General features: G+C 36.9%; 2 protein-coding genes and 1 long non-coding RNA gene across 4 annotated transcripts; all 3 read left to right on the top strand.

Moving 5' to 3' along the window:
• Positions 1-7340: 7340 nt before the first annotated feature.
• On the top strand, positions 7341-90569 carry LOC131051267 (O-fucosyltransferase 2). Of its 2 annotated transcripts, none has more exons than XM_057985703.2 (10): positions 7341-8108; positions 18015-18104; positions 18193-18292; positions 18488-18564; positions 34044-34132; positions 52755-52875; positions 52979-53122; positions 82767-83104; positions 83350-83590; positions 89792-90569. In XM_057985703.2, exons 1-10 carry the CDS (start codon positions 7668-7670, stop codon positions 90110-90112), a joined length of 1962 nt encoding a protein of 653 aa, XP_057841686.2. In that variant the 5' UTR covers positions 7341-7667; the 3' UTR covers positions 90113-90569. The 2 variants fall into 2 exon arrangements, with proteins under 2 accessions (XP_057841686.2, XP_059067031.1); XM_059211048.1 differs by having other exon boundaries at positions 18503-18564.
• Positions 56946-58153, top strand: LOC131051268 (uncharacterized). Its single transcript, XM_059211049.1, has 2 exons — positions 56946-57344; positions 57455-58153. Exons 1-2 carry the CDS (start codon positions 56969-56971, stop codon positions 57610-57612), a joined length of 534 nt encoding a protein of 177 aa, XP_059067032.1. The 5' UTR covers positions 56946-56968; the 3' UTR covers positions 57613-58153.
• Positions 83597-89783, top strand: LOC131051269 (uncharacterized). The gene is made up of 3 exons (XR_009107102.2): positions 83597-84020; positions 84143-84252; positions 84348-89783. It is a non-coding gene; the product is annotated as an uncharacterized LOC131051269 (long non-coding RNA).
• Positions 90570-144179: the final 53610 nt, after the last annotated feature.

Raw genomic sequence — 144179 nt, forward strand, 5'->3', positions numbered from 1 at the left:
AAGCAACCTACGCTATCAAATCTATCAACTCAAACTGAAGCAACTTAAGCTATCAAATCATTTTAAAACCTATTAATCATGGTTTTCTATCAATCACTGAGTTCAATCAAAACTCTGCTAAGATCTTGCATCAGAAACTAAATCGGTTTCTTAGAGCTACTCTATCAAAAACAAATCAAATCGATCTATCCAACAAATCAATTGAGTCCTTATTCATCATACATGTGCATCAAACACGTTAAATCTAATCATCAAAATGATTTTTACCTTTTGCACTTATCAAAAACATCAATTTTGAGCATTTGCGCTAGCCTATTGAGCAAAAGCGCTAAACTACAACATATGCGCTAAATCTAAATGTAAATCCGCTAAACTCAAGCATATGCACTACCTTTTTCTACAAATGAGCTAAACCTACGAACATATGCGCAAAACAAAGCAAAGCGCTAACTTTGGCTGCAAAAGCGCAAACAAACATTTCACAAGCATTATCCTATGCAAAAGCACTAACATCCTTAACATATGTGCTATTCTAACGAGCATATGCGCTAAACCTAATTTCATATGCGCTAAAACTAAATGCAAAAGTGCTAATTTAATACTGAAAATTGCAAAAAAAAAAAAAAATTCAAAAATTCAAAAACACACCTAAAACATGAAAATTTACATGACAAGTTGAAAACAAAGCTCGGGATAAGATACATACCGGATACCCATACTCGACAGGTTTTTGATATCGTCGAACATACTCCAAATGATGGTTCTCCACATGAATCACCATTACGCCACCTCACCAAGAAAATTTTCTTCACAAAGCTGACAAGGATAACAATGAAGTTCAAATTAGCCTTGGTTAATTTTATATTTACTATTTGAAGAGTAATTAATGCTACTAAAAAAGACAATTTAATTAATGGAGAGACTCTTTCTCATGCATGAGATAACAAAGGAGTTATATCTTTTTAACTTCCTCTACCTACTTCAGCTCCATTTCAACATTTAATGCAGTTAATTATTGATCTTCAAAAATTTCATGCATATTTCTGCTCCTGTGATCTATATATCATTTGTAATTAGTACAAATTTAATAATGAAGATGATTGAATTGCATTAATTTAGTTTTGATTTTCTTCTCTATTTTGTTTGCAAGTTTTGCTTCTTTCTTTTCTGCTAGATCTATTTTATTTTGCAAGGATAGCTGCAAAATTCTACACTGATTATTGAATGCACTATTATGGTGAATGCGCTAATCTTCTATTTGGAAGCTCTTGTATTTTTTGTATATGCGCTATAGTTACTCGTGTATGCATTGTAGACTTTATTGAATGTGCTAATCCAACTGGTGTAAGCGCTGTAATTATTGATATATGTGCTATATTAAAGGAGTGCACAAAGGCACTGTGGGACTAGATGAAGGTGCTATACTGAATTGTATATACGCCATTCTATTATGTAGAAGCACTACTGTGTTCAAAATAAGTGCTAAACTGCTTTGCCTATTATCTTTTGATGTTTTCAAACTTATGTGATCATTTCTCCAATTTTGTCTTTTGTACTAGAGGCCACTATTGTTATTTATGAGATTTTCCAATTCTGTTTATAGTTTAGATTTGATTATCCGATGTGTCTATGACTTCAACAAGATGTATAGTGCCTTGTCGTTGAGGTTGTTATTGTTTGCTCCAACAAGTTGACAAGCCTTGTTGTAGAGGATGGTTTCTTATAGCTCTGATAAGATGGTCGAGCCTCGTTGTCGAGGACTTGATATTGTATGTGGTTGAGTAAGATGGATTTGTGCCTTGCTCTTATTTATTGATATGTTGATATTGTTGAGGCTCTTGTTTATATATTGACACCTCGACATTTGGTTATTGTGCTTAGGGTTTATGTCATGGATACTTTTATGATGTTGCTATCGAGCCTCTTTCTTGATGTTTTGTTTTGCATTACCCTAAGTTCTTGGAACATGCTTAGGGGGAGTGGGCTTTCATGTGATGACTAAGGTCATGAGAGATAGGCTACTAAGAGGTTCCTGTAAGGATTTTTGGAGTCTATACCACCAGGGCACATTGAAAGATTTCCTTGTTTAAATAAGTGATAACATTAATAATTAATTACATGGGCTGGGTAAATAGGATTCATCTAATCAAGACAATAATGGTTGGATTTGAGCCCCAAGACTTAGTCCTTGGGAGGATGTTTTAGGATAAGCTTGGGAAGGCCACAGAGATGACAAACCGAATTCCCTTGAATCTCTCATAGGTTGAGATAATTCCACATGTCTATCAGGGTGCAGGTTTTCCCCTCCATGTGAGGATAGCATGTGATGAAACTCCACTCCTACATGTGTCCTTGTTCCTTATGCCATGGTTGTTTGTATGCCTCTAGGAGTTTCTACGTTTATGATTGTTGAGACATGGACCAACTAGGATTCAAACCTAGGACCTTCCATATGCTACTAGAGTGCTCTACCATTGAGCTACTAGCCCCTCTTGGACCAGTCCGTCATCGGTCCTAGTGTGGCTTATTTCCAACACCAACACCCCCCCTTAAGCTACACCTCTCGTTTGCTTGGGGCTCCTAGCCTGGACCTGGCTCTGATACCATGTTGAGACATGGACCGGCTACGACTCGAACCTAAGACCTTCCATATGTTGTTGGAGTGCTCTACCACTGAGCTACAGGCCCCTCTTGGACTAGTCCATTGTCGGTTCAGGTGTGGCTTATTTTCAACACCAACAATGATTAGCCTTGTGATGTGATTTGGCTGATTGCAATTGGTTGCTTCTTGGTTGTCGTTCTTGAGTCATTGATCTATCTCTAGTTGATAGGTGTCATCCTAGGTCTAGAGTGTGTGTGGGATCTCGTGTCATCTCCTAGCACAGGGGGTGGTTCCTTTGGTTCCACACGGTCAAGTGGTTTGATGCCTTCTTCCATTGGGATGTCCTTCATTAGATGATTTTATGAGTGGATGTGAATTCTTATCTTGTTATCTTATGGATGGATATTGTAGCAGATGGATGTACTTGATTCATATGGCACATGTATTTGTAGATTTTCATGAGATCATAGTATTTATAGTTGAGAGCTATGATCCTTTATGTAAAGGGATAATGTATATGTATTGGTAGTTTATGTACTAGGACATAGTAATAAATCTTGTAGTAGGACATATTGATGTATCATGTTGTATCTTGAATATTGAAATTGTTAATGAGAATAATGTGATTGGTTCTATTGATGTGCACCTAGTATCATATGGATGTCTGTTGTGTTTTAAGAAATGAGTACATGATAGATCATATGGGAAAAGAGTAATGATGTTAGATGATGATTCAGTAATTGGAGTTAGGAACATTTGGCTTGGTGTCTGTAAAATGAACCTAAAGGGGTTTATATGATATTTGCATTATCAGTGATTGCATTCAGGATAGATGTATTAGAGAATGATCTTATATGTACATGCATGGAAGATTAGATGACAATTGTGTTAGGATGCATTGGATTGTAGTGGCAATCATGATGATATTGCTTATGATGGTGTTATAAGTAATGGTGTCGAGATACCTTAGGGAAGATGAATGTTGAGTTGTGTTTATTTCCGCTTGTGTAATGAGTTTTATGATTATGCTTTTATGTTCATGATGAATGTGTGTATATCATGATTACATATGTTAGATGCATATGAGTAAATGGATATGTTGTATTAGATGGTGTTTGAATTTTTTTTATCTCTATTTGCATGTTAGCTAGCTTTATTTCTCTAGGGAATTTTGGCGGGCATTACATAAGGCACTACCTAAATTGCAAGATTAGCTATAAGAACTATGTGAGCTCAATTATATTGGTCTTGAAAAAAAACTTTAAAATCTTTATAATTAACAAGAGAACAAGAATAACAACAATGAAAAGGACAATACTCATTAGCTTCCTTTTATTTATTATTATATTTTATGAAAGGAAATATCACATGCTTATCATACTTCAAATCTCCAAAAGATTCTTTTAGCTATTTTTTCTTGATTGCCAGTACTAGGTCTTGTCTCTTGAGAGATAGGACAAGGTGTGCTAGTGGAAGGGGAAGGATTATTTTCTCGAGGAAAAAGAGTTGGTAAAGGAAGAGGATTACTTGATGTAGAAGCATGTTTGGATGGATGATAGTTTCTATGTCTTGCAAAATACTCTTTGAGCATTCGAACCTTACAAGAATCCTCTGTAAATGTTTGAGAATTGGGATATCCCATAACTTCTTTAGTAAATTGTGTGGGAGGGTCTACATGGATCTTAATTCTTGGTTCATGTTTTCAAAGTCTTTGTCCTCTACAACCTTGTTTTGAAATAATATCATATCCAACTTCATAAGATGTTCTCAATTGTGAAGGAGAAGGGCTTCCATTACGAGTCTCTTCAAAATTTATAGTGTAGGGACACATAGAAGGGTCAAAGTGATAATTAGATGAAGAAGGGATATCCTTTGTAGGAAAAATCTCTTTTCTATCATCATCATTCATGTCCTCTTTGGTAGTTGGGAAAGAAAGGTCCTTATCATCTAAGGATTCATCTTTTCTTAATGTTATGTGAGGATATAGCTCATGAATAAAATGCATAACATCATCTTGCCTACAAATATATTGATGATCAAGATATGTTCTAGGAGATTAGGGAGGATCTAGAAAGATTGATACACCAACATTTTGACCTTCCCCACCTTACACTAGAGTATGTGTATGAGAAGAAGACGGTGTCATGTTGCTCTTCAATACTTTCCCTCCATTGGAGAGATCATTGATAGGAGAATTGATTCTTTCTTCATTCTCATGAGAAACCCTAGGAGAGGTACAAGTGTTAGCCTTTTCAATGGCATCACTAGGATCATCATTGTGTACGAAAGCTTTTATGTAACCTACATATGTAATGTATTTCCTTAAAATTATCATAATAAAATAACATACAACATGGATAAAAGCATTAAGAGATAATTTGTAAGTAGGAAATATCTTTGAAATTCTAATGATGCTATATGCAAGAGTACTATGAATGAAAATAAGTAATGTATAGTGAAAGAAACCATTATCCAACACATGGTTTTGATAAATGTAAATACGAAGCAATCCAATCACATGTGAATTAGAAAACCAATTAGATTTAGTGAATTCTATTACGAAACACCCCAAAATCAGATCTGAAAATCAAAAGATGGAAATGTGAGATAGATCGAGTTCACCAAAATGTATTATGGTGAACTAGGTATTAAATGAACGTAACTATGAGTGCATAAGCTATATGTTTAAAAAATAATTGCAAATATGAATCAATCAAGTGCATATGAATCAACATATGAATTTGAAAATTAGAAGTAAGCATGAGGCATGTCAGGTTCACCAAAAGGTATTGGGTGGTAATATTAGGGTTTCACCAATTAAGATAATAAAACCACTAATCTTACCTAATAGACCATTACATTAAAAAGGGGGTGAATTCAATAGATTTAGCCACAATTTGATCAAGAAAAGGGCAAAAATGTTGATTAGATTCACTTGTTTGTTTGCTGCTCCTTCTAGAGTTGAAATTGGGTGTGAATTGTAAGGTTTAGGATAAAGAAATGGATAATTGAAGTGAAATGACAATAACACAGTGCTACAATTATTAGATCTAGAGCCATAGTCAGAGATTTAAGCAGAAGAAGAGGATTAGAACTTGATACTGAAAGTTCAGGGTGAATTGTTGAGACCATGGTGGTAGGTCACCTTGGTCCTGTAACTCTTGGATAGGCAAGTGGGATCTTTTTCAAATTAGGGAGACACACTAGATTCACCGTTGGAAGATCAGACAAAATTCTCGAGACCATGGTGGTAGGTCACCTTGGTCCTCCACTTTTTGCTCCTTTAAAATTTGAATATGTTTTTCATTGTCAATTCTTTCAAAATCTTTGATCGTAACTCTTGAGTCAATTCCCTTCACATAGAAAGAGAGGAAAATGGTTGTAAATAGGGGTTTGCCTTGGGCTAAACCCCAATTTAGGAATTGATCTTAAATTGAATTGAAGTATAAAATGTAAATAATAAAGTAAACGCTACAAGATATACCTCAAATCTACAATGGTAGATAGAAGATTGATGATGCAATGCTCTTTAGATGTGATCACAAATGTTGAATGCAAGAACATGACAAACACATGAAGATGAATGACCTAATCAATCACACATGCTTTCATGAAGATTGATATGACTTTGCTCCATGATGCTTGAAGGATATGAAATATCGCCTTGAATGCTTGGTAGATGTACAAATGATGGCATATGTGTGTTATAGTGTGGATGTCAAAATGAATTAATAGGATGTCCTTATATAGGGTTCCCTAGGTAAATTACTGATTAGGCTGACTTGCAAAGGTCAATTATAGCCACGGGGACCAAAATACATCAAGGAGGGGAATGCTCACCCATATTTAAAATGGACCATGTTTAAGGAGGACCAGTGCACCATGGGTGCACCATGGTGCCATGGTCCAAACATGGGCGCCATAATGCCTTTGTCCTCCAAAAGTAGGACAAGAAGCTACCAAACAAAGAGGGGATAGCCTTGGGATGGGATCCATTTAGCCACATACACAAGTGACATCAAGTTTAGAGTAAAGATGGCCAAATTGAGCCTCGTGGGAATGAAGACAGGACACGCTAAAGTAGGAGCACAAATATGAGGTGTGAATTATACTGGTTACAATTTACGACACTATAGGAGAAGCATTATTCCACTCTTATACCTATTATTAGTTGTTTACAACATGTACAACTTGAATGCCTAATATTAGAAACAACACAAGTGATGAATATGGTCAATGTTTTTCTATAAATAGAACTCAAATTTAAATCAATAGAGTGAACCCACATAAAATGTTTCTACTTTGTTTCCAGAATTCAAAGATCATCATATTTTTACTATGCTACTCAAATAGAGAATAAGTAGATCCCCTTATTATATTCAACACGAAAAAGAAATACCAACTTCCACCTTAAAAACAAAACTTGATAAAATATAGATTTGACAACTCCTCCTAACCTATAAACATATATACTTATTATTGATCATTTATTTAACACCTTTAGATTCTTTTAGAAGTATCTTTAGAATTAACTATTTGGTAATTAAAAATTAAAAATTAAAAATTGTAATGAGATTGTAGGAAGGAAAAATAAATTTTAATAAAATTCAAACTTAAATTATGTTGACCTAATAATTTTTCAACATATACATATTTTAAATTGATTGGAAGTTAGTTGCCTTCAAATCGCTCTCAACGTGCCCATTTGAAGTAAGTAAAAGTCTACATTAGATGTCGACTCTTGGAAGTATTACTGTTAGTGTGGAACATCAAGTCGTTTTCTTTTTCTTTCATATATGACGAATGCCATTGCTGTTGTAATGAAAGGCGGGCGTTTCAGGCTTTGCAAGCACGAGAAGCAATATATTTTAAATTATACGCCAGCTTCCGCTTCAACCTCAACCTACTCTGCGGTTGAGAAGTGTCCCACCCAGCCAACAGATTCATGTATATCATAATATTTATCATTTGCTTAAGGAGAGGAAGGGAAATTGGGAAATTTTGTTCGCGCATACCTCGGCTTCCGAGGTGAATGAGAATTGATGCTTGATGATGCAGATGCAAAATGGGTTCTGAGTACAATCACGAATCGTTGGAGCATTTGGAGGTATGGAGCAACGCGTGGGTGAAGAGATCGAGTCCCACGCCCAGAAGCAGGCAAGGCTCTCCAAGAAGCCCATCTCTTTCTCCCTCTTCATCTTATTCTCCCTTCAGAGATGGCAATGGAATTTTGCCCTTTGTAAAAACAGGCAGCAGGTTGTCAAACGCCGCCCCTGCGTCCCCAAGGCATAGTAGTAGGCTGGGATGGAGGAATTTCGTGTTCCAGGCGAAGGGAGATGGGCAGGGGAGAAGGCAGAAGAGAAGGCGTGTGAGAGGGATCTCCATTGCGCTCGGATTGCTGGCTCTCTTCTTTTTGTTGGATTGGTGGGTGTTATCCCGTTTGCAACAGGAGGATGTTAATTTTCACCGGGAGGACCACATTCCAAATAAATCGAGGTGGTTTGAGGTAGGTTTCTTTCTCAAGATGCTTGGGCATTCTTTTTGATTTCACATGGCATTTCCTTCAATTTCGTGAAGAAATTTTATCTGAATGTTTTCATGATGCCCACGAGCTTGTTTATGTCACCCACCGAGCTTTGAGTTTTGAAATTACAATACCACGAGACCGAAAATCAAATCAATTAAAAACTCAATAAAATTAATCAAATCAGTAAGAATGAGTCCTGCATGATGTTGATTCTCTTGTGCGTGCTCCAAACAAATCTGATGTCAAAGTGAGGGATACGGGGGTAGTTTACTATCGCTAAGGTTCTTTCTCTTTTACTTTGAGCGTTTTGTGATTGAATGACGAGTCTCCCCGGTGGAGTCGCTGGATTTGCTAGGGCTCACTCAGCTTGAGACTTGAAGAGCTCCAAGACTCGCATAATCTAAAAGCTAACTTCGAACATGCTTAAGCAGAGAAATGTGTATAGTTAGCAGCTTATCTTTTCATGTTTTAGAAATTGTTGCCACTTCATTTGTTAATAGTTTCCAATACCCACTTTGGTTCTCCCATGCTGATGCACAGGGTGTCTATTGATACCACCTTACTCAAGGCCTTATATATCACATCTAAGGTTGGTCAAAATGCCACAAAGCTGGTGAAAATCCTTAACCACCATTTAAATTTAAACAATGTTGGGATCATGTTATTTTTCTTTTCTGTCTGTATAATCTCTTAAATTTCATTATTTTCTCCAGTAGCAATGGCTCCATATGTCAATATTTTCTTTAATCTAATCTTTCTTCTCCATTCATCCTCGCTATATGGTTGCGATTTGACTTTTGAAGCCTTTTGCTAATTGATTGTGTTGTTCTTGAAAGATGTTTGATTCTCATCTAATCCACAATATCATATAGGGCTTATTGTGCCCTTTTGTATTGTCTGGGCATTTTTATATGGTATTTCATTATTTGATTTTGTACAGGCTCATTAAAGCACGTTTTTCATTTGTTTAGACTTGACCAAGGATAATACTGTTAGGTAACGCATTGTCTAATCATAATGGATCTATATGTGTTACCTCCCAAAATTTCAAACATCAGTTTTTGCCCTTTGGGTTAATGTGTTAAGAATTTGGTCTTTTTAAGTCATGATTTGAGTTGGCCCCTGTTTTCCTCAGTTGATTATTGTACTTTGCCCAATGTTCATCTGCCAATATTTTCAAGCAGAATATGTGGATTGCCACCACAACTGAAATCCAACAACTTGTGGTTCGAACTTGTATCATTTGGGTCGAAAATTCAAAATGGCAGTTTGGGGATGTTTCAGCTTGGTTGAAAACTGTAAAAGGTAGCTTTGAGAATTGTCAGGTAGGAAACTCCTCTTGGTCAATCTAGCAGAAGCTTCTCAGGCCTTTGATGAAGCAGATTGTGAATTGAAGAGCCGTAATCATATTGCAAAATGCTTTTATGGAGAACAAATTTACAAGATTCAAAGTTAGGTGTTTATAAACTTTCTTAATTTTGACTTTGTTGGGTACAGTATATGTCTTGATTTTGCCAATAAGGGTACATTTTGATGAATGCCTTATTGGCGCAAAAGGAATTTCAAAATTGCAATGACAGATGGCTCCATTAAATAAATTTATAAATTATTTAGTAGCGAAATCTCTAATATTGAAAGTTTGAGAAAAAGAATTTATTGTGACTCACCTTTTCACAATGTCCCCTATGGGTGTGCTGGGCTGGACATACAACTAAGTCACTGCAAAAAATACATAAAAACCAAAAAATATTTTCTCCCTTATTTGTTGGCTTCCAAAAAACTAGTAAATTATACTAACTAGAATAATAAAAAGCACAACTGCAAATTATCAAACATTATATAGATGGAATATTTGAAATACAAAATCTAACCTAAATCACTACACAGAGGGATAGAAAACACGATCAAGTTTGGAATTAAACCCCTGGAATTGAAATTTCCTTTTGGGGATCACCTCCTGGACAGCAGAATCAGATGTCTTGTTGGGTCTGTTGTTTGTTGCAACTCTTGTTAGGACACATAGCAATTCTTTCCACATCATGGCCATAATTTTCCAAAGACTTGTTATCTTTTCACCTCTTTCTTGCATCCTTCCACAACCACCTTTGCTTCCCCTGCCTTGATTTGCAGGCCATGAAATTGTTGAAGGATTCTTTCTTTCTAGATAGGACAATAGCTCCTTCTGCTTTTTGTTCAATTTGAACATGTTTTCTTGAATTATCATGTGGTGAATTTTCCTTTTTGAGCCTTTTGTCAATCCTTATACTTTAGAGCTTTGAAGAAAAATGATTCTTACCCTCAAGCATCTGAAGAGGTTTGTTTTTCTTTTTTTTTCTCATACAATCACCTTGAGAAGCAATGGTAAAATTTGGTTGTGGGCTGAATTGTTAATAAAAATATTAATAAAGACCGACTTCTAATTTACTATGTCTACATATATTCATGTGTATGCTCCGTGTTTTTGTGTATGCTTTGTGTTTGGTTCATACCTGATGTGTTTCCAGCATGTCTACTCTACACGTGCCTTCTTAATGCATGCCTTATGTCTTGAATATGCTTGGCATTATGTTTGATGTGTTTTCAACAAGTTTATTCCAGGTGTGTTTCCAACCATTTCATATTGGGAATTGTTTGAACACTCCATGATCATTGCTTGAGGACAAGCAATCTTGGGCGGGGTGGATTGTAATGCCCCCACTTTAAAATAGGATGTAATAATAAAATTAAATTCAAAAGAATAAAAATAGATATATAAAAAGAATAAAATTAAATATAATTAAAATTTAGTTAAGTTAATGAATGGTCAATGTAGACACCTAAAATTGTCCTAGCTTAATTAAATAAATATTTTATCCTAAGCCTTCTATTAATTAAATAGATTTTTATTTATTTAATTAATTCACTTATCCTAAAACTATCCTTTCCCTATTCAAATAAATATTTTTATTTATTTAAGTTATCTTTTCCCTAAATTAAATATATATTTTACTTATTTAATTGGTCCTACTTCTATTAATTAATAAATCTTTATTTATTTAATTAATTCATTAGCTTTTTTCCCTCCACGACACTTGTCATTCATCTCTTAATTTACCTTTAACCACCTCTCTAATATTTTCCTATTTTCTATACTTACCCTCTAATCCTATCCGACCATTTATCCTTCCACCTCTTAATTCTATCCGTCCATTTTTAGACTACTCTCTATATAAGAGGATCCTTTCATCCTTGTCAATCCTTAATAAGCAATCAATCACTCAAGTATCTACACAACCACAATCCGTTCTTTGTTGAGCTCTTGTGCACACATAAAATCTGAGAGCAACCAACTTATCAAAGCAAGATCAATGGAGATAGAAAACAATGGAGATCAAACCCTAAAGAGTATATGAATGGTATAATCTTTCATATTTGTTGCTTGACATGTTTTCAGGTTTTTCATTGGTGTATGGTGGATTTCATTGTAGAACAAGGGTTTTATGTGGTTGGATCTTTATTTGGTTTTACAATAGTTTGGTCTTCCGATTTCACCATATACTGTCAAAAGGTATGAAATGAAAAGTTGTGACTCCCTCAAACATGAGATATAAAAGGGAGAAGAAAACCTCATTTGTGAGGCAGGAGGAGAAGAAAGAATGGAGCATGTGAATCAATGGAAGAAGGAAGGAATGGGAAGTAAATAAGGAAGTGACTCTTCCAAAGGAGGGCAGAAATTATGAAGGTTATGACTCTTTCAAAGGGTGTAAAATGATGAAGGGTTGTGACTCTTACGAAAGGGTGATAATTATGAAAGGTTGTGACTCTTTTAAAGGGCATAATTACGGAAGGTTGTGACTCTTTCAACTGGTATAAATGATGAAGGGTTGTGACTCTTTTGAAGGGTGGTGGTTGTGGAAGGTTGTAACCATTACAAAGGGCAGACATGATGAAGAGGTGTGACCCTCCTCGCATTGGAAGATATAAGGGGAGAAGGTTTCATTTGATGAGGACATCAAAGCACAGTAGGAGTTCTCATAAAGCAATCAGATCAGACCTGAATCGCAATACTCTAATCTCTTGTGGGCAAAATATAAGGTGATTCAATTAGGGGACATTACAGATGGGTATCATCAAAGGGAAATTCAACATCGATTTCCTAAGAACAAAGAAACATAAACTCCTTTGGAATTTGAAGCAGAAGAAGTAAATATAGAAAGAGAAGAAATTTTCAAAAGATCTTGTAGATAAGTTTAATCTTATGTTAGATATGAGGGGGCAGATGTTACATATGATGCATAACAATCATAAAACATAGAACAATGTAGGGAATTCAGACAATCAAAATAGTGAGGTAAGTTCTTCTAGAGCCAACAACAGTAACAATAGTAAACAAAAAAGTCACACACAAGGAACCATGGTTGGGCGTGTTGATAGACCTTTTTGCCCTACTTATATTCAGAGGGAAGCACAAAGTTCAATACAAGATGATATTATCACCTGTAATTTAGAATATAGAAATTTCCTGCTAGAGATTGATGAAGCAATGACTCTCACAAATTACATAAATATGAAGAGAGGTAGAGGTTGATCAATACCTAAGCGTAGACATCACAAGTATTTCAAAATTTTTAGTAAAAAACTGGTGGAGTAGAAGAAAAGAGAACATTTAGAACCAGAACCCCAAGAAGTCATCCTTGTGGGCCTAGGGTAGAGGATCTCTAAGGCACCTTATCGAGTTACCTTATCCTAGCTTTCCTATGGTTGAGTTTCCCCAAATATATTTAAGATATCGTATGATTAAATATATATTTCTGCTATATTTTGTAATGAATCCTAATTAAGAAGATCTGTTATATGAATTATTTCTAACCTGTTTTGCAGGGTCTCAATCAGGTGAAAGATATCTGTAACCCTGCTCTTGTTCATTTGGAAATTATGATTTAGGGCTAATTTAGGGCATTCACAAATAGGGGATATTACAATTGGTATTGGAGCTTTGATCCTGCCAGCCTACGGGGTAAAGCTAAAACAATAAAATGCATTCTATTTAAAGAGATTTGGAGGTCTAAAAAAGTGATCTATAAACTCAGTCAAAAAATAAAACTAAGTAGGCCAAAATTGCACTTCTATATGGTGTGCCTTCAAATGTATGCTTCATGCATGGTGTGTATTTATATGGCTTCGGTTACAACACTAGAGCAGTCGGTGCCTTGGATCCAATCCCATTCTTAATCAAGAAAAGAATATTTTTCCTATTAAAAAAGTTCGATGACATTCGAAACAAACTTAGAAGAGAAAATCTTTTGAAAATCTTTTTCATAATTTGACTTGCTGTGGAAAATACCTCCTACTTCTCAGAAAATCTTTTCTTCTTAGGCAGGGAATCCTTGGAGCCAAGCCACAAGTGTTGGAGCAAAGAAGTGAGGATATTAGAAAAAGAGTAGGGGAAATCTAAAATAAGGTGGAATATGTGGAACTAAACAAACTAGAGCCACAAGCTAAATAAAAGGTTTCATTAGTTACTACCACTAGTTTTAAGTTTGTTGAAATTTTTAGATCAATGACTAATGATAAGCAAGCTGGGAATGCTGACACTGATTGGGAATCATAAATGATGGGTCAGAAGACAATTGTTTAGAATTAGGTCACTATGAATGGTTTGAATAGGAAACTGATTTCCAATTTGATAATAGGGATAATTTTCAATTTTTCCATTGGGTTGCGAATAATCCATTTTTTGAGATGGTTTGAAATGGAGGTAGAGACATCCCCTGGTTCAAGTTCTGGAACTTGTTATATCAGAGCAGTGCAATGAAAGCTGAATGGTAAAATGGTTCTTTATAAAGAACAATCTTTGAGAAAGATAGAAATTGAAGAGATAGAGCAATTAGCAGAGTTGGGTATGATTTAAGAAGCTTTGGATGGCAATATGGATAGTGAAGCAAAGGTATTTGAAGACAAGATAAGAAACCACATGAACAATACTTAGCAACAAATTTGTAGTTGATGAAATCCATTCCATAATTAGAGAGATTTAAAGTATTTCCAGGATTGATTTGGGATCTCAGTATCTTTAGAAAGACTTAGTCAGACGGAGAAGAAATTTTGGAGCATCTTAGCTTGTGATTGCTTGAGGACAAGCAATCTTGGAAAGAGCGAGTCAGAATCCCCTTTTTCAAAATTAAGCCAAGTTGATAACCATAACACCCATCATACATTTTTTTTGGGTTTTGGGAATTTTAATTTTATGGAAATGGGCTTAAAATTATAATAAAGAGGGCCTCAAGGAAAGTTAAAATATAAAATAAGAAGGTATCTTATAATTAAAGTTTATTTCAATTAATTCCTCTTAAATATCAATCAAGGGTCATGAAGGAAATTCAAAGAGTTGTGTTTTTTGGAGGAAAACTCCATTTTAAAGAGGCCAAGCAAGGAGAAGGAGATGTATTGGTAAGTGATTCTATTTTTTGATTTCTTCTTCTTGTGAGAGCATTGGATTTTTGTTCAATAAACTTGAGGACAAAAACCCTCTAGGTCTGGAATTAGAGGACGAAACCCCCCTAATTTTCATCAGTGGATTAGCACACGAAAACCCTTGATTTAGACTTGGGGTGATCTCACCTAGAGATCATATACGAGCTTCAAGTTGATAGGCTATCAAATTCATGATATTTTTTTAGGTCTGCATATAAGACTATCTCGAGAATTTGTGGCTGCTCACAAAGAGACAATTATCTATAGTTGTTGTGGCATATTTGGTTGATATCAAAATTGGCAACTCAGATCTGGTGTATATTGACAATGATTTCCAATCTGCATAAGGTGATGATATTCCAAATAACTGTAGTGATGCAATTCATTCTTTGCAGGGTTTAAAGTGGTGGCAATTCATTTTCAAGAGTTGCGATTCTTATTCCTTCTTGTGCTGTGTTAGCTTCATAACTATAGATTTATAATATAATTTTGAAAGTGATTTAAATATCAGTGATCCAAATTCTTCTTTGGATCATAGCAAGTCATGTGTTTGCGAAAGTGAAGTGCATACTGAGTTGTGCTAGGGTGAAGCCTTCTAGGGCAGAATCCATCAACTTGATTGAGGATTGAGTGAATATAGCATATGGTGTGAATTTTTGTTGTTTCTAATTCCTCCATGAGTGGTGGTATGTGCAGGACCTAGCAATCACAATCAGAATTGTAAGCTGGACCTAGCAATCACAATCAGAATTGTAAGCTGGAAGTACGGAAATTAAATTGCTTTGAGCTACTAAAATTGTTACTTATTTCATATTATTCATTTTCCATCACCATCGCATGCAAATTTCCCTTATTAGAATTGTCTGGAAATTAATAATATTCAGATCTATATGTCGAGCTAATTCCTTAATATGTATTGAAATCATAGTTCCAAAACTCACCGCGAGTCGTGCGAGTTATCCAAGTCGCCGAGCCTCGCCGACCTCGCCGAGTTTTTATGACTCAGCCCGAGTCATGGAATATGATATATATATAATTGTAAAAGTATATAATTTCAAGATTTTGCTTAGTCATTGCCGAGTTGTTGCTGAGTTGTAGCCGAGTCACAAGTCGAGTTGGCCTTGCCGAGTCCAAGCCGAGTTCGAGTCTGGGAACTTTGATTGAAATAAATAAAATAAACTAGATATTAGAAATATTCCATTCGAATATTACATCCGTCCTCCCTCTAACCCCAATCGGAAAACTTCAAACAATTCAACCCAATCTCGTAATCTAGGCAACGATTAGCTTGGTCCTTGGCAAGGAGCGGTTGAAGCCTTGACAATTTACAATTTTGGCATTAAAAAACTGAAGAGAAGCATGATGTTCACCCATAAACTTGTTAGCAAATCATTTGGTTTATTGGCTTCTCTAAAACAATGTTTAAAGGTTACAGACCTAAACTTCATAGCAATGCTATAGGCTTCTTTAAGGAGATTGTCAGATTGCTAGTTTGGCATGCCACCTTTAAAGCTTTTAGTTTGGATGGCTAGTAGTGAGTCTCCCTCAATTTTAGTTGCTTGAATTTTAAGGAGAAGAGTCAACTTGAGCCCCTACATGAAGGCTACCATATTGGCTTCATTGTTTTACCAAAGGGAATAAGATTTTTTGAAATGCATGGAAAGGCCCCTTTCAAATTTCTATGATGCACCTAATTTCTAAGATTGAGCAATATATTCTCGGTTTGAATGTTCCCTTGGAGTTTATTGTTTCTTTGGCTAAACAGTATAACAAATTTGATGAAATCAAGGTATTTTTGATGGTATCCTCCAAGTCAATGACTCTCAAGAATGTGCTCAATCGTTGGAAAAGATTCAAACTGAAGTGGTAATCATGGTTGTGATTGCAACTCCATGTAAAAGAGTTTGGTTGGAGGCTTGAAGGTTTAGCCATGTAAAACGTTCGAAGCCATCTTCTTGACAAGAAGAAATTTTTACTTTGTGATCGAGATCATTGTTGAAATGAATGAAAGTGACTTAAGTGATCCTATGTTGAGTTTGGAGGGAGCCCAACTCAACTTAAGATCATTTTGTATTGACTTAAAATGTCTCTCAAGTATGTTAAGGTTTGTTACTTAATAAAAAGGTGGTTAGTTAGTTATTAGTTAAAATGTTGTTTACAAAGTTTAGTTGTGCGCATAGCTATGTAGAGGTTCATAAAAGAAGCTCATTGCTCCCATTGTAGGGTTGTTGGAATCACCTAATGTCATGCGACTGATAAAAGGTTTAGGGTTTTGAAATTTCACTTTTAAGTCTTTTCAACTGTCCCTATGTGATGGGCTGGTGATGTCAGGGAAAGCAGGCCATCCTGAGAAACCCTGCTCCAGAAGAGCAACATCCCAGGGATGTACACCATCTTTTGCAGAATGGGGAAGGGGAGGAGATGTTCTATCCCTTTACCCTGTCCCTGAATGGAGGTACATGGAGAAAATCCTGGAGATGTGTCTCTGGGGTATACTGGTTTGTTGTTGACAATCTAAGTTCCTTTCCGAATGTTCTTATATTTTTGAGTTCTTGATAAATTGTCTTGTTCAGTAAGAGTCTTCTTTCTATATCTTTTTTCATCTGTCTAGTTTCTTGGCTACTGTCTTTATTTATTTTCTTGCTGACAAAGGGCATAAATCGCTACTAGTACTTTGAAAGAGTATTTTCCTGTTGGTTATCTCCTGTAATCCTTGCTTCAGTTGTGCATACTATGCTACTGTACTGTCGTGATAATTTTTTATGTTTAATTATTTGGGACCATTGAGATGTTTTGTGTCTACTAGGATCGTATATGTCCAAAATACTTGTGTTGGTTGTTTTCCTTGGATGTATCCTTCAGCAAGTTTGTATATTAATTTTTGCAACATCAAAATTGAAAATTATATTTACAATCAGCAAGAGAACCCCAGCTTCTATATGAGCTTTTTGAGGCCAATTTGATTTGTGTTCCCAAGAGAACTGGAAAATCTTCTTTTTTTTGAAGAATTTTTTTCACAGTCTACAATATAATAAATAAAGACAAATTGATGCTTAAACAAGGATGTTTTGATTTACTTGATATATAAGCATGTGAGATTGAATGCAACAAATATTTTGAATATTGAAAACATTTGCAAACCTTAAGAAGTATTCAATGAACGTTTTGATGCAGTGATGTTAATCTAAGTTGTTTGGCTGCAATACATTGGCTAATATCTGTTAATTGTATGGTTATAAGAATGTTTTCAATCTCTGGGCAGTACTATGTAGGTGATGATTTGTAGAATTATATCAAATATCTTGATACTTTTTAAGAAATTCGTGTATAAAACAACTGTAACAAGGGATTCACGTGGGCAAAACTGTATATTCTAGATGCAGTGCTGGTAACTGACGTTTTAGGTTACTTTGGATTTGTTCTTTGCTGCAGGGAGAATGGAGCAAGTTTGCAAAAGGGAAAAGGCCTCCAAGGGTTATGTATGATAGACTTTTAGCTTTAGCAGCCCATGCTCTTGCAGAGGTCAGCTTAATTTGTACTACATTTCATATTCATTTAAATCAAACAAGGGAAATCCAAATAACATGGAACTTGCAAGTGTCAATTCTAGGGTGAGCACAATCCTGAACCTCAAGAGTTGTGGGAAGAACCTTTCTTGCAGGCTTCTGCATGGAAGCCTTGTGCAAATGAGAGCAACTTAAACCTTACAGGTAATATTATATCCTTGTTATTTACAGTCTAATTTGTTGAATTCAAATAAGAGGATATAGGTTGCATATAGACACTAGTAGCACATTCAGGCATTCTATTCTTTAATTTTTTTCTCTTATTTAGTTTATTAAAGTTGGATTGTTTGGAAGTAGTTTTGACATTCTTCTTATTTATGTATATGTTTCTCTGAGTAGAACATGCATCTCCAGGAAAAAGCACTGGTTATATTTTAGTCAGTGCAAATGGAGGCCTGAATCAGCAACGTGTAGCGGTGAGCTGTTTCCTAATCAAACCTTCTTGATAGCATTCATAGTGTGTGATTTGGTGATGTGTTTATCTCTGCACATGCAGTTGCATATGCACTGCAAGGCTGCACCATAGATTAAACAAATAATGCAGATGGTACCTATTTCTTTTATATGGTGAAACCCTAGCATGGAAATTCAGAAGTGCAGCCATTGTCCATCACATATTTAGGTGCTGGTACCAAAAGGAATGGCAAAGTTTCAGGGAAATTTCATAGATTATTTGTGAAATGGAAGTACTCAACGCAAATTCTAGACATAAGAACTCTTTTATGTTGGAATCTTAAAATGTAATTACTCAAGGAATATCAAAAACATGATAGATACCATACAATGACGCCAAGCTAACATACATTAACTGTTTAGATTTTGATGCATGATGGATCTATCTCCACAAGAACTACTATGCAATACAAATTCATAATTGACTGATAAATAGACCTTTGGAAGTATACATGAAGTACCAGAGTACTAAAATTTACATTGAGTTATAATGCACAGATTCTTCAATATTTGGAAACATGTCTAACTTGCTGTGAATACTCATTTGGTCACTATCTTATTGGCAACCATATGCACCTTAGAAAAAGATGGGAGTATTTGGCATTTAACTTGATTGTATCAATATTTGAAATGTGTGTGTTTTCAATGTACCTCAGGGATGTGTGCCTGGAATTTTTGACCTATTTCATGGAGTGGGGATGTCCTGGGTGTGGTGGGATAAGGACAAAACATCCCCCCCACTAACCCTTGTGTTCAAGCCTTCACAGGGAGCTGTTTTTGGGACGCCCTTGCAGAATTAGGGAAGTCTTGGATGTTGTGGTACAGGCACAAAACATCCTCTGCTGTACTGTCCTTGGGATGCCTCTGTAGAAGCAGGGGCACCTCTTGCAGATTAAATAAAAAAAATCATTTAACATAAAATTTTTTGAGAATACAAAAAAGGTTTCCAGCTTGGTTTATAGTGATAAAATTATGAAAAAGGACATTCAGCTTGAATGCCTGTCCCCTTGAAGGGCTTAATTTGGGCCTATTAGCACGGTTTCTGCCCCATAACCCTTTTCTGTATTGTGACAGAAAACACACTAAGGTTGTTGCACTTGGATCCTACAACAGGTACTGCCCATGGTTCCCATTGGAGGCTGTTGCTCCAGACGTCCTCTTTTGTTTTAAAAAGCAAAAACTACAATTGGATTTGGCTGCGCCAGATAGATAAGCAGCTCTTTTTCTTTTTGTTTTGTTTTTGTTTTGGAATGATATAAGCAGCATTTTGTTCCCTGTTTTATAAATATTACAATGATTTTCCTCATTAAATCCCTAGTAATTGAGTTTGATTTATAATTTTGGTTTGCCTAGTCAATCCCATTTTCAAATAATGCTACTATGGTTAGAATCAAATTATTCAGAATGTAAATTTTAACGATCTCAGTGAAGATGGTTGGGTTTCTGACACATGCACATTGGCACTGCAACTTGTTGTGGACATCTATGTCAAGTTCTACACTGTAGTGAATCTCTTATTGAGGATCACATTGAAGCTCCTAATTGATATTTTAAAATGATCAATTCAAAATTTTATTGGCATTGGTGTATCTGCTCTTATTCATTTGATGAATAATGTTTGAGCCTAGTAATTTTTTCAGATGATGAATGACAATAGGTTTTATAATCTTTGAAAACAAATGGTAGAAATGGTGCTAGAATTTTCTATTAATATTATATTTTCCTAAGTTAATTATTAATGCTCAATAATGTAATATATTGTAATTTTAGAAACTTTCTATTTTGTAAATCTTTGTAATTTATTTATTGAGCGTTCTTGCTCATTGTTAAAACTTAATACAACTAAATTTATTACCAATTACGTTTCCATAATATGGTATCAGAGCAAGATTTTTTTGGGCGGTTTTTTTGTTTCCAGTTTGGAGAAATTTGTTTGATTTCTTTGCAATTTGCGTCAAAGGTTGAAATACTTCGGTGTTCATTCATGCAACTTTCTGCTATCATTTTTTTTTCTGTGATTCTCTAGTGATTTGTGGCAGATTTGTTCCCGCGTCCTCTTCCCTGTGCTTTTTTAAATAAAAAATTGTAAGGCGTGGTTTTATTCAAAGGGGTTTTCATGATTTTCGTGAAGTTTTTTGCACCTGAGATTGTGTTTTTCCAGCGCGTTTTTTCGTCCTACCTGTGCCGGGTTTCTTCTGCAACAACGCCATTTCTCAGCAAGCCCTTGGTTTTTTGCTCGACGGTTGCGATTTTTCTGTGTTCTTTCATGTGATGGATTTCTCTGTTTTTTCTTTGCGCGATTTCTTCTTATCTTTGCGCGAGATTTTTTTTCTGCAGATTTTCACAGTGACCTGGGGTTTTAGTTTTTTCGGCTAGGGTTTATACTCTTCATTTCAAGTCAAATTTTTTTTCCAATTGCAGTTTTTTTCCAATTTGAACTGGGTTGCTGTCCGATTTTTTTGGGTGCATCATTTTCCATGCATCAACTTTTGAGCCATCGGATCTGCATTTTGATTTCAGATTCCTTGTGACTTTTTTGAAAGCTAATTTGGGTTGTCGTCAGATTTTTCTGAGTCAGTCGAATTTTTTTCTCAAAATCCGTGCCATCTGTACTTAGTCTTTTTCGAAGTTTGTACCTGATTCTGCCTCTTTCAGATTCACGCCTTTTCATATTAACTCGTTTTTTGTGCATTGGAAAATGTGCAAGATGATGTCATTGACCTACTTGATGTTGGAAGGCAGTCAACGATTTAATGGCAAAAATTATAACACCTGGAAACAACGCATGCTGATAATCTTCAAATATCGCTGCCTTGATGATCTTGTTTTGGACAAAGAATCTCGTCCTATTGCAGTTGGATCCGATCAGGGCAAATTTGATGATCTCAATCGAGAAGCTGTCATGCTTCTTAAGCTCTCTGTCATAGATGACCAGTTACTTCAGATTCCTTTTGGCAAATTAGCCTTAGAAATTTGGAAGCATCTGAAGGAGTTGCATGAGACATTCGACAAAAGCCGAGTGTTCTTTTTGAAGAACCAGTTTTTCATCCATCATGATGGATGAACGTATGTCCTTATAGGATCATCTCACGAAGATTAAGGACATTCGAGATCAGCTCGAAGCTATTGGTCGGAAAATGGAGGAAGAGGATATGGTAGTCATAACCTTGAAGAGTCTACCAAAATCCTACAAGCACTTCATAGAGACTCTCAACATTACGTCTATAAATGTTGATTTGAAATTTCAAGAGTTGTGCACCAAACTTTTGTGGCAGGATCGTTGGAAACAACAGTTTTGTAGCGGTGCCACTTCATCCTCCTCAGGTCAAGCATTTGCAGCCAAATCCTTTCACAAGGATAAAGGCAAATCTTAGTCCTCCTAGTCATCTCAATAGAAGGGCTCCAGTCAGTCTCAGGATGGTTCAAAGAAGAAGAAGGTTCAGTGCAATTATTGTCACAAATATGGCCATATGATTAAGGATTGTCGAAATCTCATAGCTTCCGAACAGGGGAAGCAGGGGGGGTCTCAGCCTAAAGCCAATGTCGTTGAGCACACAGAGCAGAAAGAGTCTGCCTTTTACACCTTCATGTCTAAAAGACCTTCAGACCATGTGAAATCGTCTGCTTGGTATATTGATTTTGGTGCTTCTCGGCATTTCACTTACAAGCGTGATTGGTTTACAAAATTCACTCCATATACTGATTCAATCATATTTGGAGGTGAAGAGTATATCGTTGTCGGCAAGGGCAACGTTTAGATACAGTCTGGTGGGAGGAATCTCATATTCCTCAATGTATACTACATTCCTGGCATGGAATTGAACCTTCTCTCTGCAAGTCAGATTATGCAGCTTTCTCCTTAGCTTGATGTCATCTTCAGTGCACATAAGTGTTCGATTGTTGATCGTGCGACACACACTACTATTGTTGTTGGTATTGAGGATCATGGTCTTTACAGACTTGTAGATACGGGTGATTCTCTTGAGCATGCCTTCTTAGCGAAATCCTCCTCTATCACTCGTCTATGGCATCAACGATATGGTCACCTGAACATTCATTATCTTGCTTAGCTTGTTTGGGAAGATTTAGTACATGGCCTACCTGACATTCAAACTTAGAATTAGCGAGTTTGTGAATCTTGTCAGGCTCGGAAGCAGCACAGAACATCGTTCAAAGATGGTGACTCACGACGAGCATCTAAGGTACTACAGTTGGTCCACTCTGATGTATGTGGTCTAATGAATACTCCTTTTGTTACTAGGTGTGGGTATTTCTTACTTTTTGTTGATGATTACAGTCGTAAGATGTGGGTGTATTTTCTTAGACAGAAATCAGATGTCTTTCCTGTATTTTAGAAATTTAAGGCCTTGGTAGAAAAAGAGTTTGGTTGTTCTATTATTGCTCTTAGGTTTGATAATGGGGGGGAGTTTTGTTGTACTGCTTTCTCCACTTTTTGTGATACACATGGCATAAAAAGCCCGTTAACCACACCATACACCCCTCAGCAAAACAACGTTGTAGAACGTTGCAACCGCACCATTACAGAAATGGCTAGGTCTATGTTAGAACACAAAAATGTTCCTATGAAGTATTGGGCATAAGCTATTAGAATATTTAATTATATTTTAGTCACCTATATTTAGTTCCTTGTTTAATGGTCGTTTAGCTTTTTAGTTAATTAGCTTTTAAGCTTTATTTAGCATTTAGCTTTTTCTTTTTAGTTAATTAACTTTTAAGCTTTATTTAGTGTTTAGCTTTTTAGTAGTTCACTTTAAACGACTTGTTCTTAATTTAGAACGTCGTCTTGTAATCTCTATATATACATTATCCGATTATTGAATCATTCATTCAATTTATTTTTCATGGTATCAGAGTGGGTCGATGGGATTCTTTAAAGTTTGGTGAATTTTTTAATAAAAATTCATGGCCTTCTTTCTGGAATATTTTCTAGATTTTTTTAATTGTTTTTTTATTTTATATAAAAAAATGATTTTGCCTTTTTGAAGGCTTTTTGAGGGTTTCGAGGGTTTCTTGTTTGTGGGCGATTTTCTTTGTGCTGGGCAGCAGTACATGTTTTTTTAGGCTTCTAGAGATTTTCGGGCCTACAACCTAGAGTTTTTTTTTGCAGATTGAAAATTTTCCTAGGGTTTTTGCAATTTTCAACTAGGGTTTTGACCCTTCAGTTCAAGTTGAAATTTTGTTCTGGTTGCAGATTCTTGGTGGGTTTTTCGACACCTCAATTGGGTCGTCATCAGATTTTTTTGGGTGCATCGTTTTCTGTGCCTCAAATTTTGAGCCGTCGGATTTGCACTTTGATTTTAGATTATTGGTGGGTTTTTTGAGAGCTTTTCTGGGTTGATCTCAGATTTTTTTGGGTGCCTCATTTTCTGTGCCTCAAATTTTGTGCCAGTGAATTTGCCTTGGAATTTAAAAATAGTTAGCGATTTCTGCTAATTCTATGGATGTCGGGAATTTTGGTGTCTTCTGGGCGCTGTTTATGTTGTACATCCGACCTAGGATTTTTGCCCCTATTTTTTTTGCGTTTTTTTAGAAAAAAAATCGTCAATATTTTTCTTTTTTTTTTTACAAAAAAATCAAAGGTATTTTTTTATTTTCTGCAAATTATCATTTTTTTTGATTATTTTTAGGAAAAATTTCACGTTTTAAGTTTGCAGAAATTTTTTAATTTCTGGGTTTCTTCCAAACCTCAAAATTCGCGCCTTGGAATTCGTGCCAGAATTCTCCTCCAGGGTTTCAGATTTTTTGTGCAGTTGCTTCTATTCTGATTTTTGAATCAGATTCTTCTGTCTCATGCTTTCACTAGGTTGACCTCGATCAACCTCGATTTCCGTGGTGGCATCTTTGACCAACATCATGTTGGAACACAGGCAAAAGTTCAACAGCTGCCTTAACACCTGGAAACAGTGCATGTTCACGATATCTGAATATCGTTGCCTTGATCAGATTGATTTAGGCCAGACCTCATCTTACAGGTCCCAGGGTTTTCACGATTTTTTCCTCAAAAATTGTTCGTAGGGTTTATAATTTTCCCTTAAAAATTATCTCATCTCTAATCCGCGATATTCGCGTAAGATTTTAGTTATCTGGGTTTTTACAGTTTTTTTCCACTAAAACGATGATTTGTAACCTCAAATTTCTTGGTTTTTCGATTTTCTCCTCAAAATCGTAAATTCTCTTTTCGAGGGTTCCTATTTCAAGGTTTGACAGTTTTTTCCTCAAAATCGTGCTTTGTTGCAGTTAGTTTGGGTCGCACTTGCTAGGGCGAACATCTGCAACCATGGTATCTTGTAGTCAATTTTGGAGTTGATACTCTTCTGCAAAAGGGTTTGCCGATTTTCCTCAAAATCATGGTTTCAGGTTTCAATTTGGTTACCCAACGTCAGGTTGGATGGATTCTGGTATTCTTGGCCATTAACACTTTTTAGATCCAAGGAGGGTCTCCACTGCAGTAGAGTATTCTTTTCATTTGTGATCAAAAGACCTGCAGTGTCTTCTGTAGGGTAGTTAGTAGATAGAATGACCATTAAGGGAGGGTATTAGAATATTTAATTATATTTTAGTCACCTATATTTAGTTCCTTGTTTAATGGTCATTTAGCTTTTTAGTTAATTAGCTTTTAAGCTTTATTTAGCATTTAGCTTTTTCTTTTTAGTTAATTAACTTTTAAGCTTTATTTAGTGTTTAGCTTTTTAGTAGTTCACTTTAAACGACTTGTTCTTAATTTAGAGCGTTGTCTTGTAATCTCTATATATACATTATCCGATTATTGAATCATTCATTCAATTTATTTTTCATAAGCAATGTTTACTACAGTCTATCTCCTTAATAGGTCTCCCACTCATGCTGTTAAGGGGAAGACTCCTGAGGAAGCATGGATTGGTCGCAAACCCAGGATCAACCATCTGAAAGTTTTTGGCTCTTTAGCATATGTATGGATTCCAGATGCCAAGCGCTCTAAGTTGGATTCCAAGAGTCAGAAGCTTATGTTTATAGGGTACAATAACAACCACAAGGCTTGCCGGTTGATTGATGTAGACACCGATCGTCTCATCTTTAGTTGTGATGTTGTCTTTGATGAAGATCAAGGACCATTTCAGCTTTCCTCATTTGAGCAGAATTCTGAGGATTAGTGTTTGAAGGCTTCTAATTTGGGTGTCCGCCTTCCATTTGGTTTACCTTATGGGAGGGATGATGCAAAATTTGACTTTGTTGATGCACTACTTGAATTTCCTTCGGATGATGCTAATCTTCCACCTGTCCCAGTTCTACCTCCTGTCCCACCTCCACTTTTAGTTTTTCCACCTGCATCTGATGTTGGCACTTCTACTCTCCCGCCTAAGTGGTGGGCTAAGACCATCAGTGATCTTTGTCTTGATGAGCTCATTGAGGGTAGATCTTCTAGAAATAAGGGCAAGCAACAAAATACAGTTAACTTTGCTCTCATGGCCAACATTCATAGTATTTATCAGCCTCAGACCTATACAGAGACCAAAGGGATTCCAGAGTGGGAACAAGCAATGGATGCAGAATACCAGAGCCTTCTGAAGAACAACACCTGGGTTCTCTCTGATCTTCCTCCAGGGAAGAAACCCATTAGCTGCAAATGGGTCTATAAGGTCAAGTATCATGTAGATGGTACCTTAGACAAATACAAGGCTAGATTAGTTGCTTGAGGTTTCACACAACGAGAGGGCATTGATTATGAGGAGACATTTGCTCTTACTGCCAAGATGAGTACCATTCGTCTTCTTCTCGCTATTGCAGCTCAGTTTGGATGGAAAGTCCATTAGATGGATGTTAAGAGTGCCTTCCTCAATGGTGAGTTGCAGGAAGAGGCCTACATGAGGCAGCCTCCTGGTTTGAAGGTTGCTGGCAAAGAACATCAAGTATGTAGATTCAAGAAAGCACTATGGACTCAAACAGGCTCTTCGAGCGTGGTATATTAAGATTGATCAGTACTTGGTTGCTCATGGTTTTTAGCGTTGTCCTTTTGACAGTAATCTGCATATCAAACACTCTGGCGATGACATTCTCTTTCTTGTTGTCTATGTGGATGACTTGATCATTATTGGCAATTCAACACATTTGATTGCAGAAATCAAACAAGACCTGTGCAAGGATTTTGATATGACAGATTTGGGTCTTCTCCATTATTGTTTAGGTGTTGAGGTTTGGTAGACTGATTGTAGCATTTTTATTTGTCAGTCTAAGTATGCCAAGAACTTGCTTGACTGGTTTTGCATGCAGGATTGCAAACCTGCTTCCACACCTATGGAGACAGGACTTAAGTTGTCAGCCAAGTTTGATTCTCCTATTGTAGATGAAACACAATTCAAGCAACTAGTGGGTAGTCTCATCTATCTTACTGCTACTACACCTAATCTCAGTTTTGTAGTGAGCTATATTTCACGCTTCATGACAGCTCCCGAGGCTAATCATTGGGTAGCTTTGAAGCGTGTGCTGCGTTATGTGAAGGACACCTCTGATTTTGGACTTCTTTACATTAGGAGTCATGATCCTAGACTCAATGGGTTCACAGATTCAGATTGGGCTGGTTTGGTTGATGATAGGAAATCGACATCTGGATATGTGTTTAGTTTGGGATTTGGTGCAGTCACATGACTAGTAAAAAGTAGCAGGCAGTGGCTTTCTCCTCAACTGAAGCAGAATATCGAGGAGCAGTTAAGGCAGCATGTGAGGCAGTTTGGCTTCGTCGGATGCTTGTGGATATGCGGATATCTCAAGCAGGTCCAACTCCCTTGTTCTGTGATAATCAGGGAGTGCTCACACTTGCCAAGAATCCCGTCTTCCATGAAAGAACCAAGCATGTGGAAACTCACTGTCATTTCATCAGAAAGCTTGTTGAAGACGGTTTAGTTCAGTTGCTGTATGTTTCAACAGCGGAGCAAACAACAGATATTCTCACCAAGTTGCTCAGTCCAGATAAGTTTGTCAAATTCAGGGGGCAGCTTGGTGTCGTTAATAGATTGATCACTAAGGGAGGGTATTAATATTATATTTTCCTAAGTTAATTATTAATGCTCAATCATGTAATATATTGTAATTTTAGTTTCTTGTTAGAAACTTTCTATTTTGTAAATCTTTGTAATTTATTTATTGAGCATTCTTGCTCATTGTTAATACAACTAAATTTTTTACCAATTACGTTTTCGTAATATTTTCTCAGATTGTTTACAGTATGGTGGTTCATATCGAGACATCAATGATCAAACAGTACAAAAGATGATACTTCAAAGTCTAAGAGTGGAGTTCTGATCAATGGTATGATTTGCACAAATAGATAATGAAGATAGGGGTGAAGAAACATTAGGATTTGCTGGCTCTGGTGCAAAATGTTGTACGATGGCACAACTTTGTATAAATGTTGTCTTCTTCCACCCGTATCTTTTACATAAATGATAATTACCAGCTTCTTTTACTGTTTTTTGTAAATAACCACTAGTGTTTTTCCATTGCTTGATGATAAGCTGCAAATTTAAAGAGCTTGAGTAAAGTATAAATTTGCATTCGTTCATTTTTCCTTTATAAATGTGCATATAGCTTGTCTCCTTATGATTTATCACTCAGACATATGGTAACTTGATATGCATGTTTTTAAAGGATATCTTTCTCTTACAATCTTTCTTTAATTGTATATCTGATTTAGAAGTTAAAAGATTCAATATTAGTAATTCTTATCAAGTTGCATCAAGCCAAGTGATTCTTATGCAACATCCAGTATGTCCAGCCAATTGGTGAACACTAATGCCTTGGAAGAGGCATTCATTATTTTCCTGAAAGTCATTGAGCCCCTATTTTTTGGGGTAGGAATTGCAAATCAATTTACTTGATTGTGCCTCCTTAGTTCTTGTGGTCGCCACAACAAGTTCTCAGGGGTCTAGGTGACATCCCCAACATCTCGAGGACATGGAGATGTGGAGGGCATGCTGGTTTTTTCATTATTGGAGAGCCTGCACCATTTGATGCTTAAAATTAAAAAAGACAATTTTTAAGGAAAATTCTGCTATAAAGCCATAAAAAACTAAACAGTGGAGGATTGCTAGTATAAATTTAACACAATGTATTTACTTCTTAAAATTTCAGTAGCTTTTAGTTTGTTTAATTTATTTTAATAGCTGTCACCCCACAGTCCCCAAATTTTTAAAGTTTTTTGTTTTCCCCCAAATTGTGTCTTCATGTCTCTCCATCTTGGAAACTTGGAGAAACACTGCCCATAATTCCTGAAATGTGTAGGTATTGGATTAGGGCATATGACTTGAATATTGAGAGGTTTGTCTTTGGATGCCCTTCTCCCTAGCTTTTCCTTTTGCATGAGATTGCACCATTCCATGGCTTAGGGGTCCCTTAAGCTTCTCTTCTGGTCATGCTTTGTTTGTTGCTCCATAATTTTTCTGATGATTTTTTTATTTTCCTTTCCCTTGATTTTGTTCATTTTAGTGAAGTCGAATCTTATATTGAGTAAAATTAAATTAATCTAACTCAGTGACCTGTTACATCTAGGCCCTTCTGCCTTCCTTTTCCTTTCCGAGCCTTTCTGGCCACCAAACTACATCATTTTAGTAATCAAAACCAGCAAAATTCTTACCTGAATAGCCTGTGTTTGCCTCTTAGAGTACTATCTTTCCAAATCCAAGCTAGAATTTTAGATCTGCTGTTTTTCAAAACTATCACAAATCTGCAGGGACTATCTACAAGGATTTATAGAGTACCATGCCACATGAACAATCTCTAGACCCAACACACGTACAAAGAAAAGAAAACGGCAGTAAGTCCTAATTGAAGTCAGCTCACTATCAGTTAGGCCACATTCTGTCTTCTATTGGTTCATATCTTATCTAAATCCTTAAGTTCTGATGTTATCTATATTTGAGTCTGAATCAATCATTACAAGATACTTTCTTTACTATCATTTTGGAAGATAGTCAAACCTCCTCTAAGTAGCTTCTACATTTTTCACATTCTTAGTCCTTTTGGCAACTTCTAAGTTTGTTATATTGTTAGGAGATTTTAATAGGGCTCAAATTCTTGTAGAGGACCTCTGCTAGCAGCTGTTGTGCGTATCGCACACCCATCCCCGTCTTCTTAGCCAAAACCAGGCCTAAATCGCGAAGTTTCAAATCGCACCATCTCATCCCACAAGCCAAAAACCCCCAAAAGCGTAAATTCGCGCAAAATAACCAAACAGGCCGAAAATCGCAAAATGAAGGGAGAACGCTTAAACAAACTTTTCAAAACTCCCTTTGGCCCGAAAATCGCGAAAATTAGTAAAGCGTTTTAACTTTAAAAACTTTGCAAAATGGCCGAAAATGGAAAATGAGAGTTAAGGCGTTAAAGTTTGCAAAAAACCCTCTTAGGCCGAATTTCAAAAATAAGGTAAAATCGTTAACTTTAAAAACTTTTCAAAGTGGCCTCTCAGCCCAAAAATGAAGTAAGGCGTCATTTTTATAAACTTTTCAAAAGGGGCTTTTAGCTTGAAAGCGGAGAAATGAAGTAAAAAGTTTAACTTAAAAATGCCTCTTCTTGCCCGAAATCATGTGAGGAAGCAACATTTTTCAACTTCTAAATTTGCAAAGACCCTCCCAAAATGCGAAAATTCGTGGGAGTGTAAAGTAAGATGTTTTAACCAACTTTATTTGCAAAAGCCTTTCATAACCCGAAAATGTCATAAATCGTGAAAAAATATGCTTTTTGCCTGAAAAGGCCCTCCTAGCCCAAAATCGCGAAAATGTGAAAAGAGGTAAATCGCCTAGGTTTGCAAAGTGGCCTTCAAGCCCGAAAATGTCTAAACTCGTGCAAACTCTCAAAGTCGGCCCTCTTAGCTGAGTTGCAAGGAGAATAGAAAGTTTGAAAAAGGTGCTAAGTTAGCTGAAAATTGCCAATTGTAGAATCGCGCAAAAACCATTTTACCCAAAATGCCTGAAAATGGACTCAAACTCTCAAAATCTTCTTTAGACCCGAAATTCTTGAAAACCATACAAAGTCCCTTTCAAATCCAAAATTGCAAAGGAGGGCGATTAAAATGTCTAGTTAAAATCTACCATTTAGGCTAAAATTCCTGAAATTTGGATTACAAAGGCAAGTAACTTGAAAAGGAAATCTCACATTTCGCCTAGTATGGTCAAAATTCATCAAAAGGACGCATTTAAAAGACACTAAAGTTCAACCTTTTAATAAAAATGTCGAATTTTAATCAAGTTAGCCATTTTTTATAGCAAAGTGAAAATCACACATCTTGGACGAGGATTGGATTTCATGTTCGAAGAGAAAGACGACATTTAAAAGATACATCTCACAAAGGGCTTCTCCAAGCTAGACGTCGTAAATAAAATTTAATATTTGTTAAATTAAATTAATTAATTTTTCAAATTGATTTATTAAAGTGAGATTTATTGTTCGTAGGACGTCATCCCGAAGAACCAGGAGAAGGCTTGATATGTTAAGAAGTCAGGTGCTAGAAGCTGAAGAAGAAGATGCAGGAATGCGTTACACGAGTGCGAGATTGGAACCGAGCATTGGGAAGCATGCCGCTGTGCCACCAGACCACAAAGCTGAAGTCCACCACCGGGACCAAAGATCAAAGAACACTCTGAATGCGGAAAGTCCATGCATTCTCGAGAAATATACAACTGGATTTAATTCCAGAAGTTCAGTGAAACTGTTTTATTATAAAACTGCCTGTGGGCCCCACTCAAATATTTTGAAAGAAAGGGGAAACAAGTCAGTTGTGGACAATTATGTCCAACTACCGGATAGACTCAAATTAATGCCAAATAGTTGTGGGTAGTTGGGATAGTGGTTGAATAGATGACTAAGAGTTTAATGGGCATGGGTTAAAGCTGCTAGCTTCTGGGAGGCAGATCACGACCCTTGGATGCAATCCATCCTAGCCTCTGATTCATATTGTAAATTCTATAAAAGGCAGAGGCCTTTCTTTTGTAAAGGTTAGATTGTTAGAGAGTTAGATTTTAGAATTTAGAATAGGTTAGATCTTAGCAGTAGCATGGAGATGCTGCAGAAATTGTTGTAATAGGCAGCTGAAATCAATATATAGACATTGATTTGGTGTTTACTGTCTTGTTTTCATCCTGTTTGCATGGTTTCTTTCAGCATTTTAGATAGATCTTTCTGTTTTGGGTGTGCAAGTATTTGATAGATTCAGGCTCATACCATTGAGGATATACTGATTGTGTATCCTTTCGTATGGTTACCTTGAGCCTTTGAATTGTGCTTAGTTCAATTGTAGGTGTCCGTCTGAGCTGCGCCAGAATTGGGTGCTTAGCCATGTGTTTGCAGTCTGAAAATCTTCCAAGTCCCTTTGAAGATTGCACCGTTCCTACGAGGTTGTGAGCCATTCTGGCCAAGCAGGGATTGGTTATGTTGAATCCGTCTACCCACATACCAGTCTTGTTAGTTTTAGATCTCCTATCCCTTCCCTTTTAATTTTATTTCACAATCTGAGAATCGTAGCAGACCAGCTTGTTGCAAAACGTAAGTCCCCTTGTGCTCCCAGCAAATAACATCAATCACTGAGTAATCCTGTAGTCATGAATTGACAATCGAAACCTTGAGGTCATCCCCATTGATCCACTGAAACAACATTAGGGATTTCCTTATCTCAAGAGAGGATAGGATAGCGTTGGCCGGATGGAGTCATAGCAATGCGATTTTAGCCACGTCAAACTTCACAATCTCCTTCTAGAATCTCTAGCACTTTAAGTTAATTTCTGGGTTTGAGGATGAAAATGCTCATATCTGTCTAGGGCATCCTCACAGAGAGGTTGCAGTGGAGAAAATATGGGCAAGTTTATGCAAATTTCCAGCAGTTTGGTGATTTGATTTGCTAGAAAAATATTTATCATCATCAAGTGACTATAATTTCTGCAGTTTCAGACTGTTGATGATTTACAAGGAGTGCCTGCATTGTGACAAGTTTGCACCATTTTAAGGATTTTTCCAAGGGCAGCTGTACGAATCAGAGCATTATTGGCTGAGAGACTAGCACATTTATAGATCGCTGTTGGGATGGTGATTTGGGAGGGTTTGTTGCTAAAATTCTAGAGTGATTCTTGCTGCTTTTTGCTGAGTTGTCAATTTTTGATGGGCTGAACCAGCTAGTGACAGCATCACAAAACCACATTATGAGTAGCAATTCATAGAAGGTGGTATTGCAGCAACCCTACTCCCATTTATTGAGGGTTTTCATGGATAAATAGGAGCTGATCACAGGCAGGTTGCATTATTTCAAGGTTTCTTACAGGTCTGGCCAGCATCATATAGTTTGACTCAAGGAAGATCCATATTGATCATCCATGGGACAGAGAAGGGGTTTGAGATACCCGAAGATCTGCCTGCAGTTTACTGGCATTCGTTATTTGAGCCATCAATCTGATATTCCAGATGTGCTGTATGGTATTTGGTTGGTATCCATCATATGTAATTCTAACTTTTTGCACTTACAGATCAGTATATTTATATTTGTAGACATTCCAGTGCTGTTGGTGAATAAATTAAGCTGACTTTCCTTTATTGTTAGCACTGTTTTGGTTGCTGCTGTAGCTATCTATATTTAGATTATTTCAGTTTGCACAATTTCAAAAAGGAATTTTTTTTTTATATTGGGGATATGACAAGGTCAATGGGTTGCCATTGTAAATCAGCATCTTGTATTTCTATTAATCAGAGCGTGACAATGGCAACAAATGTTGAATAACGGATCAAGTTGCAATGTTCTTCAAGGATCAGTTACATGGATGGATTATCTTCTGATGTTTTGGGTTGCCCTGAGAGATCCATTTCAAGGACAAGAACATACAGAAAAATATTAATTATATAAATAGTAGTGTGGTGAGATAAATTGGTTATGTCAGTTCATCAAATGAATAAGAAAGAAAACAAAAAGCTGAGGTAAGGGACGAGGTAGCAGGATATGACATAACTTAATTAAGTACACCCACTTCTTGGGCAATGTTAGTCTAGTATTGACCATGGCATACATCAGGCTTCCTACAACACTAGCATAAGGGACAATGTACATGTCCTCAAAGTTGTCTTGAGAATTAGGATATTTTTAAAATAGAACTTAGTGTCTAGAGGCAGAGAGTTGTTTACAGGCTTATGATCATGCATATTAAACCTCTGCAAAATAGTTTCAATGCATTTAATTTCATTTAACCACAACTTTCTGTTAGCCTTGTCTTTGTTGATTTTTATACCCAATATGTATTTGCAACTAATCCTTCGTGTCAAACTTCTGTAATTAACCTTGTTTTTCTTCTCTATGTATGCTCTAGTCATATAGAGCCTTTATCAATTTTTTTTTGGAATCTTTACTTTGAAAAGCTTTCTTTAGTAGAGCTTGAAATGGAATTTTTTATAACTTGGCTGTTTTCATGTTTTGTAGATATGCAATGCTGTGGCTGTTGCTCGATTACTAAATGCAACTTTGGTTCTTCCAAAGTTCCTTTACAGCAGTGTTTGGAAAGATAGTAGGTACAAGCTTCTTTATGACTATTTTGTGGATATTAATATTGTTTGCAATTTTTTTTTGTCTTCTTGTAACTTCTCCAACATTTCTTGGCTTTTTTGCTTTGTTTTCATTTCATTTCAGCTTTGAAATATATTTGAAATTTGTATTGGTCAACATTTACAATCTAACTTTCTAGATGACAGATAAAGTCATCATTTTATCTTGTAAGATATATGATAGATATGATTTTATTTTCCTGAATTGGTTCTGGTATTTGATGATAGAATTTTGAGTCTCATTCATGCAATAGTTATTTTGGACCAGTTCAGAGGCTGATGGTATAAATGTTGCACATTATAAACTCTTCAAAATCTCATTTGGCTGAATTCTGATTAAATGAATAACATTAATGGCTTCAGTCAGAAGTGTAGGTAATGTCAACGATTTTTCAACTTTGTGCTATGTGTTTGGAATGCATGGATTTCACATCATAGCTTTAAGCTAAGGTTCTATTCCTGTGGGGTCTTGTACACTTTTTAGTGGCCATGGAAAACTTGTAGGTAGGGTTTGGATTTATGGAAATGCATGTACCTGAGACTATAGCTATGTGCTTCCATAAGGGCACCTCTAGGTTCAGTGTGATGAATAGGAATAGAGTGCATGCAATGTTCTCTACAGGCTAGTATGACAGATGGAGTCACTATTTTGTCTTGTAAGATATGCGATAGACATGACTTTTTTAAATATTTTCCTGAATTTGCTGTAAAATCATATTTTTTGTGGTATTGATGATAGGATTTGTAGTCTCAGTCATGCATAGTTGTTGAGGATCAGTTCAGAGGCTGATGGTATAAATGCTAATGCATTTTAAACTCTTCAAACTTCTCATTTGGCTGAATTTTTATTAAATAAGTAACATTAATAGCTTCACTCAGAAGTTTAGAATGTAAAACCCAATGAGTTCGTGCTATGTGGTTGGGATGGAGGGATTTCATATCATAACCAAGGTTTCATTCCTGTTGGCTATTGTGCACTTTGTAGTGGCCATTGGAAACTTGCATGTAGGGGTTAAATTTATGGAAATGCATGGACGTGAGCCCATGGCTATGTGTTTCCTTAAGGGCACCTCGAGGTTAAGTTTCAGTGTGATCATTTGGAATACAGAACATGCAATGTTCTCTGCCAAATCTGCCATAGTGTTTACTTTAAGTCTTTAACCTTTTTATAAGGTCCAATCTCAGCTCACCCCATATTAAAGGCAGTTTGTAATCTCACCTTAGATCTACCATGTGAATGAGAAAAGCAGCAGTAGTACACAATGTATGCAACTTCTTACACATTCTAGCTTAAGTCAATATTGTTTTAATTTTTCTCCTAAATTTGAGAACTGCTGTCAGACTAGAATTTGGAAGTTCTATAAATGTGCGTGTTCAATTCTATTGCCTATCTCAAAATCTGACATGCATACCACCATATGCACCACACATCACATAAGTTCATAACTTTTAATTTGAATAAAAAGGTTTTCACAGCATAAAATCAAGGTTGCACCGAGACGGGGGTACTCGGAGACTGGTACTGGTACAACTCAAAATAGGAGACGGGGTTACTTGGAGATACCAATTTTTTATTAAAAAAAATAATTATTTATAGAAAATCTGAAAATAGGTGTATATTTGTAAAACTAATTATGAATATAGACAGTGTATAAGGAAATTGAAAGCAATGGCCCAAACCAACAAGTTGAATATTTCAACACTGTAAATCCTTTTGTTATTATATGTGATTATATATATGCTAATGTGAATATAGATTATATATATAAGAATATGAATATAGATATACTCACAAGAATGAGAAAGAAAATGTATATCATAGGAAACTTCCCTACTCTCAAGGATCTAATAGAGTTCATCCCAATTGTGCATACAACAAAGTCTACATAAAGGAATTAAAAGAACAACAAGAAGAATATTGAAAATATGAATATCTTTTGAGTTTTGCATTGAATTGCATATAGTTGAATGGCAAATAGTTGTCGTCTTGTTAGCACACGTTGACTCCTGTGTTGGCTTATGTTTTCTCTTCTGTGTTGTGTTTATTTTCCAGCTTTCTGGTGCATTTACTTTTAGGGGTTTTTGTTTTACTTGTGTGGGAGTTAGCACCTTCTGCATGGGAGACAATGAGAGTCTTCCGGAGACTGCAGTTGAAAATCTCCTGCAATTGGAGACATTTGAGGCAAGGTCTCCGGTACTGGGACGCGTCTTGGAGACGTTAGAGTCTCCAAGACGCTTCCTAGGGGGTCGGAGATGGGTCTTTGTGCAACTATGCATAAAATTGAATTTGTAAAGCTTTTGAAGAAAGGTATGCAGCAATTGTTACAGTTCAAATTTTGTGATCCATAATTGATGGATCATGAAGTTTGATCTGAAATGTTGATGTGAAAATTGCTACAAAGTTTTTTCCAAAAGCTCTACTAACTCAACTTTAATCCGAGTTAATAAATCTTGTAGTTTGTTTCTATTGAGTTCCATGGAGGCGAAATTCAACAAATTTATAGTCATTGGAAAGCATTTTCTGTGACTATTCCAACAAGTGATTGGACATGTAGGTTTCATTCCATCTTAGAGCATTTTATAACTATATAGTGTAGATGTAATTAAAAATAGGCCATTTAGCGAGAAAGTGATCGTCAAATAACTTTTTAACTGGTAGATTGAAATTGAGGACTATTTTTTTTGCAAAAGTGCATATTTTGACGTTCCCTACACAATGGACTTTGATGCATTGTAAAAAGCACTAAGTTATAAAGTGCAAAAAAATTAGGGGGTCATCTAATATTGAACCAAGGGGTTATTTTAAGTCGTGCCTGTGAGCACTTCCATGAGTCATGTCATTAACATTTCCATACCTTATCTACTATCATTTCTCTTGAAAGGTTGTCCATTTATGAGAAATTTGTACATGAGCGCCTAATGTGGCCTAGTTGTTGAGACTCATCCTCATGCATACATTACTCCCTAAGTTACACTTAAGGGGGGGTGTTAGTGTAATCAGTGTCTTTATGTAATTAGTTAGGATATCACCTTTTCTAGCATAGACCTATTCACACATAAACTTAAGTTTACGTAGGCATTTTAGTCTTTTGTCTCACCTCATGTGGTGCAGACAAGTGTTCTTCCTTTGGAGACACCTATTGCATATTGGCTTGCCACTTGCATGAGCACATGTCACTTTGCTCACAAGTGTCACACCTATGTAGGGGTAGTCAATAGTTGTTGCCTATCTTCTCACTTCACTTCCTTGCCTATATATGCAAGCCTCTTTTGTACATTTTAGTTTACTCTTTCACATTATTCATTTGGCTTTGTTTGCTAATGGTTTGTGGTTTGGTTTTTGCTTTCAAATTCTTGAGTTTGTGAAATGTTGAAACATGAGAAGTATTTACTATTTATTACTCAATTACTGTGTTATTTCTGTGTTTTGAATGTGAAAAAGTTGTTGTAAATAGACTGTCATAAATGCTTACATCCCTCCTCTGTAAAAATAATAGTTAATTTACCTATATGCCTTTGGGAATGGGGATAAGCAATTAAAATTTAAAAGTAAAAAAAATCAAAAGGAACTTGAAACCTGCTGTTGATGTCTTCAACCACTGAAAAATGAGTGCAATCTGCCACTAACCCCTTGAATATTTGCTGAAAATCTGCTATGACTGCTGTATGTATCATAAAGACTAAATGTTAAATATTTGGTTTGAAATCCATTGATGTGTGTTTTATGCACGTAACATTTCAGAATAAAATACCAAGGTAATTTACCCTCTCTTGAACAAAATCACCTCAGATGCTAAGGATAAGATCAACTAAAATGATTCCAAAGTTTCTACATGTCAAGTCTTCACGTGTGGGTAACTCAATGGTCGATGTGAATTGCTGTTTTCACTTGGGGGCTTACGCAAATGTTTGGATTATCTTCTTCGATCATGAAGATGCGGAATAGGTGTACTGACAACTTAAGATTTATCAATATGGCTCCGGACTTAATTCTTACTAAAAAATGGGCAAAAGAAATAGGGTTCTAGAAATCTATTCTAAGCCTAAGAATGTAGGAAATGGTGAACAAATCTAGTGGAATCAAACTAGGCAAGGGCTCACAAACAGGTATTGACACAAGCTTAGTGCAATCGTCTAAGGTATACTTAAGGATTTTGAGACTATTACCATCAAACGTTGACACCATCCAAGTTGATGCTTGTCAAGGGATGCGTAATAGTTGAAGTTAAGCTTACTCAAATTTCCAGTTGACCACACAAGGCACACTTACCAGCGGCAAGAGGCTAGTGGTATGGATTAAGGGTTCCACACAAATATATTCAACAAATCTTTCACTCAATCTAACATACATGAAAATAAATTCAAATCTAAAATTTTAATCTAACTTGGAAGAATTGAGAACCATGAATGCAAATACAACACTAGAAGAGCAAAATCACCAACAATTGAACAATGATTATGATTCAAATAGCTGCAGCATGTACCAACAATTCTACAAAAACTCTCTCTTAGAAATGAGAGACAAGGAGGTATATATAGTCTCTTACAAAATGGATGGCCAAGATTGATACTAGATCAACGACCAATATCATGGCAACAAAACCCTAGAATTGCCCTAATTAGGGTTTACATAAAAAATGGCGCCACCACATATGGCCCAATAAAAAGATACCTAGTCATCGAATAGGGAATCTTCTAGAAGATTCCTCCTTGCATCTCTCTCTCTCTCCTAGCATATTCCAAAAATCTAGCCAATACCGAATCTAACTCCATGAAAATGCTAGGCAAGGTATCCTGTTGCAAATCAATCACGTCCAGTGAATCCGAGCAAGCGTCCAAAGTGCTCACCCAATCTAGCATGAGCTTCTGCAAACTATGAACATGAATCAACAAAGAGACCAAGTCGTCTATTTGACTCTTCTTCAAAGAGTCCAACTAGCAAAAATACATAAATTTCATCTTGTCTCTTAATTCGGCTAAGTGTAAACCACTAGCATCACTAACATCAACACCCAATAATTCCTCAATTGAGGCAAGGATCTTCATCTGAATGTCCTGAATCAAAGCCTCCATCTCCATACAACTCGACTGGGCGTTCTCATAAGTTGATCTCTTCATGGCTAATGAACAATACCAGCCATGGAAATCGTATCTGTCTCCACTGTGCACAATGTTCTCGCTGACCAAGGTGGAATTAGGAATCTTCTTCAAAGCTTGGAGGCGTGGAATAGTCTTCTCCTGAATTAGCCGGAATTCTTCCCAAACTCCCTCCAAATACTGGATTCTAAACACGAGCCCTGTTGTCCTATCATATGCCTGGACAAACTGAGTAAGGAAATCATCTGCCTGCTTTCTTGTACTCTCAATTCACTTTTCCACCTCTGAGAGTGTATCTCTCGCTGCCTCATAGTGTGAATGTATTCCATGGTCAACTGCAATAGGGGAAATAAGGGTGGGATTTTCACGCCTTATCCTTGCAATATACTCTCTAAGTCTGATATTCTCCTCTCCGTACCTTTCTTTCTCCGCAATCTCTCTGTCTAACCTTGCGTCGATTGCCTTGAGGTTTTCACCAACCTCCTGAAACCCTTGTTCTCTTGATGTACGACCAAGGGCAATTGAAGTGATCTGGAAATCTATAGGAGTAGCAATGTCCACTGTCACGTCTGCAATAGGAACAACAACCTGCACAATCCGCATTCCCGTTTCATCTCTAGCTATGTGCGATAAAATCTCCGCTCTCTTGGGTTCCTTCTCCTTAGCACTTCTAGCTAGGTAATCATCAATGTTATCAATAGGCTGTACTTCTTTCATTTTCTTACTTTTCTCCATACTTCTCATCAGCCAATCAAGAATAGTGGCCATCTCCATACCATCATCAAGACACATTTCTCGATCAAGTCCTCTCAATGCTGAGATAACATCATCATCAGCATCAGGATTATTCCTTGTCAAATCGTATACCTCATTTCCCAAACTAACTTCCAAAAGGACAGTAGGGGATCTCGATTCCCAGCTGATTATCATTCTCATTTGGAGGTGCAGATGTTACTGTGGCATGTAACTCCTGAATATTCTCTGGTAGCATCATTGTGTTGGAGCATTGTTGGGTTTCCTTGTTCTGCTCCGTTATTTCAATCACCTTAATTGATGAGACACTGGGAGGTGGTGAAGGAATGATAGGTGGCAGAATGATAGTCTTTTGTTTCTTCTTCTTCACCTCCTCAATCTTCTTCCCTCTAGCCTTGACTTCTCATCGCGTGTTATTCCTTCTCTTGGGAGCTTGACTCTCTTTGTCTGCATGAACCCTGACATCACTGATAGTCCTCTGATCATCTTCGGAAGTAGACTCTTCCGGCTTCATCTTTTCATAAGTGAAGGGAACACCCATATCAACTAACTTATTCTTCTGTATATCTACCCATGCATGGGAGAAACTCAAAACCTCTCTCATCAATACATTCAGGTCAATCTCTTCTAATTCTGACCAATTTGGCAATAGGAGTGCCTTCTTCCTTTCATTCTCATACTGTGGATGCGTATGATCCCTGTCATCTAACACTTGATCAGGAATGAGGAAAATTCCACACTTCCTCATGAAATCCACTGGCATTCTGGATCACATTCTTCTCTTCACTACTTGCTCATCCATCATGTTGGCCCAATAATCTTCTATGTCTACCTTGTGGATGAACTTCTCTCCCCTGATCCTTCTAACTTTCTTATTTGGATCAAATCTTTCTCTTTTCTTGAAGGTTGCAAATCGATAGAATACAAGCTCCTCACTCGCAGTGCTGGCAGCTAAGGTAGACTGGCAAACCTCTGGTGTCTTCCCAATTGAAATAGGGAATGTCATGCCTGTCCTATGCTTCTCTCTTTGAATGACATCAAACTCTAGAAGCTGTCTCATCACTTCCAACAATATCATTCTGTCGGACGGATACCTAGGAAGTTTGTAGGGTTCGGATTGAAACCCATGAATCCTGAGGTACGTGAAAGTGGGAAACTGAATATACCACGATCCATATTTCTCTATTAGCTTTGTTGTCTCCTTGGATAATCTTCTGTGGATTCCGCCTTGCAGCATCCGCGTGATGTACATAGTGAATACGTCATTCACTCTCTTATAGTCTTCAATTCTATACATGCTCAACTGGGGGTAGCATTCATGACTCCTGAATTGTCCTTGCCCATTCCCGACTTCACCTTTGCATATCAATCCTCTATATGAAATGAACCGTGCAAGCAGGTATACCAGGTAGGAAGTCATGGTGAATGACTTGGACCGCTCTACATTCCTTAGCTAAAAGTCTAGATTGTCACTTATAATCTTAGACCAATTTACCAATGTCCCTCTAAGACAATCTTGGATGAAATAGAATCTCCATCCATCGAATATTGCACCCTGTGACATCCCCATCACTATATTGAGTAGGAATATTAAGTCACTATACTCCTTTTTGAAGTCTGTGCACTTGAGTGTCTTGGGAGCCTTGGAATGATGAAGCCTAGGCTCAATCATCCATTCTTTTTTTATCATATTCTTGCAAGCACCCATCTTCTTCGTGTACCGCTCTTTATATTCATCCTTGGTCTCATATCTGTTCCGCGTGGAATTCCGAACACCTCAGCAATAGCATCCTCAGCAAGGTAGGCAATGACAATGCCCTTAGGAGTTTTGATCATTCACGTGAGATGATCATAACATCGTGCACACTCCAGGATAAACTCACTGCACTGTATGGATTGTGGAAATCCAGCGAAATGAAAAATACCACTCTCCATAATGTTCACATATGCCGGGGAAGGAATCTAATCTTCGACTCCGAACATCCGCTGTCGCATCTGGTTCATGTCCAGGAAATGCATGTTTGTATCTGTAATTTTCCTTCCATCTGGATGAAATCTTAGGCTCTGGATAAAATCCAGTCTCCAGTATCTTCAGTAGTTCTATCCTTTCCTTAAATCCGAACTTCGACATCGCACCTATACAAAGCTTGAAGTTAGAACTTAGGAAAATAAAATAAAATTCTTGACTTTCGAAAGATTTTAAGCTAATTAGAGCATAAAGTCAGGAAAATAGTCCACACTCTTGGTAGATCTTGACAATTATATTCAAAATGTGACAACGTTAGGGCATGAAAACCCTTTATAAAATTCATTAATACCTCCTTATACTTAGAAATTGTGCAAACTAAAGTGCAAATGAGTATATCGGATCAACGATGACTAAGGAAAGGTGTGAAAGGTTGTGTTTCACACAAAGTATGTCTGAGGACACCTTCCGCAGTCAACAATGGAGGTCAACAAAATTTGAAGACAACCTGAAAATTAAACCTTTTTAAAACATGTTTCAATCATCTAGATATGCATAAATTGATGAGAATTAACCTTCCAAGGCAAACACAAGAAAATCTGAGCATGTATGTAGGGCTGGAAATGAAAACCTAGTCTGAAGACAAATCTGAAAATGAAGTTTGCAGACTTACCAGCACCCTTAGGAATGATAAAATACTCAGAAATAAATTCCGGAATGAAGCAAAAATGCTTCCCAAGTGAAATTGCAAAGTAGGTAGGTGGCTGGAAAAAAATGTTTTTTGAGGACAACACCCCTACAATGGAGTTTCAGGTCTGCAACAATGGAAGACAACTTTGAAAATTGATTGAAAATGCCTCCAATCAGCTCCTTGGATAAAATCTCTTAAGGCACAAAATAGCTGGGAACAAGGTATAAGTCTGAAAATTGATTTTCCAGCCAGCTATGGAGGCCAAACAAGCTGCAACAATGGAGGACAAACTGAGATCTGCAACATATCAGCAAGCTGGGAATGATGGCAGCCACCAAGTGTGAAGGAATCCACCCCAAACAATGGCACAAACACTTGCCAAAATAAAATCGAAATTTCTAGCTATGGCGCCATTTTGAAAATTCTGAAAAATGTCTTCAATCAAGCTCGAATCTGCAACACGATCTGCAATGAAGGTCTGGGACAGCAAGCAGTAATGGTGGAGAAAATCGCCAAAGTCATCAAACACCAAAAATCGCCAATTTCCACGAAATCGTGATTTTGGCGAACTTCACTCAAAAAATCGAAAATCTGGAAATGATCTTCAATGGCAGCAATGGAAAGGATTGCCAAGCTGGAAAAAATGGAGACCTTCAATCAAACACTTAACTTCAACACTTTGCCAAAATTTGCCAATAAGAGAGAAAAATCACCAAACATGGAGACACTTGGCAAACTTAAATAATAAAATATTGCTGGAGACTCCTCTCTTATACTTGCTTTTGCCTCTCACTTTCACCGCATAAGCAACGTGGGATAAAAGTTTAAAACACTTGCTTATATACTTGTTTGGTAAAACTAACTTACTTTTAGAAGGGTAAAATCATTAATGGTAAAACTAACTTGCTTCTAGAAGGGTAAAATCATTAATTGCTTATTGCAAGTTATTTAATTTTGTTTTTAAATTTTAAATAATCATCAATCATCATTTAAAAACAATTAAAATGGGGCTCATTTATTAAATATTTCAATTTTAAGTCAAAATTGAGCCTTTGGGGAAAATTGATATGGACAGTCAAAATATTCACCACAAGGGAAAATCGATGCTAGTATGGATAAAAATCCATGCAAAAAATTCATCAAAATGCATAAAAAAATAGGCCAGGGGAAAATCGATATGTGCATGGATAAAAATCCATACAAAAATTCACTTCATTTGCCCAAAAACACTCCCTGGTGGAACTTCGACCTCAGTCTGGATGAAAATCCGGACTCAAAACTCATCATATTGCTCTTAGTGGAAAATCGACTTGGGTATGGACGGAGAGTCTGCACAAAAATCCGCATTAACTTGTCACAAAACAGCCTGGTGGACAATCGATCCAGGCATGGAATCATCCTCAACTTTATCTGCACTCTAGTCCACACTCCCGATGGAAAATCGAATGCAGTCTGGAAAAATCTTGACACTTAGTCAAATTTTAATGCTTCCAGGGGAAAAACAACCCAGGCATGGATAAATAGTGCTGGAAAATTGTAGCCAGTATGGATTTCAGGGGAAACCCATGTGTAGTGTGGATTTTGAGTGGCGGAAAAGGATGGGTAGTCTGGAATATGAGGGGAAAAGCACCTCTAGCATGGAATTTGACCCTCCAACCCTTGGAATATAGATTTCCCTTAGGAATTTGACAATTTAACCACTCAAAATCGAAACTTCAAAGCTTGACTGGACTTGGGCAAATTTTCCCAAAATGTGAGGGAAACACAAGGAAATTTGTCAGGATAAAGTGCGAAATCAACTTGAATAATACCTAGGAGTGAGAAAACAACTCCAAAAAGTCTGAAATTACCTTGGCACTTTAAAATCACTGATGTGCGTGTTTAAAAACACGTTAACGCTCAAGAAGGTCAACACTTAGACAAAATATAACTGCTTGCAACTTGATCCCATAACTTCAAAAACCCTAAACGACACTAGGCATGATCAAAACTTCAAGACTCGGGCACGGGAAACGCAAAATTGCCCACTAAGCAGCCAAAACCCTAACTTAACAACACAGAAAGCAGGAAAAGATGGGGTCTCCATTAGCAACGGGGCGATGTGTGAAAAGGTCATGACAAAATCCTAGGCATTGTGCACATTGACGTGGGATGTATGTGTTTGAAGGTTAAAACTTAAACAAAAATGCAAATTGCCACACAGTGACTGCAAAACTGCCATAAACCCTGCTGCAACCTTTGAAAAGTCAGCAAAGCATATGAGAGATACACGCTACAAAGGTAGAAAGCAGGAAGCAAGTGATGATCCTTGGAAATTTGCAAAGAATCTTGAAGAACCTGTAGCAAACACACATCAAACTGTTGGAAACTTGCTTCAAAGGTGTCCTTTTGTCCCTTTCTTGTACAATGATGAAACCTTACGCAACAATGACCAACAAAACAAAGGGAAAATGCTTTTATGGAGAGGAGAAAGCTTTTCTATATTAAAATTGAGTTTTTTTTCTCTCATCTCTCTCTTAGCTGTGCTTCTGGAGACTCAATACACTTCTGTCTTATGTTTTCAATTTGAAAAAATGACCTCCCATGCTCCAAATACATTCCTTGAGGTTCTTTCTCACTTTATGAAGTCAAAAACTTATTCCTTCCTCACCCAAGGACACTCTTTTATCTGTAAGGCATTTTGTTGAAGCTGAAACTTGCTCAACTCTCCCTAGGTGAGTGCTTATCACTCATGGGAAAATTTTGTTCTATATTGTGAAGTTGAGATTATCATTCAAGTTATTGAGCTTGGACTTTGTCGGTCTTGCAGCTTTTTTCATTTTTGGATGCACTCATAGGGGTCTTGATTCATTATTGTTATAATTCATCATTCATTCAAATGATTCTCTTTGGGGCCATGGCGCATTTTTAGTTAGAATTTGATGTTCACTTTTCTCTAAGTGAAAAAGTGCCTCCATAAGACACTTAAGTGATGTATTGTTCTAATTTGTCATTGATGTTAGACAAATTTGACCCTCATGCAAAAGTGCGCCCCTTGACAATGTAGGTACTGCTTTGTATATTTTGGTGTTGAAACATAAAATTCTATCCTAGGCACATTCCTAATCACTTATGTACCTTTTTGCAACTTGGAAATATCAAAAACTGCATTAGGTGTCCAATGTCAATGACAAATTGAAACAAAAATTGTCAATGGCTTGAGAAATGACCGGATTCTGGCATGAAACATAAGTCAAATTGAAAATTTCTGGGTCCCATATAGTTAGGTCAAAGAAAGATGCACAATTTTCTGGATTCTCCTCACGCAGAGATTATCAGAAATGCCGTTGTGGTTGGTTACAAGGGACAAAGACCCATCTGCATAGATGATGATGACATGCTTGTGGTATTTGCTCAACAATATCATTTTGCATTAGCCTGAACCAGTTGCAAATATCTTCCCTGGTCCAAAGGGGATGTTCACCACTCAAAACCACCTCTCAATCCAAGCTCCTCCTTTTTCTCGTCTCCAAGATCCCAGCACCAGTGGGTCAACATTTTAGTTGAACACTGACCTTCATCCCATGGATTTTTTATTCCCCACCTCCCTTAACACCCTTGATGCTGAACTGTAACTCTCGAACTATAATGCTCCTTTCACTTGTATACCTTTGTTCTCACATACGAAGCAATAGATATCAGCAGGTGTAACTTTTATAATGAAAGATTCCCTGTATAAAGGGTCTTGGATCTTCCCTTTCAATATCAACAAAGTCAGTATCAACTCTCTTTGAGGGGGTTGCCTCTCAGTTCCAGCTCCAAACAGAACCAGCTGATAATGCTAGCAACATTGTATGCTTCTGTGCTCTACAGTTTTAGTTGTCATTTACTGGCAAGAAATGAACTGCTGGTGTTGTGTGACAAATATCAGCAACATTGTATTGTGGTCAAAGAGGACATAGGCCCTACCAAATGCAATTATGTGTAGCTGGTACAAGCGAGAAGCTTCCTACCTGTTGGTGTACATTTTATCATATACGGAACATTAGAATAAAGTACCCAAAGATAATTTATCCTCTCTTGAACAAAATCACCGCGTATGCTAAGATTGCTATGTTATTTTTAGTACTTTCAGATTAGATAACACTTAGAAAATTAGAATTGTTGATAACTAGGTTTAATTAGATTTATTGTTTTCAGATTTAAGCATAGAAACAGAAAATGAATGCATAAAGACAAGACAAAGATACCCTGGGAAAACCTCCTAGGAGGAAAAACCCAGCCTGAAAAGATCTACAGATCTGTTTATGGTTTTGAATTCAACTGATAATTACACACTTATCTGGAGTATAGATGTTGCAGTCACAAGGGAGATGACATAGAGGCCTTCACAATTAGTTTGCTAATGGAGGTCATGAATTGCAGTTCTTCTAATCTGACTTGCTGTATGTAACAATGGTAGCAGCAACCTTTCCATGGAGTTCTTTATCTCTTGAAGATGATCTGCTGCCATGCTTAAGTTCGCTGTCTTCTGTTACTGATCTGCACACCTCTTAGTATAGTTCGCTGTAAATTAATTGACTTGAATATCAATTTCGCTTCCTTAGTATATTTCGCACCTTGTTGCAAAAGCTTGAATTGAATTGATGTTGTGTGAAGTGTATGCTTTATTTGTAGGAGTAGCAATACTTCTGAATCATGTTGGCCTTCTTGCAATTAAACATATTAATTCATTTAATTCCTTTTAACCAAAATGGATAGGGTCGGCCCTATCAAGGAGGCGTGGTGAGTTTGGATGTGGCGTGAAGACTTTTAGGTGGAGCCGAGAGGTATAGGGCCTGGCCCTATATATAGGAGAAGGAGCTGGCCCCCTTTGGCGGATTCCAATGTTGCCCAAGGCAATAGGAATCCGCCAGGCCCTAATTATAACCAACATGCTAGAAGATCATATGGCGATTCCAAGGTTTCTTTTGTCAGGTCTTGATGTGTGGATAAGCTCAATGGGCATTGTGATATGCTGGTAATACACAAAGGGACTTACGCTTGGATTGTTCAATTCACAATGAAGGTTTAGACAATGAGGCTCTATCATTCAGGACTTGGATCATGAAAAAACTGAAAAGACAACGGTTTAGAAGTTCTAATCTATTCCTAGGAAATCAAGAGATGATATTGGCTAGGTGATCTTAATAACCACACTTTGCTTCGCCTCACTTGGGACAACTGCACAAAGTGGATGCAATCTTCAAGAGATGTGCTTATGATTGGAAGCTCATACTAACTTTACACAATGAACAAAAATCATTTGTCCATTAAAAGTATTGAGCGGAGATACACCATAAATCAATACTTATCAAATCTTGCATTTATCTAACATACATGAAATAAATTCTAATCTATTGTGTTGAGGAAATTGAAAACCTCGCTAATCATTCAGATAAAAGAGATTACAAGGCCTTAAGAGAAAGCACACAGGTAATGTATTATCTGAAAATGACCTTGCAACAATATTTCAAAAAAACCACACAGTCCAAATGAGAGGAGGGAACCTTATAGAGGAGTCCAACAATTTTGAATGATCGAGATCAAACAGCGATCAAGGGCCCAGATTGAAAGATCAAAACCCTAATTAGAGTTTCCTAAAATTAACTAGCCCTTGACCAATGAGAAAATTACATTTGGGACACTTGTCCTTCTTGCTAAATATGAACCAATAAAAAAAAATAGAAGGTTGTTGCATTGTGAAGTGTGCCCTCTAGAAGCTTTTGTGGATAAGTCAGGTTCATTGAATCTAGACATGTTGACTTGGAACAATCTGATTGGTTGGAAGACGACAAGGCGCCACCTTAGCGTGTTGGATATCTTCCCTGAATTCTCCAATTTGTATGAAGAAATTGTCTAAGTATGGAAATTTGTTTCTTCTTGTTGCCATCTGATTTTGATTGGGAGCTTATCTTAAATTTTTTTTTTTTGGAGATGAAATCCTTCAAGAAGTTGTCTTGACTGCTTCCATAAGTCTGGGATTGTAGATGAAATTTCCCAAGAAGTTTGAAATTCTCTCCTATATTTTCACCAAGTCAGAGGACCTTTCTTTCTTGATATCTTGAAATTCTTTCAAGTGCCTTGAATTTGGGGAAGAATCCCTTTGTGAAGTATTTCTTATACTTAGCCAAATTTTGGCCATCTCTATGCTTGGATGAACCTTGCTCGTGGACTTGTCTTCAATTCTGAATTTGGCTCGAAACTCCATTTGTGTTTTCTGCGATGATCCCGCCTTTAGCTGTCATCTATGATCAGCAAAAGCAAAAGAAAATAAGTTAGAATCCTGATTTTGAATGTGAATTTTGAAGGTTTGATGGCAAAGTGTGCTCTGATTTTCCAATTCCTCAGAACTTAGAGTTTTGACAGGCTGCGAACACTTAGAAATTTTAGAAACCCTTGAAAACTCAATCTGATTTGAAGGTTTGGGAATGAAATTTGTCTTTGATCACTCTGAAAATGAACTACTTAGTCCCAAAATCTGTGAAATAAATGTTGAAATCAGATTCGAATCCTGGAAAACATGTGAAAATTAGACTAAGTCTTGAAAATCTCCTCCAAGACCTGAAAAGCAGCTTGAAAACTCCACAAACATGTCTTGAATCTCCTGTCACCTTCAGAATCTAGGCAAGGAACGAGTAGAAAGGATGCTGCTTGTAAAAATCTTCACTTTTCCCTCTTGTAAATGCCTTAGAAAAATCCTTGAACTATTCTTGAAGCTTTGAAATAATCTTCTCTTCAAGTGTCTTGCTCTCTAAACTCGAACTGTTGAAATGATAGAAATGAATGAAGTATCTGTGTAGAGTTTGAATTCTTCGTTTAGAAACATAGAAGATCCTCTTGAATTTGTTTCTATTTAGGCTTTAGTCCTTCAAAGTGCAAGAGAAAGTTTCTAAATTAAATCTCAGTTGAACTGAATTATAAATCTCAGTCTGAATGGAGGTTTCTATTTTGGTCTTCAGTCTGCAAATCGAATTTGATCTTCCATATTATTCTTTCAAAAATCTTTCCAAATCTGCACTTATTTCGAACTTGATCAAGAGATTGTGCTGATATCAGATAGGAATATTCCTTTTCTCTAAATTTAGCATGTTTCTCATGAGGGCGGACTTGACTGACTTTGTTTCCTTTTGCAAAATGTTGCTGGGCGGACTTTACTTGAAGTGTTTCTTCTTGCACTTGAGGTAGGGCGGACTTGGAGGGATGTGTGGACCGTTCCTTATGAGTTGGATGGACTTTGTCTATTTCATGCACCACTCCATATTGCTGGGCGGACTTCCATGAGTTTGTGCGCTTCATGTTATACTCTTGGGCAGAGTTCAATTCACTTAGGAACCTTTCATCTGCAGCATAGGGCGGACTTTTCTCTCTTCATAACTCATGGCAGACTTTACCTTGCATTGGACCCTTCAACTTTCTTCCTAAGGTGGACTTTGTTTGACTTGTGCACTTTGCAACCATTCCCTAGGGCAGACTTGACAGATTTCATGCACTACATTACCTTGCAGATTGGGCGGACTTCACTGATTCAAGAACCAAGGAGGGCGGACTTCAAGAAATCCACGCACCATGAGATGAAAACTTCGAATCTTCATAACTTGAACAATACTCCTCGGATTGCCTTGATATTTGAAAACCATACTTCAATCATCCTTGGAATTCCTCATGATCCCTAAAATTTAGGAATTTGGCTTTTTCAGTCAAGACTTGAATTTTGAGGGAATTTGTCGACCATTTTCAATGTAACTCGGAGCCAAAAGTGCAAACCCTAGATCCTTTTCCAAAAATAGAAAAAGTAAGCATCCCTAAAAAATAGGAAAAACTCTCTAAAAATAGCCATTTCGGGGATCATGCTTAAAGTGTCAAAAACGAAACTTCCTAAGAAATAGGAAAAAGCAAAAAAGCAAAACTCTCCAAAAATAGAAAGTTGTTCAAATTGACCCAAATCAATTGCAATCTTCGTCCTTCGGACTTTCTAGACATATCGACGGTGTCTAGACTTGGTTCTGACCATGGCTTGCACAAACTGACTCATGACTTCCAAAACTCAGACCATTCAAAACTGACAAACTTGGCAATATTGATGCCAGAAAGGTCACAAGGCTCTAACAAAAACCCTAAAAAGCAAAAACAGGGGGTTCCCATTTGCAATGGGGCAATGTGTGAAAAAGGTCACAACACTACCCAATCAAGTTACTATGGAATGCACTGTTAGTCAGGGGAAAGAACTGGTCATTGGATCTAACAGTGTTTTTGGAAAAAGCCTTTCTCACTCTATATAAATTTATAATGATGTCCCTCATGGCCTTTCTTATTTTGTTCAGCACTGTTATCACAGAACGGCATATTACTCATTTTATAATGATCTGCAGTTTAAAGAAGACTGAAAAAAGTCAAGCAGCAAAATATGCATTCCTATCTTCATAGTGGACTAAAACTCTAATGTTTTTCTATTTACATTCTTTGCTGAAATTGCCCTTTTGGTATTTGATCTGAGCTAAAAAATCTGTCTCAAAGTTGTCTCAAAACTCTAAGATTGTTTATCCTAAAGCTTTATCATGGTTGGGGATTGATTTGAATTTGGTACTCTTTTGCTATATTGATATTTTTCACCTTTAAAGCTGAAATTTTTATTAAAAAATGTTGATGTTATAGCGTCGGTCAGTATTCTTCTATAAACCGACTGTGCAAATCCAAATGTCTAATTGGCCTTTCGGCCTTAGACATTTTATGCGATCGACTTATATGCGTTTATGCGCACCGATTTAATATATATATATATCCTTGCCGATTTTGTATTTATAAATATAACTAATTGTTAACCCCGCCACCCTTGGTGAAAAGTCGGGCTAGTCATAATGTTTGAAGAGGCGTGTTGATTAATGATAAGCCGACTTGGTAAAGGAGACGTGTTGGTCGGTGACACCTACTCACAAGTATAAAAACCGATCTTGTCTTCCTCCATAATGCATTGAATGAACACATTACCATCTCCAGCAAGTTCGTGTTATCTACAGCAAGCAGATCGTGCCATTCTTCATTGCAGTTCGAAGTCATTCTGAGACAGATCGTATTCATCTCATACTTCATATTGATTACGACTTGTGTAATAATCTTCATGTGCAGATTGATCTCATATTACAGCCATGTATCCTCATCTTCAAGGTAGATCATCTAAGATAGAAGGCGGAGTTATCAGTATAGACCAATATACAGTGATTCGGATTTCTTCTGCTATCGAGGGTGAATTTGTATCATCCTTAAGCTTCAAGAGTGAAGCAAATTCATTGAGACAATCAAGACAATAAAGACATCTTTCATTGCTGGGTTTTTCACCTTAAAGAGGAAGGTTTTCCCAGGATAATATCTGTGCAATTGTGTGAATTGTTGTTATATCTAATCTGATCATAAAATTTAACAAAAAAGAGTGTTTGGATAGAGAAAGGAAATCACAAGGATTAAAAGGCAAATCTAGTTTTAATTAAAAAAGAGTGTTTGGATAGAGAAAGGAAATCACAAGGCTTAAAAGGCAAATCTAGTTTTTGAGCAACATTTCATGTTTCTCACATAATTGTATCTAGGTAGAGTCAGATTATTAGATCGGGTATCTTTATATTATATGCGTGGGGATTTAGATGCATATAATTTATAAGGTGTTCAATTAAAAAGTAAATGCAAAATGGTAATGAGCTCAGCAGAAGGTAAATTGACATTTGAAAACTTATTGGTATTGTCCACACATAGAAGACTTTTCTATGTAAAGAACGGAAGAGTGCATAGACTTTTTGTTATATAGTGCACTATTGAAATCCAGTACTTAGTTTTTTTTGCTTTAGTTGCTGGCTTATTTTGTACAGACTACAGAGTATTTAGTGTAAATATTTAGGACTGTATGCAGTGTATGGTATTAGTTTATCACCAAATTAATTGTTAGTTTTTCTGTTGTTTGGCTGCTGGCTTATTTAATACAAAGTAATTAGTTTAAATATTCAGAACCGTATGGTATAGTTTAGTACCAAATTACAAGTTTTCAGCTCTGTATCTCATCTTGAATTGCTATGCAGCCAGTTTGGAGATATATATCAAGAGGATTATTTCATAAATTATCTCAAGCCTGATGTCAATATTGTGAAAGAACTTCCTTTGGAGCTGCAGTCATTGGACATTGAGGCAATTGGTAGCCTTGTAATATCTTCATTCTGATTCTGTTTTTTGCTTCCACAATTTTTTAAAGTAAATTATTTTTACAATAAGAATATTTGTTCTGACTGGTGTTGTGTTTGGACAGGTAACTGACATGGACATCATGAAGGAGGCAAAACCAAGTTTTTATCTTACGCATATTCTTCCTCTTCTTCTGAAAAACAGGGTAGTTCACTTTTTGGGTTTTGGCAACCGTTTGTCCTTTGATCCAATACCATTTGAATTGCAGGTATTTAATAAATTACAAGTATGTACGTTTTGTCGATGCGGCCATATTTAAAAAAAAATGCAGTTTTAGAGAATCTTTATGTTTGAAAAAAAAGTTCATGATTAGACTGTTGATGGTTAGTATGTGTAACCACTATAGTGCACTTTCAAATTTTCAATGCATGCAAACTTAAGTAAGTCTAAATTGCTTCCAAATATAAAACATTGCCAAAATTTTACCTTTTCAACAGTTTTAATGATAGTCCATAATGACTTCTATGCATGGTGGCTCTTTTGTTCTCTTTTTTTTTGAAGTAAATTATATTCAATGCTCAAGGAGATTTCCCTTGATGAAATGTGGCAAAGTTTGCAGACCTTATTTGGTAGGAGGATCTGATTTCCTCAATTTAAAGCTTTTAATCAGGCCTTTGATGCTAGGGTTGTCTGGTGCCTCTTTGATGTATTCTCACCTCAAAATAGAATGTTCTATTCCAAGGTACTTGGATAGTATGTTTAATGATAGAACTTTTCCAGCTGCAACTCCTTCCAAGGTTTGAAAATGTTGAAATTATTCGTTTCTTGTAGCACCTTAGTGTTCGAGCATCTTGATCGCAATTGATAAAAGTGGCTGACTTGCAGATTTCTGGTAGCGGTTCTGGCTTTTTGATCAACTGGCCTGTTCTCCTTAGGTTAGCAAGATTGCAATCTCTAAACTTAGTAGAAATGTTTTTGATTTTTTACAAGTCAGCGCCATGTCTGACATGATCAGGAGTTGCCTATTGATTGAACACTGGGATAAATTGAATGTCTCTGAAGAGGCTATGATTCCTAAAATGGCTATAGATTTTCTGATTATTGTCATGTCACTGAGTCTGAATTGACCATGATTCACTCATTGATTAAACCTCAGGATAAATTGAACATCTCACAAGTCCTAGCAGATCTGTTCTGGTCGAAGGAAATTTTTATAATGAGGGTAGTGACCAACTAACATGGCATGCTGATGTCAGTAGCAGTTATTAAATAAGACAGGCTATGAGAAAAATCTGAGCCTCTGCCTCATGTCAGAATCCTTCCTGAATGGATTTGTTTTGTTGGGTGCCTCCTTAAGGCAAAGTTCTTTGTGTGGCTTGCATGTTTTGAGCATGTTTCTCCTTATGAGAAGTTGTAACATGAATTTGTTCAGGGCCCTCTAGATATGTCATGTGCAAGATAGTCACAATGTTAGCTCAACATCTCCTTCACTACTATATTTCACAGCAGCTTTGGTAATTTTGAACTTTGAATTCTCTTGGCCTTGTGCATTTTTCTGTAGATTCCTTCTGTTCGTGTCTGCAAGTTTCTAAAATCTTTATTGTTTTGTGGACATCTTTTAATTTTAGAGAAGGTAAAGGCTAGTCAAACTTGTGTGTTTATTTCATAGATGACACACTTGCCGAAAACTCGGCGAGTGACAAAAACTCGTTGAGTTTTTGGAACTGGTGAGTAGTAATGACTTCTACTTGCCAGGAAAACTCGCCGAGTTTTTGGTGGGTTCCCTTATTAGCCGAAAACGGCATAAAATGCATTCATTTTTTGTTTTTCAATATGGTTTTGGGCTGAGAAGGGGGGAACTCACTTGGAAGGGCTTGCAAGGTGATTTGGAGTGATTATTGAGTGATTCCAAGTGGATTTGAAGGGAAAATCAGATTCCAGGTAAGTTTTTTAATTTTTTTTGGATGCTTTTTTAAAACAATTTGTTTACTTTTTGTTGCATTTAGATTGATTACAAATGATTCTTGGGTAGTCTAAATCATTTCTAAGTTATTTACACAAGATTAACACAAGTTTTGTTGAATTTTCACAATTTTTTTGAAGAATCTAGTTTTCACAATTTTTTTGAAGAATCTAGTTTTCAAAAAAAATTTCAAACCCTACTTTTAAAAAAAAAAAAACTTCGAATGATGTCTAAATTTATTTAAACTAATGTAGATAGTTTGCTTAGTGCTAAATTGTTTAACTAAAATGTTAATTTTTTTTTCACTTTGTAGGTGTAGGTTAAGTAAGCATTAATCACGGCAAGGGAGTAATGGCCACTAGATCCATGCCCATCTGGATATATAGGCACCCGTCCTAGAGGTGCTAGAGATGGGGCATGGAGGTATGCCTATGAGGGACCCGATCCTGGGTCAATTATATGCATAAAGTGAGAGAATACTTTATGGAGGCATCAACCGCCTCAAATACCACCTTGCAGGAATAGATAGGCATGATGCTAGAGCATGCCCTGGGACCAGTGAAGAAATAAAAAGACAAATGAATGCCCTACTTGCAGCTGGGGAAGAGAAGAAATTGCAAAGGGAGAGGGCAAAGCTAGCCATGAGATCAGCCATAGCTGGATCTCAAGGTGTTTCTATTGATCTTGAAGAGGAAGAAGAAGCACTTGAGGGAAAGTGGGCTCTCGGCGTGGCCCACGTATCCGCAAACCCACCATCACCTCGCCCATTGCTTTTGCTTCCTCTAGTAGAGTACCTAGCACTGTTCCACTTCCATCACAACGATCAGGGTTGATAGGTGATTATTTTGTGCCCAACAACACACCTGGAGCACAACCATCACTAGAGGCCACTGGATGGAATAAGGAGGTACATGAGAAAATTGACATTGTAGTTGCTGATTTTTGGTACTTCAACAACATTGCATTCAATGTGGCGGAGAATGCTTATTGGCTGAATTTGGTGATTGCTATGACAGTATTAGGAAAGGGGTACAAGGCCCCTTCTCGCAGGGATTTGAGTGGGAGGTTAGTAAATTACTACATAGCCCACTTGATTTCATTTTTAATTATTTTTTAGATTTCTTGTTTATTAAATCAAAATTGTGTACTAAGACCTAATTTCACTTTGCACTTATAGGTTGCTCACAAATGCAGTTGCTAGGGCAAGAGAAGTGATGGAGGATCAAAAAATTGAATGGGCAAATTATGTCTGCACCATTCTTTCTGATGGGTAGACAGATGGCAAGAACCACACCATCATCAATTTTTTGGTCGCTTGCAAAGACAATGTAGTGTTCTTGAAATCTGTTGATGCCTCCAGCAAGGTGAAAAATGCAGAAACATTGGCTGGAATGTTGGAGCATGTCATCATGGAGGTGGGGGTAGAGAATGTAGTGCAAATCATCACAGATAATGCAGCAACATATGTGTCAGCAGGTAGAATCCTTTTGAATTATCACCTTTAGGCATTAGCAATATATTCATTTGTTGTGGGTTTTGTTTTACTTGGTTGCATATTTCTTTAGAATAAATTCTTCTTTTGCAGGAAGAATCCTCCAAGAGAGGCACCCCACTCTTTTTTGGACACCTTGTGCAACACATGTCCTTGACCTTCTTGTGGAAGACATAGGAAAACTTGAGTGGGTGACTCCAGTTGTGGAAGATGCAAGGAGGATCACCAAATATATTTACAATCACCCTTGGGTCCTAAATTTGATGAGACAACACACCCAAGGGAAAGATTTGGTGAGAGTTGGTGTCACAAGGTTTGCAACGATTTTCTTGACGTTGCAAAGTATTCTTGCTGCATTGACTTCTTTGAAACAAATGTTTGTGAGTGGAGAATGGCTTAACTCACCTTATTCAAAGAAGCCTGAAGGAGAGGCTGTCGCATGCATAGTCTTCGACAACCAATATGCACAAAGGGTTGCAAAGATTGTGAAGGTTGTTACTAACTTACTTCAAAACTTTAATTTTTAAATTTTAGTTATTCTTGATTCAAGTCTCTCATTACTACTTTGTAACTTCATTATTTAAACTTTGATCTTTTTGTAATTTGTATTTTTCAATTGTAGGTGTCAGAGCCCTTGGTTCAAGTTCTTCGCTTGGTGGATGGGGATAAAACCCCAATGGGATATCTTTATGAGGCCATGTATAGGGCCAAGGAGTCTATCAAAAATTACTACAAGGGGGATAATCTCAAATTTGATCCCATTTGGGAAATTGTTGATAGGAAGTGGAACAATCAGCTACACCAACCCAATTCATGCAGCAGGGTACTTCCTCAACCCTCGTTTTAGGTTCGGGGGTTCTTACTCAGATTCGAATGGAGAAGTCATGGAGGGCCTTAGTACATGCATTGAGAGGATGGTACCTAATGTTGAGGAGAGAGACCTCATTGTGAGTGAGCTCCAAAATTATCAGGGAGGAAGGGGTAAGCTATTCTCTTCAGAGCTGGCTAGGAGAGGAAGAACCACTCAAACCCCAGGTATAACATTTGCCATTTGGATTTTGGGATCTAAAGACTAAAATGATTGATAAATTATGTTTTCTCTTTTCTCTTTGCTTTCTAACTTTTCCATTTTATTTATTTTGCAGATGCTTGGTGGCAAAATTGGGGTGGAAACACCCCACATCTCAAACAATTTGCCCTCAGAGTCTTATGTCAGCCTTGCAGTTCATCCAATTGTGAGCGCAATTGGAGCTTGTTTGAAGCAATCCACACGAAGAAGAGGAGCAAGTTAGAGCAGAAATGACTCAATGACCTTGTCTACGTCCAATATAATCTTCGATTGCGCGTAAAGAAGGTAGAGGAACTAGAAGGTGGTCCAATTGACTTGGATGATATAGATCCTTACAGTGATTGGACATCACAGGAGCAACATCCATTGTTTTCCGACACTGACATCACTGATTTGGAGAGGCAGGCTATGGAGGAGGGGGGTGGATTTGGTTTCAGGCTGATGACATTGAGGAGGATGAGGATGAGGATGAGGATTCATTGCCAGTGCCAGAGGCAGGTGGAGACATAGCTTCATCCAGGATGGAGGATGAGTCTCAATCAACCATACCGAGCGAGGAGGCACAGTCACGCCCAGTCCCACAACAAACTTATACGACTAGACAATCTAGACCCTCTAGTTCTACCTCTCCCGAAGTTTTTGCTAGAGCTGGGAAGAGGAAGTTGTAATTGTAATTTGTAATGATGTATTTACTTTTGTTTTACAAAAACTATTTAGTAATTTACTATTTTGCTTCAAGGCTTCCAGCCATCGGCATTCCTCATGAGGATGCGATTTTGTAGACACTTTGCATTTAAATATATCTAGAATCAGCTTGTTTCTTTTGTGTTATCATTTATTGACTCATTGGATGCATCTTCTCATTAAATTTTGCAAAAAAAATGCATTCTTACTAAGTTTAAGCGTGTTTTTAAGTTGCCGAGTTTTTTCGAGTTTTTCCTGAGTTTTCGCCAAGTTTTTTTCCCAGGGGCTTGGTGAGTCAAGCCGAGTCGCGAGTAGTTCAACTATGAATGGTTTATTTATTGAAATGGGTGTCACAAATGTTGTTAGAATCTATTTGAAGGTGAAGAAGACTAGCTTTTTCAAATGGGACTGCAGGTGATTAAACACTGGAAGTTATCATCATCCCCAGGTGAGGATAAACTTTGCTGCATCGTCTGTTTTCATCATGCCCTTGAGAACTTGTACATGCTCTACATGTTGTCCATTCAGACCCAAAATTCCTCCTCAATATCTTTAAATTGAACAACATCATATTCGGACAATTATTTCAACTTTGATAATATCTCATTTGCCCTTGAGATAATTAGCTTGATCGTAGATCCTTCTCTTCCTTGGTAGAGGAATGTTTTTGGGCCCACAAGCAATTCACCACATTTTTGTTAATTTTAGACTTTCAGGTTAATACAATACTCAGAAAATAGAAATCTATCTAAATTTCCAGATTAATGTTGAATGCTGTTAGTGTTAGGATTTTCCAGAATTAAGCATAAGTAGAGAAATGAACAAAATGAACTCACAACACACAAGTACCCTGGGAAAACCTCCTAGGAGGAAAAACCTGGCAAGAAAGATCCTCGAATCTGATTATGTATTAAGCTTAGTGTTCTTAGTGGGCTTTGATGAAAGAGTTCACTCAGCAAATAGGTCATCACACAAGCTGCTTCTTAGGTTGTCTTCAATAGGTTTGTAGTCTGCTGTTGAGGTCTGCAATTCTCCTTAGTGGGTGAATCAACAATCAGATCTGTTCTTTCAGCATTCACAGGTCTGCTACAGTTTTGAGATCATATGCAGGGCCAACACCTCTACTTGAATGGAGATCACACTTTCAACAACAGAGATGACAATGAAGGAGGAGCTACAAAGTTCGCACTTGACTGAAGTGAATTCGCACCTTTCTGATGTATTTCACATTAGCTAATTGCAGACCGAATTTCACAATTGATGTATATGTTGCCAGTTTATAATGTTTCACTTTGCATCTTTATTTATATCCATCTTATCCTTAATTAGGTCGGCTTTTGAATGTGGTATTTTGGCGCCAAAGATATTAGTGTAGCGTGTCCTTTTAAGAGGCTGGCCCTATTTTAGAGTGGCATGTGAGAAGGGGCCCAGCCTGTTGTGCGAATCGCACACCCATCCCTCTCTTGGACAGGGACCCCCCAGTTTGTGCCTTTTGTCTTTGAGGAAGAGGAAGGGGATATGAAGGGTCAAGTGCCGCTAAAACCAAATTCGGCCTCTAGGGGCTGTTGTGACGTATTCACATGTCGCCCCATAAATGGGACCCCTGCTTTTTGCTTTTTGGGGTTTGTTTTTCTAGTTTTTTTTAAGGTTTTGTTTGTTAGCCTTTGCATGATTAGTGTTGTCAGGGGAGTCGCTGGGATGGCAGGCTCTGCTTGAGCCAGGGTGAGTCAATAGGGCCCCCAAATTAGGGTTTCTTTGAGAGTCTTCCTTAGGGCCTGGTTTTGCTCTTGTTGCTCATTGTGTCTTGCTTGGTGAGTGAATATCATCCTTGAAGGTCCGAGTTAGGTCAAGTTGGTGAGTGATGGAGTCTGGAATGTCATCTTGATCTCCAAATGCCCTGAAATTTGGCTAAATCTGGAATGTCCTGATCCTGAAATTTGACTAAGTCTGGTAAACTGAGGAATCCTCCAAAAACTAGAATTTGCAATATAACTCCTGGAGATCCGAAACCACTCTCAAACATCCTGAAAGTATATATGGAATTTAACTTAAAGTACTTATACTTAAATGTTATATTCCATAAACTGGAGTCTGGAATGTCATCTTGATCTCCAAATACCCTGAAATTTGGCTAAATCTGGAATGTCCTGATCCCGAAATTTGACTAAGTCTGGTAAACTGAGGAATCCTTCAAAAACTAGAATTTGCAATATAACTCCTGGAGGTCCGAAACCACTCTCAAACATCCTGAAAGTATATATGGAATTTAACTTAAAGTACTTATACTTAAATGTTATATTCCATAAAATGATCCTTCGGCGAGATATTGACAAACTCGCCCAAGTGCCCAAGCTCACACTTCTTGAGGAAAAAAGTTTAAAATCACCAAAATGCCCATTAGGTCCGAAATTGCAAAAAGTTGCAAAAAGACCCTTTAGGTCCGAATTTCACTTAAAATGCCCAATTTTGGACCTTGGGGCTAAAATTGGAAAATGTTTAAAAGTTGCAAAAAGCCCCCAGAGGTTCGAATTTCACTTAAGTCCTCCAATTTCGGACCTTGGGGCTAAAATGTGAAAAGGTTCAAAAGTTGCCAAAAGCCCCCAGAGGTCCGAATTTCACTTAAGTCCTCCAATTTTGGACCTTGGGGCCAAATTCAAAATTTCCCAAAAGGTGCTTTAGGTCCGAAAATGCTTGGAAAGTTGCAAAAAGCCCCCAGAGGTCTGAATTTCACTTAAGTCCTCCAATTTCGGACCCTGGGGCCGAAATTCAAAGTTGTATAAATTTGCAAAAAGGTGGTCTAGGTCCGAAAATGCCTCTAGTTCGCTAAAACGCTTAAAACTCCAAAATTCGCCAAAAGGCGTTAAAGGTCCGAAAACTCCAAAATGGGCAAAAATCGCGAAAACTCCAAATTGGCGAAAACGATGAATGGTCCGAAGTTTACTTAAAAATCCGCAAAAAGGGTCAGAGGTCTGAAATGCTTTATTTTGGCGAAAACTCCAAACGATCCAAAATTTGCCATAGAGCCCAAAGTTGCAACACGTATAAGGCAAATACAAGGGATTCGAGATTGGCAAAGTCTCCCATTTCTCCGAAATTCACCAGAAAAGGCATGAGTGTTAGGATTTTAAAATTTGCAGGAGCTCTTCAAACCTCCAGAATCGTGCTATAAGAAGTTTTCAAAATGCCATAAACCCATTCAAAACGCCCAAGTCTCCAAAGGTAAAATCACGCAGAAGTAAATCGCCCAAACACTATCAAGACCAAGGATCAGATTTCACATTCGAAGAGAAAGGAAAAGCATTTTCAAGATACATCTCACAAAGAGCTTCTCAAGCCAGATGTCATAATTAAATTTAATGTTTGTTAAATTAAATTATTTAATTTTTCAAATTGATTTAATGAAATGAAATTGGTTGATTGATCGCAGGACGTCATTGGAGAACCAGGAGAAAGACTTGAAATGCAAATCGAAAAAGGATCACAATCAAGGCCAGGTGTTGAAGACTGGAAAAGAAAAGATGCAAGAGTGTGAGAGCAACCAAACATTGGGAACCGTGCTGCTGAACAAAGATGAAGTCGACCGGCGAGATTGAAAGCAAAAAGAAAAAGAACACTCAGTCTATGCATTTTCAAGAAAGTGCACAGCTGGATTTAAGTCCAAAAATTCAGTTTTAAAATTGAAACTGCTTTATTATAAACTGCCTATGGGTCCTGCACAAGATATTTGTGTGGATAACTATTCCCAACCACCAAGAAGATTGGATAGACCTAAATTAAAGCCAAATAGTGGCAGGTAGTTGAGATACTTGCTGGTTGGATAACTGAGAATTTAATGGGCATGGGTTAAGGCTGCCAACTTTTGGATGGCAAGTTGCAGCCCTTGGATGCAATCCATCCTAGCCTTCGATTCAAAATTGTAATATCTATAAAAGGCAAAGGCCTTTCTTTTGTAAAGGGTTAGATAGTCAGATGGTTAGATAGTTAGAGATTGTTAGATAGTTAGATTTTAGAATTAGATTAGGTTAGATTTTAAGCAGTAGCATAGAGATGCTGCAGAAATTGTTGTAATAGGCAGCTGAAATCAATATATAAACATTGATTTGGTGTTTATTGTCTTGTTTTCATCCTGTTTGCATGGTTTTTCTCAACATTTTAGATAGATCTTTCTATTTTGGGTGTGCAGGTATTTGATAGATTCAGGCTCATACCATTGAGGATATACTGATTGTGTATCCTTTTGTATGGTTAACCTGAGCCTTTAATTGTGCTTAGTTCAATTGCAGGTGTCCGTCTGAGCTGCGCCAGAATTGGGTGCTTAGCCGTGCATCTCTAGTCTGAAAATCTTCCAAGTCCCTTTGAAGATTGCACCGTTCTTGCAAGGTTGTGAGCTATTCTGGCCAAGCAGGAATTGGTTATGTTGAATCTGTCTACCCGCATACCCGTGTTGTTAGTTTTATATCTCCTAACCCTTTCCTTTTGCTCTTTATTGTGTAATTCGAGAATCACAGCAGACCAGTTTGTTGCAAATTGTAAGTCCCCTTGTGTTTCCAGCAAAAACACATCAAACCACTGAGTAGTCCCGCAGTCAAGACCCGACAATCAAAACCTTGAGGTCATCCCTTTTGATCAAACCAAAAACAGCATTAGGGACTTCCTTATCTCAAGAGAGGATAGGATACTCAGCTGGTTATTCTATTCTGCGTTGGCCGTATGGAGTTTGCAGCAATGCGATTCCAGACACGTCAACACAACCCTATTGGAGGATGGCGTGTGGGAAAGGGCCCAGGCCAAAAGGGCGGATTCCAATGTTGCCTTAGGCAATTGGAATCTGCTTTTCACCCTAATTAAAAACTAACAATTTCAATAGATAATACCCATGAATAATAATTGTGTCATGTCCCCACCATTACAAGTTAGATTGCAGCCTTTATGTCAGTCAAATCATAACTTAAGTGATGGAATAAAACAGTGATTCTGTTAAGGGGCCGATTAATAGACTTAGGTGACAATGGTCATACGTAAAAATAAAATATGGACAAGTCATGGGTTATTCTCCCACCTTTTGCGATTTCTCGAAACACAAGAATATAATTATATTAATAACAATAAAAGATTAAGACCAACAGCAGCAAATTAAGGGATGTGTCCTTTGAGCATGACAAGGTATATAAGGAGGGAATAATCAATAACCAAAGGAGGGGAGCAATTCATTGAGCAATAACTAATAAATAGAAGTCAGATCATCAATCATCGGTTTGGAAATAAATAATTATTCTCAAAGGGCAGCCTTGACTAAGAAGAGATGTCTCTATTTTGAAAGGATGTAATCTTTAATATTGGTTATGACCCTTCACCCCCCTCTTAGAGAAGGGCATTGATCAAGGCATTGAAATCAGATTTGAAATTAAGATAGAAACAGCAGCAAGGGAGATCAGATTTAAATAATAAGATGCAACAGTTAATTTATGAAGTGACGTTTGTGATCTTGGAAAAGGCATGACCCTCCACTTCTGGTTGAGATATATATATAGAGCAGATTAGCCAGTTCAAGCAATTAATCCAAGCGACATCAGTACTCATAAGAGAGCAGATCAGTCTATAAGACAACAGCAATCAAGGATATAAATTGATCAAGGAGATCTGATCTGAGTAATGGATATTCAGGCCACACAGCTAGTTAAACAATCTACAAGTAATTTGGTGTGAGTTATATTATACAATATATTGTGCATTAGATATCATATGGATATATTGTAGACATTTATCCTAATAAGATTAATATGGTATTATATTCCTTTGAATGTATAAATCATGTATATATTTATCCCATAATCAATCAGATGTAAGTTATGCAAATAAGCTAGGGAGATGCAGTTTACCAGTTCCCCCAAGCTAAGTAGGCCACCCCAAGGGATGGAATTGTCTTAGTGGGATGTTCCTGCCACTTGTGGGCCAAGGGTCGTGTTGTCTTAGTGGGATGCTGTGCGCTCTTGGGCTTAGTTTGGTGGATCAGTTTACCGGTCCATTTCGAGGTTTTCCTATCGAACTAAACTATGATTGGCTATGGGGTAGTTAGCTAGTAATAATGTTTATCATTCCATATGATGTGTTTGTTCACTAATTCATGTATTTATTCATTAATTCTTAAGTTTATTAATGATTAGATGAAGTTACTTTAGTATCTTATTGTTAAAAGATAAATTATATTGTTGGAATTGTCAATTTGGGCAAAAATAGGTCTATCCCAATTTGTGGACATTACAAATTATGTGCAAACAACATAGGGACCCTTTGAAATCATCTCCATCTTGACAAATAATGTAATGTTTCAAATAGCACAGAGAAAAAGATTTTTGATGGTTTGGAAAAGGCTCAAACAACATCCATAGTCAAATTTATTGTATATGGAAATGTAGGTGATTAAAATGGAAATCACTTTATTGTCACATGTCAATTGTAGATCCATCAATTGTGTTTCTCCTTGCGGACTGTGTGCTGATTAGATGGCTCCTGCTGACTGGACTGACCCTGTTGATTGTGGGCTGTTTGGAATTCTGAGTGGATTGCTGACTGGAGAACAAATTCTAAATAGGAAAAATGTTGTTCTAGGGACACTCAAACATGTGTTGCCTGCTTAATTTAGATATTTAAATTTTTTTTACACTTTTTCCTCATGGACTGAATGGACAAGTTGGATCATAGGATGTCACAACATGACAATTCTTTGCTGATGTGTCACTGCTGCATGCTAACATCATGCTTCATACAACGATGGAAAAAATGCACAGCATGATTCTGTGCGTGCTTGAACCCCTGACCTTGTAGAAGCCAATAGCTTTGCCCCTAATGGGCAACTATCCAAGCTAGCCAATGTGTCCAGCACGGTAATGATGTATTGGAATTCTAAATAAGAGCCCAATGAAAATTTGGTACCATTTCCATCCCCACCATTGTTTATGTGATGCTATCACACAATACTTATCTTATCATTACAACTTATAGTAAATGCTTTACACCATGTGATTGCTTGCATGCCTTAAGAAGCTGAAAACTTTTAGGGGTTTTTTGAGGCCCAAATGGTTGAAATTTTTGGTCACTGATGACATTTTGCAAAGAATCTGTAACAACTGCCCCTTGGTTGCTACTATTTTTATGTTTCAATTGACAATAATTATCAACTTACTCAACCATAGTTGTGGCAATAATGCCACACCACTATTCAAACGCTTACACTAGAAAGTTATAAGCTCCTGATGTTAGGGTCATCCCTATATCCAAGCCTAAACCTTGAGGGTTCATTTGTGATGACCTTGCCTAAGTATCCCTTTTGGGAATTATAGAGGCTTCGTAATTTGTACATTAATGATAGAGAAAGTTCATCCCCTTCTCTTGTGTGAACTCTCTAATATCTTTTTTAAATCATCTTTGTTAATTAAGATTATGCTTTTAAATTAGTTTGGTTGCACTAGAATGATAACAACACATTCTAGTCAACTGTTGATTCCATACCAATCATTACTGCACAAACACACAAATTCACATAGGACTCGTATCATTCTATAATCCGGAGTTCACACAGTGATTGGGCCAAGCATACATCACAAGTAAAATAGGGACTAGCTCATACACGCATCATAGGTACAACAGTGACTAGATCATACACACATCATAGGTACAATGGTGACTAGATAATACACGCATCATAGGTACAACAATGGCCAGCTCATATACACAAGTACAACTGTGACTAGCTTAAGCATACATCACATATATCCAGTGTGAATGATCCACACATACATCACATGTTTACATAAAAAATAATTGGCATCATGGAAGTGGATGCAACCTACTGTATGTATCATCTCTCTATCTGGTTTATTATGAAGGGTCTACACATGCATCACATGTTTACATAAAGATTAGTTATGTTAGTTGGTGCAACCTATTGCATGCATCATCCCACCACCTAGTTTACTAACGCATAAGCTTACAAGTAGATCTCATCTGGAAAAGGAATGTCAGTGCATTTGATATTATACCGTGGGTTTTATTCTTTTTCTAATCCACTACCACTTATGACGACAAATAAGCATCCCATACTCCTTAATGTAATCACTAACAATGTGCACAATGCTTGAGCTCATTTACACAAGTACACAATGGGTGACTAACACATACATAGTGAGTGACTGATATATACACAATGAGTGACTGACACCTACATTTTTAGTGAATCCTAGCTACAAAAAAAATGTGGGTGTATCCCATACTACATCATGGGTCCCATTCTTTTCCCTGTTTTTTCGCAATGACTGTGTTGATGGCAAGCATCCCATACTACTTGTGGTCATCACTAGATTAGGAGAGTGTAACAAAACACCACATAAGGCCATTAAAAAGATTCCCATCACTCACTGAACCATCTAGTCCATGTATTATGACATCTATCGCTCTTTGGCTATTGACAACAAGTCTGCCCACCTAGGAAGGAGTAGCTTTTGACATATACCACATAGTGGCCTTGGTGATATTCTTAACAATGTGGGTAGCACCTAGCATCGATCACCTCTATCCTACAGGTGATTGTCTGGTAATGCTCCTGATACAACGGTTTGCTTCGATTGTCATTACCTGCATGGTAGGGGTATTAACTAGCTCCAGCATTATACTCGATTTTTGACATGTGGGGGTCTTATAGCCATGTACACATAGTTAACACATTGCGAGGGTTCACAAGTACTGGCCAGGTGTGTTGGAATATTTGCCATTGATGTCATTGATGTCAAAGGCTTGATTGAGTTTCTTAAGTTGCTGATTGTGCATTTTGGTTGAGCTGTCTACTTGTTTGCCTGGTTGAGCTGCTTGAGCTGCTTGGTTGTTTTCTTGAGCTGTTTGGTTGCTTGCTCCAGCTGCTTGCCTGGCTGGTTGAGGTGCTTGGGTGCTTGCTTCAGCTGCTTGCCTGTCAGCTTAATCTGCCTGGGTGTCTGTTTATGCAGGGTGTGTGTCTGCATCAGCTGTGTGAGTGCCTACTTGTCTCTGTGTCAGCTGCCTACTTGTTTGCCAAGTCAGATTTATGTAACACATCATCATTTGAATTTTCTAAGCAGTTCTTACATCTGGTGACCTCAAATAAATCACCACAGTTTGTGTTTGGATTCTCCACGTTCTATCTATCTCCACGTTCTATCTATTATTGGCATGTGTGGGAACGATCTCTTTGAAGACGAACCTTTTTGGTGAAGTTTTTTTTAATGATAAAAACGTCTCTTCACTCTTTCTGACACCTGCTTTATTTTTCAGGGTGAATATGTCAGTAACGGCTGGAGGTATTCACTCTTTTTCGGGATGTAACTTTCTTTGGCAGTGACTGTTTTGGCATATGCCGTGTGATGAGTTGACTACGAACTTCTTGCTGGGTCTTATTCAGTGCCAAATGAAACATTTTTTTTATTGTGTTGGCTGTATGGCGCCGTTTTTTGAAGGGAACTGGGTGAATTTGTTTAAGATGAATTTTTTAATGACCGTGTGGGCATGTTATATGTTGTGACGGGGCCATTTTTTCTTCTTTTTGGAGAAATCGTGGAGTCTTTTTTAAGTATGGTGTTGGGAGCCTTTAAGTTCAAAATAAAGGACGATTGATCGCCTATTGGTAACGTCCGCTGAATATTCATATTTTTTTGTGAATATGGAGAGATTGTGGACTCTTACAGGTTCATGGTTGGAAATTGAAGGGTTGTGTCTGCTGTTTCTGGCAGCGTGGATATTTTTCTTGAATCGTTTTCTTCCAGGTCAACGACAAGTGATATCGTGGTTAAAAAAAACAGAAAGTCATTATTGACATTTAAGCTGTGCAATTCTGTATGTATGGTATCGTATCCTCTTTGAGTGTCTTGAAGTCCTCTTTATATCCCAAAAAAAATTATTTCACAGAAATATGGCTTTTGTGTTGGTAAAAACAAGTGTGTTGGGTGCATCAGTTAGGGGGTGTGTGTACAGCTACTGGGCGGCCCTGTTGATGGAGTTAATTCTAGAGCTGAGGCTTTGGAGATTAAAAAGGATATTTGAAATAAGTTTCAAAATGATGATGAATAACATTATTTGCAGGTGCAGAAAATTTTGATATTGTTGAAGGAGATTATGAAGTGCGAGGCTTAGTAGTTGATGGTCTGAAAAAGTCTGTGCAGAGATATGTTTTGGCGTAAGTATGAAGTTTTTGTGAGTTGGCAATTGTTTTTAAAAAGTGGGTATCGTTCTCTTTCAGTACAGCGTATTAATATAACAGTGAGGCCTTTAGTCTGAGAAAGGAGGATAATATAGAAAGATTTTATTATCTCAGCTAAATCTGGAAGTATCACAGTGTGTTTGTAATGTAGAACAGATTGATATGTAGAGTAATTTTTTAATGTCTGGATGGGTCTATAGTGATGTACAAACTATTAAGTTTTTTTAACTCATCCATAGCTATCTAATACAAATTTCAACGTCAGACTGAAGCATATAGAAGAGGAAAGGTTAGACAAGTTTATGAACAACTTCAAAGTTAAAACCTTGGTGCCATCTCCTAAACCCCTCCCAATGGATTTGAGGTCACATACCTGCTTTTGAATGGGATTGAAATCACATGTAGTTCTCCTTACAAGATATCTCTCAAGTTACATAAATGCAGGATCCTATACCCAATGGCATCACAACCACTCAAATAACACTACTCATACAAGTGAAAACCGGAGTGAAAACTATAGAGAGGATCTAAACCAAACAATGCAACCAACCATCATTTACCAATACCCAATCTAACTCAAGTCTTAGCTCAGAGAGTTTCATCGACTATCATTTCATATCCCAATAGAGTTCCTTTAAGTGACTCCCAAAAAGTAAGAATGCCTAACAATAGGAAGAGGAACCCAACTAAGTTCACCTTTTAGCAAACATGTACTATGGAACTATGCCACTTATCTTAGAGTCATTGAGATCTCACTTAGACCTCACTGCCATAAGTGTTCATAATTTAACATGAGCATTCCAAAATTTCATATAATATTCTCTCATTAACATAGAAGCTAGGATGATTATCCACCAACAAGAAATTCTCTTTGTTTCCTCACATACACATGTTAGGATAAATGAGGAGTCAAGCTAGTTCCTTAAAACACCTCTACACCTTTTTGCTAGGGATGAAAGGCTACAATATGATTCCAAGGATATCAAGTATTATAATTATATAAACTATCACATCTTTATTGATGGAACACAACAACATCAAGGCTATATAACAATCGTCTAATGTTCAAAGGACATGCAACAGTGATTATAAATTTGCTTGGAGTATAATTGATACCAGAGTCATTCTCAAGATAGTTGGCAACACCATATCCATTAGATCATCATATGAAGATACACAGTCAATAATAATAGTAATAATCTTAACCTTTGATTTATTGTTGGTGTAAATAAATATTCATTATGGATATTATTACACTTTACTTAAGTTAACTTAGGATAATGCATCTCTTCGTAGTTTGGATTTGAGACACTTAGGGAAGTGTGCACATAGGGATATAGCTTGTAGGAGAAATTCCACCTTTTGTGGTCTTATTTTGCTGTTACACTCCACATTCGGTGGGTCATCCACCTTTTGTGGAATATTATATTATTTCTCTTACCTACCCCTAGTATTTCTTACCTATCCTTGTTTCTCATTGAGCCACATGTCATGATTGTGTGCTCGTACATCCATATGGCCTTGCCTATATAAGCAGGCCCATATTCATTGTATTGGTTAATCCAGTTGATCATTTGCATATTGATGAGAATACAGTTTGTTCTTGTCATTTTTTTGTCTCTCTTTTATACTTTTCATTGTGCCCTTGATTTTGGCAAAATCTCCCATGGTATTAGAGCCATTGGGGCTTCAATTGATTGGTTTTTGGAGACATCTTGGAAGACTTCTATTTTCGGATCTGAGGGACAAGATTTTTTGGAGGCATCTTAGAGCGTTTTTGACCTCATTATTGCGTCCGGGAGGCCGTTTCCATAAAAATCGAGTATAAACTCGACCTATTTTGGCAAAAATCGAATTTTGGGTGTTGGAAGAATTTTTTGCCCAATTCAAGCGGTACGGTATGGAATTTCGGATCTAATTTTTTTTTTTGTTTGATTGAAAAAATAAATAAAATATTTTCGGGTCCGTCCCTTTTGCCCAATCAGCAACGCCCAGTCAACAGCGCACAGTCAACATATTTTGAAAAAATTTTAGATCCCTCTCTGTTGAGCAGTTTGGATTTTGGGTCAACTTTGGAGGCCCATAACTTGCTCAATTTTGCTCCTTTTTGGGTGCAATTTTTTTTGATTTGGGTTAATTTTTCGTGCTCTTCGCAGTGGTGTGGTTATTTTCTGATTTTGGTGCATAGGTTTTTCAAAATTTTTGGATTCTCTCAGCTGTACCTGTCCAATCCTCAATTTTGCAACTTCAAAGGCTTCGTTTGAGCTCATACGACCTCCTTTTTAGGTGCCCTTTTTTTTTAAGTTGTATGTTTTTTCGTCTACTTTCATAATCTATGATCAGATTTCAAAGATTTTGAGTGGAAATTGTACTTTCAGATATTGGTCTTATTTGGCTTACTTGGTACTTGTAATTCGCTTGGATCTTAGTTTAGATCTCTTGCATTATTAGTTTTAGTCTCTTTTGGCCTTATTAAGGCAATTGTAAAGTTGAAATCAGAAGTCCACTTTGCTATTTTTTGCAAGTGGCCCATTGTACACGCACTAAGTATAAAGTGCCAAAACATCATTTTGGGGGGGGGGGGATTCTTTGATTGAGTGAATTTGGGGGGTGTCTTGTGTGATTGTGCCTCTCTTTCCTTGTGCTCTTTCATTTTTGTTGCAATAAGTCCTCATAAATTTCCACTTTTAACTCCACATAATTATGCATCATGAAAAATTAAAGTATGGAGCAAATTAATGGAAAAAGGTCTCACGCATTACATAGATGGAACAATAGCAACACCACTTGATCCTAAGGCTGATCCTAATGCTCAGTTAGAATGGCTCACTAAGAATTGCATGGCTCTTGGAACTTTGCGTATGTATGTATCAGATGACCTCATTTTTCATATTGAGAAGTGTACAACAATCAAAGAGGCTTGGGATATGTATCAGAAATTGTGTGGTCAAGTTGATGAAATCAGAGGTTACAAAATTGACAATGAGCTCACCAACTTGGATCCCAAGAGTTTTGATACAATCCAAGATTATGTCACCAAAGCAAATGAGCTAAGAGCAAAGCTTAAGGATTGTAGAATTGACAAAAAGGATGCTCAGTTGATATTCAACTTGTTGGAAAAGCTTGACCCAGAATATGCAGCATTTGTGTCTAGCTTCCAAACTCATCGTTTGACAGTGGGGAGTTCCTACATTATGCCTTCATTTGATGCTTTCACATAAATGTTGATATTGGAACAATCTAAGTTGTTGAACATGGGGGTCTTCAAAGTCCAAGGCTTTGGTGGCTGATCAAGGGAGTCAAGGCAAAGATTCCAACAAGAAGAAGAAGTAATCTAAGTCAAAACCACAGTAGGAAAAAGGGCAATCATCCTCTCCATCACAAGGCGATTTTTCATCCTCTTCCAAGAAAGGGACTTCACCTAAGAAGGATAAACCGACTTGTGCATATTGCAAGAAGTATGGTCATGATGAGCATTGATGCCACACCAAGCAGGTTGATGAGTTGACAAATCTTCTTAAGAAAAACAACATCAACTTACCATCCGCCTACACAAAGAAGGATTCATCTCCTTCGTCTTCCTCATAGTCTAAGGTAAAAGGGCAAGCATTTTTGGCTACAACAGGGTCTCCACAGCAATGGATACTTGACTCGGGTGCCTCTTATCACATGGGTTCTACAAAGAAGCCGTTTTCTTCATTGGAGCCATCTAAGGTACCTCACATTTACATAGGTGATGATACACAAGTAGAGGTTGAAGGGAAAGGTTTAGTTGACATGGATGATGGAACATTTGAGAATGTTCTTTATGTTCCTAACTTGTCTACCAACCTTCTCTCTATCTACCAAATCACTCACTATGGGAATGGGAAAAAGGTTGAGTTTACACCTGATTCAGTTGTGGTAAAGGAACTTGATGATGATACCTTGGTAGCAGTGGGACAAGTCAATGACAACTCAAGGCTTTATTCATTCTCCCACTTTGTGCCAAGTTCTCCTTCTAGGGCCTTGCTTACTCATTCAAATTCAGAAAGTAAGCTATGGCATGAGTGGTTTGGTCACCTCAACTACCGCTATCTTCAGCAGCTCAGCACTAAAGACATGGTCACAGGCTACCTCAAATCAGTTTTTCAGAGGGTGTATGTTCAGGTTGTTCCATGGGCAAGCATCCCGAGGAGAAGTTTGATAAAGGGAAAGCTTGGAGAGCTTTGGAAGTTCTTCAACTTGTTCACAGCGATGTAGCAGGTCCATTTCTAGCACCTTCATTTAGCAAGGCCCGCTATGTCCTCACCTTCATTGATGACTACTCCCGCTTCACTTGGGTGTACTTTCTAATTCATAAGAGTGAAGTATTTGAAAAATTTCAGGACTTCAAGACTCGCGTGGAGAAGCAATCTGGGAAAGTGGTCAAGATTATTTGTACAGATAATGGAAGGGAATATGTGAACAAGAGACTTGAGGATTTTTGTACATTTGAGGGTATTGATCTTCAACATTCTGTTGCATACACTACACAACAGAATGGAGTTGCAGAGTGCAAGAATCGAACTCTCAAGGAAATGGCTAGCTGTATGATACATGCACGTTCTCTTGATCCCGCCCTTTGGGCAGAGGCTATCAATTGTGCCACACACATACAAAATCGGGTTCCTCACAAAGCTTTGCAAGGTATTACTCCTTTTGAAGCTTGTGCTGGTAGGAAACCGATTGTGAGACATTTCAGAGTCTTTGGGTGTCCAACATGGGCTCGCATACCTCCGCAGAAATGCAAGGCATTGGAACCTCAGAGTCGGCCTTGCATATTTGTTGGATATCCTGAGGGTGTTAAGGCATATAGATTGATGGATCCTAAGACACATGAGATGTTTATTGAAAGGAGTGTTCACTTTGAGGAAATCTCTCCTAGCTTAGCCTCTCTACCTTCTCCACCTTCCTCCATTGTGGATAGTGATGCTAGTGATTCAGATGATGAGACTCCTCCAACTCCGACTCGCAGGGTTACACCTCCGCAGGGTCTACTTGCAGTTGAGGAGCCTCGTTCTCCACCTCCACCTAGACCATGTTGGGCTCGACAGACACTTGAGTCTGTGGGTTATCTTGTTGGGGATCCTTTAGATACACAAAGGACTTGATCACAACATCGGGATCTTCCACATGCATTCATTTCTATCGCTTCCTATCCACAAACATTTCGTGAAGCATCAGGGGTTCCTGAGTGGGACCAAGCTATGGAGGAAGAGTATAGTTCCTTGATGAGGAACAACACATGTGATTTAGTCCATCTTCCTAAGGGGAGAAAGATGGTTCAATGTAAGTATAAGGCTCGACTTGTTGCGAAAGGTTTCTCTCAGGTTCCAGGTGTTGACTATACTGAGACCTTTGCGCTCGTAGCCAAGATGAACTCCATTTGCTTGACACTTGCTATTTCTGCAGCTCATGGTTGGGCTGTACATCAGATGGATGTGAAGAGTGCTTTTCTTCATGGTGATCTTGATGAGGAGATTTATATGGAGCAGCCACAGGGTTTCATCCAGGATACTTCCTTGGTTTGTAGACTAAGGAAATCTTTCTATGGCCTTAAGTAGGCCCCCAGGGCTTGGTACACCAAGATGGATTTCTTTCTTCTCTTCGCAGGGTTCACCAGGTGTCATTCCAATCCGAATGTCTACATTTTGCGACAGAATGACTCTCACTTGATACTTGTGCTCTATGTTGATGATTTGATCATAACAGGGAGCATCACATCCATCATTAGCAAGGTCGAATCTGCTTTGCATGACAGATTTGCTATGACTGACTTGGGTCTTTTGCACTACTTTCTCGGGATAGAGATTTCATAGTCACCTTCTGGGATTACACTATCGCAGCCCAAGTATGCTCTTGATCTACTTGCACGCTTTCATATGGCTGATTGTAAGCCTGCACCAACTCCCTTTCTTTCAGGAGTCAAGCTTGAGGCTCAGTGTTTTTCTCCACTAGTTGATGCCATATTGTATTGTCAGCTTGTGGGTAGTCTCATCTAATTGACTCATACACACCTTGATATCTCATTTGCGGTTGGCATGGTTTCCCGCTTCATGCAGGAACCACATGAGCTTCATTGGAAAGCAACCAAACGCATCCTTCATTACATCCAGGGTACACATCACTATGGGATTCACTATGTAGCAGGCACAAGACTTTGCTTGGTTGGTTACACACACTCTGATTGGGCTGGGGATCTTGATGATCGTAAGTCTACTTCAGGTTACAGTTTTCACCTTCGTTTAGGCCCCATTTGTTGGTAGAGCAAGAAGCAGCATGCTATTGCTCTCTCTTCGACTGAGGCTGAGTATTGAGGAGCTATTAACGCAGTGACTGAGACCATTTGGCTTCGGCAGATTCTCATAGAGTTTGGGTTCACCACTCCACGACCGACAGTTCTACATTGTGACAATCAGAGTGCTATTGCAATCTCGAAGAACCCGGTCTAGCACCAGCGGACCAAACACATTGAGATCCATATGCACTACATTCGAGAGCTGATTCAGGAGCAGGTCATTGATTTGTAGTATTGTCCTATAACGGAGTAGGTTGTAGACATCTTTACCAAACCTTTCACTGAGAGTAAGTTCCAACAGTTGCAAGCTCTCTTGGGGGTGCGGGATGTCTCATTAGGGGGGGTCAGCTGACTTCTCCTTCCTCTCTTATGGGGGGGAATTTTTCCTCTTTGAGGTTTTGTCCTTCCTTCTTTGAGAGTCTTTTGTACATTCATCTCTCCTTTGGGAGGGAGTTTTTTCCCACTGGGTTTTCTCCCTTTCTCTATTTGTGAGAGATTGCATTGCATAGTTTTGTTTGCATTTGTATTTTGTACATGGGTACCTATCATGGCCTAGTAATCGAGACCCATCTTGCATTGTTGACTTGAGTCTTCATCTCCCTAAGTTGCACTTAAGGAGGGGTGTTGGTGTAAATAAATATTCATTATGGATATTATTACACTTTACTTAAGTTAACTTAGGATAATGCATCTCTTCGTAGTTTGGATTTGAGACACTTAGGGAAGTGTGCACATAGGGATATAGCTTGTAGGAGAAATTCCACCTTTTGTGGTCTTATTTTGCTGTTACACTCCACATTCGGTGGGTCATCCACCTCTCGTGGAATATTATATTATTTCTCCTACCTACCCCTAGTATTTCTTACCTATCCTTGTTTCTCATTGAGCCACATGTCATGATTGTGTGCTCGTACATCCATATGGCCTTGCCTATATAAGCAGGCCCATATTCATTGTATTGGTTAATCCAGTTGATCATTTGCATATTGATGAGAATACAGCTTGTTCTTGTCATTCTTTTGTCTCTCTTTTATACTTTTCATTGTGCCCTTGATCTTGGCAAAATCTCACATTTATCTTATAGAGCAATCCAATATACTTATAGTAGTCCAACTGATTGACCATTAATATTCACGCTTGCCTCTTATAACTAAGTATGACCTTAGGTCACAAATAATATATCAGGGGATGCTATATGGTAGGATTATAGATTGTTTATCCCTTAACTCTATGTCAACAACATTGTCAACTGAATAACAATTGCCATCCTCAAAATTCCATCCATTTAGTAGGAGAGTTGGAGGCCGTTGTGACCAGATTTATTGCATTTGCCATCAATCTATTAAATGCGTGAAGGCATGATGGGTCATTTATTGCATGGTGGACACCATATTTAGGAGTTAGTGGACATTTAATGCTAAGTGGGCGAGATTCTTCATTTATGAGTATGCACACTACTTGGCGCTTGCATGGTTTCTTCTTCCTCACTTAGATTAGAATTTCTTTCAAGTACTTAGATGAATGAGATCAATAGCATTGTCTTATGGTAAATCATATGCTCATACCTTTTGTAAGTAGATGATTTCTGCTTGCAGTGTAAGGTTGGATTGAGCCTTTTTGAATGTGGATGCTTAAAATCATTAAATGTGCATTGTTTGTTATGATGGTGTTCATTTTGATATGAAAATTCTTTGCATAACTTTTGGAAGATTGCACTAGTTCTTGTGGAGTTGTAGTTGACCTTGGCGAAGCAAAACTTTGTTTATTTGGAATTCGTCCATTAGAATACTATCCATTGACATCATTGTTCGTAGGAATAGATTTAGATCCTTCTAACCCTTTCCCCTTTAATTTCAGTTCATTTTAGTTGTGTCCGTTCGAAGAAGTATCATGAGATTACAATATCCGATGAAGAAGTTCCAACCAGTACTGCAGAAGAAGTGAAGAACGATCCAAACGTAAGTCCCTTTGTGTTACCATCATATCACAATGACCATTGAGCTTATCCACATGTCAGGACCTGATAGGGAAGAACGTTGGAGTCACTTGTATGATTTTTCGCAATCTTAACATACAGAAGATTTTGCTCAAGAGAGGATAAAGTGACTGTTGGAAATTTTATTTTGTGTTGGTGTGGTCATAGAACACCTGTTAACTTCACTTTGTGCCATATAGCAACTTAAGGTAAGAATATACAATACCATCTACCTTTGTTTACAAGGTAATAAAAAAATTTAACCTTACAAGATTAATCCCATTAATGCCTTACTAAACAGCCATGACTCTAGTCTATAACATATTCTAGGACTTCATGAGCATCACATCAAGCCTTTATGTGAGATTCCTCGAGAGGGTCTCATATCAGAGGTAAATATATTTTTATCTGATTCAAAATATTTTTGATGCTAATGAAATTTTGGAGGTTTTCTGGCTTTCCTTCACAGGGACAGAGGCTAAACAAATGATAATATCCTGGTAGGAGGGTACTCAGCTCTAGGAACCATATTGAAGAGATTTTTTGTTGGCCATGGAGTGCACTCCACTCATATATATATATCATATGAATTTTTCAAAATATAGTAACATATTATAGAGAGAGAAAGAGAGGGAGATATGTCAATAATTGATAACAACAATATCAATATGTAATTAAATCATGAGAGCTGTTGTATAATAGCATAATAAATTTCAAGAAAGTAGTATAACAATTGTCTCAAACATCAAAGCACCATGGTCTATCATTATCAAAAAGTCTCAAACATGTATCCATAAGACTCAAACATCAAAATACAATAGTCTATGAAACTAAGCCTCATTCGGGCTATATCAATATCCAAAGACTCAGAACCATCTGAGTCACTATCACTCTGTCTGAATTAGATCATCCAACGGTAGCCCAAACAATCCTGGTTGCACCTTTCCCTTGTCAATCTGCATAACATCTTCAAAATCAATATCCCGTCTTGCTGCTGGAGTCTGTTGATATTCATAGTTTGTCGGTCTTAAAGTCACAAGGTACTATGAACTGCAATTTGTTTTCAGCTTGTTTTGAAGTAAGCCTATTTCTCTTAATGGAGTGGATGAAGCCATAGATGGACCAATTCCTCTCTGCAGCAAAGGAACTAGCAAACAAATGGCAAGTTATTTCAAATCCGGTGTGTCCTTACCATGAAATTTCCACCATCCAATGGGATTTTTTTGTTCAATGGTTGCCCTATCCATCTAGCCTCTAGTTTGCTGAATGTATGACCCTGAAGATTGACGAATTGATGCCACTGTTCTTGAAGAATGGTTGTCTGCTCATTACTATACATTTTGCAAAGGGCTGTTATAAGCCTCTCTATCACCTCTTCATCCTCAGAAAGAAGCATTTTGCTAGGGCTAGGTGCATGCCACTTCAAATTAATAGCATGGCAAGCATATGAAGAGGGGTGTTCATTGTGTTCCACCTCTTGGTGACAATAGGCCTAATATGCTCTTCATCGAATTGTAAGTTAGGATCCTTTTGATGAATTGCTTGCTTCGTTTGAATAAGTCTGGAATAGTGCAAGTGAAGTGTGATGGTTATATACAAACATTTGTATGTCTCTCGCTTTTGCCACGGCTACCTTCACCCAATCTATTTTGCCAATGGCTTTCAAAGCATTATTCAAAGCATGTACACAACATGGAGTCCAAAAAATATGTTGGTAAGTGTTCTCAATCATCAAATCAACTAACTTACAAATATAGGTGGAATCTATCACAACCTACATAGCATTAGAAGGCCCAACCTCCTCTATGGCCTCCTTCAAAATGGCAAACAAGAAATCAGCATCCTTAAGTTTCCTAGAACAATCAATAGCTCTAAGAAAGTATGAACCATCAGGGTATGTAACGATAACATTAATGAGTGGCCTACGTTGAATATCAGTCCACCCATCCATGACAATAGAACAACCAGTCCTAAACTGTGTTTGCCTTATTTCCTCCATCATCATGGTCGCTCCATAGGGGGCATAAGACGGTCTAACTGTCAATATATCTCTTAACATAGTTTTGAACTAAGCTGACCTTACCAAATGGAATGAAAGAGCACACGCATAAAAAAATTTGGCCATTGAATCATTGGCTTGCTCATGTTTTTGCATATTCATTAATCCCATCACTAAATTTTTCTTACTTACAATGGCCTTCCTCTTCCCTCTATCACAACTCTCTCCAAATGATAGATTGGAAGAGGCTTGCAAATCATAGTTTGAAGACTTGTGGACTCGCCACCGGCTCGCGAGTCTAGTGGCCCCACGAGTCGACTCGCCAAGGACTCACGAGGTGAGTCCCAACGCAAGTCTTTCTCATGGATTCGCATGAGACAATTACACGGACTCACGAGTCTTTTGCATGGACTCGCGCGACCAAGTTTTGATGCCCAACAACATTAAAAACTAGAAGATAAATAGATTGACACAAAAGCGTCTCAATGATCTTGTCTTCATTTGGTACAACCTTCGCCTTCTAGTTAGAAAGGTGGAGGGTGTTTCATATGAGGCCATTGACTTGGATGAAATTGATCCATATGGTAATTGGACCGTGAATGAACAAAATGATGGTGATGATGTCCTCCTTACCGATCAAGAACTTGTAGAAATAGAGAGAGGAGCATCACAAGAAGCAGAAGGAGCAAGATTGGGGGAAATGGAGGAGGATGAAGATGGGGACTTTCATTTAGAAGAAGAATCATCTCACCATTTAGATACCACAACACCCAATGCTACTACTTCTAGCTCAAGGCCTGACAAATTGAGCTATATTAGGAGAAGTGCAAAGAGGAAGATGTAGTCTTCTCTTTAGTTTGTTTATTGTTGTTTTTCACATTTGGAGTTGGACATATTAATATATGTAATTTTGTAAACATTTATAAACTTATGCTGCTATTATACATTTTAGAGTTTGAAACTATGAGTAATGAGTATGATTCTATGAGTATAAATGATGAAATTTCAAATATGGAGTGTTTGGAGATCATTTGATGTGTAATGTTTCAATTATGGCTCTTATGTTCTCTAAATGCATTAATTTCTTTATGTTTTTTTGTAAAACTACGGTTTTTTTTTGGCCGAGTCCTTGCCGAGTCTTTCACGAGTCTAAGTCCGAGTCCAAGTCCAATTTTTTGGTTTGCCGAGTCTGTGGCGAGTCCAAGTTTTAAAACTTTGTTGCAAATCAGTAGATGGCCGTTTCTTATTGTAAGTTGTAGTGATTCTGTCCTCACTCACTCCAGCCAACTTTGCCATTTCAACCCATTGTTTTAATGTTATCCGACTCACAAACTCTAACACCTTTTTTCACTTTCACCCACTAAATGGCTTGTAACCCTGGTATAGCTCCCATGGTAATGAGTGTTGTAAACATGACAAAGCCGCTTCTTGCTGCCCCCTGTATTTTTACCCTTGTTGGCGGTCACATTTGTAGCAAATTAAAGCAATGGTTTCTTGGGGTTGAAAGGGCGTTTTGCAAATTTTTGAAGAGGGTGAAGGGCATGCATGACGGTGTTGTAGATTAGAAGCTGAGGTTTGACTTTCAGAAGTAGAAGAAGGGTCTACTACCATTGTGTTCACTTCATTTTCACTTTCACTACCCTCATGATTGTCACTACCACTGCTGCTCATTTTGTGGTGTTTTTGTTTATGGTTGAAAGTCTGAAACCAAATCACTGAAAATATTTTTTGATCTACAAACTTATTAACAAGCTAAAATCTTAGAAAACTCAAAAAAATGACATACGTTGGCTGTACTTCAAACTTGCAACTGATAAGTTGTTTCAGGCTACAGGCAAAACAAAAGTCAGTCTAATCTCTCTTCGAAACCAGTCCAATCTCTTCTGCAAGAACCAAACTCACAGCAAGGAGCAAAAACTGAGCAAATGAAAGAGGAAATGACTTTGCTGGGTTAGTGTTTTGTTTTGGCTTTAACCTTTTAGGTCGTTTTAGGGCTTTAGTGTGGTGTGGGAGTGCTTGTGGCCCCCCTGCACCGCATAAAATGAATTTAAAAAAAAACAAACCTTATTTTAATTGTTTTTTTTGGGGGCTGGAAGTGTCCCCAACTGCAGGGGATACCTAGCTGCCCCCAGGATGGCTGAAGGACGTCTTTTGTCTAATTATTAATTTATTAGTGATTGTTTGGTCTGCTTACTCAGAAGTTTTTGTATTGCCATTTTTGGAACTTGTTTAGCTTAGATACTATTGATATAGTTCTTCTCTGTGGTGGCTGTAATCATGCTTTTATATTATTGGATTTTTATATCACGACCCTTGTAACTGTTCTTTTATTTCAATAAACAGTCAGGACTCACTAATCCCTGTTAACTTACCAACAACAACATATTTAAGGCCTCAGAAATTTGCTAACACCAGATGTCGTTCTTGTTAGCAGGATGACCCATGGAAAGGAACTTCCAAGAGTTAGTCCTGCACTATCAGTTGCAGTTCTACTTCTAACTTGATAGGTAGAACTAGTTGAACTTATAGAGGTTCTTTACAAGGTTTGAGATTCACTATCAATCTGCATCCCTTTAAGAGCATGAGCTGATCCTTTCACAAACTGTATACAAGGTCAAGGATTGCATGCAATAAGATTTGTGTGTTAAGCTCTCCAAGCGTTTGCAAAACCTGCAGTTATAGTGACTGTACACACACCATAGAACAAGGCATGCGCAGTATCGGTCTCTCATGAGTGAAGCTATTCAGGATTTAAACCTTTATCTACAGCAGCAACTGATGGCATACCTTAAAAAATTCACATCTTATGAGTGCAGGCCCTAATTATACTACTTGCTACATGTAAAGCCCTATCATGTAGTTGGAAATCTTACAGTCCACGTGTTTTTTTTTTTGAACCATAGGATGGCTATTAATATTTCTATATCCATAAGTTTGTTCATATTGTAAGTAATGATGTTTTGCTAATAAACCAAATGCCCTATCATATTGTAAGTTATATCAAAATTTGCTAATAAACCAAATGCCCAGATAAATATCTTTTGCAGATTAGGTATAAAGTTGAGCTTTTCTTGCTACACACTGTGGGAAAGTGTCTTGAGAATCCATCTTTCTATGTATTAAATACATGCCAGAAGTAATCATCTTCCCATGATGAAAGTCAATTAAGAATGTTTCACATGTAATTTGGATATAGAATTTTGAGAAGACCTGTGCTTGAGATGTCTTGGGTTCAAGTATTAGCTAATCTATTTTAAATAGATATTAAACAGAACCATCTGGAAGCTCATATATATATAAAAGGGATTTACAATGTTTGTTATTTGTGGTTCTCACTGAACAAGTTTCTTGATTTTTGTATTTCTGCAGTTTTTGTACCATCATCTCATTTTTCAATAGAAAACTATTTTTGCTTGTAAACGGTTGGTGTTGTCAAATGAAGATCCAAAATTTTGGCACATAACGGACCTGACACAAATGATGCATGCATCAAAACATTGTTGAATACCATATTACTTTTCTCACCATCTCATGCCTTTTATGAAAGTATAAATGACCTTTCAGAAAAGGAAACACAATTCTGTTCTGTCACCCAATTGTCCTTGGAGCTTTCTCTTTCTTGTGTCAGCTGATCAGCATAAAATATCATCACAAAAATAATATCTTCTGTTATAATTATTGGGATTTAGTTGCTTTTTGAGGCAATCTTCCTCAACCCATATTTTGTGAATAATATCAGACAATCTGAGTCCATTTAACCTATGCCTTCTCAAATAGTTCCAGGTTCATTTGAGTTGTCATTATTTGTGTCATCAAGCTGGTTCTTTGCTTTCGTATATTCTTATTTGGGAATACTTTTTGTCAAACCTTCCAATAATCACACTACCATGGACACTAGATTGAGAATTTCTAATCGCAAAAGAAATTTAGAAAGGTGATTGCTAATTTAGTTTAGAAGAGCACAGCTTCTTATAGCTAGAATCTGTCTTCATTTTGGTTGATTGATTATCAGTTAGTATACATCAAAAAACTGATCTGTAAGTTATGTGGATGATCAATTCATATTATTGCTTCTTGGGTCAAGCCACAGTATTGCTTTCTACCTTTATAATTTCTCTTATTTAATTTATTTGTGCCCATGAGATTTTTTTTTTTGCTATTCAAAGAACCATTTTCTGTTCTCTTGCAGAGATTACGATGCAGATGTAATTTTCATGCTTTGAAATTCATTCCTAAAATTCAAGAGACTGGGGCAATGTTGGTTCAGAGGATGCGTGAACATGGTCAGAGATGGGGCCCTTTAGATCAACAGTTGATGGGGGAATCTTTACATGATAAACATGCTAAAGAGGGGAAAGATAGTTCTCTAAGGTCTACCAAGTATTTGGCTTTGCATCTAAGATTTGAAATTGATATGGCAGCCTATTCCATGTGTGAGTTTGGGGGTGAAGAGATGGAAAGAAAAGAGTTACAAGCGTACAGGGATATTCATTTTCCCACACTAACAATGTACAAGAAGAGTGTTAAGTAAGATATCTTTTTTTATCTTTGTCTAGTGTGTTGGACTGGGGAATGGAAGCTAACCAAGGTTTTGTAGGTTGTATTAAAGATTGCTTGTACTTTCACATTTCTTAAATAAGTTTGCCTTCAAGATTGACACGATTTTATAAGATATGGTTTAGTTTGAAATTGTGAAAGGGAATTGTTCACTCCTTATTGTAGTTTTATTATTTAAATTTTACAAGAAGCTAGTCTTTTTCTGATTGATGCAGACTACCTTCTGCTGAAGCTTTGAGATCCATGGGTAGATGCCCTTTGACACCAGAAGAAGCCGTTCTTATGCTTGCTGCAATTGGTTTCAAACGTGGAACACACATTTATCTTGCAGGTGCTCATATATATGGAGGACAATCAAGGATGGTTGCTTTGACTAGCCTATACCCTAACCTGGTCACTAAAGAAGATCTCTTGTCGTCAGCGGAAATACAACCATTTGCAAATTATTCATCTCAGGTAAATAGCAGAGTGTTCCATACAGATAAGTGTATGCTAACTACTTTTGTGATGATTTGAGATTATGCAACAATTTATATTCTGATGTATTTCTTTACCCATCTGTTCTAAATGTCAAGAAATCAATAAAGTATAATGGGCAACAGAATGTACAAAATATGAGTATAGTGTGTATAGCATAAACGTTTAGCTGTAATCAAGCAGACGCATTCACCTATCTCAGCTCATAGTAAAATCCAAATGTTCAGGTTCCGAGGCACACAAGTTCCATTCTTGATTTATCTTGCCCCTAAGATAGATTCCCACATAATCAAGTTTCCTTTAGTTTTATCAGTACAGGATGCATTTTTGGTTTGCAGCATCCAAAATGAGGTGCTAAGATCTCTTTTTGTCAGAGGAGATAAGACCATTTGCAAATTTTTCATCTCAGGTAAAAACAGAGTTTTCTGTATATATTATGTAATCTATAGACAATCTCTTTTTTAATGAATCGAGATTATGCAGCAATTTATATTCTGATCTCTTATGTAACTCCTTTGTTTACATGTCAAGAAATCAAGAAAGTACAATGGGCAACAAAGTGTACCAAATTCAAGTATAGTTCATGTACCATTAGGGTTCAGTTGTAACAAAGTAGACACATCCAACACTTCCAGTTCATAGTAAGATCAAAATTTTAAGGTCCTCAGTTACTCAAGTTTTCTTTCTTGATTTATCTCACCACTAAGTGGACACTTATAAAATCAATTCCCTGCAGCTATATCAGTGCTGGATGTAGTGATGGCGTGCAGCGTCCAAAATGAGGTGTTAAGATCTCCATCAATTTGTGTCACAGTTCTCTAGAAAGCCTGGTGGTAGGGAGTTCTAGCAATTAGAGCTGCATAATTATCTACAACTTAATCTGAAGTTTCAAATTGTATCTAGTCAATTGCCTCTTATATAAAAATGTTTCCATAAGTTGATTGTCACAACTTTTCATAGATACAAGTCTGGCATTTTGCAAATTTAAAAATTCCTTTTCCTAGGGCTAGGTAGTGTTAGCCTATTTTGATAATGCACTTACAAACCTAGGCTAGTACTTAAAAGAGGAACCACACACAGGGATATCAATCTTCAAAGAGGCAGCTCACCTGAGTTTCACAAAGGATTGAGATGACACTAATCTTTGTAAGATTTCAGGTTTTAGAGCCAATAAACATTCTACATAATACTAATGAGTAATCATAAATCTAGATGCATGTTTAATAAACAAGCCAAAAGATATCAAGAAACACATAAATACCAGATCGAATGTGAATTTTTCACAGTAAATAAATGCATACATGAAGGTCACCATTGCTCATGGTGAGCAAATGGACAGTTGCAAACACTAGTGCCACCTCCTCCTGCCTGTTGCTGTTGGATGCAATTACTCCACAATTGTCTCTCAAAGAGGTATAGGGAACATGCTTGTATAGCTACATGACCCTTCTATTTAAAATATTACCTCTAGTTAAGCAATTTGTTCCAAACTTAACCACAAGATACATTGTTTATGTGCACATGTTATCCAAAAATACATATCATTTAATTTCCAATATGTTAATTCTATACTAGTTTGTGACTGAGACTCATGCTATTATTACAATCCATACAAGCTCTTCTAGCATATCAGCATCCCCCAACCTCAGTTATGTGTTCCGTCCTCAGAACACTTGGATATCAAATGTTGCACAACTTCAGGTGAAGACTCGGTGCCAAGATAACATGATGCAACATCCTCGTGGCTCAACTTATCCTCATCAACAATATCATTCTTCCCAACTTTTTCAACCTATATTACTTCCACACAGGTGCCTCTGGGTGCTTCAACTTCTATCCTCATGCAAGCTTGCTGCTCTCAAATATTGGATGCTTGTGAAAGTGTCAGCATATGACATGTCACATGTTCCTTTGCACTATGTATACATACTCAACTATGCACTATGTCCCGGACATGCATTTCACTTACCAACAAGTACAAGCCTGCTGAAACAACATGCAAAATTCAACACTTCTTCCCCTTAATATGCACCTGCAAACTGAATCATATGGTGCAGCCCTGTATCTGCTCAAGATATCACCTTAACTAAACAAATCTACTAATCTCAACCAAGGGGCAATACCAATCTGTATCTAGGCATCTCAACATTTGGATATATCATAAATTCTTAGTTCTAACTTCTACCATACCTGCTTCACAAACCCCAATCATCCATCAAATTAGTGGAACCGAAAACCTTGTAAACCATGCTGTGTCTGTCTGTATAGTACTTGATCCATCCCACTGGAAAACATGAGTAACCATTTGTATTTGGAAAATGTGTAGGAACAAGAGTTGTAAATGTGGTTCGTTCAATCAATATTTATGCAATCCCACCATCCGCACCCCTTGCACTATGGAACAATCACCATCTTCCACTGCTATGAATCTCTGTCTAATCTCACTAGCTTTTGGAGCACCATCAAGTACACAAAATAACATTTCCTTAGAAGTGTGCAACTCACCAACCAAGTTCCTGTATCTACTGTCATTCTGTGCCTTGTGGGTTGTGCATGTACCCTATAGTACATATTCTTTGGAAACATCTCTGCAACCTGTCAATACTCAACCAACCCATGTCTAATAGGACAAACCTTTGTGAAATGCATCCAATTTGTTTGTGGAAATCAATAAAATCCTGTCTCTATCATATGGCAAATAACACAATCAATGTGTATACCGCATCTGCGCATGATAAAGAAGAACCTGGAAGAATGGCGTCACTATTGACAAGATGGGACCTTCTCCAATATCAAGCCTATGGTGGCAGAGGTGATCAGTCTACTACCTCCATATGACATATAAAAGATCAAACAACAATTATCCATTCATTTATGTTTATCTTTTCTGTTAGGTAATCAAATTATCTCTCCAAAAACTGGAGCCAGCAACATAAATAAATGATTTCCCAAAAAACCTGTCTGTAATCAAATAAACTATTTGAGTCTGCAACATTAATAGACAATTGCTTTTATTTGCATGCTAAAATCTGCAGTGGCTATATGTATATAATTATTGGTACAATGAATACCAATTAAATTAATTAAAATACTTTTATTGTTAGCACTCCACAATTATATTACTAATTTTTTTCTTTCCCAAACTCAATATTGCTTATTTTTTCACTTTGTGAGATCGATTACTAAAAGCTTCTCAGATGCAGGCTTCATCTTATTAAAACCCTAAAAGTGCAATATCACTTAATAAGAAACTTAATATTAGGTCTGGTTACCATATTCTGTACGAATATTCTTGTGCGGTTGTGCCAACACTGACTATTCTGTCTGTCTGATACACCAGACATTGCTGCTCAGATATGCAATGCACCTTCTTCCCTTTACTGCAGCCAATGATCTTTGGTAGTGAACAGATCCCTGTCCATATGTTTTCCATAAAACAATGGATGGAATAATAAGGTAGAGTGGCTGAGTCTCTGTTGCCGTGAACTTTACATCCATAGAATTTTGCAGTCAGGTATGCATCCACCAAGAAATTTTGCAAACTAAATTTCTGTATGCTGTTTATCCGAAAATTCAGGTACTGCCATTAGGAATTCCAAAACAGGGCATGCTGGCATGGCATGTATGTTACAACCAGAAACTATCTTACAACTTTATTCCTGTAAGCTATATTACAACCCTTAAACCAGATGCATAAGCACTACTACATGTTATGATAAATCATCAGAGAACAGCAATAGGTTGTGTTGCTGCTGGTGCCTTTTGTTTTGTCCCCGTCAGCTACCAATCTATATGTGAGTGCACCTGTTGGCGCATAATATAATTGCTCTTTTGTTGTTCCAACCATCTCCTCCTCAAGTAATAATATTGGTGCATTAGATAAGTGTACACACCATTGTTCCATGTAGACTTGTGAGCCAGCAATTTTATTCACATGCTCATGCTTTTTATGTTCACTGGGAAGCACTCTTTATTGCTCTGATGTTTTGCTTTCCACAGTCTGATCTGCCATTTGTACCCAAAAGAACATAAATTGTGTCACAGGTAAGTTTCACACAAAGTACCTTTGCGTTCATTTTGTATGATAAAATTTTAATATAAATTAATACCAATGGCCATATCTTGGCCTATCCTATCCATCTTCTTTACATGCAAGCTATATGCTTTATTGACGGACTGTGCACTTATTAGTATCTTAACCCAGGAGAGTTTCTGCTTTGGCACAACTATGGCGTGTGGGTATAGACTGTGAGCTAAAATACCTCCAAAGACAATATAGTGATGCACTGAATTTGCATGTGCTTCTTCCCGATGTAATTACCATCTATAAAACAATCCTTTGGAGAGCTTCGTAATTCTATCTTTGCACGTTTACTAATCACCCTTCGCACTTCATATAGCACTACAACCATACTCATCAAACCACACAGCATATTTTTAATTATTTTCCCTGTAAATCTGTGCTAAGACAAAGAGAAATTGTATTATAGCTTCTTTATATCTTGTCTGTACTTATGTCTTGTGTTTTGTTTGCACCTTCATGCTATTAGTGATTTGTCATAAATATGCTGTTCACCAAGTGCCATTCATCAGATCTAGCATTCATAAATATAGAGGATGAGATATGATACGAGCACAATGATCAGCAAAATGTAAGGCATTGTATTGATAATCTAACATGGCACCTCCCATCTGTCAAGTGCTCCTTTACATAATCAGCATATGCAAGAAACTTAGAAAAGTAATAGGGTGTCTAGCATGAATTATTGAAACTATGTCAACATTATTCCTTCAATACAACATGCCTCACATCTTTGCCAAATTTTGTCCATGAAAACATATCCATGACAACTTATTGAGCACCATAAAAACGATTTTCCACAAAAGATTTGCATAATCTCATATGCAGCGCACATACTGAATAATGCCATATTTGTACAGAAACAATAAATCACAAATACAAGAACAGAATACTTGTGTCAAATGGGTTAAAATATATCACATATGCAATAATTTCTTTCACAAACCTTCAAATCCTGAATAGTGTAAGTTAATAGTAGCTTTTCTTCTACAACCGTGTGTAAGATAAAGAGAATCTCAAACAAACACTCAATATGGGACTCTCAAAGCTACAAACTCACCATTAAAAACAAACAACAGATTTTCTACATCTGAACCCTACATAGCCATCTGCAGCATTAGATGAGTTTCCCGTAATGGAACCCAAAATGTTAGCCTATTTTGATTGCGTATTTCTACAAACCAATCATACATTAACCCCAAATTGGCAGCTTACCCAAGCTGCTCAGAGGATTCAAAGGACATGATATGTGTAAGTTTTCAGTCTATGGAGGGAATAAACCTTATATTTAATATCATTCAAGAGTAATCCACACGTATATGTCAAAAACAACACACAGAAGATAAACCAAAAATATGTACATTCATGAAGGCCACCTTGCGCATGATGGGCAAGGGTGCGGCTAAAAATGCCAGTGCTACTTTGTTCTGTTTGTTCTACTACCACCTTGCCCATGATGGGCAAGAGTGCGGCTAAAAATGTCAGTGCTACTTTGTTCTGTTTGTTCTACTACAGTCGATGATATTTCTTGGATATGACTTTAAATTGCTCGCTTGCACACTTATAGGATGCATGCTTATATAGGTACATGACTCTCCTATTTTACAATATGATCTCCAGTTAAGCTATTGGTTCCAAACTTACCCACAAGGTACATTGTTTATGCGCACTTATTGTCCATAAAGATACTTGATCTAATCTCTGATATATTAATCCTATGCTAATATCTAATTTAGATTTGTGAAATTGTTACAATCGATATGGCTGTTTAGAGGGAACTAGGCCTCATGGATGTTTTAGAACTATTATGAAGATATGACATTCATTCCATTAAGATAATCTTCTACTATTGTTCCCAATAATGGTGTCTTAGATACACCTTCAAATTTATTAGATAAGCTTTTTGTTCTGTTGCATTATTTAGATGATAACAATTGTTGGATTTTTATCTCTCTTTTTAATTCTGGATTTTGTATAGATTGGTAATCTCTATACCATTATACCTGCAGTTTTATTCGTATTTTTCCAAGATTTAATTACAAAATTCCCTGTATTTACATTGATAAAAGAGTGACAAATATGACATCTTGTGGCTGCAGTTGGCAGCACTTGACTTCATTGGTTGTGCTGCTGCTGATGCATTTGCCATGACAGACTCGGGCAGCCAGCTTTCATCTCTAGTGTCTGGTTTTCGAACCTATTATGGTGGTGGACGCCTACCGACCATACGACCCAACAAGAAACGATTAGCTGGCATTTTCTCCAAAAACACTACCATAGAATGGAATGAATTTCAAGAAAGAATCAGAAAGACTGTTAGAGAAAGTAAAAAGGTGCAGGTTCGTCCAATTGCAAGGAGCATTTACAGACACCCTAGGTGTTCCGAATGCATGTGCCAGATGAATAGTTCCCAAACATAAGCTTTTGTACAATATCACGGTTCTTGTTGATTTTTCCTCCGGGTGTAGTTATAGCTCATGTCGGCTTCCTTCCCTTGAGGGGTTTGGAAATCCCCTGAAATAAAATTTAGGAATTAAGCATCATTCTTTTTGATTAATCAATCTTATTTTATGTGCCCATTCTTATTCATTTGAAATCAAATGTATTGGAGATTTTTTTGTATTTGTTGCCCATTGCATTATCTGAAGGCTACCTGGTGAATGGTTTTCGACGGTTGAGTGGGCAGAGAAATGACGTCAGCTTGTTGCTGATTTTTTCATTTCATTGTAATAGACAATTTTTTTGCTAAACACAGCAAATATTCAATGTTTAATTCTTCCTCTGACAATTTATTTGACAGCAAGAGACCTTTTGGTCACTGTAAGAATTGTTCGTTGAAAATTTCAGTTGAAGAAGAAAACAAAAAATTATCAAGCAGTTAGTTTTTAAATCAAAGAAGTGACATTTTGGTCACACTGTAAAAATTGCCCCTTAGAAAATTTTAGTACGAGATAAAACAAATAATTGTCGGCAGAGGTTTTCTCAATATTTTAGTAGTGTCCTTCCAGTACAGTACTGGAATGGTGGGTGGGTACTGGATCATCATTTTCATTTTTATTTGTGCATGGGAAAATATTGCTTCCATTCAACATAATATGAGTTTGAATTAGGAAATGATTTGATGAATTCATGTGCTATGACATGGATATAAGACAAGAATTCCACGTTAGGTGCCAACAAGAACAAGTGGCTCTAAATGAGAAACAAACAGGATGAATGAATGAAGGGATTTTAATGATGTCCACGAGACCCAGCAGTCTAAGGGACAAAGATGCCCAAATCAATCCGTTTTCAAGTCCTTTTCCATGTTAGTTCTTTTGTTATGAATCTTGAGTAAGAAGCTCGCTGCTTTGTGAAGCCTTGCCTATTCAAAAAACTCATTCAAAGTGTCCAACTTTAATTCGTTATCAAATTGACTCTGAATATCTTCATAAGCTTCACACTCCTTGATGAAATGCCGTTCTGTTTCCATTGCCCTCTTGCTGCAAAAAATGGATGTCTTTTCTTCCCAATCTTCTTTTGGCACCTTCCGTCTATCAGTTTCACATCTCAAATATGAAATCTAGTCTTTAACCGTGCAATTAGAATTTTAGCCTTTCCAATGATTGCAGATAACAAATAAACTTTTTCATCATGCTCCCAAGAAGGGTTAATTCTTTAACTTAGTATGCTTTTTTCCTGCCTAGCTGTTTTGTACGCATGGCTTTCTTGAATTTTTCTTACACCCACTTTTTATCTCCTCCTTGGTGCCAGGACAGTTATGTAGATTTATGCCCCACTTGTTCGTCCACTTGCTATTTTGGTTCTTTTAGGTCTTTTTCCTACGACTTAGCTCCTCTTCAACAATCATTTTGGGCCATTGGTGCTTATCTATGTTTTCAACCTTTTTTAAGTAGCATAACAATCGGATGATTATGGAAGCCTCAATTGGGAACATTCTAGCCTTAGCTAAAAGAATTTCATAAGGTATCATTGATTTGACTTTGAGGCAACTAGTTATTAGTTGTTTTTAAATTCTGTCTATTTGTTGGCATTTGTGGTTTGACATGCCATATTCCCAAACTTCACACTTATAAAGAATAATTGGCACCGCTAACAAACTGAAAAGTGTTTTCTTAGTCTTCCAATCCCACAACTTTGCTTTCCTACGTCTGTTTAGAAGAAGGTATAAAGCTTTCCTTCCCCCTTGGATCCTCTTTGATCTACATGTCTGCCAACTAAGCCTATTGTGAAAATCAATTCCTAGATATCTACCACTAAGAAATAGGAACAATGGCTCAAGTGAATTTTTTTTGATCTGCCGGTCTTGGTATGCATATGAGGACAAGCTCTAGGTTCGGGTGTGTTGGTATGACAATTTTTTTGCTTTTAGTATGAGTTTGGGTTTTTATATATAAAATTTTAAAAATAATAATAAGTAATATTCATAAATTCAATGTTCATAATTGTCAATAAACCAAATAATAGTTTTTTTAAATATCTCATAACTCCAAACAAAGAATATGTCAATAGGTAAACCCCTTTGTGCTTTCCCTTGCTTTGAGAATGTGGATGCTAAATGTCTCTTAGACTATTGTTTGGAGGAAGAAAGGTCTTTCTAAAACACTACCTCAAACTCTTCTTCGAGCTTTTGGCGAGAAGGCTTACTCCTCCTAGGTTTGGTGTTGTTTAAGTTGGGCTTGTTTCACCTTGTCTTATGGTAGCTTTGTAAAGGGTTAGGTCCCTTGTTTTTCACTTTCTTTTTGTTGTTGTGTGGATTCTTTTGTAGTAGGGTTCAAACCCTTTCAAAATCTCTACACAACTCAATAAAAAACAAATAAAATATTTGTTAATTGAAATTCATTGATTCATAATTAAATGATTTGTAAATATTCAAATATCAATAAAAATACAAATTACAATCAATAATCAATAATTCATATGGTTCTTGATTGTTTTCATTGAGAGCATGATAATCAACAGTTGGTTCACTTTTATTTGAACCGCAATCTACTATTGTTCCACTTTCATGATATGTGTCATATGTGGAAATAGCCTCATCAATAGAGACTTGGGCAAGCTATGCAACAATATATGTAAGAGCATATTTAGGAGTTATATCTCAAATTTTCTTGTCCTCTCTTCACTCTAATCAAGTGTTGTACATGATGAGATGCAGGTTTGAGTTCATAAACATCGAATCCTTGATTTTATTTGCACCTAATTAGTTATGTTTAACTAAGGGGATAAGCGCTAATGTACTTTAATTTTGTTGAGTTGAAGAACTTGCAATATATTGAATATAGATATAACATTTACTATTAAAAAATATAAACTATAATATATATAAAAAAGAAGTTGAAATTTAAAAATAAAAAGATGCATACTTGAGATTAATTTTTTATTGCAATAGGTTGCAAGCAAACAAAGTTTTGGCCATATAGGTATCACCATTCTCGAGCATCTCAAAGAGCGCAAACATAATGAATTTTTCAAGATACGAGTGGCTAAACTCAAACAAGAAAACACTTTGTATATTTACATTTAAGAGTATTTTTATGAATGCAATTTTGTACCCAATAAGAACCTTTATATTTTTATATGGTGCCTCTCTCTTTGACGAATAAAATATTTTTTGCTCTAATATTTGAAGGACAAAACAAATTTTAGGAGATACAAGGGGGTGGTCATCTTGTTCCAATGATCAAGAATGATTCTTTGCACTTTTTTGAAAAATGCTTTTATTGGGTCATGGTCTTTGACTTTTATTATGCTTGTTTTTTATTAGGATAAAACCAGGTTTTGAAGGGACTCGAAACCTTTTACAAACAGATTTTGAGAGAATATGGAACCCTCAACCAGAAAGTTGTCCAAACAAAAGGAACAAGAAAGCACCAGACAACCATCGGTAAAAAGGACACCTAGAACAAAAAACATGGGTTTTTATCGAAAAAATAGACCCCCACAACCTAAAACAAAGCTGGAAAAAGAGTAACCAACCGCCAACCTGAAACCATTTCCCACCCAAGAACCATTAAGATTTACATTTAGAATTGCTCTTATGGGATCAAAGAGTCATGTCAGAAGAAGGCTTATAAAACTTAGTTTCCTTGCCCTTAACAAAAATCCATCCCTCTTCCACTTGCGCTGCCTTAACATGCGAATCCAACACACCAAAATCCTGAGAATGAATGTTAGCAACCATTGTATCAGCCTCACCAAAACCAGCAGACAGCAAAGGCAAAACCCTAGCATCACCAGTCCGCCTCAGCTCGACAGACACAACCGCACCAGAACCAGTAGGTGGCAAAACCCTAGCATCAGCAGGCGACGAAACAGGCAAGGCCAAATCAAAAGAGTCAGTAGATTTGGAATTTTCAGGGAGTCGCTAGGAATGATAGCCTAATCGTTATCACCAAAAGAAGCCTCTTGAGTCCCATTCACTCGGGAAACATCAGGAGACACTTGCCCAGTTTCAACAACCCCACCAAGAGAGACAACTAGAGGGGATGCCCAAAGATCCTGTGGTTCCAAAGCAACCACCTTAGAAAAACTCCTTGGTTGATCGGATATCTTCGAAACCGTCTAATGTTGTACAAAAATGCCTTTCCACCATGTGGCCTTAGTTGCCTTTTTCTCAAAACCACAATGCTCAGCTGCATGCCCAGTTTTAAAACATCTTCTACAATGAAAGGGAATCCCATCATAGTCCAAAGATTGGACCCAAAAACCCTTTAAAGATTTAAGTAAAATTTTAGCAGACAACTCATTTGAAATATCCAGATCAACAAGTATGCGGGCAAAGGTGGAGTGGAAAATATCAGAGGATTAAACATCCACCATCAAAAAATCACCAAGGGCATCTCCCACTTCCTCTAAAAGGGTATCATTCCATAAATGACATGGGAGATTAGAAAGCCGAACCTAGGTCAGAATCTTATTAAACATTTCAATAGAAGGTTTAAAATCAGAGTGCCAAGGCTTAATCATCAACAAAAAATTATCCTCCCAGCTAAAAAAATGATCACATAAAATTTTGTTTCTATCTTGAGCATTATTAAACTTTGCAACGAAAAACCCCTTAGCCATGGCGAAAATATGAACTTTACCCGTGATAAGAGTCTCCCAATGTTCAAATATCCAAGCATGCAGCTGAGGAAGAGAAGGTCAAAATCCCCTAAATCAATAGATCGCACCATGTAAAGAGAGGATAAAAGCATTATAAACAATTTCCTGTGCCGTATCATCTTTCAGATTGACGGATATGGCATTAGTTACCAAAATGAACCCACCAAACGACTCTAGGCCATGGCTTCCGAGTCACACCATGCCCACTAGGCTGCACACCAACAACAATGGGACGGGAGGACGTAACATGGAGTCCATATCATTGTAAATCTCATTCAAACATGGTTGATATGTATTGGCATACTTAATCATATCCATGATGGGCTCAATAAAACTTGAAATATATTTTGCTTTGACTTTTTTGGGCTCTTTATGTTTATAATTACCTCTAAACACTCTAAAGGTATTGATAACCATGACACACAATGTCTTTTGCACCTTCACAAGTTGTTTCAAGACAATTGTGTGATGTGAATAAAAAGTTAGCACCTTATCACAGTGCAAAAAATAAAACAAATTAAAAAATTAGAAAGTAGCAACTTGACAATTTTGTTTAATTTAAAAAAACAAAACAAAAAAAAACATATTTAAAAAAGCTAAATAAGATAAAATCACCATTAACAACTCCAAGTTATAGAAGGCCCTAAAGATGGCTTGTGACATATGGTGATTTGTTCAAAACATTTGAATCTTCCTAGCATTTATGCATATTTCTTCAAGTCAATATTTTGCACCATTAAGTTGAGAGAGTGGATGTCACATGGTGTCTAAAAAATATGCCCATATTTACACTTCATTATTGAAATTGATGTCGTACAATTTTTAGCATTGTGTGTTATGATTTAGACAACATTTTTAAGGTCCACCATCTTAATGGCTTGTATGAGGGTATTGAGAATAAAAATTGCATTCTTTACTTGCCTCTCACATCAGTTTCTATAAAAAACATCACCCTTTAGGATACATAATGACAATAATTAGTGGTCTATGTTTGACATCCTTACACCATTAGAAATGAACACTCCTATTTTTAGTCATTTACCCTTGATTGCTCTCAATGATCTCTTTGTGAAAGTTTATTTTGTTGGCTAGTAAGGTGTTACATACCTTTTTATACCTAGGACTAATGTAATCAGCTGATGCATTGGTGATTGTTATCACCATATCTTTCAAATATGGTAATCTAAGAACTGTCAATAAAGGAAGCCCATTTTTTATAAATGCAATAAGCAATGCTCTTATTTGTAACCTCCCTTTTCTCTTTCTTGATGGCCTTTTTCAAAGGTCCTCCTTTATGAGAAAGTATTCTCTTGTTGAGAAGATGATTACGATATAAAATGATTTAGGCTAGCTGATTGTGTTAAGCCACTTGAAGGTTTCTGTGACCCTTTCTTAGAAAGAGGATGCATTTTTTATTTTTCTCTACTACTTGTCATGTTGACATCCTCTTGTGCTTTGATATGTCCCCTTGTCTGTTGTTTTGACACTATTTTTTAATTCAATCCTAGACAAACTTGTATTCCTAAGATGAGAATATGCCACACCAGAGATTACTTTAGTGGCGAATATTCGCCAATGGCGAATTTTTCACCTCGGCCATGTCAGAAATGGCGAATATTTTTGTACCGACTGGGGGTGGCCATGTCGGCAGAACATTATCAATTTCCATCAAAGTCATGGCCCGATCGCCATATGTTTTATGCAATTAAATGTTTCTATGCGATGATTTCGCCAATACAATATATGGTGGACACACGGTAAATTTAATTGTTTCGCCTACACTCTCCGAGGTTGCCTTAATAGATGACCTTAATTCGCTTATAGGCATGTGAAGATTTGTTAGCCAGGGGGACCCAATTCGCTCGACATCTTGCCGACGTGTGTCTCCATTCACCCCAACTTTCGCCAACTATATTGTATTCACCTATTATTTGGACGACCTATAATCGCCTCGAAAATTACATAAGTTGTGTTATAGTTACGTGAGATTCGCCAAATATTTGTATATCATACAAAATTCCCGTGAAATTCGCCATATAAGGATTGGTATAAATACATACAAAGATCAGATCTATCTCAACACAATCTGGTGGGTTCTAGGCTCTGAATTCTGATCAATAGCGAAGCTTCAGACCAAGGAAAATCATTGTTGTTGACTGCATTGGCGACAACTAGTGACCTAAAGCCTAGAGGTGAGCGGTGATATTTTTGAAGTGGTATATTATACATTATAGTCTATTATTGCTTCTTCAACAAATTGATATTTTTTTGGCAGCCTTTATTTCGTTGGAGATGTCGAATAGGAAGAGGGGTAGGAAACTTGAATGTGGGGAAGGCCAGGAGAGGCCAACAAAAAGCAAAATGTTGTCTTCGTACTTTGGCATTGGAAAAGATTGTGAAAATCAGGAAGGTACATCATCACAAGTACAAGTACAAAATTCGCCACCTACACTGCATGTTGAAGACGATGGCGAACCTGATATCTCAGATCAGGATGATCTTGAAGAAGATTATCTGGTAGATACACAAGTTAGCCGGAATGATATAATCGACTTGGGTGATAATGCCATTGATGATAATGCATAGAAGGGGAAAAGAAAAGCCATATCAAAAAAGGGTGAACCACAATAAAAAAAGCATCGGGAGTGGGATATGTCAGTTAGGAATTTTCAAATTAATTGGATCCATTCATTGAACTAGTGGAGAATCCAATTGAAGGTGAGCCTCCAATAGAATGCAGGTGTAAGATTTGCACTTGGAAACATAACAAGGAAATTAGGTTGCAACTAAAATTTGACACCATAGAAAAGCATATGGGTAAAGTATATGAAAAACAAATGATAGATGGGGTTGAAAAATCAGTGATAAGATGGAAAACAAAGGAGGAATGTAAGCATGTGAGGAACGCCGAAGAGTATTATTTTCATGACAAATTACAGACGAAGCCTGTTGAAGTTAAAGGTTTCTATTGAAGCTGTTTTTGGAAAAGCAATGCAAATAGAACAACTGGGAAAAGCTGTTCAATTAAGCGTTGTTTTTCATATTTTGAGCAGAGGGCATGCTATGACAGATTTCCCATCAATTAGTGGTTTATTACAGTTTTTGAAAGTTCCTAACTATCCTAATAGACACTGGTTAGTAAACAGTGGATATGAATGGGCAAGTTGTCTTGCTGAGGTTGAAAAAGAAGATGTACAGGAAAAAATAAAAGAGTCAAACTTCATTGCATTTTCCTTTAGACGAAGTTATGGCAGTAGACAATACTTCATGGGTATGCATGCATGTTTATATTGTAGAGAATCATACCCGCCAACCTCATCTACTATCTATTGCTAAAATGAAGGAGAGTGCGACAACGGAAAATTTATTTCAACTAGTAGAGAGAAGTTTAATTGAATATGGAGGTATGGATGACATGACGATAGCCAAAAAATTGGTTTGTGTTGAGCAGATGGAGCTTCAGTAATGCAAGTTCACAGGAACGGTCTTTGTACAAAGATTGAAACTTCATTTGCACCGTACATTACTGCAATTCACTACATGGCTCATAGAATGAATCTAGCTTTTGGAATTGTAAGCAAGTTTGCTTCGGTTAAAAAAATTGAAATTTTAATCAGAGAGCTCTACTCACACTTCTGTCGAAGTCCCGAGCGATTTATGGAATTTCAACACTTTGCTGATGGATTAACTGATGGGAACAAGCTTCTCAAGGATAATGATACCAGATGGATCTCTTTGGATGGTCCAGCGCATCGAGTGTTTTTAGAATATCCATCCTTGATTGGACTATTTCACACAACTCGCGACGAATCAGATCAACTGAAATTTCCTGAACTTCTTGGCAGGTTAAGTAATTTAGAGACACTCTTAACTTTAGCAGCTCTTCTGCCCATGCTAGAGGAAATGAGGAATATTATGAAGGCTGCCAAAAAAAGAGCTCTGTATATTGCAGAATATGCTACGCTGCGTAAGATGACAAGCATGACCCTCGACAATCTCTATCGAAATCAACCAACACTATCTGATGAAAAATTTGTTAAGTGGCAGACACTCATAGATTTGAACAATCTTGATAACTTTTTACAAATCGGTGCAGATGGGGAGGTATGTGCCAATGTTCGAGGAGTTGAGATACCAATGCACTTCTATGCCATGGTCGACTCCGAGGAACTAGGAAAGCGCCCCAGGAAGCAACTAGCAAGAGTTACAAGGGAAGATTTCGACAAGATTGTTGAGACTTTAACTACTTCTGCGAAGAAAATTACATATGATCTTTCTCACAAATTAGAAGCAGATTCCCTCCTGACAACCTAGTCGAAGCCATGTCTATTGTGTTTCCTCATTATTGGAGCTTCAATAATGCAGCTGATTTTCGAAGTAAGCTATTGACTTTGATAAAACAATTTTGCATATCCAGAGAATTGAATGGAGTAACTATAAATGGACTATTAGACGAAAATCATCTTCGAGAGCAATCATCTTGTTTTGCATACACTATGAAAGAACAATATGTCAAAATGAAGAACCCCCGCGAAGAGGGATCGGTAACAAGGCTTTGGAAATCTATAGCTGAGAACTTAATGTTGCATGATTCAATGCTAGAATATGTGAAGCTTGCTGATTTATGTCTTACCATGATATTGGGTTCTGTGGAAGATGAGAGAGTTTTTAGTGCTTTGGGGTTCCTAAAATCAAAGCTAAGAAACAAACTAGACAAAAATTTAGAAAATTGCTTGAGGCTTTATACATCTAGGTATGATGTCCACACTTTTCCTTACGATAGGGCACTGCAAATCTGGAGGTCCAAATGTGAAAGAAGAGGTTTGGGCAACACTTCAAACCAAAGTGCTAGTGGGACTATTGACTCATGTACTGGACCTATTGGTAGCATTGAGATGTAGTTCAACGAAGGTATGCAAACTCAAAGTGAAGAAACCACATACAAGAATCAATAAAGCACTGAATTTGATGATGATGAATGACAACTATAAGAGATTGGTATTTATTAATCTTATTACTGTATCTCATCATTTATATTACAAAAACATATTACTTTTTGCAATTAGAATTTAATATTGATTTGTAATTGTATTTTTCAACTTTCTATTTCTAGATTTAAAATAGCATAATAAAAAAAAACCATAATGTGTTTATTGATACAAAGATATTTATTGTTTATTTATACATGTTTGAGTCTCAAATCTATGTGATACATTTCATAACCATATGATACAATTCATTCAATAGTAAAACACATGTCGAGAACTTAGATTTTCATTAATTCTTTCAAAATATAGCCATATGATACAATTCATTCAATAGTAATACACCAATATGTGTGATTCTCCATGCCAATTGCAAAAGTGAATACAAAGTTTCAGAACCCTTTGCAAATGACCCTGAATTCCCTTTTATAGAAACAAGGGAGCAACAACAGCTTCAGGTCGAATTGCAAGTTTGCAACATGTGAAAACTGAACATCAAAATCACAAACTCAGCACAGATTTATATGGCCATCACAGGCCGTATTAGCAATTTAACATCTGCTACATGTTTGATGTCTCCTGTAACCTTGTTAAAAAAAACAGAGTTCAAAATTAAATATTAATTCACGCCATGACAAATTAAACATAGATAATAGCAATGCCTAAAACCTACTAATCAGAAATACAGAAATGCATAAATGTTAAAGCAAGGGAGAATTTGAGAATACAAATTTACTGGATGAAGTTTTGCACTGTGCATCATAGATTCATAGGCTGGATTAACAAAATAGCAATAGCGAGTGCTGTTTTTTCCTATTCATAAAATAGATTCATAGGCTGGATTAGCAAAATAGCAATAGCGAGTGCATCATAGATTCATAGGCTGGATTAGCAAAATAGCAATAGCGAGTGCATCATAGATTCATAGGCTGGATTAGCAAAATAACAAATAGAAAAAACATAAAACCTTGAAATTAAGAATAAAAGAAGAAAATTGTGTAATACATACTATGATTCTTAAGAACTTTGTGCCAGTTTTTGTAGGGTGCTCCACTCTTCGTCTGATGGAAGGTCAATATTCTGTAAACTATGGAAAGTCAACTCCAATTTCATCAACGTTCCATATTTAGAAGATTTACTTGACATCACTGTTTCATCCAATACTGAATTTAGAGTTGTAAATGGTTGGATAAATTCCAGAAAGCTTTTGGGAGTTGTGTCCTTTGGAAGCAAGTCTAAATCAGACTTCATTTTTATCTCCATGCTTTTTTTGTAAGCTTCTTCTCTAATGAATTTATTTGATGTGTCAACAGGCTTAGGTAAACCAAGTTTAATCAAATTATTTTTCTTTTCTTGCAGCTTCAATATCTTTTTTCCACAACTATCCATAACTTCTGTTGTTTCCCTTAGCTTCTGGCATTTTTTAATGATAGATGATGTCTTAACTGTGGCATCAATACGGCTTTTAATTCCCTTGGATGCCAAGTAGCTGTCACTGGAACTGTAGACTACTTTCAGAGTCTTTTTTGCCATATCATCTTTTGAATAAACATGTGTGCTCTTCTCATAGTGCCCTTTGATTTTTATAAAAATTAGTCTCAGACTTTCATTCAATTCAAACCATTCACACAACTTCTCACTCCTCTGCATTATTTGCCGCCAAATGTTTTCTTGTATATACTTTGTTGTATTTTTCATATTATCTTTCAATCTATCCTCCAAAGTTTTTATTTTATCATTCACATTGTGCAGGTCTTCTTTCATTTGTGCACATTTTTTTCTTTCTTCCTCTACTTCCTCTTGCAAATGTTTTTCTTTTTCTTTTTCCTTCCCATGATCCAATAGGTCCTGTAATTTTTTCATTTCGGTGGCAACAGGCTCATAACTTTTGTATAATTTTTGAAAACTGGCTTTTTCCTCAACAATTTTTTTACTGCTTTTAGCCAGTTTTTCTGTCAGGTCCTTCAATTCTGCATCCTTCTTCTCCTACTCTGCAATTTCTACTGTAGAGCTCGAATTTTATATCCTTTTCTGTAAATCATTGCACTTGCTATCTGCTGCTTTCCTCCTTTATTTTTTCGTTTTCCAGGTCTACCTGTAACTTTTCTATTTGTTTCTCCAGTTTATTTTTTTCTCTCTCCACCTTTAGCAGTGAAGTGTAGACCACTTCGTTAGTCCTTTTTGACATACTAATTTTGTCCACATTATATACTTTGGAAAAATCCATTTGGAGGGTGCTAACTTGAAATTGAGAGGGATCTATCTAACTGTGTGGTGGATTTTTATCTTTAGATGGGCCCGGGGGCATAACAACCATGAACTCCATCATATCTTTCTGTGGGTCATATGTTGGAAATACCTTGTTCCTTGCAGGTTGTTCATTTACAACTTCAGACACGAAAACCCTATGAAATGCTTTCTTTTTTTCTTTATTTGCTTTTGTTGTGTGTTCATATTTTTCATAGTAATCACGAAAGGTGACATAGGAATACCATAGGCTCCAGTTCCATTTATTCATGTGGTTTTAACTAATGCTTGACTAGGATTACCAACAACAGTTCCTGATGCTGTCCCACTCCCACTAACACTTTCATGTGTAGTTTTTGTTAATGAATGGTAGCTTATGCAAGATAAGATCTTCCTAACCTTCCTTGTTTTGTTATTTACATGCTTCATGTCTGATTTATTAAATGCTATAAGTTATCGGGTTATTAGCCGATACATACTTGCTATCGGGTGCATAACCATTGGTACCGGTTCACATCTATTATCAGGTTTAATTATATTGGGCATATTTGTTATCGGGTTTAATGAAAACACCGCTTCATTTGGAATTAACATTGGTTAAACAACTGCACCGGTTGGATTACATACATCGTGCACTTTGAATCATCGGTGTTGATATGAACTGATTCATTACATTGACCAGTCATTATATTATGATATTACAATATGCTATCGGTGGTTTTGAATCGATAAACAACATTGTGTTAATGGTATAATTACAAAGGCACCGATCAATGGGTGCATTGATCGGTCATGCCTCAAAGGCATGATCGGTCAATACACCAATTGACCTGTTGCCTAAATGATATATATGTGAATTGAATTCATTTGGAGAAGACATAGAAAATATTAAATGATCTCTCTCCTTCAGACCTACAGATAAAATCAGAATTATTAGACATTGACATAATTCCTCATATCCATTTATAGCATACATAGTTCATAACTTGTTCTTTAATTGAAATTGAAATAAATTTACATGGTATCAGAGCCAAGTTAATCGAACCTAAGCCTATTCAATTTTGATAAAATTCAAGGACTAAGTTACAAACTACATCACATTTCCATAATGGCCAACGCTATCAGATTCGAAGATAGACTCGGAGGTAGCGAAGATTTTTCAACTTGGAAGTTTAGAATCAAAATGATTTTAAGAGAAAACAAAGTTGATTCATATGTCCAAACTGAAAGTGCACAACCAGAAGATGAAACCGAGAAATCCACATGGATCGAGGGAAATGATAAGGCTATTAAAATAATAGTGGATGGGGTAAGAAATAATATAATGCCCATCATTAGAAAGCAGGGGACGACTTATAAAATGTTCAAGGCACTTGAAAAGACATTTGAGATATCAAATGCAAGTCGTACTCTAGCACTAAAACGAGAAATAAATCATATCACCATGAACAAAGGGGAGACAATCAACGCCTACTTCATGCGGATATCGGTTCTAAAAGATGAACTTGCAACTTTGGACTACGAGATCCGAGGCAAATAACTAACACTCATTGCTTTAGATGGGTTGCCTAGTGGATGGAGCACATTCGTCCAAAGCATCAGTGCAAGGTCCAAATATCCTAAGTTTGAGAGACTAAGAGATGACTGTCTACAAGAAGAATCCCGATTGAGCAAGGTAGGAATAAAACATAAGAATATAGATGAAGACTTGCAAGTCCTAAATACAAACATCAATAAAAAATACAAAAAGAAGCAATTCAGGAAAAGAAAAGCTAAACAAGGTAAGAACACTTCTAAGAAAGACCTATCACATGTTCAATGTTATAGGTGTGACAAATTCGGACACTATGTTGCAAACTGTCCGGAGAAAGGGAAGCAAGCCACATTTGCAAAAGTGAAGAAATCTAGAAAAGAAAATGACTCCGAGAACTATGTCCTCTACTCAACACTTACAAGCCATACTTCAAACAAATCTAACTCATGGGTGATCGACAGTGGTTCATCCAGACACATCACCGGCTTTAGAGAAATACTAGACTCCATGATAGAGAAAGATGATGAGGAAGTAACCATCGAAGACAGTTCTTCACATCCAGTCAGAGGAATTGGAACCTGCACCATCAAACTGAAGTCAGGCATGTCACTACGACTTGAAGAAGTACTATATGTTCTAGGCATCAAAAGAAATCTAATCTCCATATCAGCACTAGAAGATCAAGGATACAAAGTGACCTTCATGGAAAACAAGGTGTTGGCTTGGCCAAAGAGATCCTCCATCAAAGACGCTAAGGTCATTGGTCGAAGACAAGGCTATTTGTATGAGCTATGTACAAAGCCCAATCTAGCATTGATCCATGAAGCAATTAATGCAAATGAAGTATGGCACAGGAGATTAGGTCATTTGAATTATAGAGCTTTGTCAACCATGGGAAACCTTGTCACAGGTCTACCTAAGTTGAAGCAATATCATTCAGAGGCATGCAAAGGGTGTGCCTTAGGTAAAAATACCAAAAATGCATTTCACTATAGTACCAGGAAAACTAGCAAAGTTTTGGAGTTAATTCATTCTAATGTATGTGGACCTATGTCCGTACCCTCGCTAGGGGGATTTTTGTACTATGTAATTTTTGTTGATGACTACTCTAGGAAGACGTGGATCTACTTTCTGAAATATAAAGAATCAAAAGAGATCTTAAGTAGGTTCAAAGAGTTTAAAACATTAACAGAAAATCTCTCTGAAAACAAAATTAAAACCTTAAGAACTGACAATGGGGGGGAATACACATCAGAACTATTTAAAGACTTTTGTAAAAATTCTGGGATTAAGAGGGAGTTGACAATACCTTATAATCCACAACAAAATGGAGTAGTTGAAAGGAAAAATAGGACCATAGTAGAAGCTGCCAAAGCCATGATACTAGATCAAAATCTAAACTTGAACCTTTGGGCAGAAGCAACTAACACTGCTGTGTACATACAAAATAGATGTCCTCATTCACACCTTGAAGATAAAACTCCTAAGGAAGTCTTTACCAAGACAAAACAAGATATCAGGCATCTTAGGATATTTGGGTGTCCGGTCTATATTCATGTACCTAAAGAGAAAAGACTAAAACTAGAACCCTCTGGAAAAAGGGGAATACTTGTAGGATACAGTGAAACTTCTAAAGCCTACAGAATCTATGTACAAGGGCAGAGAAATATTGAACTCAGTAGGGATGTAATCTTTGAAGAAGATTTAGCCTTCAAAAGGGCTCAAAATACAATAGAACCTGAAATTCATAATCCTACTCCTAACCTAGAAGAAGAACTTACTCCTGAGCTTCAGAGGGAGTATCTTGAGGAAACTATAAGTGAAACACAAGACCCACCTATAGATAATCGCAAGAAAAGACCACTATGGGCCACTAAAACTATAGCAGATGCTCAGAAGTTCGCTGCTCCTTCAGGAACCTTCAGAGAAAGCAAGAGGCCTAATAAATTCATCAACTATACTGCACTTATGAATGATCTATCTAAAGCTGAACCTAACAAAGTTTCAGATGCACTCAAACAACAAGTATGGATAGATGCCATGACTGAAGAATATCAGTCCATTATGAAGAATGATGTTTGGGAGATTGTTCCTAGGCCAACCAAGAAGTCCGTCGTGTCTTCTAAATGGTTGTTTAAAATCAAGCATGCTGCAGATGGCAGTATTGAAACACACAAGGCCAGATTTGTAGCTAGAGGGTTCTCACAGAAGGAAGGAATAGATTACGAAGAAACATTTGCACCTATTGTCAGGTACACATCAGTACGAACTGTCCTAGCCATTGCAGCAGCAAAGGGGTGGAAGGTACATCAGATGGATGTTAAGACAACATTCCTAAATGGCGAGATTGTGGAAGAAGTCTACTTAGAGCAACCTGAAGGGTTTGAAATTCATGATGCAAAGTCTCATGTGTGTAGACTCAAGAAAGCTCTTTATGGGCTCAAATAGGCTCCCAGAGTTTGGTATGAAAGAATTGACACCTATCTGTCAAAGCTGGGTTTCTCTAAGAATGATGCAGATCCTAATCTCTACCTCAAAAGAAATAAAGGTGATATGTTAATATTAATTTTATATGTTGATGACTTATTAATTACAGGAGATAATCACCTAATAGATCAATGCAAGAAAGATCTATCCATAGAATTTGATATGAAAGACTTGGGGCTTCTTCATTACTTCCTAGGATTGGAAGTATGGCAGAATTCTGATAATATTGTACTGAACCAAGGGAAGTACACCTTGGACATATTGACAAGATTTAGAATGCTAAACTGCAGACCCATGACCTCTCCTATGGAAACCAACTTCCATAAACTTAAAGAAGTAGCAGCAGAATCAAGACCTACTGACCCCACTCAATACAGGCAGATGATTGGGTCCCTGATGTATCTAGTAAATACAAGGCCAGATATCTGCTATGCTGTTAATGCCTTAAGTCAGTTCATGTGTGAACCTAAGGAGATACACCTGGTTGCAGTAAAGCATATAATGAGATATCTACAAGGTACCCTAAAGCTTGGTCTTAAATATGAAAAGGTTGACATAGATCTACATGGATTTACAGATTCAGATTGGGTTGGCAGTGTGACTAACAGAAAGAGCACTTCAGGGTGCTGCTTCAGTTTAGGGTCAGCCATGATATCCTGGATCAGCAGAAAACAATCTTCAATAGCTCAGAGTTCCACAGAGGCTGAATATATTGCAGCTTCAATGGCTGCCCGAGAAGCAGTATGGCTAAGGAAATTGCTCGTGGGATTATTTGGAGAACCTATGAAACCTACAGTCATTCAGTGTGATAATCAAAGCTGTATAAAACTTTCTGTAAATCCATTATTTCATGACAGGTCCAAACATATTGAGATTCCATATCACTATGTACGAGATATGGTTGACAGGAATGCGATAAAGTTAGAATATGTGTGTACAGGAGATCAGACTGTAGATATTCTAACCAAACCACTTTCAAGAGTGAAGGTTGATCACTTCAGAAAGGGTTTAGGTATGATAGAAAGGTAATCTGCTTTGTAATCTATACTTACATATATTTAAGATGTTTAATGTGTAAACTTCTTTGTCATGTCTAGACTATCTCTTGGCTTCCTGCCACCTGTGTTCATATCTAAGAGGTGACGATCTCTCAGATACTAAACACTTGTATGTAGACATCATAAGGTGACGATCTTATGATAGTCAAACCAGTAATCATGTTGGATCACTGGTAAGTCATGGATGTGCCATGACTATGTTGTGATACAACATTTGTACAAATGTTATTGCATTATCACAACTTGGATATGATGAGAACTTAAGCACTTCTCATATGGTTATCCTTGTATTGCGTGTTAGGCAATACTGATATCACATGTAGGTGATATCTCAACCATTGATCATGTTGGATCTCTGGTAAGTCATGGATGTGACATGACTATGTTGTGATAAACATTTATAAATGTTATTGCACTTATCACAACTTGGATATGATGAGAAACTAACCTTTCTCATAGACTTATCCTTAAGTATTGCATGTTAGGCAATACTAATATCACGTGTTAGGTGATATCTTGATGAATCTTACAGATCACATGTTTTGATGATTTCTCACATGATCAGGTGATGATTCTCTTACTTTTATCACATGTTAAAATAATACTTTATGTCACATGCTCAGGTGATGTTCTTCTATTTTGTATCATATGTCTTGATGGTACTTCTCATGTATAAATGATTTTTGCTGACTGACATTATCTTAGTTATGAAAAGGAAATGTGATGCAGGTTGCCTTATCTATCTTCCAAAGCTAAGAGGGAGTGTTAATGCATGGTAGCTTATGCAAGATAAGATCTTCCTAACCTTCCTTGTTCTATTATTTACATGATTCATGTTTGATTTATTAAATGCTATAAGTTATCGGGTTATTAGCCGATACATAATTGCTATCGGGTGCATAACCATTGGTATCGGTTCACATTTGTTATCGGGTTTAATTATATCGGGCATATTTGTTATCGGGTTTAATGAAAACACCGCTTCATTTGGAATTAACATTGGTTAAACAACTGCACCGGTTGGATTACATACATCGTGCACTTTGAATCATCGGTGTTGATATGAACCGATTCATTACATTGACCAGTCATTATATTATGATATTACAATATGCTATCGGGGGTTTTGAATCGATAAACAACATTGTGTTAATGGTATAATTACAAAGGCACCGATCAATGGGTGCATTGATCGGTCATGCCTAAAAGGCATGACCGGTCAATACACCAATTGACCGGTTGCCTAAATGATATATATGTGAATTGAATTCATTTGGAGAAGACATAGAAAATATTAAATGATCTCTCTCCTTCAGACCTGCAGATAAAATCAGAATTATTAGACATTGACATAATTCCTCATATCCATTTATAGCATACATAGTTCATAACTTGTTCTTTAATTGAAATTGAAATAACTTTACAGTTTTCATAGTCTTTTGAGGTGTGTGATCTAAAGCTCCAAATGATTGATTTGTAGTGTTAGTGGCACTTGATATAGGATTCTCAATAGTATGAGATTGAGTATCTACCTCTAGCTGCCTCTTGCGAGAGATATTTTGTTGTTACCCTTGTCCAACACCAAGACAACTAGTATCAGTAGTAGTACCCATGCCAAACCCACCAATCACAATGGCCCTTGACTGAACAATAATAGGAATGCTATCCCTAGATTCCCCACCAGTGGTAGTGGCACTTGATTCACCACCAATGGGAATACCATGCTGTGGTGGTGGTGGTTGTGGATTTGAACCTGAAACAAATGTAGGTGGACCCTGAGGGTAATGAGTAGTACCTATCTGTGATGAATCTAAAGAATCAAGTCCAATGACTGGTTTATAAGGACCTTTTGATTTTGTCCGTGATGGAAGTTGTACCTGAAGTGGATACCAATTAAATGCCCTCTCCTTTGGCACCTCGACCACCACCTTCACAACCCATTTTTCCCACAAGGTTTGCCCCTTTGCTATATTTTTCTTTCATGGACTCACTGACTCCACCTAATATTTTCGGGATTGTAGTAGTTGTTGGAGGGGGCTCAACGACAACCTCATGCTCATCATCATCTTCAGTCCTACCATGCTCCATATCCCACAATTTGCTAAACTCTACATCCTCGTCGATGCTCTCAAATTTTGCACTTGTCTTTGGTTCACCGAGATTCCTCCTCATAGTCCAAAAATCATTTATTTTGGTTTGAGTGAAATAATTCTCTTTACATTCGTGCATAATTGATTTGGGAATAGATTTGTTAGGTGGATCAGTAGATTCTAGGTAGAAATTGTAGGACCTCCTATTTTGGATGCCCTAGCTCTCCTCTGTTGCCCTCTCTGTGTGCATTTGCAATGCCATAATTTGTGATGAAATTTGTTTTGTTGAAATGTTATTGTCAGCTGCAATTTTCTCCATCTCTTTTTTAACCTCATCCCAGGAGTCCATGTTTCTAAGCTTTTCTAGCAATGGTTTACTTTCATGTTGACATAACGCTGAAGAGTTCCCATTTTTCTTAAGCCTTGCTTGAACTACACCGATTGGATCATACTGCCAGAGACCCTCATCACCAAAGTTAAAAACTGTCAAAAAATCATGTGCCACTTTGAATGCTTTTCTCTCAAATGTGAACCCTCCACATGAGAAAGGCAAGGAAGGAAATATGCTCTTCTTTTGCTGACCATGGAAGTGCCTATCCATGCTCTCCAATTGTCGTACATACTCTAATGCAAATACCCTCTCTGTCACATGTATTGGAAGTCTGTATGGTTTTACTGTCGATCCGTAAAATCTTAACACAGTGAATTCTTCCATGAAGAACCAGTCAGCCAATTCTATTTGACTTCCGAGTTGAATGTAATCTCTACAAGACACAGGCAACCTAGGCATTGGAGTGCTTGTAATTTCATTATACATTGGTGCCAAAAAGAAGTCTACAAAATGGTTGTAGTTCTTTCTGTTATCATGCATCCTTATCTTTGGCGTCCAATCATATATTGGACACTCTGTTTTGTTCCCAGTCTTCTCATCAATCTTATAGCTCACAATTTGAAGCTTGTTAGTCTCAAAAATTGCACGATACTTAGATAGAAGGATATAGCACAAGTAGGATGAGAACCTAAATGTCTTACAAGAACCTTTTTTGATCATTAGTAATTGTTTTTGCATGGATTTTACAATGTGCTCAATAAAATTATATCTTACCGGCTGACCTGCACAATGGATATTATAAGTCATTTCAAGAAGGCTTGCACCCACTTCACTATCATTTTCCAATCCCAGGCAAAACGACAACAAGGAAATAGTATCCCCAACCCATGGAACAAAAATGTTAGAATCATAAGGAGGCTTATGATTCTGATCCAACACAATACCAGTACCACTCTTTATTAGAGCTTTGATAAATGAATCTCTGCAACTTGGATCGAGACTCTCATAATTCCCTGCCAGCTTTTCAAGGTCACTTTGGACGTTTGAGTTTTGGGCTTCAAATCCTAGGTTCAACAAATGAGCAAATTCTCCCTCGTTTATGGACAAAATTTCCTCTTTTGTATTTTTATTGACAATTGCTTTTTTATCTTCATCATAATTTTCGGCGCAGACCATGACAAAATCAGGGCAAGGGAATACTTCAGGTAACACCATGCTTCCCAATCCAACATCCCACGATGCGATTTTATTTGTTTTTTGTTGTAACATTGGGTTGAAAACAATAAATTTTGCTCTGGATGCATCTCCTGCCTTACTAGACAATGTATATCTAATATCTATGATACGCTTTTCACCATGGATAGCAGGGTCATAAATATCATGGTATTCATCAGTGAAACCTGGCGTTTTAACCAGTTCGGTGAGGTACATTTTGTTTTTCACTTGGCTTCTTGTTGAACTACTGCTTCCCATTTTCCCCATCACTATTATTGTTAATAATTCAAAATAATGCTAGATAAAAACCTGAAAATGCTAACCCTCAAATTGGACCACGAGATTACTAAAAGCAAAAAAGGCGGGATGTAGGTGTTCTAGATTTTACTCGGAAATTGGAATTTCTATTTCACTAGATTGGCGCAGATAGTCTCTGTTGCAACTTGCATTCCTCAATCTAGCAGCTGTTTCTGAATCTCCCTCGATTTACAGGTTTGTCCAAGAAATGAAAGACGATTATGATTTGTGAGTCTCTTATTTTGAAAACTCTGAAAAGTAGAAAAGTAAAACCTAAAGGGCGAAATATCTAGAATCATGTTGTAATTTTATTAAGTACTATTAATAACTATTCGATGCCGAAGGACAAAACATTCATTACTTGAGTATAAATTCCGAGGACATTAAGAATCATGTTGTAATTTTATTACTTATTATTAATAACTATTCGATGCTGAAGGACAAAACATTCACTACTTCAGTATAAATTCTGAAGACATTAAATGTAATACGTTCAATTCCGGGCGAAGTTCTCCCAAATGTGTTCACTTCTCACATTCGGGCCGAAATCCACCCTAAGTCGTTGATCTTTGCTCATCCAATGGACGAGGGACCAAGGTACATGTTGTGACTTTACGGGTCTGTTTTTTAAGTTTGTTTAATAATTTTAAACTTCCGCCCGAAAAAGTGTTTAATAGACTTAATTATATTTAATTAAATTTAAAACATTTCAATTTCGGGCGAAGTTCTCCCAAATGTGTTCACTTCTCACATTCGGGCTGAAATCAACCCTAAGCCGTTGATCTTTGCTCATCCAACAGACGATGGTACCTTTTGTCAGTTGTCATGGGTCCGATGACTTCTGCCAGTTTTTGGGCACGTCACCATACTCGTGTCACTTTTTCGAGCAAAGTTCTCAGAAAGCTGTTCACTTCCCACGTTCGCCCCGAAATCCACCCTAAGCCATTGATATTTGTTCATTCAACGGTCGATGATACCTGTTTTCAGATGTAGTGGGTCCTACGACTTCTGCCATTTTTCTGGCACGTCACCATACTCGTGTCACTTTTCGGGTTTGATTTTTAAGTCTATTTAATCATTTTAAACCTCTGCCCGAAAAAAAGCTTTATAGACTTAATTATATTTAATTAAATTTAAAATGTCCAATTCCGGGCGAAGTTCTCAGAAAGGTGTCCACTTCCCACATTCGGGCCGAAATCCACCCTAAGTCGTTGATCTTTGTTCATCCAACGATCGATGGTACCTTTTTTCAGATGAAGTGGGTCCCACGACTTCTGCCATTTTTCTGGCACTTCACCATACTCGTGTCACTTTTCGAGTCTTTTTTAAAGTCTATTTAATCATTTTAAAATTCCGCCCGAAAAAGAGATTTATAGTTTATAGACTATAGACTTAATTATATTTAATTAAATTTAAAATGTTCAATTCCGGGCGAAGTTCTCACAAATGTGTTCACTACCCACATTTGGGCCAAAATCCACCCTAAGCCGTTGATCTTTGCTCATCCGATGGACGATGATGCCTGTTGAGAACTTGAGTGTTATCAGATGTCGTCGGTCCCATAATAAGAGACATTTAAATTTTAAAGATGTGCAATAGTTTGAGATAACTATTAAATATAATGTTAATATTATTTGTAAAAATTTGAAATTCAAAAATAGTATAAAACATGAAACTTAGTTTCTAGAATAAAACAAATAACTAAATATAAATAAAAATTTTAATTTTGGATATACAATTTGAAAGGTAAAAGTTTAATATAAAAAAGAAAACATTCAATATTAAATCTAAAATATTAATTGAAAGTTTAATAAAATTCTTTGAAAATATGTTTACGATATATAATTTTAAAAAATAGTTAAAAAATATATATAAAAGTTCAACATAAATTTAGTGTATTAATTTCAAAAATTGTGTAGTCCTCAACCTGTTAAGGAGAGCAAATTTGGAAAGTACAAATGCCAAGGTGGCGATTAATTGTTGTAGAAGGAGTTGTCTGTGACATGTCGCACGAACGAAGGAAGGGGAGGATGGGAAGAAATCTTTTTCTTGATCTCATGGCATTAATGCCTTATCGTGCACATTCATTACCCGACCTATAAGACAGAGGCATAATTTATTACCTTTTGATTTGTGTACCATTTTTTGCTTTGAAGCATAACAAATTTGTAGTTTGTAGAATCGTAGCTTCTGTAAGACATTTTTTGCAGGAAGTGCTTTTGAAATTGTAGGTGACCATGGAGGCCAATTTCACACTTCGAACATACAAGAAGTTGGTGCCCTTTTTGGGCAAAGTATCTGATAAACGAATGCAAGGACTGTTTAGGTTTAAGGAGGAGAAGTTGTGGGCAGCAGCTCGACTGATGCTTGCAGAGGAGGTGGCACATATCAGTCACTGGTATCGAACTAACATGGAGTTTTACTCTCTGATTCTGGCGTGGGCCTATGAATTCGAACCGGAGGTGGAAAAGGTAAAACTCACATTGGTCAAATTGATTGATGAGGATTTTTTGATTAACCTGGATTCAATCTTGGAGTGGGTGGTGCTAGGAGTTGGCATTCAAATTAAGGAAGGGGACGACCAGGAGGAATTGCTTCCTTTTATTCGTGGCCCAGAGGATGAAATCAAATACCAGTGCCGTGAACGAGCCCGAGTGGGGTTGGAAGCGATGAAACTCTTTGTGAAATTAACGAGGGTGGATGGAGTCCTGAAGGTTTTGCATGTGGTGGCAAGGATGGAGGTTGGTAGGGAATTGAGAGATAGGGCTGAAGAAGGAAGGGCCATACAACTACTGGCAAGCTTGGAGGGTGACCCTGACTTCGGGTGCCTAAATTGCATTCCAAAAATGAAAGCTGAAGTGGCAAAAGGGAAAGCCAAAGCATCGACCTCCAAGGAGGGAAGGGACTGGGAGGAGGTGACCTAGAGGGATAGTGAGACTGAGTGAGCGGCCTATCGACAATGAACTGGTTTTTTTGTCTGCTTGCTATAAGCTATGGGCAGTATTGTTTTCTCTCTGTCTGCGTTTATGCATGCATTATTGCAAATTTTGTATCTTGAAACTTTTTGCATTAATAGAATGAAAAAACCTTTACCGATAAACTTTTGTATCTTGAAACTTTTGAAATTTTGTATTTTGAATGACTATATAGTATATGTTTATAAAATTATAATCAACCATAATCAATGTACAAATAATTAATGGACCGATTTTTTAAATTTTTTTATAGCATTACATAAAAAAGATCACAATATTAAATTTTTTCCATTGTTTAACAAATAATTGCAATAACGTAGCTCATATACACAAAGCATTTGAAAGAAATTAATTAATAAAAATGAAATAGAATTATAGAAAGCATTTTTATATCCATAAGACTGTAAGAGGCAAACTGAAACAACCTGGAATTTGAAAAATTATCATTAATATTTATGCTTTTGAAATTTACAATTTTCTTCGTCTGAGACTTGAGTCCCCCCAAAACTTAAAAGCCAAAATGAGTGAGCCACTGGCACTGAGCCTGCCAGGGTTCGAGGACATAGGAAAAAAAATCTAGGCGGGGCTAGGGCACAGGTAGTGGAATTGTTTACAATTTTGCCCTAAGAATCTGACCCTCCTTCCATGTAGAATTCTTCAGACAGCATAAGGTGAGAGAATTCTTCAATCCACATGTAGTTTGGAAAGTTGTCTAGGAGGAACCATTTCTGGAGGAAGTCCCTGCCAATTTGCGCCCATTTCCTGTGACACGTCAACTGCTCCGCATTCAAGTTTAGGAGAAACGGTTTCCTGGCCATTGGCACTGTTTGGTCAGGGAGAAGAAGCTTGGATAATTCACTCGCCCAAGGGATCCCCACTCCTACTTCTGCAAGGACAACAAGAGTAATGTCGTCTCCAAGGAAGTCTTCCTTAAAAACCTTCCTCAACAACATCAACATATCCACCTTGTCTCCTCCTAGGTCCAAAAGAGACGCTAAGAAGCGAGATGTAATGTCCGTGTTAACACGGTACCTATTTTCGTTTCACAGAAATTCTTTGCCTAGCACCATCCACATAGCCTCATTGGTGAACGACCCAACCTCCTTGCAGACTGATTGGAGGGTTGGGTCTCTAACGAAGCCTAGAAAGGCCCTCTGGTCCTCTGCATAAATGCTTCTCAAGCGGATGGGAGTGTCCATCTTGAGAAAACAGATTAACAAATGAAACAACCTGAGCCTATAAACCTAAAATACCGTGAGCTTCGACGACTTATCTACCAAATAGCAAAGGCTAATTGAAGATGAAAGAAGCAGAGATCGTATATAAATTGTTGAAGCTCTTGATTGTAATAATTACTTCTTTAACCGTATTAACTGCTATAATTTTTTTTAAATCTTTCGTATCTCTGCAAATCTTTCCCATAAATGCACTATTGTGCAAAAATGGAAACAGCTATGAACCGGTACCAAATTGGCAAGTATCACATTGGAAGTCGTGGGGACAAAGTGGATTGCCGTAAGTGAATAGATATATATTAAATGAACGAAATTATCGATCGTGATTCATGACATTTGATATGTGTCTATTGAATCCAATTCCATTCCGAGCACTTTCTGATGATATGTTCTCTTCAGAAAATTGGGCTGAAATAAAACTTCAACCATTGATCTACGATCATCGAACGGTTTAAAATCATTGATAGATTTTAGGTATGTGTCACCCTTCACGTGTCAAAGAGGTCGTGCTTATTGATACATTGTGCAGAGTCCAGACTCAATGTATTATGTGATGTAATGTGATGTGCCTTGTCTATTAATGGCAATGAATTCATGAAATCGCCAATGAATTATATATTGTACCATAAATAACAAAATATTCGCCAATACAAATTAAATAATTTTCAAGCGGTGAAAAAAAATCGCCAATACATTTAAATAATTTTCAAGCAGTGGATAAAAATCGCCAATACATTTAAATAATTTTTCCTTCGGAGTAAAATTTTTCGCTCATACAATTATATATTTGTTTCTTTTAACAAAAATTATTCGCCTCCCACAATAAATATTTTCCCCATAGAACAAGGTATTATTCACTAGAAATTAATGGCATTTTCGTACCCTAGAAAAAAAATCGCCAATACAAAATAATTTTTTCCTCATTTTAAATTTTTTTTTCGCCATCTATATGAAAATTTCCCCTCGAAAATAATGTCTGATTCACTAGGATTTTACATAGTTGCCCGAGGGGGGAGGTGTTTCTTAAAGTTATCCTTGTGCCACACGTGATCTTTCAACCAACTATACAAACTCTCATATTCATTACCATTAGCTACAACACCAACGATAATTTTTAGCATCGGGAAGCTATTCAATTATGCTTGTATGCTACTAAAGATGCGTCTTTGTGTCAATTTTAAATGAGCTCTCTATAGGTTGGGTAACTACTATACTAGAACTATTGACCACCTTCTATAAATAAATCAAAACAAGAAAAAAAAAATCTACAACCCTACAATTTAAATTATTTTTAGTAGTATAAATCCTATGTTATATAAAAATGTTAAAGTTTAAAACATTATTTTTTTAAAATCTTGAAAAAAATGAAAATTTTACTCATCTTTGATGGATAAATCTTCCCCATGCCACTCTTTCCCTCATATTGGAGTTGGTCATTCACTCTCATAGCTTTCGCCTTCAAAGATAAATTCATTAACCATAAAAAAAATAACTATGACAACTTGAAGGGAATAATAATGTTTTGCTCATTTGTGTTTATGAAAGGCAAAATATGTTATAAGCCTTCACGATAGGGAGAAATTAGGAGTGAGTTTTTAATTTTTAATATTTCAGATTTTTTGCATTTGGGCCAATTTTGTCGTGGGTCGAAGGGTTTTTATGGGTAGACCTTGGCAAACTCTATTTGTACTTGGCCTTGTGTAGAACCCATACATGGATCTAGGGAAGTTCAAGGGAACCTTAACAAAGAATTTTTCAATAGCTGGTGAACAAGAGGGGTTGAATATTGGCAACGAATACTTAGGGGTGTTAACTCTTACCACCATTTTGTCATAGAGCATGCATTTATATTTATATGTAGCACAAATTATAATTTACCCTGGGAATGTAGGATAAACAAACAAAGAGTTCTATAATGCACAAATTATAAGGTAGAACACTTGTGTAAGGTTTTGCAAATAAAGTAGCAAGAAAATTGGATATAAATGGCGTTTGCAAGCACTTAGATGTAATGAGTGGTTAGTGGACCATTAATGGTCATGAGAGTTAGCCATTCATGAACTACTGCTTATGAAATATTGTGGCAATAACTTGATTCAAAATTGTGAGATAAAAATCTTGATAAAACATCAAATAATTTTATACACTACAAATATTACATATTAAATCGGATGAGTTGGGGAGTTCTATAATGAATGGATCATAAGATACAACAATTGCTTAAGATTTTGCAAATAAGTTAGCAAGATAAATGAGCTTGATTGTGGGTAAACTCTAAGAATAAGGGTGCTTAACTTAGTATAGTATTTGGATGGATGAACTCTTGAGAAGTTCAGATTTATCACTTATGCAAACATTACATATCAATGAATATTAAGTGAACCATTTATAATCTTGAGAGATATGTTTTTGAACCACTAATAAACTATAAAAAACAATAGATTTTGATTCAAAACTAGCTAACTAAATCTTAATAAATCATCACAAAACAAATAGATGTTGAACCAATATTTTATATATAAATCATTCAATATTTTTATAATATTCTATTAATATAATGCTGAAATAAAAGAGTTATTGAATCAACGTTTTATTTTATTGTGTAAGAAAAAAGTGGTTTGCATTCCACATAATCAAAGGGTAACAATGCTTTAATGAATTTATGGGTCATGATATGGATATAAGAAACCACATAGAATAGAAAGTTTGGAATTGAGAAAAAAATAGATACCACCTATAAATAATAGAAGCACTAACAACAAAGATAAAATAAATCTAGCAATTAATAGAGAAGAAAGCCTAAAGATGAATTAATAGAGAAGAGGGCCTAAAGATAAGTAGCAACTTTCCACATAAATAAAGGTCAACAATCCTTTGATGAATTCATGGACCATGATATGAACATAAGGGACCACGTTGGATGGAAAGTTTGAAATTGAAGAAAAAATGGATATTACCTATAAATAATAGGAACACCAACAACCAATGCAAAAAAATTCTAACAATTAATGAAAAAAAAGACCTAAAGATGAATAACAACTGCTTAGAAATTTTAAATCTTAATCTATCTCCCACTAGACCAATAAGAGTTACATATTTCATAGAATTATTTTTTTTTCCCTAAGACTTCTTCATGTTCTGGCACTAGTTGTGAAAAAAGCCTAGTTAGGCCCCTCCATGCCAAGGGACCCATATTTCACAGAATTATTATTTTTTCACTAAGACTTCTTAATGTTCTTGGCACTAGTTGTGGAAAAAGCCTAGTTAGGCCCCTCCATGCCATGGGACCCCAGATAGCCTTTCCTTGATTCAGTAAAATGTACCTTTCCAAGACCAAATGCTTTTAATGTACAATTATTAATCATAATTAATTTATAGGTCAAATCCTAGAGATGAAATAGTTGTCTTCTAAACTAAAAAGAAGTTGAACTTTGAAGCCTTGCTTATAACAGACAAAATAACCATGGAGTATGGGAAGTGGTTCGTGAGTGGGATACAACTAGTATCCTATCCTCAAATTTCATGCACTTGAAATGTGCCTTAACACCACCAATATCAGTTTGGTTTGAACGAATATAATCATGTGCACTCAAATCAGTCCATATCCATTGTAGAGACCTACACTATGAAACTCATTCACATGTGGTATTTTGGAATATGATACTAGTGTGTGGTAGGGCCATATTTGTACATAGTTGTTTTTGTATGCTTTAACACTAGCCTCGTAGGTGGAGGTGAGGTGGCTGTGGATCAGCCACTTATGTCATTCATATAGGGTGAAACCTCATCAGTGTCATTACATCATGTTTTTAATGCTAGATAACTTCTATATGTTGTTGTTTTGTGGTGGTATATATATGATTTGTCCCTTAACTTTGGGATCAAATTTGTTTGCATGAGAAGTCTTTAAGGTGGGTTCATGTATATGTGATTATAGGATTCTTTCTTTTCAAAGAGATATAATAGAAGTATTGCATAGGTATCCTGAGTTTCATAAATAAAGTCAATCATGCAATCTCTTTTTGGTCTATGATATTTTAAAAATATTTAGGTTTTATTTAAGTCAATGTAAGTTGAATATTTTCTTTTGGTAGTACTTCAAGTCATCTATAATATTTTTGATGTATATATATAACGAGTAAAAACATTCTTAGTTGTTGACAATTTGGATTATAAGCGATTACAAATTAATTTCGGTAATTTTAAGTGTTAAAATATTTTTGAATAATGTTGCAAGTGTCACGTGTCATGGGATTTTGATTATGGTAAACATGGATTTTGACTACAAATAGATTAATAAGAGGGCAATAAAATGCCCAATAAATGACCTGTCCAACAAACAATCGACCCAAAATTAGAGTGTTCAAAGTCAAGTTGTTCCAAAGATCTTCGTTTAATCTCATCTAACTTATGTTTAGGGTTAAAGTCCATTGACACAAGTTCTCGTTTTTTGAAAGAACTAGAAAGACCCAAAGGACCATAAACAGTCTCATCTCTCAATCTTAATGCCCCTCTTTGAGAAGAGCTCTCCATCACAATACAATCTTCAATAGTGTTTCCCCTACCTCTGTTCTTTTGTGATTTCTTAGTGGTGACGATATAATCATAATCAACAATTGACGCTTGTTCTTTTTTCCTTTTTCCTCCAAAAGAAAATAATATTTTTTGTTGCTTGAGCAAACATCAACAACACGGTCCATGTTAAAGCAATAATGACAAAAAACTGAAGAGTCTTCAAACTCAATCTACTACAACAATTTTGATTGCTTGCATGATAGAAAATTCAACAATGCCTAAAAGGAGTTTTGTTGTCAATTTACATTTGCAAAAATAATTGAAAAGTTTGAATAATGTTGTGAGTAGATACTCAAAACTTGCAAGTAATTTCATAGTTCACAAAAGTAGTTATAAACCACACAAGTACATAATGGAGAAAAGTTGAGTTTTGGTGCATTTACGCAATCGAGTTGCATAAGGGCACATATGAAATTTGAGCTATGTTCCATCAAAACAAATGGCAAATTGAAAAGTTTGAATAATGTTGTGAGTAGATACTCAAAATTTACAAGTAATTTTGTAGTTCACAAAAGTAGTTATAAACCACACAAGTACATAATAGAGAAAAGTTGAGTTTTAGTACATTTAAGCAATCTAGTTGCATAAAGGCACATATGCTCTGGTTCCATCAAAACAAATGACAAATGGAAACTGTCAGTGACTTCAATAGTACAGTCTTTGGATATAAGCAACCCCAAAAAATAGCAAATCTTATACAAGGCATCAAACAAAGACAAATTCAGGAATAATATCACTACATAGCATTGATTGATCGGTGTTTTTTTTCGTTTTTTTGGGTTGTTGTTCCAGATTCGATATATATATGTTTATTTACATCAACATCATTTCAGATTACATTCTATGATTCATCATGAAAATATTAAGAAAAACGCTCAACGTTCAGAGAGTTTCTTTGCCATGTGTTCTCAATGGTGATATATACTGAAGAGAATCTTGATTTTAAGGGCACAAACATGAATGGTAATTCTACAGGGTAGATTTTGTTGGATTTGAATGTGTTCCAAAGATGAGAATTAATGGATTTTGGTTTGAAACCTTGATTCATTCAAGTTTTAACAAAATCGTAAAGCATATGGAGAACTGTCAAAAACAATTTCCTTTTGGCAGTCATTGAAGCAGCGAGTGCCTTGGTGAACATGTTTTAACACATGAAAACAGAGCTAATGCTTGTGAATTGATTGTTGAAATGCCTGAAAGGAAGACTGTAAGTGAAATGTTCGACAAAATGTCTTCAAAAATGTTTACGATGGCCATTTGCATTGTGCAGGAAGAAGGGAAAGAATTTGTGTTACATTTGGGAAAATAAATAGTGGGGATTTATTTAGAACTCTGTGTCTGTAATGGTTTTGCCTTGCATCTTGCATATTCCGATGAGGGTTTTATTAAATATCTGAATTCCTTCTTAAATAAGAATTCTTATTTGTTTAAACACTTCTATTTTGTTGTGCTAAAATCAGTTAAAGGTTGAATGCTATTTAATCTGTTTTACACTCTTTTCTTCAATCAAATTGTGTGTTTATAATGGTTTTGCTTTGCATCTTGTCTATGCTGATGAATTTATTTTATTTTTCTGAACTCTTTCTTATATAGTCTGTGAAATACAAAGTTCTTATTTATTTAAATACCTCTATTTCATTGTATTGAATGGGTTAAAATTTGAAAATTATTCTATTCAATTCAATCCACAATTTATTTTTTCTAAATATTTTAAGTTTTTACTTTTTCATATATGTATAAAACCTTATTCATAAATCTATTTGTATAGTGTATTTATTGATAATTTTTATATTAGAAATGTGTTTTGTATATATTAATTTTGGCTTTCAATAATGGACAACCTCACCCATCTTGAGGAAGGGTTTTTAACTCCCTAAAATTCACGTAATAGCATTTTTTTTATGATTTTGCGGATGACCAAAATGCTGGTACATTTTGGGTTTCTAGATATTTGAAGGAACCTCCTATGGAATTGAGGTTGGTATATATATATAACGAGTTATGTTAAAAGACACGTTGAAGCCGTAATATGGCTACTCTAGAAAGAGTTGGTTAAAAGAAGAAGAAATAACAAATAGCCCATAAAGCAAATAATGCTAATGATTAATGAAATCTTTTCATCTCATGATGAAGTGATCAAATATTTTTAGAATTAGATTAAAAAGAGTATTTTTGAAGCTAAAAAATGCAGATCTAGAATTTCGATGAAAGCACCTCAAAACATATTTAATACGCTAAAGGAGTTAGAAAATAAAGAAGAACTTGAGAAGAAAGCTATATTGATAATGGATGAAATCCTTGCATGGAACAATAATTAATTCAAATATTTGTGGAACATGCTTAGTATAATTATTTTAGAGGTTGAAAAGACAACGCCTAACCCTTGAGAAGACCGCAAGTTTGTTTTTCTAATGCAAGAACTTGAAAACATTAAATTTCCAAAGAATTCAAAAGAATTTATTTTGGTTCAAGAAAAAATTTGTACATAACAAGGTTTTCTTTTCTTTGATGTTGATCTACTAAATATGGATCATATTGAAAGGGAAAGAAAATAATTCTCCACTTTTAACAATTGTTTCAATTTCTTAGTATTTAATGAATGTAAGTTGTCCTTGAAACCGTTTATTGAATCTTATGATGGAAAAGTTGTGAAGTGCATTGTTTGCATTGCAAAGACAAAGATATATATGAATTACAAATATTTCTCAACAATGGAAATAATAATACTTTTTCATCTTCTTGTGAAAACATGATCATTGTTGTACTTAGTCAAAGAATTTAACTTGTAACACCCCTAACTTGCATAGTAGAAAATCAAATTGTTGCATCATCCATTCTTTATCTTCCTAAAAAGTGGAAGTCTTTAATCCGATCTTGTTGAAGAACAATTAACAAGGGATGTTGTGGAAAGAAAAAATGAAGATCAATCTAAAATTGGCCTTGGTTAGTTGAAGATACAAGAATAAACTAGTAATTTTTTCTCCTAAAATACATGCAACTTCCATATAAGACAACTTCTTGGGAAAAAGACATGATAGCGAAGAAATTCTATAGAAAAATATTATAAATGAGCCTATTTTTGAAATATTTTCTTGTGAGCATCTCTTTATTTTAGTTCCTGTTGTTTCATCATGACGCTTTTCTTCTTTAATGCTCATTCACTAAATGAAACATGTTGAAGAAAAAAGAAGATATTCACACATTCTTGATAGTTGTTTCAAAAATTATAAGAAATAATGAAACATTAGAAGGACAAACAATTGAACAAAAGGTGAAATGTGACATTGAACATCACATATATATTGAAGAAGGCAACAAAGAGTGCACATAAGGAATTGCATATGGTTCTTAGATTAATGAGAAACTAAGGCTCTCCCAATTGAAACATTCCTTATGTATGGGGATGAAGAGATCACTATTTTACACTTTGAATAGATGCTCAATTTGCAAGTGGTGATCCATGAGATAACAACTCTAAGTTTTGATTATAAATTGGTACACCTCGTTGAAGTCATGTAGAGAAAGTTTGAATAGCTAGAGGCTTTAAAAGGTCATCAAACAAATAGTGATAAGAAAAATGAAGTTCATGAATATTTTCAATATCATGAAGTCTTTATCCCAAGTCAATTTATTGCATATGATGATGATTTTATTTGTGAAGGCATGCTTTCTCCTTTGTTGGTTGTAGAAGATCTTTTTTTTGTTGAAGCCAAGAAGGGGAATTTTTTATTCCCTTCTCCTCATTCTCAATTGTTTGAAAATGAATTTTTTTTTAACTTGTCAAATTGAAGGAGGCAACTTTTGATTATAAGGGAAATGATCTTATATTCATTGAAATAGTTCTCATGAAATGGATGCATAACCTAAACAAACTGATACTCACCCACTTTTAAACCTATACAAATTTAATCAAACTCATGACTCTTTAAGTTTAAATGAATATAAAAATGTGTAAATGACAATAAATATAGTGATATAGTGTAGGTGGAAGTGTTGAAATTCAAGAAAGAGGATCTCAAAAACATTCAAGGAACTTTTTGATTATATAGTAGAGTGGAAAACATGGTGTGATGCACTATTCCTTATGCCCACATGTTTTGAAAGTTTTGAATTTCCCATCAAGATCTAAGAATGATAATTTTATTGGCAAAAAGTATTGGTACTTAATCATGCTTAAATGCCATTCTTAATCATGCTTAGGTGTCATGCTTAATCATGCCTATGTGTCATGCTTAGTTGGCTAGGTAGTTGAGCTTGGTGGTTGGTAGGCTTACCTACTTTTCCCTCCAAAATAGGAATCCAAATTCTTTCATTTCCTATATACATAACCTCATTTGATCAATTTGATCAATCATCTCTTCATTAGCCAACGATTTACATTTCTTTTGTTCCATTTTGGTCAAGTTTCCTTGGAAAATCTTATGGAAACTCCATGAGTCCAACCCATTATTCCACACAAGTACATACTTCTCTAATTATGTTAATGGGTTTGCATAATTTTTGGGAAAATGGTGTTCCCTACCATGTACATAGGTTACTGAGAAAATTTTGTTTTCTTCTATCCTATTTTTGTTATGCATAAGTTTTTTTTATCTTCTCATCCCTTGTGTTTTATAAAGTTCCTTGACTCTATCACCCAATGAATAAGACATTGTTTGAAGCTTGAGATAATTATTGACAAATTATGAAGTATTAATTCTCTTACTAAAATCCCCTTATATGAAGTAGAAGTATATGTGTAATAATATAATTATTTAAATCTTAATTAAAGTCACCCATCCAACATTGGCCTTGTAATGCTAGGATAGCTCATGGTTAAATAAGGAAGCTTCATAGATTAGATACAATTTTTTCACAATCTTAGAATTTTTTATGGTTCTATTAGAATCCCCTTTGCCATGGCATGTTGATACTCTTGAATTACTTTTTCTTAAATGTTGCAATAAATTGTGTAAATATGGCCATGCTACTTGACCTCTTTTAGGGAGTTAGGATATAATGTAGAACTTACTCATCAAAGTAGAATAGTATATTTTATGTAATGTTATTTTTTCTCTAAATGAAAGATTTAGTATATTAGAGTTAATTTATTATATTTTTAGATTTGCTAATATTTTTATTAACATAAGAAGCAAAACAAGGGTGTTGACCCTTAACAAACCTAGGTCTGAGAGTCCTTAATAGAAAGTTAGAATATTGCTATTTAAAGCCTACCAAACCACCAAAGCCTAGAACCTCGACTCAAGAGTAGAGAGGGACACCCAAAACTTGACACAGAGGAGTTTTTTTTTTTTTTGGGGGGGGGGACTTACCCTTCTGCTTGATAGTCCAGGAAATACTATTATTAGGAACATCATGAGAAGGATCAAGTGAGGAAATCCCCATAGAGTTTATATCTGTAACATGAACAAATTGTTGTTGCAGAACCACAACAAGAGTAGATTCATCGACTGCTGCTGTAGAACAATAACAATAGGTGAAGGAGCCTTGAGGCCAGAGGAGGCCACATCAATAGCAACGAAAGGGCCAGTAGGGGCCTCAAAAATAGTAAGAGGCACAACCTCAACCCAGAGGAGTCATCATCCTCTTGTGAGGAGTCATCTAAATCATCAGAATCAGAAGCCTTGACAATTAAGTGATCAATTTTAGTGTCTTTCCATCAAGGAGCAACACATATGTGGTGCGAGAGAGAACAATCTAAAGCTAAGTGACTCAAGAAGCATCTCTGATAGTGATAGATGAGGGCATCATAATCCAACGATTGAGTCTATGGCCTATCCCCAACCATGATAACCAAATTCCTAGGGAGGGGCATAAAGATGTCAATGTCGATTAAAATGTAGGAAAAGGTAAAATGACCCATGGAAGACGTGGAATCATCAACCTTCACGAAATGACTGATAGAGTTACCAATGGCCTCCTAGGGAATTCTCTCAGAAATGAAGTGGAAGATTAGGAAGGCAAATCCATACCAGAAGCACATTGTGTGGTTCAGTATGGGTTAAAAATAAATTTTCTAGGGTTTGAGAAAGAGAGAGTTTTAACTCCCGAAGCCCACAACTTGCCCAACACCAAGTCACGATCATAAGAAGAAGCAAAGGCATAAATGAAAAAGCTTTTAGCACAAGGGTAAAGCTCAATGCTACCAGCAACCAAGGGCTTCTAGGAATCACTCACTGAATGATGGAGGTTAGGGAGAGAAGGCAGGAGCCTAACAAATCTACACACTAGTGCACAACATTGGTAAAAACCAACATTTTCCACCACATCTTGGCCACAAACCACCACAGGGGAGGTCTTGGCACAAGGAAGAAGACAATTCCCCTTAGGAGGATGAGCAACAGATCTAGCCACACGAGAAAAGCTTTGCCCACCAACAAAAGAAGAAGGTCTAGTAAGGGTTAAAAATAAATTTTCTACGGTTTGAGAAAGAGAGTTTTAACTTCCGAAGCCCATAACTTGCCCAACACCAAGTCACGATCATAAGAAGAAGCAAAGGCGTAAATGAAAAAGCCTTTAGCACAAGGGTAAAGCTCAATGCTACCAGCAACCAAGGGCTTCTAGGAATCACTTGCCGAATGATGGAGGTTAGGGAGAGAAGGAAAGAGCCTAACAAATCTACACACTAGTGCACAACATTGGTAAAAACCAACATTTTCCACCACATCTTGGCCATAGACCACCACAGGGGAGGTCTTGGCACAAGGAAGAAAACGATTCCCCTTAGGAGGATGAGCAACAAATCTAGCCACACGAAAAAAACTTTTCCCACCAACAAAAAAAGAAGGTCCAAGAGGGACCTTAGCACCTACAAAAGTCCTAACAGAACCACCATCATCGACGTAGACAACAACAACAACATTGGAAAGAGCAACCATAACACCAACACCCACAGATGAAGGTAGGGTACCATCACAAGCACCCATGGCCTGAGGAGGAGGGGTAGGTGCTTGGGGAGGAGCCAATAGGCCCAAAATCCATGTACCCCCATTCAAACTGGGGGCAACAATGTTAGTAGCAGAGACTGCTACAGAGGCCACTGTAGCATCAATCCCAACTAGAGATGGAGCAACAACCACGACATAGAAGCCATGGAAGACGTTGGAGCAGCCATAGACTGAGAAGGAGAATTAATCGTTGTCGTAGGTAGAGTGGGAGAAATTGGAATGAGACACATTTCAAAATGGTATATTTAGATTCACTAATGTAAATATTTGAGTTTAAAAATAATAAAGTATATCTAGAACTTAGAAGAAATGCAAATAAATACTTGTTTGTTCAAATTAGCATGTTTAAGGTTTTAGCACATTAAATTCACCACCATCAATATATATTTACATCCAAGAATATGAACATCAACGTAATAGAATAAATAACATATTTTAAATTTTTTAATCAAATTAACTCAAAATCATCTATATATAATTTTTTGAATATCCATTAAAAATAATAAGTCTAAAACTTTTTTGACTCAAATATCCTGGAATGACAACTCTCACCCTAAGAAGATTTTAGTGGTATTGGTCCTCATAGCTATGACACACTCTCAAATGTACCTCTGTAAAAACGCGTATGCTTATGCACTATGTCTACACAACACAAGCCATGATCAAGATACTCCAAATATATTGTGTACCTTGAATTTTTTTTGTGGAGTTGTTCTATAATAATGGTTACCAAGTTCTCTTGGCATGATATCATTTCATGAATTATATGACAAACCTTTTAGAGTGTAATTGAGTTGGGATAGGTTGGGGGACTATGTTATTCTACATTCTAAGATGCTCCAAGCTATGAAGCAGTAGGTGGTTAATATTAGGGAGTTATTGTTTTCTTTCCAAGATCACATGATATATATCGATGCCAAGATGAAGATACTCCAAAGTGTATTGTGTACCTTGAATTTTCCTTGTGGAGTTTTCCTACAATAATGGTCACCATAGTTCTCTTTGCATGCCATCATTTTAGGAATTATATGACAAACCTTGTTGATCCCTTGATTGAGTTGGGATAGGTTGGAGGACTGTGTTATTCTACATCTTAAGATGGTCCAATCTATGAAGCAATAGGTGGTTTAGGCTAGGGAATGATTGTTGGATTTCCAAGATTATAAGAAGTATATTGATGCCAAGAGATTGTATTGACAACTATTGATGAGTGACCATGTGTTTGTGAAGTGTAACCATGAAGTATTCTAACTTGTTATATTTTTGGAGATCTTGGACATGATCAATCCTATTACCTATAACCTTCCCTTTCCACCTAATCTTTCACATAATCATGATGTATTCCATGTTTCAATTTTGAGGTAGCATGTTTTGAATTTTACCTATTTTCTTGATTGGGGTGCCTTGTAGGTCAAGGAACACTTACAACATTCTTTGGATCCTATACACATTCTACAACATTGAAGGTTGACACTTCAAGGTTGGGAGTTGGATTAGGTAAGGATCCAGGGAAACTCAATTAACACATGTTTATCTACTTGTGAGGACACAACACAATTGAGAGTTTTGTATCCCCATCTTTTTGCAAGATTTCAAGGGTAAGGCTATTTATAGTGGAGGAGGATGTAACACCTCTAATGGTTTCACTCAAGTAGTTGTATTTTTTTTATTTCACCTTATTGATTGACATGCTTTATTAATTTCGAGTTCAGGTGTTATGGCATGATATTTTATGTTGGAACCTACATCATGGTGCATAATTAAAGATAATTGTGGATGTGTATTGTAGCATCAAAAATTGTACGCACTTGCTAAAGGGGTACAATTTCACACTCGGTTTAGCTCCCGCCTTGGCGCATCTTGCACTTTGCATCGCATTTTCCCTTTAGCACTTAATTAATTAAATTAATTAGGTCTAAGGTTCTATTTCATCATCTTCCACATCATAAAGTTGGGCCCTTTCATTAAAGTGTGCCCTTTTCATTTTATTCCTCCAATACATCAGTTAATCAAAAACCCTAATTAGGTCCTATTTTGAACTTGGGGGCTTGATTTCGGAGGTCAAAACATCTCGAAATCACTTGTAACTTCGGGATTCTCTCTAAAATCATCATATCCGATGGCCCTGAAAATTTGGTGAGAAGTTGCTGGGACTATGGCGCTCGGAGTGCACACGGTCTCAGACATTTTTCTCAAAATTTTAAGAGTGCGATCCAATCATAAAATAAATCTTAACCCCAAGAAATTGGCGGGAGGTTCAATCTCTAGGTCGGCCAAAAGTTGAAATTAAGACCGAGGGTTTCATATATAAGAGCTCTCTTTCTTCATTTGAAAGGATCAGAATTTTGGTTTCAGGGACCTTCTATGCAGCGAAAGAGCAGATCTTTGAAGACTTCAATAACATTCAACATCCATCCATCAAGTATTCATCAATTTCATTCATCCATTTAGGGCTTTGAAGGCATTGAAGAGCAATAAGGGATCACCGACTGAAGATTGGCTTGTACCCCTCCCTTGGGGTTGGGTATGATTTCATGTTGTTTTCATGTCTTTGCATAAGCCTCATTATATCATTTGTATTCATGCTTTAGATCACTTTGCATCTTGGTTTGGAGCATTTACATTATCATTTACAAGCAATTAGGGTTTACTTCCTAGGTTGCTCTAGTTTGCTTACTTGCATTTTAGAATCTTGCACACACACAAGGTCTGCACACACATTACTTTTACAATACAACTTGGCTATTCGTGGAGGTGGAAATCACCAAAGCGGGGGTTTGACTAAGGCAAAACCCTATATAGCCGCCCACCATACCTTTTCAGATATAAGTGCAAATTTTGGGATTCGAACGACGCCGCAAGTTGTAGATTCGACAGAAGCAGACAGAAACTGAGCTACACACCTAATTTCAGGGCAAAAGACCAGGACAGAGGCGTGGGGCATCCTGGTCCTACCAGGATAGGGGCGTTGGGTGCCTTGGTCCCTGGGATAGTGGCGCTGCGCGCCTTGGTCCCTCAGTCGGACAACAAGTTCAGCATTTTCCGACAACTTTTCAGGTTGCAAAACAACAGTTTCAGGAGCAGTATCAGGACAATGGCGCTTGCGCCCCCATCCCAAACATTTTCACTTAGATTTTAACTCCGGGTACGCATCTGCATTCTTGTCTTGTCCTTGTGTTTACAGCTGTCCATTGTTTAATCTCAATTCTGCAATCTTGTTATTAGTTCATACTTGCACTTTGGGGTTAGGAATTGAAATTGCATCATTTTATCTTTCAATTACAACAAAGGAATAGAAACCCTAATAGGTAGCTCGTGGCTCTCTCTTCCACAAAAAGAAGTAGACAAATGTGTGATACCTCTAGGCTCTTTCGTATTCCACAACGTGTGTCAAAAGGGAGGATTAGGGCATGTTAGCCTAGTCTCGCTTTTTTTTCCCTACACATTTTGGTGAACTCGACGTGAACTTATTATTGCTTTCGCTTGCATTGCATTTGTTAGATCTAGATCTAGATTTAGTGTGTTTCATTTAAGTTTCATTTTCAAAAAAAGAAAAAAAAAAGAGGGAAAAGAAAGAGTGTGTTTCTTTGTTTCTTTGCATTGTGTGTTTAAGTTTTATGCAATTTTTTAATTTCAAAATGTCAGATTTTTATTTGCAAGATGTTCATATTTATGATGATGTATGCAATTATGTTGATTATGAGTATAGCCAAGATGAATTAGATGAATCTTTAGATGAGTTTTTGAACCCTAAAGATACCAAACCTTCATTTTACCAAAAACTCATAAACATTGTTACTATGCCATTTCGGTGTGATGAGAAAGATAAGTCGAATGATTCCTCTCAAGGGTACATTCCTATCAACTCTTCCACTAAATCTAGTAACATGGTTGTTTTCAATGATCCCCTCTATGAAGAGATGTCTCCTTTTGAATCAAAAGATAAACCTTTTAATAGATATGATCATGCTTTGTTGGATGATGCTCTTGATGACTTTGTGGCTTTATCGAAATCTTTAAACAAGAACAAAACTTGTAAATTAGTTAACATGATAAACCAGAATGAGCATAATAAGCCTCTCTTTGAAGTCCAAGGTGCTTATCCTTCTCCCACCTTTCAAGTTCCTAAATCACCTCTCCTTACTGTCCAAGGAGGGTATGGTCATGATTCCTTTCTTACTCCGAATAAACCTATCATCATTGTGCAAGGAAGAAAACCTATAAGTCCTTATAGTTATGCCAAGCAATTAACTAGAGAGAGTTATCATGCGGTTGCTCATACTTATAATACTAGAAATAATAGGCAGCCTAATCCTCCTCCTGTTACTCCAGTTTCTCTTCCTAATCCTCAACCAATTCTTCCGCAAGCTCCACGTATTTCACAAGTTATTGGTAAGGAATATGATCTCATAGAACAACTTAAAGCTACCCCTGCTAAGATATCCCTTTGGGATTTGATCCAAACTTCTTCTGATCATCATGGAATGTTACAAGATGCCTTGAAAGATTTGAATGTTCCTCCACCTAATACATCTAGTAATATAGTGTCTTTGGTTAACTCTGTGATGAATCCTAAAGCTCAAATTGTGTTTACTCAAGATGAATTGCCTACTAGTGAAATTCAACATCAATATGATCCCTTGATGATTGTGGTTATCATAAATGACACTGCTATAAGACGAACACTGGTAGATAATGGCTCTGGCCTTAATGTGTGTAGCATTATTCTATTGCATCAGATGAATGTGGATACATCCCTTATTGAGCCTGACTCTCATCCCATTCGAGGCTTTGATAATGTGGCTAAGTCTTCATTAGGTATTATTACCTTACCCATCACAGTGGGACCTGTTACTTTGCCTACTCCTATCCATGTTATGTCAGGAAATCTAACATACAGCTTGTTATTAGGGAGACCTTGGATTCACAGTATGCAAGCTATCCCCTCTACATTGCATAGACAAGTTAAATTTATTTATAACAATAAGACATATACCTTGATAGGTGATACTAATTTTCAAGCTTGTTTGCAAACATCTACTTCCAAACGGAGTTCTTCTAAACCTTCCTCTTCTAGTGATGACTCTTTAAACAAGATACCTATGGATGAATCATCACCCTCTGATAATCAAAATTCTTTGGATGAGTCTGAAGTTCTTGAAGAAGATTCTTCTCAACTTGAATCTACACATGAAAAGGCTTTTGATCCTGAGAAGGTTCTCGCAGAAGACGATTGGGGATCTCTTGACTTTAATCCCACCTTTGTAGGTGAGTATAGGGTTTCTCCTAGAGAGCTCAAAGTTAAAAAGAAGGAAGAAACTAAAGATCAATCAACCTTACCTGAACCTATGAACAATAATTTTGTGGCCGCTTCTCAAACTTCTTCCCCTCACACCTCTAATTCTGAAGAATTTGATTCTTTGTCTTATGAAAAACCACCTTCTCTTTCTGAAATGGCTAATCGTTATGGTCGTGGTTTTCATATTTTAGCTAAGTATGGGTATAATGGAAATGGTTGTGGCGCTCATGAACAGGGGATAAAGGTTCCTCTAGGGAATAATCTTTATGATGAGACCTTTGGACTTGGTTATAATCCCTACAAGCGCACTAAAGCTTCTGAGAGACCATGTATTAGTGTTAATGTTATTTCTACGTCTCTACCAATGAGACACCCTGAGTATATTGATGGGGATACTTCGTGTGCCTATGCTTTGGATGTCTTTCCTATCGATGATGCTTTAGCTGAGTTCTTGGGAGCATATGACACTCTTCCTCGTTATCATCACAATAGGGGATTTCCTTATTGTTTGAACACTGAAGCTTATTTTGGAAGAGAGATTGATAATGATGAGATTGTGGAAGAATTCCCTCAGTTAAAGGATATTCCTCAACAAAGTAATCTTCTCATAAGTGACACCATGGATGTTAAGATGGATCCTTGCAATGAAGAAAAAGTTATTAAAATTGGAAAGTGTTTGGATGAAGAAGAACAAAAATAATATGCAGATTTATTGCATGAATTCCCTGAGATCTTTGCTTGGACATACTCTGACATGCCTGGTAAAAATCCTAAGATTGTTACTCATAATATTGTCTTAGTTCCCGATGCTAAGCCTGTGAAACAAAAGATTTTAAAAATGAATCCTAAGGTAGCTCTGCTTGTTAAGGCTGAGATTGAAAAATTATTGGAGGCTGGATTTATCCGCCCTATTGATTATTCCCCGTGGATTTCAAATATTGTCGCTGTGGCTAAATCAGATAATAAAATAAGAATGTGTATCGAATTTCAAGATTTAAATAAGGCTTCTTTAAAAGATGATTTCCCTCTCCCAAACATTGACATGATAGTTGATTCTACAGCAGGACATGCTTTGTTATCCTTCATGGATGGTTTTTCAGGATACAATCAAATTTTCATTAATCCTCAAGATCAATTCAAAACTGCTTTCACCACTTCTTGGGGTACGTTTTGTTGGGTGATGATGCCTTTTGGACTTAAAAACACCGGTGCAACTTATCAACGAGCGATGACCCTTATCTTTCATGATTATATGCATAAGATTTTAGAAGATTATGTTGATGATATTTTAGCCAAATCTATTCTTTGTATAGATCATATTAAGATCCTTCATCAAATCTTTGAAAGAATTCGTAAATATCACATGCGATTGAATCCCCGAAAATGTGTTTTTGGTGTGGATAGTGGAAAACTATTAGGATTCATAGTTTCACATCGTGGGATTGAGGTGGACACTAAGAAAATAGATGCTATTGTCAACATGCCACCTCCTAGAAATGTGTCTCAACTCAAAAGCTTACAAGGAAAGATTCAAGCTATTCGTAGGTTCGTATCTCAACTTGCGGATCGTACTTTTCCTTTTACTCAACTTCTCAAAAAGAATATCACTTTTCAAGGGAACGAAGATTGTCAGCAAGCATTTGAAGATTTAAAAGTATATTTGGCTAATCCTCCTATCCTTCAACCTGCCAAACCTTCTAAACCCTTTCTTCTTTATACAGCTGCTTCCTCTCATGCTCTCACAACATTATTGGTACAACATGATAAAGATGGTAAGGAATGTCTGGTTTATTATATAAGTCGTACCTTACTCGATTATGAGACCCGATATTCTGTGATAGAAAGACAATGCTTGGCCTTGGTGTTTGCGACTCAGAAATTGAGACATTATCTTTTAAATTCAGAAGTCCACGTCATGGTAAAGTTTGATCCTTTGAAGCATCTTTTCTCTAAAACTGATTTATTAGGACGCCTAGCTAAGTGGGTTATGATGTTAATTGAATTTGACCTTAAATTTGTTTCACAAAGAGCAATTAAAGGGCAAGCGTTGACTGATCACTTAGTTGAGGCCCCTTCACCTTTCTCCTTCCCTAACCCTGAGTCTTTTCTCGATGACTTCATTCTTTGTATAGAGAAAGATGAAACTTGGGAGTTATACTTTGATGGCTCTAAGTGTCGTACGGGATTGGGGGCAGGTGTTGTTCTAATTTCTCCTACAAAGAAATCCATTCCTTTATCTTATCGTCTCAATTTCCTATGTACCAATAACATTGCTGAGTATGAGGCTCTTATAGCAGGAATAAAGGCAACCTTGGCTTTGAATGTAAAACGCATACATATTTATGGAGATTCGCAATTGATTATAAGACAAGTAACAGGACTGTATCAAGCAAAACAAGACAAATTATCACAATATAAAGACCTTGCTATCTCTTTGTTACAAAAATTTGATTCTTATACCATGGAACCTGTTCCTCGAAAAGATAATTGACATGCAGACACAATGGCATGTGTGGCTTCTCTTGTATCTTTAGAGGAACCTGTGGTTGATCTTAAATTTGTTATTCACAACCTTATTTCTCCAGCTATTGTAGATGATTCTATCTTGGTGACATGTTGTGACTTTATAGACTCAGATGAATGGTATTCGCATATCGAAAGATACTTGACCGATGGTACCTTTCCTGATTCCGCCAATAGGAACACTAGGGCTAGAATCTGCAAGCTATCTGCTAGATATATCATTCTTTCTACTGTTCTTTGCCGAAGGGGTTATAACGGTCTTCTCCTTCGTTGTCTTAACAAATCGGAAATCCCTATTGCTCTTGAAGAGGCACATTCGGGTGCCTATGGGGGGCATTTCGGAGGCAAATCCTTGGTTCAAAGATTGCTTTGTATGGGATAGTATTGGCAAACTATGCAGAAGGATTCTTTTTCATTTGTTAAGAAATGTCATCAATGTCAACAACACAATAATCTGATTCATGCTCTTGCCCAAGAACTTCGTTCTCATGTAGCTTCTTGGCCCTTCTCTGCACGGGGGTTGGATCTCATCGGTAAAATCTCTCCTCCTTAATCTCAAGGACACACTTTCATTATAACCGCAACAGATTACTTTACAAAGTGGGTAGAAGCTATTCCCCTTCGCTCTACTACTGCTAAAGTGATTTGTCAATTTCTTCTAGAAAACATTATTTCTCGATTCAGGATACCTTCCACTATAATCTCAAATAATGGGACATCATTTAAGAACAAGGAAATGAAGAAATTCCTCGAGAAATATCATATCAAATATCGATTTTCTACACCATACTATCCTCAATCAAATGGTCAAGCCGAATCATCCAATAAGATATTTGAACAAATTCTTCGCAAAACCATGAATAAACATGGTAAGAATTGGAGTACTCAGCTAATCTATGCTCTTTGGGCCTATCGAATGAGTGTACGAATTGCTACAGGAACTACCCCTTATAATCTTGTTTATGGTGCTGATGCTATTATGCCTTTAGAGTTAGAGATTCCATCACTTAGAGTTTCTCTCAAAGGTATAGTAGATGATGACTCTTATAGAGAACAAAGAGTTCAACAGCTTGAGATGCTTGATGAACAGCGTATAAATGCTCTTGAGCATATTCAAGCGTATCACAAAACTCTACAACGAAGCTATAATGATAAGGTTATTCAACATTCCTTCTCAGTAGGTGACTTAGTTCTCTATGAGAATCAGTGCAATGTCAATACCTTACCTGAAGAAAAGGGAAAATTTAGTCCTAATTGGCTTGGACAGTATATTGTTATTGAAGATTATGGATCAGGTGCTTACAAAATAGCAGATGTAGACGGTATGCCTCTTAAAGAACCTATAAATGCTATGCACTTGCATAGATACTATGCTTAATTCCTCATTCCTTATCTTTCATTTCATCTATCTTCTTTTCAGTTCTTCAAAATTGGGTAATATGTTAGCATATCTTGGTTAGAGCAAATAGAATTAAATGATATTGTGTTTAATCTATATTGCTTTGTTCTTGACAAGCGTGTTTCTTTACTTTATAGTTTGTCTTGAATTCATTTATGTAAATTGCAAAAGATTTACATTTCCATTATGCTGGCATATTATACAATGTCTTTATGTGTTAAGTAGAATTGTATCATGTTGTGTTTAAGTTTAAAATTAAATCACATTAGTTATATGATTCTTAGGCTTAACACATATTTCTTCTCTATCATCAATGTAGTACTTGATTAAATATTTTATTTTAATTAAGTCACACATGTATCAATTTAATCATGGAGCATTGAGAAATCAATCACATGGAAATTAAATTCAGAACATACATGTGCATCTACCAAATGTATTAACTTTAATCAAAATATACATTGTTTTAGGCATTAAAGATAACACGTTTGAGACAAAGAGAAGCATGTATATATATATATATATATATATATATATATATATATGTGGATCATATTTTCATATACAAAAGTAGGTCACTATACATCCAAAATGTGACCTATCCTACATCATGAGATCATTTTCCATCCCTAGGGCTAGTGGCTGGAGAGTGACGACTAGACGCTCCCTCCTGATCTAGTCGTGAAGGTGGACCCATAGGTGTATAGCGTGATATAGACCATGAATGACTCCGAGAGGAACTCCTACGATCCCTATCCATAAGGATCATGTGATACGAGGTAGCCTCGGCCTGAGTTGCTGCTAGGTCACGCTGTGCCCGCTAAAGGTTCTCTGATAGAACTCTCTCTCTCTCCCTCCATATGTCCACCTATACTCGAAATGGGGAAAATAGGTCCTCATGCTGACCCGCGTTCCCCTGAGGCCTATAAGCAACCTGTGAGGAACTAGGGATCTGTGCCATCATGGAAATATTTGTCACTGCTTGCTGGATCAAGGAATGCCACTCCTGCACATTAGTTGTAGCAGTAGAATATATTTTGTATTAGTACCATTCTATATCATCAAAACATTAATCAATCAATATAAACCTACTATACCTGGATCTCCCTCGCGCCAGTAGGGATCATGATATGGTAGCATCTGTGACTGGGAGCTACCAGGCTCCCCACGCTCAAATGATTTGTGCATGATGGGTACAGGTCTCCGTATCGCCTCGTGTTCCCCCTTTTGGGGAATAAGAGGAGGATCCAAGGCTATGGTATCATCTCCTGAATGGTGGGGAGCTGCATTTGACTCCTCCTCATCATCTCTATCATCCTTATCCTCATCTACATCCTCACCCGCATCCTCGTTCTCCTCATCATCATCTCTATCTGTGCCATCCTCCTCTCCTTCCTCCTCCTCCTCCGCACTAGGATGATCTCCTATGGGTGGATCAAGATCTCCTGCCCCCTTCGATCTGGATCCCTGATCCTCATCTCAGTCTCCATGTCTCCATGGACCTGGATGGCCTGTCAGGTAATCTGGTGGAAAGATAGGCCCTGGGTACGTCCTCACAAACCATGAGAGATACCTGGGCTGTGCTCCGGGATCTGCGGAGTAATCAGTGACCACATCCTGATTGGACCCCTCTATATCTGTAATCTCCATATCATCTGTCGTAGGTCTCACTACTTCTTTGGGTCTGGGAAGGACTTGCGAGTGTCGAGTATAGATAAGTACATCGACTAGAACACACTGCTCTAGCCCAAACTACCTCCGTACTCGGTCAAAGTAGAATGGGACTATGATATGTGAGTATCGTCCTCTCAGTAGGCGGTTCCTTTGTAAGCATGCTAGCTGCCTCTCCATTTCATCCCATCTGTGCATCCGCAGATATGGTCTCCATACTGTCACCTCAGCTGTCAATCTATCGAATGTCACTCTCCAATATAGTAGATCCCCAAATCTCCACTCGCTGGTAAGTGGATAGGCAAACACCCTAGGTCACTCGCTAGCTGCACTCATCGGATAGCTGACAGGCCTGGTGCATGTAAAGTGTTCAAATATCCACACTTGCAAAAGTGTGCATGTCATCAAGCTACAACACTGTTCAAACACATAATCCTCGAGGTCATGATAGAGATGTGCAAGCATACTCCGACCCCGAGCATATACTCTCCTATGTCTCTCCATAGCCCTGATGCACCATGTGAGACCCCCATGCATGTGCGTACCTCGCCAATTAGGACAGACGGCTAGTGCAATGATTGCAATCATAAGACGTCTCACAAGGGGCACCTCTCCTGTAGGATGTAAGAGCCAACTGATCATGATGCGACCTCTAGTCTCACTCGGCATGGCTCTCCCTATGTAGTATATTTTCTCCCTCTGATAGTCCTCTGTTGACCGATCGGTCGCATATGTCACGGTGGCTCCTTTGATAGGTAGGCAAAGTATGCGGTACACATGCTCAAGTGTAACCGTCATTTCTCCTACTGGGAGATGGAATGTACATGTGTCAGGATCCCATCGCTCCATAAGTGCCATCAACATCGTAGGATGGAATCGAATGGCCAGCATGAGGATCGCATACCATAAACCCACTATCGATAATGTATCCCTCTTTACCTGAGTCAGCTGAGGAATTTGATCTCACAGACTGCGAAGAATCTGCCCCGCAGTGTGCTCTCTCATGTATGGGAGAACCTGCAATGCAAAAACATCAGTGAAATCAGTACTCAATCATCAAAATCATCTACGCAAAAAATGAAAACTGTCGCCCCTTGCCAAGTCCTGATTGGGACCATGGCACCCTGAGAGGACCATGGCGCCCTTTAGGGACCATGGCGCCCTGAGAGGACCATGGCGCCCTTCAGGGACCATGGCGCCCTGAGAGGACCATGGTGCCCTGAGAGGACCATGGTGCCCCATAAGGACCATGGCGCCCTGGGTGGGACCCAGGGTCAGATTCTAGGGCCTGCATTCAATCACAGAAACTCAAAGTCAACAAAAATGCAAAAAGTCAAAGTCAAAGTTTAGTCAACTCACCTCGTCCAGTGGCTCGTCACCGATCACGACCTGTCGCATGATCTCCATCCTTGTGGGATGCTCCGGTCGTCGTGAAGGCATGATGATGGCTATGTGGGCTCCACTGCAATGAACAATACTCAGAAATCAACAAAGTGACAAATGCAATAGTCACTTTCAAGGTATATATTTTCATTCCTTTACCTTTAATTTCAAAACCCTAATTTTCCTCTATCACTCATTTCATCATAACTTGAGTTTGGGAGATGCGATTTTCAAACCGTTTGTTGTGTAGGAATTGTATTTTCGTTCCCTTACTCCCGGGATGTTCCAAAACGTGCTCTGATGAAGCCTCTTCAGTGACATCTCTCATCAATAATCTCTCACATAATTTGTCGTAAGTAAACATGCTATCCTGTTTCACCTCCCTAATAAGCAAGCCGAAACAGGGGGGGCATATAGCTACTCACAAATTTCATCACTTTCCTTAGTAAGCATTAGGTGATTTTGTGATCTAACGTGTGTTTTGTAGGGTGCGGTTCCTAACTGTGTACTGCAGATACTGCTGGGGGCTTCGTTTGACAGACTTATGGATATATCCTTTTTCAAATAATGTTTACTTTCTTGTACTTTAGCTTGCATATGCACATAGTACTCATATGACTGCTAAAGTGGGGGCTAAATGTACCGTCAAAAATTGTACGCACTTCCTAAAGGGGTACAATTTCACACTCGGTTTAGCTCCTGCCTTGGCGCATCTTGCACTTTGCATTGCATTTTCCCTTTAGCACTTAATTAATTAAATTAATTAGGTCTAAGGTTATATTTCATCATCTTCCACATCATAAAGTTGGGCCCTTTCATTAAAGTGTGCCCTTTTCATTTTATTCCTCCAATACATCATTTAATCAAAAACCCTAATTAGGTCCTATTTTGAACTTGGGGGCTTGATTTCGGGGGTCAAAACATCTCGAAATCACTTGTAACTTCGGGATTCTCTCTAAAATCATCATATCCGATGGCCCTGAAAATTTGGTGAGAAGTTGCCAGGACCATGGTGCCCGGAGTGCACACGGTCTTGGACATTTTTCCCGAAATTTTAGGAGTGCGATCCAATCATAAAATAAAGCTTAACCCCAAGAAATTGGCGGGAGATTCAATCTCTAGGTCGGCTAAAAGTTGAAATTAAGACCTAGGGTTTCATATATAAGAGCTCTCTTTCTTCATTTGAAAGGATCAGAATTTTGGTTTTAGGGACCTTCTCTGCAGTGAAAGAGCAGATCTTTGAAGACTTCAATAACATTCAACATCCATCCATCAAGTATTCATCAATTTCATTAATCCATTTAGGGCTTTGAAGGCATTGAAGAGCAATAAGGGATCACCGACTGAAGATTGGCTTGTACCCCTCCCTTGGGGTTGGGTATGATTTCATGTTGTTTTCATGTCTTTGCATAAGCCTCATTATATCATTTGTATTCATGCTTTAGATCACTTTGCATCTTGGTTTGGAGCATTTACATTATCATTTACAGGCAATTAGGGTTTACTTTCTAGGTTGCTCTAGTTTGCTTACTTGCATTTTAGGATCTTGCACACACACAAGGTCTACACACACATTACTTTTACAATAAAACTTGGCTATTCGTGGAGGTGGAAATCACCAAAGCGGGGGTTTGACTAAGGCAAAACCCTATATAGCCGCCCACCATACCTTTTCAGATATAAGTGCAGATTCCAGGATTCGGACGATGCCGCAAGTTGCAGATCCGACAGAAGCAGACAGAAACTGAGCTACACACCAACTTTCAAGGAAAAAGACTAGGATAGAGGCGTGGGGCGCTCTGGTCATGCTAGGATAGGGGCGTTGGGCACCCCGGTCCCTCAGTCAGACAATAAGTTCAACATTTTCCGACAGCTTTTCAGGTTGCAAAATAGTAGTTTCAGGAGCAATATCAGGACAGTGGCACTTGCGCCCCCATCCTGAACATTTTCACTTAGACTTTAACTCCGGGTACGCATCTGCATTCTTGTCTTGTCCTTGTGTTTACAGCTTTCCATTGTTTAATCTCAATTCTACAATCTTGTTATTAATTCATACTTGCACTTTGGGGTTAGGAATTGAACTTGCATCATTTTATCTTTCAATTACAACAAAGGAATAGAAACCCTAATAGGTAGCCCGTGGCTCTCTCTTCCACAAAAAGAAGTAGCCAAATGTGTGATACCTCTAGGCTCTTTCGTATTCCACAATGTGTGTCAAAAGGTAGGATTAGGGCATGTTAGCCTAGTCTCGCTTTTTTTTCCCTACACATGTATAAGTTTACTTGTTTCCACGACTGTTTACAAAATTATGGATGTGCATTTTTATGCATGTGGTGAATGGGTGTTATCATGATGGTATGCCATTAATGCATTGAGTTATATGCTATATGATACTTTATCCCATTAGATGTTCGTATGTTTCTTCAACTATTATACATTGAGTAGGTATGCTTGACATGTGCATTGCATGTGTGGGTTCATGGTTATTTCTCCACTTGGATATTTAAGTATGAGTTATTTCCCCAAAGGTAGTTAATCAAAGATGTCACTTTGGGCTAATGAGTCAGTAGCCACTATCACACTTGGTTGAGTGCAAGATGAGACCTATGTTTTCCCCTTTGGTTTGGTTGAAATTTTTGAATTTTGAATATTATTTTTGATATGTAAAGTAGAAAAATATGTGTTGACCCTATAAACAAACAACTCAAAAGCAACTTAAAAATAAGCAGCAAAACAAGGGTGCTACACCCATACAAACTTAGGTTGAACATTCCATGACAAACATTCAACAAAAAATTAGTAGTGCAACTAGGAACCCAACTGAAGAGTGGGAAGAGATTTCACCCACAACTCAAGGAAGAGTTGGGGGCAGGAGGTTGGGGAGAACCACCTCTTTGCCTACAACAAACAACAGTCTAGACAATACCATTACTAGGAACATTATTACAAGTGGGATCAAGTGGGGAATCACCTTCGAGGGTCTTTCAGCACTTGGAGCATACTGTTGATCAACCATCACAGGTTGCTACAAAATAGGAGCAATAGGAGTAAAAACCACAGGGCTAGAGGAGGCCACACCAAAAACAAGAGGAGTAGGATCCAGGGGGATTGAGGAGGCTACAACAATAGTAAGAGGCACAACCTCACCCTGAGAGGATTCATCATCAACATATGAAGAGTTATCAAATGATCACCATTAGTGTCCTTCCACTAAGTAGCAACACCTTTATGATGTGAAATAGAAAAATTCATAGCTAAGTGACTAGTTGAGAAGCATCTATGACAACAAAAGGGGAGGCCCTCATAATCCAACGATTGAGTCCATGAACTACCCCCAACCATAAGAACCACGTCCCCAGAGAAAGGCATAAAGATTAAATTATGTTGTTGAAAACCAATGAATGCTTGATTTCAATGTGGTTTATTTTTTTTGTATGCATGCATTTTTATTTTTGAAGATTAAATTGTGTGTGTGAACAATGATATTGCATTAGGAATTAAGAAATTGGAAAATAAAAGAAAGGGGGAAACTCTATTTACCGTGCTTTAGAAATGATAATTGAATTAAACTAATTAATTGGAAAGTTTGAATTAAATTATTTAAATTTTAAGAAGGGAATTAAATTGTATTACTTTAATTGTTGTTGGTGAATATAAATTAGGTGATTTAAATTAATTGCCTATATATGATGTGAAATGGAAATGAAGAAATAGAAAAGGGAATAAGAAAATAGAAAAAGTGAAATGAAATTTAAAATATCAAAAAATATAAAAAAGAGAATAAATTAAAGAGGAACTTAGTGCATATTCATTCATACTTGCTTTGGAAAAGAAATGGGCCCTCTTAAAACCTACTAGAAAAATTGGAAAGATTTTGGCATGGAACTTTCTTTGAATGTTTTAGCTAGGTGTTTACATTTGAGTAAAAAGTTCTTTGATTGTGTTTGGTTATTTCATTCATTTATTTGGAGAAACCAAGAACTATTAATGAAATTAAATTGAGGTACTTCTCTCCCTTATTTCATTTCTTGCTTCCCTTTGAACTTTGAATGCCTTGCTCACCTTTAGGGTTGCAATTTATTCCATTCATAGATTGGATTTTAAGTAGTAGAATTAGATTTAAGTTATTGTTTGAATTTTATTAAAATGTTCATATTGTGTTCTTATTATGACAATTTGTAATAATTTTCTAAACACAAATTTATGTAATAGTTTCTATTTTTATTTGATTCGAAGGGTATCTTTCATTTTTTTTGAATTTTTGGCAATAAAGATACTAGAAAATATTAAGGTCTCCTTAATGGACGTTGAAGGTAATTTTTTAGTTTTTCTATCATAGATTTGGAAAATTTGAACTATGGAAATGACATTGTATGAACTTTAATGTGAGACAAGAAGTCCCCTTCATGGTTTTTGATTTATAAATTTCTTAGACAATGTTTCATTTTTCTCCATAATATGAATTAAATTTTGTGCCACACCCCAATAATGCTTTCACATGATGAGCCTAGGATTTGAGGCATAGGATTAGGAGGGAGTGATTTTAGCCATCATGTGCCAAGCCCAAAAGTGACTTTGAAGCTATGCAACTGTAGAGTTATTAAATAAGTGAAAATCAAAGGAAAACATGGAGTAATAAAATAAACCAAGATATTTATGGTGACATACTTGGAGCACTTGTATAGGTTTGGTATAACCAATCAAGGAAATGCACAACTAGGTAGGGTGGTGGATCATTAGGATACTCCCTTCACATGGCAATGATCATATGTACTTAGGCTTGTAGAGCCACCCCTTCATGCTCTCATGATGACATTCCTTTCCTTTTCTATAATCCTCATCTTTAATGCTATTGAAATTAATTTTTGATGTGAGAATCATTTCTAAGCCATGTTTTTATTTGGATGATACCATGCCTACACATGTTTCATGTTCATTTTTATGCATTAAGTTTTATTGCTAGCAAGTTTACATCATGCCACAAGTTTTTTTTATCTCATGCTTATTACTGGTTATTTTATTCATTGAGTATGCCCCTCTAGTGATGTGAGCGATCATACTTGTTGGAATACATGTGATTGATATTTATCATACTTAAATCATGTACATGTTTTAATTTTAATCATTCC

The sequence above is a fragment of the Cryptomeria japonica genome, chromosome 9 (assembly GCF_030272615.1).
Source record: "Cryptomeria japonica chromosome 9, Sugi_1.0, whole genome shotgun sequence".
Taxonomy (NCBI): Eukaryota; Viridiplantae; Streptophyta; class Pinopsida; order Cupressales; family Cupressaceae; genus Cryptomeria; species Cryptomeria japonica.

Coding starts and splice junctions, on each gene's coding strand:
- LOC131051267 (XM_057985703.2), top strand. CDS start 7,668: ATGGGTTCTGAGTACAATCACGAATCGTTGGAGCATTTGGAGGTATGG. Junction 18,565..34,043: donor TGAATCAGCAACGTGTAGCG/GTGAGCTGTTTC, acceptor CATGTTTTGTAG/ATATGCAATGCTGTGGCTGT. Junction 83,591..89,791: donor TTGCAAATTATTCATCTCAG/GTAAATAGCAGA, acceptor TTGTGGCTGCAG/TTGGCAGCACTTGACTTCAT.
- LOC131051268 (XM_059211049.1), top strand. CDS start 56,969: ATGGGGATAAAACCCCAATGGGATATCTTTATGAGGCCATGTATAGGG. Junction 57,345..57,454: donor AAGAACCACTCAAACCCCAG/GTATAACATTTG, acceptor TTTATTTTGCAG/ATGCTTGGTGGCAAAATTGG.